This window comes from Oncorhynchus nerka, linkage group LG3 (assembly GCF_034236695.1).
Source record: "Oncorhynchus nerka isolate Pitt River linkage group LG3, Oner_Uvic_2.0, whole genome shotgun sequence".
Classification (NCBI taxonomy): domain Eukaryota; kingdom Metazoa; phylum Chordata; class Actinopteri; order Salmoniformes; family Salmonidae; genus Oncorhynchus; species Oncorhynchus nerka.
Window position 1 is genome coordinate 86239510 of NC_088398.1, and position 123497 is coordinate 86363006.

At 44.6% G+C, this 123497-nt stretch overlaps 1 protein-coding gene across 1 annotated transcript; it reads right to left on the reverse strand.

Annotated features, from left to right (window-relative positions):
* Nucleotides 1-38153: 38153 nt before the first annotated feature.
* Nucleotides 38154-121049, reverse strand: LOC115126463 (trichohyalin-like). Its single transcript, XM_065016372.1, is given in 24 exon segments — nt 38154-39755; nt 41179-41259; nt 41262-41435; nt 41639-41998; nt 44425-46898; nt 46901-49480; nt 49764-49891; nt 61658-61851; nt 61940-62192; nt 62384-62493; nt 63157-63303; nt 69529-69685; nt 69777-69926; nt 72618-72766; nt 72961-73131; nt 75700-75868; nt 79148-79456; nt 79694-79800; nt 79934-80099; nt 87517-87587; nt 87985-88062; nt 96238-96360; nt 102628-102809; nt 120909-121049. Coding segments are annotated over 23 exon segments (8514 nt in total). The 5' UTR covers nt 102763-102809; nt 120909-121049; the 3' UTR covers nt 38154-39527.
* Between the last annotated feature and the right edge of the window lie 2448 nt (nt 121050-123497).

The window sequence follows — 123497 nt, forward strand, 5'->3', positions numbered from 1 at the left end:
AAAAGAGTCATATTGAGACACTGGAGGGAGGAGGACAGACACAAGAGTCATATTGAGTCACTGGAGGGAGGAGGACAGACAAAAGAGTCATATTGAGACACTGGAAGGAGGAGGACAGCCAAAAGAGTCATATTGAGTCACTGGAGGGAGGAGGACAGACAAAAGAGTCATATTGAGTCACTGGAGGGAGGAGGACAGCCACAAGAGTCATATTGAGTCACTGGAGGGAGGAGGACAGCCAAAAGAGTCATATTGAGTCACTGGAGGGAGGAGGACAGCCAAAAGAGTCATATTGAGACACTGGAAGGAGGAGGACAGACAAAAGAGTCATATTGAGTCACTGGAGGGAGGAGGACAGCCAAAAGAGTCATATTGAGTCACTGGAGGGAGGAGGACAGCCAAAAGAGTCATATTGAGACACTGGAAGGAGGAGGACAGCCAAAAGAGTCATATTGAGTCACTGGAGGGAGGAGGACAGCCAAAAGAGTCATATTGAGACACTGGAAGGAGGAGGACAGACAAAAGAGTCATATTGAGACACTGGAAGGAGGAGGACAGCCAAAAGAGTCATATTGAGACACTGGAAGGAGGAGGACAGCCAAAAGAGTCATATTGAGACACTGGAGGGAGGAGGACAGCCAGAAGAGTCATATTGAGACACTGGAGGGAGGAGGACAGACAAAAGAGTCATATTGAGACACTGGAGGGAGGAGGGCAGCCACAAGAGTCATATTGAGACACTGGAGAGAGGAGGACAGCCAAAAGAGCCATATTGAGACACTGGAGAGAGGAGGACAGCCAAAAGAGTCATATTGAGACACTGGAGAGAGGAGGACAGACAAAAGAGTCATATTGAGACACTGGAGGGAGGAGGACAGCCACAAGAGTCATATTGAGACACTGGAGGGAGGAGGACAGCCAAAAGAGTCATATTGAGACACTGGAGGGAGGAGGACAGCCACAAGAGTCATATTGAGACACTGGAGGGAGGAGGACAGCCAAAAGAGTCATATTGAGACACTGGAGGGAGGAGGACAGCCACAAGAGTCATATTGAGTCACTGGAGGGAGGAGGACAGACAAAAGAGTCATATTGAGACACTGGAAGGAGGAGGACAGCCAAAAGAGTCATATTGAGTCACTGGAGGGAGGAGGACAGACAAAAGAGTCATATTGAGACACTGGAGGGAGGAGGACAGACAAAAGAGTCATATTGAGTCACTGGAGGGAGGAGGACAGCCACAAGAGTCATATTGAGTCACTGGAGGGAGGAGGACAGCCAAAAGAGTCATATTGAGACACTGGAGAGAGGAGGACAGCCAAAAGAGTCATATTGAGACACTGGAGGGAGGAGGACAGCCAAAAGAGTCATATTGAGACACTGGAAGGAGGAGGACAGCCAAAAGAGTCATATTGAGACACTGGAGGGAGGAGGACAGACAAAAGAGTCATATTGAGTCACTGGAGGGAGGAGGACAGCCAAAAGAGTCATATTGAGTCACTGGAGGGAGGAGGACAGCCAAAAGAGTCATATTGAGACACTGGAAGGAGGAGGACAGACAAAAGAGTCATATTGAGACACTGGAGGGAGGAGGACAGCCAAAAGAGTCATCCATTGAGACACTGGAGGGCTGGAGGACAGCCAAAAGAGTCATATTGAGACACTGGAGGGAGGAGGACAGCCAAAAGAGTCATATTGAGACACTGGAGGGAGGAGGACAGCCAAAAGAGTCATATTGAGACACTGGAGGGAGGAGGACAGCCAAAAGAGTCATATTGAGACACTGGAGGGAGGAGGACAGCAAAAGAGTCATATTGAGTCACAGGCTATCCAAAAGAGTCATATTGAGTCACTGGCTGGGAGGAGGGCAGCCCAGCTACCCATTGAGACAAGGGAGTGGCTGAGTCACTGGAGGGAGTGTCTGGACAGCCAAAAGCTATTGAGACACTGGATTGACAGCCAAAATAGTCATATTGGCTGGCTGGGCGTGAGCACAGCCAAGCTATCCATTGAATTGAGTGGCTGGCTGGGCGGAGGTGGCCCAGCTACCCATTGAAAAGAGTGGCTGGCTGGGAGTGTCTGTGCGGCCCAGCTATCCATTGAAAAGAGTGGCTGGCTGGGCGTGTCTGTGTGGCCCAGCTACCCATTGAAAAGAGTGGCTGGCTGGGCGTGTCTGTGTGGCCCAGCTACCCATTGAAAAGAGTGGCTGGCTGGGCGTGTCTGTGCGGCCCAGCTACCCATTGAAAAGAGTGGCTGGCTGGGCGTGTCTGTGCGGCCCAGCTATCCATTGAAAAGAGTGGCTGGCTGGGCGTGTCTGTGTGGCCCAGCTACCCATTGAAAAGAGTGGCTGGCTGGGCGTGTCTGTGCGGCCCAGCTACCCATTGAAAAGAGTGGCTGGCTGGGCGTGTCTGTGCGGCCCAGTGGCTGGGTTTGTCCCGGCTTCGACTGGCACTGTATATTAATGTCTGCCAAGTTATTGTTTAGTGCTAAATGTAACTCAATTTCATTGTTATATCGTGAAAGGAAGCAAAAACTAACATTACTAAAAAATAAACAAATTAAGAAATAGAGACCGGAATATTACTGAACAAAAATATAAACACAACATGTAAATTGTTGGTCCCATGTTTCATGAGCTGAAATAAAAGATCCCACAAATGTTCAATGAGCACAAAAAGCTGATTTCAGTCAAAATGTTCAATGAGCACAAAAAGCTGATTTCAGTCAAAATTGGGGCACAAATTTCTTTACATCTCAGTTAGTCAGCATTTCTCATTTGCCAAGATAATCCAGGTGTGGCATATCAAGAAGCTGATTAAACATCATGATCATTACACAGGTGCACCTTGTGTTGGGGACAATAAAAGGCCACTCTAAAATGTGCCTTTTTGTCACACAAAACAACGCTACAGATGTCTCAAGTTGAGGGAGCGTATAATTGGCATGCTGACTGCAGGAACATTCAGCAGAGCTGTTGCCAGAGAATTGAATCTTAATTTATCTACCATAAGCCGCCTCCAATGCCATTTTAGAGAATTTGACAGTACGTCTAATAGGCCTCACAACCACAGACCGACCACGTGTAACCACTCAAGCCAGGACCTCCAGATCCGGCTTCTTCACCTGCAGGAGTGTCTGAGACCAACCATCCGGACAGCTGATGAAACTGTGGGATTGCACAAGCAAAGCATTTCTGCACAAACTGTCAGAAACCGTCTCAGGGAAACTGCGTACTCGTCGTCCTCACCAGGGTCTTGACCTGACTGCAGTTCGGTGTCGTAACCGACTTTAGTGGGCAAATGCTCACCTTCGATGGCCACTGGCCTCGCTGGAGAAGTGTGCTCTTCACTGATGAATCCCTGTTTGTACCAGGCAGACAGCGTGTAATGGGTCGTGTGGACGAGCGTTTTGCTGATGTCAACGTTGTGAACAGAGTGCTCCATGGTGGTGGTGGGGTTAAGGTATGGACAGACATAAGCTACTGACAACACACACACTTTTATCAATGGTAATTTGAAAGCACAGAGACACCATGGCGAGATCCTGAGGCCCATTGTTGTGCCATTACCTCATGTTTCAGCATGATAATACACGGCCCCATGTCGCAAGGATCTGGACACAATTCCTGGAAGTTGAAAATGTCCCAGTTCTTCCATGGCCTGCATACTCACCAGAAACTCATTGAGTGTGGTTGGGATGCTCTGGATCGACGTGTACGACAGCGTGTTCCAGTTCCTGCCAATATCAAGCAACTTCGAACAGCCATTGAAGAGGAATGGGACAACATTCCACAGGCCGCAATCCAACAGCTGGATCAACTCTATGCGAAGGAGATGTGTCACACTGCATCAGGCATATGGTGGTCACACCAGATACTGACTGGTTTCCATGAGGTAAATGGTGGTCACACCAGATACTGACTGGTTTCCATGAGGTAAATGGTGGTCACACCAGATACTGACTGGTTTCCATGAGGTAAATGGTGGTCACACCAGATACTGACTGGTTTCCATGAGGTAAATGGTGGTCACACCAGATACTGACTGGTTTCCATGAGGTAAATGGTGGTCACACCAGATACTGACTGGTTTCCATGAGGTAAATGGTGGTCACACCAGATACTGACTGGTTTCCATGAGGTAAATGGTGGTCACATCAGATACTGACTGGTTTCCATGAGGTAAATGGTGGTCACACCAGATACTGACTGGTTTCCATGAGGTAAATGGTGGTCACACCAGATACTGACTGGTTTCCATGAGGTAAATGGTGGTCACACCAGATACTGACTGGTTGGTCACACCCATGAGGTAAATGGTGGTCACACCAGATACTGACTGGTTTCCATGAGGTAAATGGTGGTCACACCAGATACTGACTGGTTTCCATGAGGTAAATGGTGGTCACACCAGATACTGACTGGTTTCCATGAGGTAAATGGTGGTCACATCAGATACTGACTGGTTTCCATGAGGTAAATGGTGGTCACACCAGATACTGACTGGTTTCCATGAGGTAAATGGTGGTCACACCAGATACTGACTGGTTTCCATGAGGTAAATGGTGGTCACACCAGATACTGACTGGTTTCCATGAGGTAAATGGTGGTCACATCAGATACTGACTGGTTTCCATGAGGTAAATGGTGGTCACACCAGATACTGACTGGTTTCCATGAGGTAAATGGTGGTCACACCAGATACTGACTGGTTTCCATGAGGTAAATGGTGGTCACACCAGATACTGACTGGTTTCATCGCACTCTGCTGACAGCAACGGTTTGGGTCTCAGCAACGGTTTGGGTCAGTAGACAGAACATCTAGACATGTGTATGGGTTGGCTTCACACTGTTTACAGTAGACAGGACATGTGTATGGGTTGGCTTCACACTGTTTACAGTAGACAGGAGCAGAAGGTTAGCCTCACTCGTCAAAGCTTTTAGTTGTTGTAGAAATTGACCCACTATGGTGTTTACTGTCTTATTTCTTCCTGCTGAGTCTGTCTTTAAATTACACAACTTCCTCCAGGCCTTTCATAGAGTTGAGTTAGGCTGTAACACATTATGTCCTGTGTTTTGTGATAACTGCACTGTGATTTGCATTTTGTGTTTCGGTTAGGATTTTTCTGCATGTTAAAGATCCCAACTTTGTTGAAACGTTTTCACGTTCACAGCCCTAGTAGATAGTATTAAACCTGTCTGACTGACTGTCTTCAGACGAGAAGTCCAGCATTCCCATCTCTATGGTGATTTAAGAAGGCACCATCCTCGAGGCATCCGTTTTTGGGATAATTTGGTCAAAAGTAGTGCACTATATAGGGAGTAGGTGGCCATTTGGGATAATCTGGTCAAAAGTAGTGCACTATATAGGGAGTAGGTGGCCATTTGGGATAATCTGGTCAAAAGTAGTGCACTATATAGGGAGTAGGTGGCCATTTGGGATAATCTGGTCAAAAGTAGTGCACTATATAGGGAGTAGGTGGCCATTTTGGACACCGACCCCATTCCATCTCCTCTCTTGGCATGTCGTCTGGAGTTTTACTGCTCTACCTCATCAGCTACTATCAGGAGGCCACCATTTCGTCATGGAGAGACCATCCCAAATATTGCTGATATGGTTTGTTTTGGAGTTGCTGTGGGGTCCTGGTATGCTGCTGATAGAGGAAGAAAATACTTTTCCACCGCATTAAATCGCCCCGTCACCATTTTCTCAGTGACCGGGGGGGGGGGGGGGGGGGAGAGAAACTGTCAAGAAGACAAAATGGTGTCAACAGCCTGTGGAACGGAGCGATAAATGATCATATTCAACATGGCTGACATTCTCAGCTTTAGCTTATCCTTTAGACCAGGGGTTTTCAACCGTTACCCTACGAGGCAGGGGTATTCAACCGCTACCCTACGAGGCAGGGGTATTCAACCGCTACCCTACGAGGCAGGGTTATTCAACCGTTACCCTACGAGATCCGGAGCCTGTTGCTTTTCTGTTGTACCTGATCATTAGTTACACCCACCTGGTGTCCCAGGTCTAAATCAGCCCCTGATTAGAGGGGAATCACCCACCTGGTGTCCCAAGTCTAAATCAGTCCCTGATTAGAGGGGAATCACCCACCTGGTGTCCCAGGTCTAAATCAGGCCCTGATTAGAGGGGAATCACCCACCTGGTGTCCCAGGTCTGAATCAGGCCCTGATTGGAGGGGAATCACCCACCTGGTGTCCCAGGTCTAAATCAGGCCCTGATTAAAGGGGAATCACCCACCTGGTGTCCCAGGTCTAAAACAATCCCTGATTAGAGGGGAATCACCCACCTGGTGTCCCAGGTCTAAATCAGTCCCTGATTAGAGGGGAATCACCCACCTGGTGTCCCAGGTCTAAATCAGTCCCTGATTAGAGGGGAATCACCCACCTGGTGTCCCAGGTCTAAATCAGTCCCTGATTAGAGGGGAATCACCCACCTGCTGTCCCAGGTCTAAATCAGCCCCTGATTAAAGGGGAATCACCCACCTGGTGTCCCAGGTCTAAATCAGTCCCTGATTAGAGGGGAATCACCCACCTGGTGTCCCAGGTCTAAATCAGTCCCTGATTAGAGAGGATTAACCCACCTGGTGTCCCAGGTACTAAATCAGTCCCTGATTAGAGGGGAATAACCCACCTGTTGTCCCAGGTCTAAATCAGGCCCTGATTAGAGGGGAATCACCCACCTGGTGTCCCAGGTCTAAATCAGTCCCTGATTTAGAGGGGAATCACCCACCTGGTGTCCCAGGTCTAAATCAGGCCCTGATTAGAGGGGAATCACCCACCTGGTGTCCCAGGTCTGAATCAGGCCCTGATTGGAGGGGAATCACCCACCTGGTGTCCCAGGTCTAAATCAGGCCCTGATTAGAGGGGAATCACCCACCTGGTGTCCCAGGTCTAAATCAGGCCCTGATTGGAGGGGAATCACCCACCTGCTGTCCCAGGTCTAAATCAGCCCCTGATTAAAGGGGAATCACCCACCTGGTGTCCCAGGTCTAAAACAATCCCTGATTAGAGGGGAATCACCCACCTGGTGTCCCAGGTCTAAATCAGTCCCTGATTAGAGGGGAATAACCCACCTGGTGTCCCAGGTACTAAATCAGTCCATGATTAGAGGGGAATAACCCACCTGTTGTCCCAGGTCTAAATCAGGCCCTGATTAGAGGGGAATCACCCACCTGGTGTCCCAGGTCTAAATCAGTCCCTGATTAGAGGGGAATAACCCACCTGGTGTCCCAGGTCTAAATCAGTCCCTGATTAGAGGGGAATCACCCACCTGTTGTCCCAGGTCTAAATCAGGCCCTGATTAGAGGGGAATCACCCACCTGGTGTCCCAGGTCTAAATCAGGCCCTGATTAGAGGGGAATCACCCACCTGCTGTCTCAGGTCTAAATCAAACCCTGATTAGAGGGGAATAACCCACCTGTTGTCCCAGGTCTAAATCAGGCCCTGATTAAAGGGGAATCACCCACCTGGTGTCCCTGGTCTAAATCAGGCCCTGATTAGAGGGGAATCACCCACCTGGTGTCCCAGGTCTAAATCAGTCTAATCCACCTGGTGTCCCAGGTCTAAATCAGGCCCTGATTAGAGGGGAATCACCCACCTGGTGTCCCAGGTCTAAATCAGTCCCTGATTAGAGGGGAATCACCCACCTGGTGTCCCAGGTCTAAATCAGGCCCTGATTAGAGGGGAATCACCCACCTGGTGTCCCAGGTCTAAATCAGTCCCTGATTAGAGGGGAATCACCCACCTGGTGTCCCAGGTCTAAATCAGGCCCTGATTAGAGGGGAATCACCCACCTGGTGTCCCAGGTCTAAATCAGGCCCTGATTAGAGGGGAATCACCCACCTGGTGTCCCAGGTCTAAATCAGGCCCTGATTAGAGGGGAATCACCCACCTGCTGTCTCAGGTCTAAATCAGGCCCTGATTACTGGCTGTGAGGTCCAGCGGTCCAGAGGGGAATCACCCACCTGCTGTCTCAGGTCTAAATCAGGCCCTGATTAGAGGGGAATCACCCACCTGCTGTCTCAGGTCTAAATCAGGCCCTGATTACTGGCTGTGAGGTCCAGCGGTCCAGAGGGGAATCACCCACCTGGTGTCCCAGGTCTAAATCAGGCCCTGATTAGAGGGGAATCACCCACCTGGTGTCCCAGGTCTAAATCAGGCCCTGATTAGAGGGGAATCACCCACCTGGTGTCCCAGGTCTAAATCAGGCCCTGATTAGAGGGGAATCACCCACCTGCTGTCTCAGGTCTAAATCAGGCCCTGATTACTGGCTGTGAGGTCCAGCGGTCCAGAGGGGAATCACCCACCTGCTGTCTCAGGTCTAAATCAGGCCCTGATTAGAGGGGAATCACCCACCTGCTGTCTCAGGTCTAAATCAGGCCCTGATTACTGGCTGTGAGGTCAAGCTGTCCAGAGGGGAATCACCCACCTGCTGTCTCAGGTCTAAATCAGGCCCTGATTACTGGCTGTGAGGTCCAGCGGTCCAGAGGGGAATCACCCACCTGCTGTCTCAGGTCTAAATCAGGCCCTGATTACTGGCTGTGAGGTCAAGCTGTCCAGAGGGGAATCACCCACCTGCTGTCTCAGGTCTAAATCAGGCCCTGAGTACTGGCTGTGAGGTCCAGGGGGCTTTAGACTGTCTTCAGCATCACTCTTGACTGACTGCTTTGGATAAAATAGTCTGTTAAATGGAAAATGATTATTATACTTAGGGTAGGGTGCCATTGGCCATAGGGTTCGGGTTAAAAGTAGTGCACTATATAGGGGATAGGGTGCCATTGGCCATAGGGTTCTGGTTAAAAGTAGTGCACTATATTTAACTAGGCAAGTCAGTTTAAGAACTCATTCTTATTTACACTGACGGCCTACACCGGCCAAACCCGGACGTCGCTGGGCCAATTGTGCACCGCCCTATGGGACTCCCAATCACGGCCGGTTGTGATACAGCCTGTAATGGAACCGGGGCCTTAGACTGCTGTGATACAGACTGGAATGGAACCAGGGCCTTAGAACCAGGGCCTTAGACCGCGGTGATACAGCCTGGAATGGAACCGGGGCCTTAGACCGCTGGGATAGAGCCTGGAATGGAACCTGGGCCTTAGAACCAGGGCCTTAGACCGCTGGGATACAGACTGGAATGGAACCAGGGCCTTAGAACCAGGGTCTTAGACCGATGTGATACAGACTGGAATGGAACCAGGGCCTTAGAACCAGAGTCTTAGACCGCTGTGATACAGCCTGGAATGGAACCGGGGTCTTAGAACCAGGGTCTTAGACCGCTGTGATACAGCCTGGAATGGAACCGGGATCTTAGAACCAGGGCCTTAGACCGCTGTGATACAGCCTGGAATGGAACCGGGGTCTTAGAACCATGGCCTTAGACCGCTGTGATACAGCCTGGAATGGAACCGGGGTCTTAGAACCAGGGCCTTAGACCGCTGTGATACAGCCTGGAATGGAACCGGGGTCTTAGAACCAGGGCCTTAGACCGCTGTGATACAGCCTGGAATGGAACCGGGGTCTTAGAACCAGGGCCTTAGACCGCTATGATACAGACTGGAATGGAACCAGGGCCTTAGAACCAGGGCCGTAGACTGCTGTGATACAGCCTGGAATGGAACCGGGGTCTTAGAACCGGGGCCTTAGACTGCTGTGATACAGCCTGGAATGGAACCGGGGTCTTAGAACCAGGGCCTTAGACCGCTGTGATACAGCCTGGAATGGAACCGGGGTCTTAGAACCAGGGCCTTAGACCGCTGTGATACAGCCTGGAATGGAACCGGGGTCTTAGAACCAGGGCCTTAGACCGCTATGATACAGACTGGAATGGAACCAGGGCCTTAGAACCAGGGCCGTAGACTGCTGTGATACAGCCTGGAATGGAACCAGGGTCTTAGAACCGGGGCCTTAGACTGCTGTGATACAGCCTGGAATGGAACCGGGGTCTTAGAACCAGGGCCTTAGACCGCTGTGATACAGCCTGGAATGGAACCGGGGTCTTAGAACCAGGGCCTTAGACCGCTGTGATACAGCATGGAATGGAACCAGGGTCATAGAACCAGGGCCTTAGACCGCTGTGATACAGCCTGGAATGTAACCAGGGCCTTAGACTGCTGTGATACAGCCTGGAATGTAACCAGGGCCTTAGAACCAGGGCCTTAGACCGCTGTGATACAGCCTGGAATGTAACCAGGGCCTTAGAACCAGGGCCTTAGACTGCTGTGATACAGCGTAGAATGTAACCAGGGTCTTAGAACCAGGGTCTTAGAACCAGGGCCTTAGACCGCTGGGCCACTCAGGAGCCATGTCAAGGCTGAACACTAAATGTGTAGAATTAGAGCTTCCCGAAGCCTCTCGACTCTCAGAAGTAAAACGAAAAAAAAGTATTTTCTTTACCATCATGGCAGTAAGTTGGACGACATTTGAATGTTCTCTGAGGAGGCTCCTGACAGGAGATAGGCCTCCAGCACTCTCAACCAAAGCGGCACTAGGATCTAGGGTAGATCAGAGCCTTTTCTGAATATCCGATCTCAGTATGGCCTATAATACCAGGCTTTCACCATCCACCAGATCAATAACCTCTCAATAGACCCCATGTATGGATGACAGGCATTGTTGCTGTGGCTTGCCAATATCATATTCTCAGTGCCGGTGTAATGTCTTGACTTGAGATGACACGGCTAGCCATTCATTCACAGGGCATGGTCAACAGATCCCATTAATAAAAGCAGACACATTGTGAAATTGCAGTAACAGTGTATATACTGTATATACTGTACTCTATACCATCTACTGCATCTTGCCTATGCCGCTCTGTACCATCACTCATTCATAGGGGAACGGCACCTCAGTACCTCCAGGCTCTGATCAGGCCCTACACCCAAACAAGGGCACTGCGTTCATCCACCTCTGGCCTGCTCGCCTCCCTACCACTGAGGAAGTACAGTTCCCGCTCAGCCCAGTCAAAACTGTTCGCTGCTCTGGCCCCCCAATGGTGGAACAAACTCCCTCACGACGCCAGGACAGCGGAGTCAATCACCACCTTCCGGAGACACCTGAAACCCCACCTCTTTAAGGAATACCTAGGATAGGATAAAGTAATCCTTCTCATCCCCCCCCCCTTAAAATATTTAGATGCACTACTGTAAAGTGGCTGTTCCACTGGATGTCATAAGGTGAATGGACCAATTTGTAAGTCGCTCTGGATTAGAGCGTCTGCTAAATGACTTAAATGTAAATGTAAATATATCTTTATGTACATATTCTTTATCCCTTTACACTTGTGTGTATAAGCTAGGAGTTTTGGAATTGTTTGGTTAGATTACTCGTTGGTTATTACTGCATTGTCAGAACTAGAAGCACAAGCATTTCGCTACACTCGCATTAACATCTACTAACCATGTGAATGAGACAAATACAATTAGATTTGATTTAGTAACTAGGGCTAGTTAGCTATAGGAAGGGAGATGGGGAACTCCAAATCTATTTTCCAATTAGATCATATGGAAATGAATTAGTGTGCATGTATATTTATTGAATCGATTTGAATAAACTAGCTAGGTAAATGGAGGTGAAGGAGACTTACCAGTAACAGGACTGAGGAGCAGGATGATGTACAGCCCCAGTGACAGCGCCGACATTGGGCACAGGACTGCCGTGGCTGGTGGGGTCATTTGGGACGGGCGGTTTCTCCAAAAACTCCGTAAACTAATGTTAAACGAATACATTCGCCCGGACTATCAAATCCAACATAATCCAAATAAAATAGGACTGGATGATTAAAATGTTTCCCAGCTTTAATAGTTGATATTGACGAGGAACTTAACTAGATAATTACCTAACCGTGATTGTCCAATAGAAGGTCCCCAGGCAGATCAACAACAACAGATACAATCTAATTTCAGCTAGTAAAAAGCTACCGTTGTCTGTATACTTTCTTATCACCTAACTAGCTACCTTATTCTTATTAAATTGCCTAAACGTTGTAGGGTTTTAATCGACATGGAGTCTCCACTGTAAATTAACTGTGCTACATATTGAGTTGTCATCGCATTCAACGAGAAAAATCCGATTTTAATGCAGCTACAGTAACCTCACGTTTCCTAGTGGCCGTCTGGACAAGACAAATCTTTTGGCTGGGTGGCACTGTCATACGGCTTTTCTGGCATTTAAATAGGCGATTTAAGCAGGCATATTCTACTAGCAAGCTGATAAAACTATTATCACAAAATTGATGATCCTACTTGTTTTCCCCCAAAAAATATATATATTCCCGATCAAATCCGCTTGATATCCATCCATAATGGACAAGTTGTGTTCTGCCTGCTGGAAATGTGTCCATACTGTAAATCCCGGCTGACTAGGCGGGTGGGCAGGGAAGCCCCTCGCCACCGCACACGGAACAGGGAGGGCCGGCTGGGGGTGGGGTCGGACCGGGAAGACATGTTTCCATTTGCGGAGGTTTTCCAGACAGACGAGCAATGGACAGAGGGGTTCGCCTGTGCATGATCAGTACAAACACGTTTTGGAGCGTTGCAAATAGATATGTATACAGCCATAATATATACAGTTGTAATGTGTATACAGCCATAACATGTATACAGTTGTAATGTGTAGACAGTTGTAATGTGTATACAGTTGTAATGTGTATACAGCCATAATATATACAGTTGTAATGTGTATACAGCCATAATATATACAGTTGTAATGTGTAGACAGTTGTAATGTGTATACAGCCATAATATATACAGTTGTAATGTGTATACAGCCATAATATATACAGTTGTAATGTGTAGACAGTTGTAATGTGTATACAGTTGTAATGTGTATACAGCCATAATATATACAGTTGTAATGTGTAGACAGTTGTAATGTGTATACAGTTGTAATGTGTATACAGTTGTAATGTGTATACAGCCATAATATATACAGTTGTAATGTGTATACAGTTGTAATGTGTATACAGTTGTAATGTGTATACAGCCATAATATATACAGTTGTAATGTGTATACAGTTGTAATGTGTATACAGCCATAATATATACAGTTGTAATGTGTATACAGCCATAATATATACAGTTGTAATGTGTAGACAGTTGTAATGTGTATACAGCCATAATATATACAGTTGTAATGTGTATACAGCCATAATATATACAGTTGTAATATGTATACAGCCATAATATATACAGTTGTAATGTGTAGACAGTTGTAATGTGTATACAGCCATAATATATACAGTTGTAATGTGTATACAGTTGTAATGTGTATACAGCCATAATATATACAGTTGTAATGTGTATACAGCCATAATATATACAGTTGTAATGTGTATACAGCCATAATATATACAGTTGTAATGTGTATACAGCCATAATATATACAGTTGTAATGTGTATACAGTTGTAATGTGTATACAGCCATAATATATACAGTTGTAATGTGTATACAGTTGTAATATGTATACAGCCATAATATATACAGTTGTAATGTGTATACAGCCATAATATATACAGTTGTAATGTGTATACAGCCATAATGTGTATACAGCCATAATATATACAGTTGTAATGTGTATACAGTTGTAATGTGTATACAGCCATAATATATACAGTTGAAATGTGTATACAGCCATAATATATACAGTCATAATGTATACAGTTGTAATGTGTATACAGCCATAATATATACAGTTGTAATGTGTATACAGCCATAATATATACAGTTGTAATGTGTATACAGCCATAATGTGTATACAGCCATAATATATACAGTTGTAATGTGTATACAGCCATAATATATACAGTTGTAATGTGTATACAGCCATAATGTGTATACAGCCATAATATATACAGTTGTAATGTGTATACAGTTGTAATGTGTATACAGCCATAATGTATACAGCTGTAATGTGTATACAGTTGTAATGTGTATACAGCCATAATATATACAGTTGTAATGTGTATACAGCCATAATATATACAGTTGTAATGTGTATACAGTTGTAATGTGTATACAGCCATAATATATACAGTTGTAATGTGTATACAGCCATAATATATACAGCTGTAATGTGTATACAGTTGTAATGTGTATACAGCCATAATATATACAGTTGTAATGTGTATACAGCCATAATATATACAGTTGTAATGTGTATACAGCCATAATATATACAGTTGTAATGTGTATACAGTTGTAATGTGTATACAGTTGTAATGTGTATACAGCCATAATGTATACAGCTGTAATGTGTATACAGTTGTAATGTGTATACAGCCATAATATATACAGTTGTAATGTGTATACAGTTGTAATGTGTATACAGCCATAATATATACAGTTGTAATGTGTATACAGACATAATGTGTATACAGCCATAATATATACAGTTGTAATGTGTATACAGCCATAATATATACAGTTGTAATGTGTACACAGCCATAATATATACAGTTGTAATGTGTATACAGCCATAATATATACAGCTGTAATGTGTATACAGTTGTAATGTGTATACAGCCATAATATATACAGTTGTAATGTGTATACAGACATAATGTGTATACAGCCATAATATATACAGTTGTAATGTGTATACAGCCATAATATATACAGTTGTAATGTGTATACAGTTGTAATGTGTATACAGCCATAATATATACAGTTGTAATGTGTATACAGTTGTAATGTGTATACAGTTGTAATGTGTATACAGCCATAATATATACAGTTGTAATGTGTATACAGCAATAATATATACAGTTGTAATGTGTATACAGTTGTAATGTGTATACAGTTGTAATGTGTATACAGCCATAATGTGTATACAGCCATAATATATACAGTTGTAATGTGTATACAGCAATAATATATACAGTTGTAATGTGTATACAGCCATAATGTGTATACAGCCATAATATATACAGCCATAATGTGTATACAGTTGTAATGTGTATACAGTTGTAATGTGTATACAGTTGTAATATGTATACAGCCATAATATATACAGTTGTAATGTGTATACAGCCATAATATATACAGTTGTAATGTGTATACAGGTGTAATGTGTATACAGCCATAATATATACAGTTGTAATGTGTATACAGCCATAATGTGTATACAGTTGTAATGTGTATACAGTTGTAATGTGTATACAGCCATAATATATACAGTTGTAATGTGTATACAGCCATAATATATACAGTTGTAATGTGTATACAGTTGTAATGTGTATACAGCCATAATATATTCAGTTGTAATGTGTATACAGTTGTAATGTGTATACAGTTGTAATATGTATACAGCCATAATATATACAGTTGTAATGTGTATACAGTTGTAATGTGTATACAGCCATAATATATACAGTTGTAATGTGTATACAGTTGTAATGTGTATACAGCCATAATATATACAGTTGTAATGTGTATACAGCCATAATATATACAGTTGTAATGTGTATACAGTTGTAATGTGTATACAGCCATAATATATACAGTTGTAATGTGTATACAGCCATAATATATACAGTTGTAATATGTATACAGTTGTAATGTATACAGTTGCAATGTGTATACAGTTGTAATATGTATACAGCCATAATATATACAGTTGTAATGTGTATACAGTTGTAATGTGTATACAGTTGTAATATGTATACAGCCATAATATATACAGTTGTAATGTGTATACAGTTGTAATGTGTATACAGCCATAATATATACAGTTGTAATGTGTATACAGTTGTAATGTGTATACAGTTGTAATGTGTATACAGCAATAATATATACAGTTGTAGTGTGTATACAGCCATAATGTGTATACAGCCATAATGTGTATACAGTTGTAATGTGTATACAGCCATAATATATACAGTTGTAATGTGTATACAGTTGTAATGTGTATACAGTTGTAATGTGTATACAGCAATAATATATACAGTTGTAGTGTGTATACAGCCATAATGTGTATACAGCCATAATATATACAGTTGTAATGTGTATACAGTTGTAATGTGTATACAGTTGTAATGTGTATACAGCCATAATGTGTATACAGCCATAATATATACAGTTGTCATGTGTATACAGCCATAATATATACAGTTGTAATGTGTATACAGTTGTAATGTGTATACAGCCATAATATATACAGTTGTAATGTGTATACAGCCATAATATATACAGTTGTAATGTGTATACAGTTGTAATGTGTATACAGTTGTAATATGTATACAGCCATAATATATACAGTTGTAATGTGTATACAGGTGTAATGTGTATACAGCCATAATATATACAGTTGTAATGTGTATACAGCCATAATGTGTATACAGTTGTAATGTGTATACAGTTGTAATGTGTATACAGTTGTAATATGTATACAGCCATAATATATACAGTTGTAATGTGTATACAGCCATAATATATACAGTTGTAATGTGTATACAGTTGTAATGTGTATACAGCCATAATATATACAGTTGTAATGTGTATACAGTTGTAATGTGTATACAGCCATAATATATACAGTTGTAATGTGTATACAGCCATAATATATACAGTTGTAATGTGTATACAGTTGTAATGTGTATACAGCCATAATATATACAGTTGTAATGTGTATACAGCCATAATATATACAGTTGTAATATGTATACAGTTGTAATGTATACAGTTGTAATGTGTATACAGTTGTAATATGTATACAGCCATAATATATACAGTTGTAATGTGTATACAGTTGTAATGTGTATACAGCCATAATATATACAGTTGTAATGTGTATACAGCCATAATATATACAGCTGTAATGTGTATACAGTTGTAATGTGTATACAGCCATAATATATACAGTTGTAATGTGTATACAGCCATAATATATACAGTTGTAATGTGTATACAGCCATAATGTGTATACAGTTGTAATGTGTATACAGCCATAATATATACAGTTGTAATGTGTATACAGTTGTAATGTGTATACAGCCATAATATATACCGTTGCAGTGTGTATACAGCCATAATGTGTATACAGACATAATGTGTATACAGCCATAATATATACAGTTGTAATGTGTATACAGCCATAATATATACAGTTGTAATGTGTATACAGTTGTAATGTGTATACAGTTGTAATGTGTATACAGCAATAATATATACAGTTGTAGTGTGTATACAGCCATAATGTGTATACAGCCATAATATATACAGTTGTAATGTGTATACAGTTGTAATGTGTATACAGTTGTAATGTGTATACAGCAATAATATATACAGTTGTAATGTGTATACAGCCATAATGTGTATACAGCCATAATATATACAGTTGTCATGTGTATACAGCCATAATATATACAGTTGTAATGTGTATACAGTTGTAATGTGTATACAGCCATAATATATACAGTTGTAATGTGTATACAGTTGTAATGTGTATACAGCCATAATATATACAGTTGTAATGTGTATACAGTTGTAATGTGTATACAGTTGTAATGTGTATACAGCCATAATATATGCAGTTGTAATGTGTATACAGTTGTAATGTGTATACAGTTGTAATGTGTATACAGTTGTAATTTGTATACAGCCATAATATATACAGTTGTAATGTGTATACAGTTGTAATGTGTATACAGCCATAATATATACAGTTGTAATGTGTATACAGCCATAATATATACAGTTGTAATGTGTATACAGTTGTAATTTGTATACAGCCATAATATATACAGTTAAAAGGTGTATAGAGTTGTAATGTGTATACAGTTGTAATGTGTATACAGCCATAATATATACAGTTGTAATGTGTATACAGTTGTAATGTGTATACAGCCATAATATATACAGTTGTAATGTGTATACAGTTGTAATTTGTATACAGTTGTAATGTGTATACAGCCATAATATATACAGTTGTAATGTGTATACAGCCATAATATATACAGTTGTAATGTGTATACAGTTGTAATGTGTATACAGCCATAATATATACAGTTGTAATGTGTATACAGCCATAATATATACAGCTGTAATGTGTATACAGTTGTAATATGTATACAGCCATAATATATACAGCTGTAATGTGTATACAGTTGTAATGTGTATACAGCCATAATATATACAGTTGTAATGTGTATACAGCCATAATATATACAGTTGAAAGGTGTATACAGTTGTAATGTGTATACAATTGTAATATGTATACAGCCATAATATATACAGTTGTAATGTGTATACAGTTGTAATGTGTATACAGTTGTAATGTGTATACAGCCATAATATATACAGTTGTAATGTGTATACAGTTGTAATGTGTATACAGTTGTAATGTGTATACAGTTGTAATGTGTATACAGCCATAATATATACAGTTGTAATGTGTATACAGTTGTAATGTGTATACAGCCATAATGTGTATACAGCCATAATATATACAGTTGTCATGTGTATACAGCCATAATATATACAGTTGTAATGTGTATACAGTTGTAATGTGTATACAGCCATAATATATACAGTTGTAATGTGTATACAGTTGTAATGTGTATACAGCCATAATATATACAGCCATAATGTGTATACAGTTGTAATTTGTATACAGTTGTAATGTGTATACAGCCATAATATATACAGTTAAAAGGTGTATAGAGTTGTAATGTGTATACAATTGTAATATGTATACAGCCATAATATATACAGTTGTAATATGTATACAGCCATAATATATACAGTTGTAATGTGTATACAGCCATAATATATACAGTTAAAAGGTGTATAGAGTTGTAATGTGTATACAATTGTAATATGTATACAGCCATAATATATACAGTTGTAATATGTATACAGCCATAATATATACAGTTGTAATATGTATACAGCCATAATATATACAGTTGTAATGTGTATACAGCCATAATATATACAGTTGTAATATGTATACAGCCATAATATATACAGTTGTAATGTGTATACAGCCATAATGTGTAGACAGTTGTAATGTGTATACAGCCATAATATATACAGTTGTAATGTGTATACAGCCATAATATATACAGTTGTAATGTGTATACAGCCATAATGTGTATACAGCCATAATGTGTATACAGCCATAATATATACAGTTGTAATGTGTATACAGTTGTAATGTGTATACAGTTGTAATGTGTATACAGCCATAATATATACAGTTGTAATGTGTATACAGCCATAAAATATACAGTTGTAATGTGTATACAGCCATAATATATACAGTTGTAATGTGTAGACAGTTGTAATGTGTATACAGCCATAATATATACAGTTGTAATGTGTATACAGCCATAATATATACAGTTGTAATGTGTATACAGCCATAATATATACAGTTGTAATGTGTATACAGTTGTAATGTGTATACAGCCATAATATATACAGTTGTAATGTGTATACAGTTGTAATTTGTATACAGTTGTAATGTGTATACAGCCATAATATATACAGTTGTAATGTGTATACAGTTGTAATGTGTATACAGCCATAATATATACAGTTGTAATTTGTATACAGTTGTAATGTGTATACAGCCATAATATATACAGTTGTAATGTGTATACAGTTGTAATGTGTATACAGCCATAATATATACAGTTGTAATGTGTATACAGCCATAATATATACAGTTGTAATGTGTATACAGCCATAATATATACAGTTGTAATGTGTATACAGCCATAATATATACAGTTGTAATGTGTATACAGCCATAAAATATACAGTTGTAATGTGTAGACAGTTGTAATTTGTATACAGTTGTAATGTGTATACAGCCATAATATATACAGTTGTAATGTGTATACAGTTGTAATTTGTATACAGTTGTAATGTGTATACAGCCATAATATATACAGTTGTAATGTGTATACAGCCATAATATATACAGTTGTAATGTGTATACAGTTGTAATGTGTATACAGCCATAATATATACAGTTGTAATGTGTATACAGTTGTAATATGTATACAGCCATAATATATACAGTTGTAATGTGTATACAGCCATAATATATACAGCTGTAATGTGTATACAGTTGTAATATGTATACAGCCATAATATATACAGTTGTAATGTGTATACAGTTGTAATGTGTATACAGTTGTAATGTGTATACAGCCATAATATATACAGCTGTAATGTGTATACAGTTGTAATATGTATACAGCCATAATATATACAGCTGTAATGTGTATACAGTTGTAATATGTATACAGCCATAATATATACAGTTGTAATGTGTATACAGTTGTAATGTGTATACAGCCATAATATATACAGTTGTAATGTGTATACAGTTGTAATGTGTATACAGCCATAATATATACAGCCATAATGTGTATACAGTTGTAATTTGTATACAGTTGTAATGTGTATACAGCCATAATATATACAGTTGTAATGTGTATACAGTTGTAATGTGTATACAGCCATAATATATACAGTTAAAAGGTGTATAGAGTTGTAATGTGTATACAATTGTAATATGTATACAGCCATAATATATACAGTTGTAATATGTATACAGCCATAATATATACAGTTGTAATGTGTATACAGCCATAATGTGTAGACAGTTGTAATGTGTATACAGCCATAATATATACAGTTGTAATGTGTATACAGCCATAATATATACAGTTGTAATGTGTATACAGCCATAATGTGTATACAGCCATAATGTGTATACAGCCATAATATATACAGTTGTAATGTGTATACAGTTGTAATGTGTATACAGTTGTAATGTGTATACAGCCATAATATATACAGTTGTAATGTGTATACAGCCATAAAATATACAGTTGTAATGTGTATACAGCCATAATATATACAGTTGTAATGTGTATACAGCCATAATATATACAGTTGTAATGTGTATACAGCCATAATATATACAGTTGTAATGTGTATACAGCCATAATATATACAGTTGTAATGTGTATACAGTTGTAATGTGTATACAGCCATAATATATACAGTTGTAATGTGTATACAGTTGTAATTTGTATACAGTTGTAATGTGTATACAGCCATAATATATACAGTTGTAATGTGTATACAGTTGTAATGTGTATACAGCCATAATATATACAGTTGTAATTTGTATACAGCCATAATATATACAGTTGTAATGTGTATACAGCCATAAAATATACAGTTGTAATGTGTATACAGTTGTAATGTGTATACAGCCATAATATATACAGTTGTAATGTGTATACAGTTGTAATGTGTATACAGCCATAATATATACAGTTGTAATGTGTATACAGTTGTAATGTGTATACAGCCATAATATATACAGTTGTAATGTGTATACAGTTGTAATGTGTATACAGCCATAATATATACAGTTGTAATGTGTATACAGTTGTAATGTGTATACAGCCATAATATATACAGTTGTAATGTGTATACAGTTGTAATATGTATACAGCCATAATATATACAGTTGTAATGTGTATACAGTTGTAATATGTATACAGCCATAATATATACAGTTGTAATGTGTATACAGCCATAATATATACAGTTGTAATGTGTACACAGCCATAATATATACAGTTGTAATGTGTATACAACCATAATGTGTAGACAGTTGTAATGTGTATACAGTTGTAATGTGTATACAGCCATAATATATACAGTTGTAATGTGTATACAACCATAATGTGTAGACAGTTGTAATGTGTATACAGTTGTAATGTGTATACAGTTGTAATGTGTATACAGTTGTAATGTGTATACAGTTGTAATGTGTATACAGCCATAATGTATACAGCCATAATATATACAGTTGTAATGTGTATACAGTTGTAATGTGTATACAGCCATAATGTATACAGCCATAATGTATATAATAGTATAGTATACAGTATATACATATGAGATGAGTAATGTATAGACTAAGATACAGTAGAATAGTATAGAATACAGTATATACATATGAGATGAGTAATGCATAGACTAAGATACAGTAGAATAGTATAGAATACAGTATATACATATGAGATGAGTAATGCATAGACTAAGATACAGTAGATGGTATAGAATACAGTATATACAAGAAAGAGGCTGACTCGAAGAAAGATGCAGCCCCAATGGATGACTCCGACTTGGAGAAAAAGAGACGTGAGACAGATGCCCTTCTGCAGAGCATGGGCATCACGTCAGCTGATGTTCCTGTTGGTAAGAAACCATGTACCAGCAGATTTTTAATAGATCTCTGCACATTTGCTATTTACAAGGACGTGTATTGTGCCTCTAGTGTAGACCATCTGACTCTTGACATGTGTAAGGTGAATGCACCAATTTGTAAGTCGCTCTGGATAAGAGCGTCTGCTAAATGACTTAAATGTAAATGTAATATGAGATGAGTAATGTATAGACTAAGATACAGTAGAATAGTATAGAATACAGTATATACATATGAGATGAGTAATGCATAGACTAAGATACAGTAGAATAGTATAGAATACAGTATATACATATGAGATGAGTAATGCATAGAATAAGATACAGTAGATGTTGTAACTTTAATGGGTTACAGAGATAATGTTTAAGTTAATTCATTGAGCTGTATGTGAAGATATTTTCTTTACATATGTAATTGTCTTAGAATTTGTGTGTTGGAGATTGAGAGAACTACATACATATTTGTTGTATTGGTTAGTATTGAATTACGCTTTTGACTGCAAGTTCCAGAATGCCTTGCGACCGGTAGGAGAGAGAGAACGCGCCAGTTATGTGCAAATGTCAAGTGATTATTCTGACTTTTCGCTAGCAACGTACTTTTATTGTTCTGTAGAATCTAAATTTGTTAAATGTAACGTGAACAAGTATTATTACTAAAAGAAGCTTTCATTTCAAACCCGACGTCCCGAGTCATTATTTTGAAGATAGTTATTCTATAGTAGAATAGTGTGGAATACAGTATATATATATATGAGATGAGTAATACATAGACTAAGATACATTAGAATAGTATAGAATACAGTATATATATATAAATATATATATATGAGATGAGTAATGCAAGATATGTAAACACTATTAAAGTGACTAAGTGTTCCATTTATTAAAGTGGCCAATGATTCCAAGTCTGTGTATAGATAGCAGCCTGTCTATATGTTGCATATATTCACAATGGAAATAAAAAGAAAGGGGAATGATTGAATTATCACTTTCCCCATTCAGTGGTCTACGCATGACAAGCAGTTCCCAAGTGGTGGAGTACTGTGTACGCAGGGCCATGGCTATGCGTAAATTTACGCACTCAAGCAAATGTTCATGTTGATAAATAAATCCCCGGTCTTTCGGCACCGCTAAGTCGGTTTGCAGCAGCTGACGAGCAGGGCTCCAGACACTGTGGGCCTGGGTTTGAATGCGTTGCTGACCAATATGGCGCACCCCTCTCAGACTGCCCGAAATTACAGTTAAAGGACAGAACATTTTAAAGTAAATTATATTTTGTTGAGAGGGTTTAGTAACGTCAGTCCCTCTATCGTTTTCTGTGAATACCATTGATCGAGGTCGAGGGGGAAGAGAGGATAAACAGGCTACGGTGGAAACGCCTCGTCAGGTCGATCAGCAGGCGCCAGTGTGAGAGACGGAGGATAAACAGGCTACGGTGGAAACGCCTCGCCAGGTCGATCAGCAGGCGCCAGTGTGAGAGACGGAGGATAAACAGGCTACGGTGGAAACGCCTCGTCAGGTCGATCAGCAGGCGCCAGTGTGAGAGACGGAGGATAAACAGGCTACGGTGGAAACGCCTCGTCAGGTCGATCAGCAGGCGCCAGTGTGAGAGACGGAGGATAAACAGGCTACGGTGGAAACGCCTCGTCAGGTCGATCAGCAGGCGCCAGTGTGAGAGACGGAAACAGATGCGCGTTTTATAGTATCTAGAGCCCCATGGCGGCCGGTAGTCAAAACACATTTAATATCAAAGACGCTGGACAATAATTTAAACCTTTTGTCGTAGGTGTTCTATACAATTTATGACAGTATGAGGAAAACAACGTCTGAAAAAAGGATTCAGTAAAATTGTGTTGTTCTGGAAACACGTTATTTTTTATTTTTTTTTAAGTTAAAACATAGAGTTGAAGTCTGAAGTTTACATACACTTAGGTTGGAATCATTAAAACTTGTTTTTCAACCACTCCACAAATTTCTTGTTAACAAACTATAGTTTTGGCAAGTCGGTTAGGACATCTACTTTGTACATGACACAAGTAATTTTTCCAACAATTGTTTACAGACAGATTATTTCACTTATAATTCACTGTATCACAAGTGAAATAATCTGTCTGTAAACAATTGTTGGAAAAATGACTTGTGTCATGTACAAAGTAGATGTCCTAACCGACTTGCCAAAACTATAGTTTGTTCCCAAAAAACTATAGTTTGTTCCCAGTTTGTTCTGACCCAATACCAGTGGGTCAGAAGTTTACATACACTAAATTGACTGTACCTTTAAACAGCTTGGAAAATTCCAGAAAATGATGTCATGGCTTTAGAAGCTTCTGATGTATTTCAAGGCCTACCTTCAAACTCAGTGCCTCTTTGCTTGACATCTTGGAAAAATATAAAAAAATCAGCCAAAAAAATTGTAGACCTCCACAAGTCTGGTTCATCCTTGGGAGCAATTTCCAAACACCTGAAGGTACCACGTTCATCTGTACAAACAATAGTACGCAAGTATAAACACCATGGGACCACGCAGCCGTCATACTGCTCAGGAAGGAGATGCATTCTGCCTGGGTAGATTTACAGGACTACAGTTCATCCCCTATTATAGTTCCATGATTAGTGAGGATCAGGGTAGATTTACAGGACTACTGGTCAACCCCTATTACAGTTCCATGATTAGTGAGGATCAGGGTAGATTTATAGGACTACTGGTCAACCCCTATTACAGTTCCATGATTAGTGAGGATCAGGGTAGATTCATAGGACTACTGGTCAACCCCTATTACAGTTCCATGATTAGTGAGGATCAGGGTAGATTTACAGGACTACAGTTCATCCCCTATTATAGTTCCATGATTAGTGAGGATCAGGGTAGATTTACAGGACTACTGTTCAACCCCTATTACAGTTCCATGATTAGTGAGGATCAGGGTAGATTTATAGGACTACTGTTTAACCCCTATTACAGTTCCATGATTAGTGAGGATCAGGACTACTGTTCAACCCCTATTACAGTTCCATGATTAGTGAGGATCAGGGTAGATTTATAGGACTACTGGTTAACCCCTATCACAGTTCCATGATTAGTGAGGATCAGGGTAGATTTATAGGACTACTGTTTAACCCCTATTACAGTTCCATGATTAGTGAGGATCAGGGTAGATTTATAGGACTATTACAGTTCCATGATTAGTGAGGATCAGGGTAGATTTACAGGACTACTGTTTAACCCCTATTACAGTTCCATGATTAGTGAGGATCAGGGTAGATTTATAGGACTACTGTTCAACCCCTATTACAGTTCCATGATTAGTGAGGATCAGGGTAGATTTACAGGACTACTGGTTAACCCCTATTACAGTTCCATGATTAGTGAGGATCAGGGTAGATTTATAGGACTACTGGTCAACCCCTATTACAGTTCCATGATCAGTGAGGATCAGGGTAGATTTATAGGACTACTGGTCAACCCCTATTACAGTTCCATGATTAGTGAGGATCAGGGTAGATTTATAGGACTACTGTTCAACCCCTATTACAGTTCCATGATTAGTGAGGATCAGGGTAGATTTATAGGACTACTGGTCAACCCCTATTACAGTTCCATGATTAGTGAGGATCAGGGTAGATTTATAGGACTACTGGTCAACCCCTATTACAGTTCCATGATTAGTGAGGATCAGGGTTGATTTATAGGACTACTGGTCAACCCCTATTACAGTTCCATGATTAGTGAGGATCAGGGTAGATTTATAGGACTACTGGTCAACCCCTATTACAGTTCCATGATTAGTGAGGATCAGGGTAGATTTATAGGACTACTGTTTAACCCCTATTACAGTTCCATGATTAGTGAGGATCAGGGTAGATTTACAGGACTATTACAGTTCCATGATTAGTGAGGATCAGGGTAGATTTACAGGACTACTGTTTAACCCCTATTGTACACTTTTCTCACCTTCCAATTGATTGATTGAACTTCAATATGACAACTGTCAGGATGAATCAAACCACCATTTTTGATTCATCAATATATTTGGTGCGTATAAAGGCTCTCCAAACCTGTTTTTTTATTTATTTGATTTATTATACATACTTTCCTAATCCTGCCTAAATAATATACAAAATCAGAGTATTTTTAAGTGTACCAGTTGGTGCTGAAACAGATGCATATACAGTACCTTGTAAAAAAATAATTCAGACCCTTTCGTATTTCTTCACAAGTGGGATTAAAATGAATTGACTTGTCATTTGTTAACAATCTACACAAAATACTCTATGTCAAAGTGGAAGATTCTAAAACAAGTTAGTATAAATAAATAAAAACATAACTAAAATAGTAATTGTATAAGTATTCAGACCCTTTGTTATGTCAAACCTAAATGAGTTCAAAATGTGTCTTAACATATCACACAATGACATGGAATAATAGGGGTTGACGTGATTTTGGAATGACTTCCTCTGTCCCCAATACACATATAACATCGGTCCCTCAGTCAACTGTTGAATTTCAAGCACAGATTCAACCTCAAAGACCAGGGAGCTTTACAAGAGCCTCATAAAGAAGGGCAGCGATTGGTAGCTGAGTAACAATAACACATCAGACATTGAACATCTCTTTAAGCATGGCTAAATGAATAATTATGCTGTGGATTACACCCATTGGTCCATCCGGTGCATCCAGAACAACCTGAATTCTTTGGGGCATGCTACAAGGTATCAGGAACCGTTTCACAGGAATGTTGGTCCATGCTGACGCGATAGCATCACGCGACAAGGCACTAAAGTCATATAAATAGAAAATGGAAAAGAAATACACTTTTTGGTCTAAATGTAAAGCCTAACAGCCTCCTGAACAATCTCTACCCCCAAGCCATAAGACTGATAAATAGCTGACTAAATAGCTAACAGCATGGACTCTGAGTTGACCCCTGTATTTTATTTTTGCACTGTCTCTATGTATACTCTCACACACTCTACTCACCTTACCCCTATACATATCTACCTCTATTACTGTCTCTATGTACACTCTCATACATTCTACTCACCTTACCCCTATACATATCTACCTCTATTACTGTCTCTATGTACACTCTCACACACTCTAGTCACCTTACCCCTATACATATCTACCTCCATCACTCCAGTATCCCTGTCTCCTTCCCGCTATACATATCTACCTCCATCACTCCAGTATCCCTGTCTCCTTCCCCCTATAGATATCTACCTCCATCACTCCAGTATCCCTGTCTCCTTCCCCCTATACATATCTACCTCCATCACTCCAGTATCCCTGTCTCCTTCCCCTATACATATCTACCTCCATCACTCCAGTATCCCTGTACATTGTTAATATGGTACTGACCCTGTATATAGTCACCTTCCCCCTATACATATCTACCTCCATCACTCCAGTATCCCTGTCTCCTTCCCGCTACACATATCTACCTCCATCACTCCAGTATCCCTGTCTCCTTCCCCCTATACATATCTACCTCCATCACTCCAGTATCCCTGTCTCCTTCCCGCTATACATATCTACCTCCATCACTCCAGTATCCCTGTCTCCTTCCCCCTATACATATCTACCTCCATCACTCCAGTATCCCTGTCTCCTTCCCCCTATACATATCTACCTCCATCACTCCAGTATCCCTGTCTCCTCCCCCCTATACATATCTACCTCCATCACTCCAGTATCCCTGTCTCCTTCCCCTATACATATCTACCTCCATCACTCCAGTATCCCTGTCACCTTCCCCCTATACATATCTACCTCCATCACTCCAGTATCCCTGTCACCTTCCCCTATACATATCTACCTCCATCACTCCAGTATCCCTGTCCCCTTCCCCTATACATATCTACCTCCATCACTCCAGTATCCCCGTCTCCTTCCCCCTATACATATCTACCTCCATCACTCCAGTATCCCTGTCTCCTTCCCCCTATACATATCTACCTCCACCACTCCAGTATCCCTGTCTCCTTCCCCCTATACATATCTACCTCCATCACTCCAGTATCCCTGTCTCCTTCCCCCTATACATATCTACCTCCATCACTCCAGTATCCCTGTCTCCTTCCCCCTATACATATCTATCTCTATCACTCCAGTATCCCTGTCTCCTTTCCCTATACATATCTACCTCCATCACTCCAGTATCCCCGTCTCCTTCCCCCTATACATATCTACCTCCATCACTCCAGTATCCCTGTCTCCTTCCCCTATAGATATCTACCTCCATCACTCCAGTATCCCTGTCCCCTTCCCCCTATACATATCTACCTCCATCACTCCAGTATCCCCGTCTCCTTCCCCCTATACATATCTACCTCCATCACTCCAGTATCCCTGTCTCCTTCCCCTATACATATCTACCTCCACCACTCCAGTATCCCTGTCTCCTTCCCCCTATACATATCTACCTCCATCACTCCAGTATCCCTGTCTCCTTCCCCCTATACATATCTACCTCCATCACTCCAGTATCCCTGTCTCCTTCCCCCTATACATATCTACCTCCATCACTCCAGTATCCCTGTCTCCTTCCCCCTATACATATCTATCTCTATCACTCCAGTATCCCTGTCTCCTTTCCCCTATACATATCTACCTCCATCACTCCAGTATCCCCGTCTCCTTCCCCCTATACATATCTACCTCCATCACTCCAGTATCCCTGTCTCCTTCCCCCTATACATATCTACCTCCATCACTCCAGTATCCCCGTCTCCTTCCCCCTATACATATCTACCTCCATCACTCCAGTATCCCTGTCTCCTTCCCCCTATAGATATCTACCTCCATCACTCCAGTATCCCTGTCCCCTTCCCCCTATACATATCTACCTCCATCACTCCAGTATCCCCGTCTCCTTCCCCCTATACATATCTACCTCCATCACTCCAGTATCCCTGTCTCCTTCCCCCTATACATATCTACCTCCACCACTCCAGTATCCCTGTCTCCTTCCCCCTATACATATCTACCTCCATCACTCCAGTATCCCTGTCTCCTTCCCCCTATACATATCTACCTCCATCACTCCAGTATCCCTGTCTCCTTCCCCCTATACATATCTACCTCCATCACTCCAGTATCCCTGTCTCCTTCCCCCTATACATATCTATCTCTATCACTCCAGTATCCCTGTCTCCTTTCCCCTATACATATCTACCTCCATCACTCCAGTATCCCCGTCTCCTTCCCCCTATACATATCTACCTCCATCACTCCAGTATCCCTGTCTCCTTCCCCCTATAGATATCTACCTCCATCACTCCAGTATTGCTGTCTCCTTCCCCCTATACATATCTACCTCCATCACTCCAGTATCCCTGTACATTGTTAATATGGTACTGACTATGTATATAGTCACCTTCCCCCTATACATATCTACCTCCATCACTCCAGTATCCCTGTCTCCTTCCCCTATACATATCTACCTCCATCACTCCAGTATCCCCGTCTCCTTCCCCCTATACATATCTACCTCCATCACTCCAGTATCCCTGTCTCCTTCCCCCTATAGATATCTACCTCCATCACTCCAGTATTGCTGTCTCCTTCCCCCTATACATATCTACCTCCATCTCTCCAGTATCCCTGTCTCCTTCCCCCTATACATATCTACCTCCATCACTCCAGTATCCCTGTACATTGTTAATATGGTACTGACTATGTATATAGTCACCTTCCCCCTATACATATCTACCTCCATCACTCCAGTATCCCTGTCTCCTTCCCCTATACATATCTACCTCCATCACTCCAGTATCCCCGTCTCCTTCCCCCTATACATATCTACCTCCATCACTCCAGTATCCCTGTCTCCTTCCCCCTATAGATATCTACCTCCATCACTCCAGTATCCCTGTCTCCTTCCCCCTATAGATATCTACCTCCATCACTCCAGTATCCCTGTCTCCTTCCCCCTATACATATCTACCTCCATCACTCCAGTATCCCTGTCTCCTTCCCTCTATACATATCTACCTCCATCACTCCAGTATCCCTGTCCCCTTCCCCCTATACATATCTACCTCCATCACTCCAGTATCCCTGTCTCCTTCCCCCTATACATATCTACCTCCATCACTCCAGTATCCCTGTCTCCTTCCCCCTATACATATCTACCTCCATCACTCCAGTATCCCTGTCTCCTTCCCGCTATACATATCTACCTCCATCACTCCAGTATCCCTGTCCCCTTCCCCCTATACATATCTACCTCCATCACTCCAGTATCCCTGTCTCCTTCCCTCTATACATATCTACCTCCATCACTCCAGTATCCCTGTCCCCTTCCCCCTATACATATCTACCTCCATCACTCCAGTATCCCTGTCTCCTTCTCCCTATACATATCTACCTCCATCACCCCTGTCTCCTTCCCCCTATACATATCTACCTCCATCACTCCAGTATCCCTGTCCCCTTCCCCCTATACATATCTACCTCCATCACTCCAGTATCACTGTCCCCTTCCTCCTATACATATCTACCTCCATCACTCCAGTATCCCTGTCCCCTTACCCCTATACATATCTACCTCCATCACTCCAGTATCCCTGTCCCCTCCCCCCTATACATATCTACCTCCATCACTCCAGTATCCCTGTCTCCTTCCCCCTATACATATCGATCTCCATCACTCCAGTATCCCTGTCTCCTTCCCCCTATACATATCTACCTCCATCACTCCAGTATCCCTGTACATATTCAGTAGTATGCTTCTTACATTGTGTGGTTATTTTTAGGTTTAGAAAGACTCACAGCTGTAATCACTCTTAGAGACTTACCCAGAAAGACTCCCAGCTGTAGTCGCTCTTAGAGACTTACCCAGAAGGACTCACAGCTGTAATCACTCTTAGAGACTTACCCAGAAGGACTCACAGCTGTAATCGCTCTTAGAGACTTACCCAGAGAGACTCACAGCTGTAATCACTCTTAGAGACTTACCCAGAAAGACTCACGGCTGTAATCACTCTTAGAGACTTACCCAGAAAGACTAACAGCTGTAATCAATCTTAGAGACTTACCCAGAACGACTCACAGCTGTAATCAATCTTAGAGACTTACCCAGAAAGACTCACAGCTGTAATCACTCTTAGAGACTTACCCAGAAAGACTCACAGCTGTAATCACTCTTAGAGACTTACCCAGAAAGACACACAGCTGTAATCACTCTTAGAGACTTACCCAGAAAGACTCACAGCTGTAATCACTCTTAGAGACTTACCCAGGAAGACTCACAGCTGTAATCACTCTTAGAGACTTACCCAGAAAGACTCACAGCTGTAATCGCTGTCAAAAGTGTTTCTGTCTAACCTGTACCGACTCAGAGCTGAATATTCATGCAAAACCTATATTTTATTTATATAATTTCTAATAATCTTTAAAAATATATAGATGTTTTGTTTTTACATGGACAGAATATTTTGTGTACATTGTTGAGAAAAAAGTTCAATTAAATCCATTTGAATCCTTTGTAACATGTGAAGAAATCCAAGGGGTCTGAATACTTTTGCCTTGTTCTCTAGATGGATTCTATATTCTGAACCTGTTCTCTAGAAGGATTCTAAATTCTGAACCTGTTCTCTAGAAGGATTCTATATTCTGAACCTGTTCTCTAGATGGATTCTATATTCTGAACCTGTTCTCTAGAAGGATTCTATATTCTGAACCTGTTCTCTAGATGGATTCTATATTCTGAACCTGTTCTCTAGAGAAGATTCTATATTCTGAACCTGTTCTCTAGAAGGATTCTATATTCTGAACCTGTTCTCTAGAGAAGATTCTATATTCTGAACCTGTTCTCTAGAAGGATTCTATATTCTGAACCTGTTCTCTAGAAGGATTCTATATTCTGAACCTGTTCTCTAGATGGATTCTATATTCTGAACCTGTTCTCTAGAGAAGATTCTATATTCTGAACCTGTTCTCTAGAAGGATTCTATATTCTGAACCTGTTCTCTAGAGAAGATTCTATATTCTGAACCTGTTCTCTAGAAGGATTCTATATTCTGAACCTGTTCTCTAGAGAAGATTCTATATTCTGAACCTGTTCTCTAGATGGATTCTAAATTCTGAACCTGTTCTCTCAAATTATTATTTATTCTGAACCTGTTCTCTAGATGGATTCTATATTCTGAACCTGTTCTCTAGAGAAGATTCTATATTCTGAACCTGTTCTCTAGAAGGATTCTATATTCTGAACCTGTTCTCTACAGAATATTCTATATTCTGAACCTGTTCTCTAGAAGGATTCTATATTCTGAACCCGTTCTCTAGAAGGATTCTATATTCTGAACCTGTTCTCTAGAAGGATTCTATATTCTGAACCGGTTCTCTAGATGGATTCTATATTCTGAACCTGTTCTCTAGAAGGATTCTATATTCTGAACCTGTTCTCTAGATGGATTCTATATTCTGAACCTGTTCCCTAGATGGATTCTATATTCTGAACCTGTTCTCTAGAAGGATTCTATATTCTGAACCTGTTCTCTAGAAGGATTCTATATTCTGAACCTGTTCTCTAGAAGGACTCAATATTCTGAACCTGTTCTCTAGAAGGATTCTATATTCTGAACCTGTTCTCTAGATGGATTCTATATTCTGAACCTGTTTTCTCGAAGGACTCAATATTCTGAACCTGTTTTCTAGAAGGATTCTATATTCGGAACCTGTTCTCTAGAAGGATTCTATATTCTGAACCTGTTCTCTAGAAGGATTCTATATTCTGAACCTGTTCTCTAGATGGATTCTATATTCTGAACCTGTTCTCTAGACGGATTCTATATTCTGAACCTGTTCTCTAGAAGGATTCTATATTCTGAACCTGTTCTCTAGAAGCATTCTATATTCTGAACCTGTTCTCTAGAAGGATTCTATATTCTGAACCTGTTCTCTAGAAGCATTCTATATTCTGAACCTGTTCTCTAGAAGCATTCTATATTCTGAACCTGTTCTCTAGAAGGATTCTATATTCTGAACCTGTTCTCTAGAAGGACTCAATATTCTGAACCTGTTCTCTAGAAGGACTCAATATTCTGAACCTGTTCTTTAGAACGATTCTATATTCGGAACCTGTTCTCTAGAAGGATTCTATATTCTGAACCTGTTCTCTAGATGGATTCTAAATTCTGAACCTGTTCTCTCAAATGATTATTTATTCTGAACCTGTTCTCTAGATGGATTCTATATTCTGAACCTGTTCTCTAGAGAAGATTCTATATTCTGAACCTGTTCTCTAGAAGGATTCTATATTCTGAACCTGTTCTCTAGAGAAGATTCTATATTCTGAACCTGTTCTCTAGAAGGATTCTATATTCTGAACCCGTTCTCTAGAAGGATTCTATATTCTGAACCTGTTCTCTAGAAGGATTCTATATTCTGAACCTGTTCTCTAGAAGGATTCTATATTCTGAACCTGTTCTCTAGATGGATTCTATATTCTGAACCTATTCTCTAGATGGATTCTATATTCTGAACCTGTTCTCTAGAAGGATTCTATATTCTGAACCAGTTCTCTAGATGGATTCTATATTCTGAACCTGTTCTCTAGAAGGATTCTATATTCTGAACCTGTTCTCTAGATGGATTCTATATTCTGAACCTGTTCCCTAGATGGATTCTATATTCTGAACCTGTTCTCTAGAAGGATTCTATATTCTGAACCTGTTCTCTAGAAGGATTCTATATTCTGAACCTGTTCTCTAGAAGGACTCAATATTCTGAACCTGTTCTCTAGAAGGATTCTATATTCTGAACCTGTTCTCTAGATGGATTCTATATTCTGAACCTGTTTTCTCGAAGGACTCAATATTCTGAACCTGTTCTCTAGAAGGATTCTATATTCGGAACCTGTTCTCTAGAAGGATTCTATATTCTGAACCTGTTCTCTAGAAGGATTCTATATTCTGAACCTGTTCTCTAGATGGATTCTATATTCTGAACCTGTTCTCTAGACGGATTCTATATTCTGAACCTGTTGTCTAGAAGGATTCTATATTCTGAACCTGTTCTCTAGAAGGATTCTATATTCTGAACCCGTTCTCTAGAAGGATTCTATATTCTGAACCTGTTCTCTAGAAGGATTCTATATTCTGAACCGGTTCTCTAGATGGATTCTATATTCTGAACCTGTTCTCTAGAAGGATTCTATATTCTGAACCTGTTCTCTAGATGGATTCTATATTCTGAACCTGTTCCCTAGATGGATTCTATATTCTGTACCTGTTCTCTAGAAGGATTCTATATTCTGAACCTGTTCTCTAGAAGGATTCTATATTCTGAACCTGTTCTCTAGAAGGACTCAATATTCTGAACCTGTTCTCTAGAAGGATTCTATATTCTGAACCTGTTCTCTAGATGGATTCTATATTCTGAACCTGTTTTCTCGAAGGACTCAATATTCTGAACCTGTTCTCTAGAAGGATTCTATATTCGGAACCTGTTCTCTAGAAGGATTCTATATTCTGAACCTGTTCTCTAGATGGATTCTATATTCTGAACCTGTTCTCTAGACGGATTCTATATTCTGAACCTGTTGTCTAGAAGGATTCTATATTCTGAACCTGTTCTCTAGAAGCATTCTATATTCTGAACCTGTTCTCCAGAAGGATTCTATATTCTGAACCTGTTCTCTAGAAGCATTCTATATTCTGAACCTGTTCTCTAGAAGCATTCTATATTCTGAACCTGTTCTCTAGAAGGACTCAATATTCTGAACCTGTTCTCTAGAAGGACTCAATATTCTGAACCTGTTCTTTAGAACGATTCTATATTCGGAACCTGTTCTCTAGAAGGATTCTATATTCTGAACCTGTTCTCTAGAAGCATTCTATATTCTGAACCTGTTCTCTAGATGGATTCTATATTCTGAACCTGTTTTCTCGAAGGATTCTATATTCTGAACCTGTTCTCTAGATGGATTCTAAATTCTGAACCTGTTCTCTGAAATGATTATTTATTCTGAACCTGTTCTCTAGATGGATTCTATATTCTGAACCTGTTCTCTAGAGAAGATTCTATATTCTGAACCTGTTCTCTAGAAGGATTCTATATTCTGAACCTGTTCTCTAGAGAAGATTCTATATTCTGAACCTGTTCTCTAGAAGGATTCTATATTCTGAACCCGTTCTCTAGAAGGATTCTATATTCTGAACCTGTTCTCTAGAAGGATTCTATATTCTGAACCGGTTCTCTAGATGGATTCTATATTCTGAACCTGTTCTCTAGAAGGATTCTATATTCTGAACCTGTTCTCTAGATGGATTCTATATTCTGAACCTGTTCTCTAGAAGGATTCTATATTCTGAACCTGTTCTCTAGAAGGACTCAATATTCTGAACCTGTTCTCTAGAAGGATTCTATATTCTGAACCTGTTCTCTAGATGGATTCTATATTCTGAACCTGTTCTCTAGAAGGATTCTATATTCTGAACCTGTTCTCTAGAAGGATTCTATATTCTGAACCTGTTCTCTAGAAGGACTCAATATTCTGAACCTGTTCTCTAGAAGGATTCTATATTCTGAACCTGTTCTCTAGATGGATTCTATATTCTGAACCTGTTTTCTCGAAGGACTCAATATTCTGAACCTGTTCTCTAGAAGGATTCTATATTCGGAACCTGTTCTCTAGAAGGATTCTATATTCTGAACCTGTTCTCTAGAAGGATTCTATATTCTGAACCTGTTCTCTAGATGGATTCTATATTCTGAACCTGTTCTCTAGACGGATTCTATATTCTGAACCTGTTGTCTAGAAGGATTCTATATTCTGAACCTGTTCTCTAGAAGGATTCTATATTCTGAACCCGTTCTCTAGAAGGATTCTATATTCTGAACCTGTTCTCTAGAAGGATTCTATATTCTGAACCGGTTCTCTAGATGGATTCTATATTCTGAACCTGTTCTCTAGAAGGATTCTATATTCTGAACCTGTTCTCTAGATGGATTCTATATTCTGAACCTGTTCCCTAGATGGATTCTATATTCTGTACCTGTTCTCTAGAAGGATTCTATATTCTGAACCTGTTCTCTAGAAGGATTCTATATTCTGAACCTGTTCTCTAGAAGGACTCAATATTCTGAACCTGTTCTCTAGAAGGATTCTATATTCTGAACCTGTTCTCTAGATGGATTCTATATTCTGAACCTGTTTTCTCGAAGGACTCAATATTCTGAACCTGTTCTCTAGAAGGATTCTATATTCGGAACCTGTTCTCTAGAAGGATTCTATATTCTGAACATGTTCTCTAGATGGATTCTATATTCTGAACCTGTTCTCTAGACGGATTCTATATTCTGAACCTGTTGTCTAGAAGGATTCTATATTCTGAACCTGTTCTCTAGAAGCATTCTATATTCTGAACCTGTTCTCCAGAAGGATTCTATATTCTGAACCTGTTCTCTAGAAGCATTCTATATTCTGAACCTGTTCTCTAGAAGCATTCTATATTCTGAACCTGTTCTCTAGAAGGACTCAATATTCTGAACCTGTTCTCTAGAAGGACTCAATATTCTGAACCTGTTCTTTAGAACGATTCTATATTCGGAACCTGTTCTCTAGAAGGATTCTATATTCTGAACCTGTTCTCTAGAAGCATTCTATATTCTGAACCTGTTCTCTAGACGGATTCTATATTCTGAACCTGTTTTCTCGAAGGATTCTATATTCTGAACCTGTTCTCTAGATGGATTCTAAATTCTGAACCTGTTCTCTGAAATGATTATTTATTCTGAACCTGTTCTCTAGATGGATTCTATATTCTGAACCTGTTCTCTAGAGAAGATTCTATATTCTGAACCTGTTCTCTAGAAGGATTCTATATTCTGAACCTGTTCTCTAGAGAAGATTCTATATTCTGAACCTGTTCTCTAGAAGGATTCTATATTCTGAACCCGTTCTCTAGAAGGATTCTATATTCTGAACCTGTTCTCTAGAAGGATTCTATATTCTGAACCGGTTCTCTAGATGGATTCTATATTCTGAACCTGTTCTCTAGAAGGATTCTATATTCTGAACCTGTTCTCTAGATGGATTCTATATTCTGAACCTGTTCTCTAGAAGGATTCTATATTCTGAACCTGTTCTCTAGAAGGACTCAATATTCTGAACCTGTTCTCTAGAAGGATTCTATATTCTGAACCTGTTCTCTAGATGGATTCTATATTCTGAACCTGTTCTCTAGAAGGATTCTATATTCTGAACCTGTTCTCTAGATGGATTCTATATTCTGAACCTGTTCTCTAGACGGATTCTATATTCTGAACCTGTTCTCTAGAAGGATTCTATATTCTGAACCTGTTCTCTAGAAGCATTCTATATTCTGAACCTGTTCTCTAGAAGGATTCTATATTCTGAACCTGTTCTCTAGAAGCATTCTATATTCTGAACCTGTTCTCTAGAAGCATTCTATATTCTGAACCTGTTCTCTAGAAGGATTCTATATTCTGAACCTGTTCTCTAGAAGGATTCTATATTCTGAACCTGTTCTCTAGAAGGATTCTATATTCTGAACCTGTTCTCTAGAAGCATTCTATATTCTGAACCTGTTCTCTAGAAGGATTCTATATTCTGAACCTGTTCTCTAGACGGATTCCATATTCTGAACCTGTTCTCTAGAAGGATTCTATATTCTGAACCTGTTCTCTAGAATGATTCTATATTCTGAACCTGTTCTCTAGAAGGATTCTATATTCTGAACCTGTTCTCTAGAAGGATTCTATATTCTGAACCTGTTCTCTAGAAGGATTCTATATTCTGAACCTGTTCTCTAGAAGGATTCTATATTCTGAACCTGTTCTCTAGAAGGATTCTATATTCTGAACCTGTTCTCTAGAAGGATTCTATATTCTGAAAAAACTCCACAAGAAAAACTGTCGCCCAGTCAGTGGGAGTGTTTTCAGCAGTTTAATTAAATGTATTCAGCGAGCTCAAAAGAAAAGCACGTTACACACCTTCATAAGTTAAGTCTGAATACCAACTACTGAAGTGAGTATGAGAGGCCTCCTAAGTCGGAATCGGGCTTTCATGAATTGGAAAAATCCTCATGAATTGGAAATATTCACTTCCTGAATTGACTACATTGAAAAGTGAATTGACCCCAACTCGGATTCAAACGCATAAAAGGTATATGATAACTACACTGAACAAAAATATAAACACAACATTTAAAGTTGTGCACAAATTAATTTACATCCCTGTTAGTGAGCATTTCTTCTTTGCCAAGATAATCCATCCACCTGACAGGTGTGGCATATCAAGAAGATGATTTAACAGCATGAGCATTACACAGGTGCACCTTGTGCTAGGAAAAATAAAAGGCCACTCTAAAATGTGCAGTTTTGTCACACAACACAATGCCACAGATGTCTCAAGTTTTGAAGGAGGGTGCAATTGGCATTCTGACTGCAGGAATGTCCACCAGAGCTGTTGCCAGATAATTGAATGTTAATTTCTCTACCATAAGCCACCTCCAATGTCCTTTTAGAGAATATGGCGATACGTCCAGCCAGCCTCACAACCACAGACCACGTGTAACCAGGCCAGCCCAGGAGGTCCACATCCAGCTTCTTCACCTGCGAAATCGTCTGAGAACAGCCACCCGGACAGCTGATCAAACGGAGGAGTATTTCTGTCTGTAATAAAGCCCTTTTGTGGGGAAAAACTCATTCTGATTAGTTGGGCCTATGCCCTCCCAGGCCCACCCATGGCTGAGCCCCTGCCCAGTCATGTTAAATCCATAGATTAGGACCTAATTCATTTCAATTGAGTTAATATGAAGTGTTGCATGTTGTGTTTATATCTTTGTTCAGTATACATAGGGTAAGTCCCAAATGGCACCCTATTCCAGATATAGTGCACTACTTTAGTCCCAAATGGCACCCTATTCCAGATACAGTGCACTACTTTAGACCCAAATGGCACCCTATTCCAGATACAGTGCACTACTTTAGACCCAAATGGCACCCTATTCCAGATACAGTGCACTACTTTAGACCCAAATGGCACCCTATTCCAGATACAGTGCACTACTTTAGACCCAAATGGCACCCTATTCCAGATACAGTGCACTACTTTAGACCCAAATGGCACCCTATTCCAGATACAGTGCACTACTTTAGACCCAAATGGCACCCTATTCCAGATACAGTGCACTACTTTAGACCCAAATGGCACCCTATTCCAGATATAGTGCACTACTTTTGACCAGAGCCCTGGAAGACAATAGGGTGCCATTTCGGAGGCAAACATACTGTGCTTCATCTTCAACTCTGACTGAGAGACAATCTCATCTCCTCCTCCCTGACACTCCTATCCAATCGGTGTGTCTCTGACTCCAGCACAGAGGGGATTGGTTGCTGCGAGACCAATACCAGAGAATCAGTCAAGTCTTGGCGAAGAGACACCAGCCATTGGTTGTTCCTGGAGGAGTGTTGGATAAACTCCACCCTCTCCCGGTGGTCGAGGACGAGTGTCAGCTGTAGGTAGTGTACCTGCGAGGGAACGTTCAACATGAATATAAAATCATCACCTTGATAAATGATGATTAAACAAGCTTGACAAATCATAGTATACATCTGAAATGACACCGTATTCCCTCACCGGCCCGTGATCAATAGTTATGATCTATAACGATCAGACACCGTGATCAATAGTTATGATCTATAACGATCAGACACCGTGATCAATAGTTATGATTTATAATGATCAGACACTGTGATCAATAGTTATGATCTATAATGATCAGACACCGTGATCAATAGTTATGATCTATAACGATCAGACACCGTGATCAATAGTTATGATTTATAATGATCAGACACTGTGATCAATAGTTATGATCTATAATGATCAGACAATGTGATCAATAGTTATGATTTATAATGATCAGACACCGTGATCAATAGTTATGATGTATAACGATCAGACACCGATCAGACACCGTGATCAATAGTTATGATTTATAATGATCAGACACTGTGATCAATAGTTATGATCTATAATGATCAGACACTGTGATCAATAGTTATGATTTATAATGATCAGACACCGTGATCAATAGTTATGATGTATAACGATCAGACACCGATCAGACACCGTGATCAATAGTTATGATCTATAATGATCAGACACTGTGATCAATAGTTGATTTATAATGATCAGACACCGTGATCAATAGTTATGATGTATAACGATCAGACACCGTGATCAATAGTTATGATGTATAACGATCAGACACCGTGATCAATAGTTATGATCTATAATGATCAGACACCGTGATCAATAGATATGATCTATAATGATCAGACACCGTGATCAATAGTAATGATCAGACACCGATCAGACACTGTGATCAATAGTTATGATTTATAATGATCAGACACCGTGATCAATAGATATGATCTATACCAATCAGACACCGTGATCAATAGTTATGATTTATAATGATCAGACACCGTGATCAATAGTTATGATTTATAATGATCAGACACCGATCAGACACCGTGATCAATAGTTATGATCTATAATGATCAGACACTGTGATCAATAGTTATGATTTATAATGATCAGACACCGATCAGACACCGTGATCAATAGTTATGATCTATACCAATCAGACACCGTGATCAATAGTTATGGTCCTCTGCGTGATACAGAGTCCAAAGCTACCGAACTGTAATAGTCCCGCGGCCCAGTGACCGTGCACCTCCCCAAAATACACTCTGTGTACACGGCTTTCTCTTCTTTTGATCGGTTGGAGAAATCGCTCCAGGGAGGCGCGCTGAGAACTAAAAAGAATATGAAAGGTTCAATATTGTAGAACACTGCTGTGCAGACACTGTTGTGAACTCTGATGAGCCCTTAAGGGAATTGGATACAGATTGGGACACAGCCACGGTGCCCACAGTGACCTACCTGGTCCTCTAGCTCCTTCACCTTGGTCCTAAGGAGTTCCAACTCCTCTGTTTCCAGACCAACCAAGCCCCTGGACTCCTACAGAACAGAAAGGAGTTAATGCTCTGTCTAAATTCAGCACACACCACCCCCTCCAACTGCACTGTAGTAGAGCCCATTGAGTTGTAACTGCTAGTGACATGACCAGAGTAGTTAGCAGACGGTTGATGACCAACCTGAGCTCTGTCTCTGAGGCGGCTGGAGGATCCTCTCTCCGTCTTTAACACAAACCACATCACAAGTATCATTTCGAAATTGGAAGGTAACTGTTCTGAATTATCCAAAAGTTCTGGGACTAGAAAACAGGCAAATGTGAGGGCGCCTCCTTTCTATTCGGGATCTGAAATCAGGTGAATGGATGATTAACTTAACCTTTAGTCGTGCAGGTAAATAAGGTAGAAAACAAGGAGGATCTGTGTACCTGTGTCAGCATCTCTCTGAGGTGTTTCCTCTCAGTCTTCAGTCTGTCAGTGCGTTGTTCCAGTAGTGTGTTTCTCCTCTGTAGCCGTCTATGATCTATCTCTAGCTGGGCCACGGCCCTCTGCAGGACAGACAGACGTTCCTGGACCAGGGGGTCCATCTCTAGCTGGGCCACGGCCCTCTGCAGGACAGACAGACAGTCATTTACACCAGGGTCTATCTCTAGCTGGGCCACGGTCCTCTGCAGGACAGACAGACAGTCATTTACACCAGGGTCCATCTCGAGCTGGGCCACGGCCCTCTGTAGGACAGACAGACGTTCCTGGACCAGGGGGTCCATCTCTAGCTGGGCCACGGCCCTCTGCAGGACAGACAGACAGTCATTTACACCAGGGTCTATCTCTAGCTGGGCCACGGCCCTCTGCAGAACAGACAGTCTTTTACATCAGGGTCGTTTACTGAACTGTACAGCACTACTGTCTCCTGTATGGGCAGACGGGTCCGACAGGTACTCACCAGACAGACACTGAATTGCTGCTCACAACTGGAAAACTGTCCCTTGGGGGGTTATAATGTCCCTTGGGGGGTTATAATATGTCTTGGGGGGTTATAACATGTCTTGGGGTTATAACATGTCTTGGGGGTTATAATGTCCCTTAGTGGGTTATAATGTCCCTTAGTGGGTTATAACATGTCTTGGGGGTTATAACGTCCCTTATGGGGTTATAACATGTCTTGGGGGGTTATAACATGTCTTGGGGGTTATAACATGTCTTGGGGGTTATAACATGCCCTGGGGGTAATAACATGTCTTGGGGGTTATAACATGCCTTGGGGGTTATAATATGTCCTGGGGGTTATAACATGCCTTGGGGGTTATAACATGTCTTGGGGGTTATAACATGTCTTGGGGGTTATAACATGTCTTGGGGGTTATAACATGCCCTGGGGGTAATAACATGTCTTGGGGGTTATAACATGTCCTGGGGGTTATAACATGTCTTGGGGGTTATAATGTCCCTTAGGGGTTATAACATGTCTTGGGGGTTATAACATGTATTGGGGGTTATAACATGTCTTGGGGGTTATAACATGTCCTGGGGGTTATAATATGTCTTGGGGGTGATAATATGTCTTGGGGGTGATAATATGTCTTGGGGGTGATAATATGTCTTGGGGGTTATAACATGTCTTGGGGGTTATAACATGTCTTGGGGGTTATAACATGCCCTGGGGGTTATAACATGCCTTGGGGGTTATAACATGCCCTGGGGGTTATAACATGTCTTGGGGGTTATAACATGTCCTGGAGGGTTATAACATGTCTTGGGGGTTATAACATGTCTTGGGGGTTATAACATGCCTTGGGGGTTATAACATGTCTTGGGGGTTATAACATGTCTTGGGGGTTATAACATGCCCTGGGGGGTGATAACATGCCTTGGGGGTTATAACATGTCATGGGGGTTATAACATGTCCTGGGGGTTATAACATGTCCTGGGGGTTATAACATGTCCTGGGGGTTATAACATGCCTTGGGGGTTATAACATGTCTTGGGGGGTTATAACATGTCTTGGGGGGGTTATAACATGCCTTGGGGGGGTTATAACATTTCTTGGGGAGGAGAGTTATAACAGCTGACATGTTAACACATGGGTCCCGGTCTAAAGCAGTGCACTATATAGGGGATGAGATGTCATTTGTAAAGTAGTGTCTGGTCCAGTCCCTTCTCCTGATCAGCTCACATCCTTTACCTACAGACACCAGACCACATCCTTTACCTACAGACACCAGACCACATCCTTTACCTACAGACACCAGACTACATCCTTTACCAACAGACACCAGACCACATCCTTTACCTACAGACACCAGACCACATCCTTTACCTACAGACACCAGACCACATCCTTTACCTACAGACACCAGGCCACATCCTTTACCTACAGACACCAGGCCACATCCTTTACCTACAGACACCAGACCACATCCTTTACCTACAGACACCAGGCCACATCCTTTACCTACAGACACCAGACCACATCCTTTACCTACAGACACCAGACCACATCCTTTACCTACAGACACCAGACCACATCCTTTACCTACAGACACCAGACCACATCCTTTACCTACAGACACCAGACCACATCCTTTACCTACAGACACCAGACCACATCCTTTACCTACAGACACCAGACCACATCCTTTACCTACAGACACCAGACCACATCCTTTACCTACAGACACCAGGCCACATCCTTTACCTACAGACACCAGACCACATCCTTTACCTACAGACACCAGACCACATCCTTTACCTACAGACACCAGACCACATCCTTTACCTACAGACACCAGACTAACTGTGTCCAGGTCGAAGGACCAATATTGACAGTGGTTTGCATCCCAAATGGCACCCTATTCCCTAATAGTGCACTACAGTTGACCAGCGCCCTGTGGAACCCTATTCCCTATATAGTGCACTACAGTTGACCAGCGCCCTGTGGAAGCCTATTCCCTATATAGTGCACTACAGTTGACCAGCGCCCTGTGGAACCCTATTCCCTATATAGTGCACTACAGTTGACCAGCGCCCTGTGGAACCCTATTCCCTATATAGTGCACTACAGTTGACCAGCGCCCTGTGGAAGCCTATTCCCTATATAGTGCACTACTGTTGACCAGCGCCCTGTGGAACGCTATTCCCTGTATAGTGCACTACTAGTGACCAGGGTCCATAGGGGTCATTTGGGGCCCAGCCATAGAGAGGAGTTGTACTAACCTCAGATCCCGCCCCTTTGCTTTGCTCCTGTTGGTGGGCTCTGTCCCGGTAGCCAATCATGGTAGCCTCAGTCTTCTCCAGGGCAGCTGTGACACGGTCTCTGTCCTTACCGAGTTCCTCTACTCTCTCTCTCAGGGTGTAAAGCTCTGTCTCTCTCTGTCTCAACAGTCTAAGACTCTCCTGGCCCTCCTCTTCTCTCTGTCTCAACAGTCTCTCCCTTTCCTCTGTGTCCTGGAGCTGGGAGGACACTCTCTTCCTCAGAGTATCTACCTCGTCCTGAAGCCAGACCTCTCTTCCTGGACCCTCCCGACTTCTTTCTCCTCTCTTCTGGTCTGTCGCCTCCTTTTGTTCCCCAGGCTCTCTCAGTCTCCTCTGTTCATCTGTCTCTTCTTTCTCCAGACTCTGCAGTTTCACTTCCTCTGTGTCTCTCTTTCTCTCCTCCAGTTGATCTTTCTCCTCTCTGTAAGCTTTCTCTCTCACCCTCTCCAGCTCCGTCTCCCTCTCTCTCAGCATGTCCGTGACTAACTCTACACGCCTCAGGCTCTCCTGCTCCCTTAGTTTCAGACTCTCCCTCCTCTCCTCCTCTTCCTGTCTCAACGTCTCCATCTTCCGCTGAAGCCTCTCGATCTCGCTCTTCTTCTCTTCTCTCACTCCCTCCATCTCTCCCTCCACCACTCTGATTCTCTCTCTGAGCTGTGTAACTGCCTTCTCAGCAGCCAGACATCTGAGCTCTGTCCTCTGTTCCTCCAGGACATCCAGTCTAGCCCTGGTGGTTGTCAGCTCAGCCTCCTTCTCTCCCAACACCTCCTCCATCTCCTTCTGTCTCCTGTCCTTCTCTCTCACTGCCTCCTCCATCTCCTCCTCTCTGTCTCTGAGCTTTCTCTCCACCTCCCTTTTCTCTTGCTCCACAGCCCTGGTCCTCCCTCGCAGCTCCTCCACCTCCCCCCGGGCAGCACGCAGGCTCTCCTCCCTGCTCTTCACCATCTCCTCTTTCCTCTCCTGCAGGAGGCTCCTTAGCCTCTCCCCCTCCCTGTGGCTCTCCTCCAGCAGCTGGTTCAGGGTAGCCATCTCCTGCATGGCTGTCTTCAGCCCCTCTCTCATCTTCTGGTTGTCCCCCTCCTTCTCCTGCACCTCCTTCCTGCTTCTCTCCCTGCTCCTGGTCATCTCTGCTCCCTGCTCCTTCAGGGTGGCCAGACGGAGGGCCAGCGCCTCCCTGCTCTCCTTCAACTCCTCCTCCATCCTTCTCAGTGAGGAGCCAGTCCTCTCTTTCTCTCTCCTCTCTCTGTGAGTCTCATCCTTCAGGATCCCAGCCTCTCTCTCCTTCTTCCTGATCTCAGCTAAGAGGTGGTCTCTCTCCTCCTCCAGGGCTTTAACCTGAGCCCCCAGCCTCTCTACGCGACATCCTCTATCCTCCTGCAGGAGGCGTTGTCCTCTCTGCACCTCCTCTAGTCTGGACCTCAGTCTCTCTCCCTCCGTCTGCTCCTCTTTCAGCTGGGCACCCAACCATTCCCTCTCCTCCTTGTTCCTCCTCAAAACATCCTCCTGTCTCTCCCTCTCCTCCTCACTCCTTTTCAGTTCCTCCTTCTGTCTCTGTCTTTCTCCACCGCTCTCTACCGCTCTCACCCTAAAGTCCTCCTCCTCTCTCTCCTTCAGGAGCTGTGAGAGCCTTGCTACTTCTTTTATCCGTTCCTCCACTCTTTCTTTCCATTTCTTCACTTCCTCTTCCAGTCTCACGTTGTGCTGCTCTGTTTCCTGTGCCCGTTCTCTCTCCCTCTCCTCCTTGGCCAGGTGTAGTGCTTTATCCCTGTCTCTGCTCTGACTCCTCTCGGTCTCTAGTAAAGACTCCGTCTCTATCAGAAGGTCTGAGACGTGTTTCTCTGAGAGCTCTGACTGGTGCATTCTGTCTTTCAGATTTCTCAACTCTTCCTCGCTCTGCTGTAGCCTAGCCCCGGCCTTCTCTTCCTCCTCCCTCAGTTTCTCTACCTCCTCTTCTCTTTCCCTCAGCTGAGCCATCTGTCTCTCCATCTTCCCCTCTAGTGTCTGCTGCTCTCTCTTCCCCTCATCCCTCTCTTCTTCTAAGACAATCAACTTCACTCTCAAGACCTCAACCTCTCCTTCTCTCAGCTCCAGCTTTCCTCTCAGTCTCTCCTCTCGCTCCCTTCCCTCCGACTCATTCCTCCTCTTTCTCAGACTCTCCTCCTGGTATCTTTCTCTCTCCCTCTCTCTGAGCTGTGAGTTCTCTCTCTCCGCGGCAAACATCTTGTTCTCCAATAGTTCAGTTTTCTTCAGTTCTGCCTCCAGATTGTCTCTTTCTTCCTCCAGTGAGATCATTCTAGTTTTCAGTTCTTCTATCTTCTCTAATCTCTTCCTTCCATCTACCTCCTCCTTTTTCAGTTGTTCTGCTATCTTGTCACTCTCTCTTTTCACAGCCTTTAGTTGTTCACTGTTATTCTTCTCTTTTTCAGTGAGCCTCTGACTCAGTCTCGCATTTTCTCTCTCTCCCTCCTCTGCTCTCTCCCTCCATCTCTCTCCCTCCTCTGCTCTCTCCCTCCATCTCTCTCCCTCCTCTGCTCTCTCCTCTGCTTTCTCCCTCCATCTCTCCCCCTCTTCTGCTCTCTCCTCTGCTTTCTCCCTCCATCTCTCCCCCTCTTCTGCTTTCTCCCTCCATCTCTCCCCCTCTTCTGCTTTCTCCTCCATCTCTCCCCCTCTTCTGCTCTCTTTTCTGCTCTCTCCCTCCATCTCTCTACCTCTTCCGCTCTCTCCTCTGCTTTCTCCCTCCATCTCTCTCCCTCTTCTGCTCTCTCCTCTGCTTTCTCCCTCCATCTCTCCCCCTCTTCTGCTTTCTCCCTCCATCTCTCCCCCTCTTCTGCTCTCTCCCTCCATCTCTCTTTCTCCTCTGCTTTCTCCCTCCATCTCTCTCCCTCTTCTGCTCTCTCCCTCCATCTCTCTCCCTCTTCTGCTCTCTCCCTCCATCTCTCTTTCTCCTCTGCTTTCTCCCTCCATCTCTCTCCCTCTTCTGCTCTCTCCTCTGCTTTCTCCCTCCATCTCTCCCCCTCTTCTGCTCTCTCCTCTGCTTTCTCCCTCCATCTCTCTCCCTCCTCTGCTTTCTCTCTCCATCTCTCTCCCTCCTCTGCTCTCTCTCTCCATCTCTCCCCCTCCTCCTTCAGTTTTCTCTCTCTGTGTAGGTGGCTCTTGTGTTCTACGGTTAGTCTCTCCAGCTCTGCGTCTCTCTCCTCCAACAAACACGACATCTCCTCCCTCTCCTTCTCCAATCCCTCCATCCTGTTCTTCACCTCCTGTACCTCCACGTCTTTCTGTGTCAGCTCTTCTTTCAATCTCTCCTCCCTCTCCTTCTCCAATCCCTCCATCCTGTTCTTCACCTCCTGTACCTCCACGTCTTTCTGTGTCAGCTCTTCTTTCAATCTCTCCTCCCTCTCCTTCTCCAATCCCTCCATCCTGTTCTTCACCTCCTGTACCTCCACGTCTTTCTGTGTCAGCTCTTCTTTCAATCTCTCCGCCCTCTCCCTCTCTTCTGCTTCTCTCTTCTCCGTCTTCCTCTCTTCCTCTATCTCCTTGTCCAGGAGTTTGGTGTTGACCTCTTCTAAAGCCTGAAGGTTTCCCTTTAATATCTCAATGTCCTTCAACTCTTCCTCCAGAGAGATGATCGTGGCTTTCAGCTCTGTCATCTCCTCCTCTCTCTTTCTCATCTCTCCTTCCCTTGTTCTCAGAACTTCTGTCATCTCCTCCTCTCTCTTTCTCATCTCTCCTTCCCTTGTTCTCAGAACTTCTGCCACCTTCTCCATCTCTCTTCTTCTGTCTTTCAGTTGTTCACTCTCTTTATTCTCTGTTTCTTTAAACCTCTGACTCATTTCCACCATTTCCCTCTCCAGATTGTCTCTTTCTTCCTCCAGTGAGATTATTCGAGTTTTCAGCTCCTCTATCTCCTCTAATCGCTCCCTTCCCTCCGACTCATTCCTCCTCTTTCTCAGACTCTCCTCCTGGTATCTTTCTCTCTCCCTCTCTCTGAGCTGTGAGTTCTCTCTCTCCACGGCAAACATCTTGTTCTCCAATAGTTCAGTTTTCTTCAGTTCTGCCTCCAGATTGTCTCTTTCTTCCTCCAGTGAGATCATTCTAGTTTTCAGTTCCTCTATCTTCTCTAATCTCTTCCTTCCATCTACCTCCTCCTTTTTCAGTTGTTCTGCTATCTTGTCACTCTCTCTTTTCACAGCCTTTAGTTGTTCACTGTTATTCTTCTCTTTTTCAGTGAGCCTCTGACTCAGTCTCGCATTTTCTCTCTCCCTCTCCTCTGCTCTCTCCCTCCATCTCTCTCCCTCCTCTGCTCTCTCCCTCCATCTCTCTACCTCCTCTGCTCTCTCCCTCCATCTCTCCCCCTCTTCTGCTCTCTTTTCTGCTTTCTCCCTCCATCTCTCCCCCTCTTCTGCTTTCTCCCTCCATCTCTCTCCCTCCTCTGCTCTCTCTCTCCATCTCTCTCCCTCCTCTGCTTTCTCCCTCCATCTCTCTCCCTCCTCTGCTCTCTCTCTCCATCTCTCCCCCTCTTCTGCTCTCTCCTCTGCTTTCTCTCTCCATCTCTCCCCCTCCTCCTTCAGTTTTCTCTCTCTGTGTAGGTGGCTCTTGTGTTCTGTGGTTAGTCTCTCCAGCTCTGCATCTCTCTCCTCCTTCAGTTTTCTCTCTCTGTGTAGGTGGCTCTTGTGTTCTGCGGTTAGTCTCTCCAGCTCTGCATCTCTCTCCTCCTTCTCCTTCTCCAATCCCTCCATCCTGCTCTTCATCGCCACCACCTCTCCATCTCTGTGCCCCAGCTCCGAGCTCAACGCCATCCTCTCTCTCTGCCATCCTTCCCTCTCTTCTCTCCGTTCCTCCTCTTGTCTTGTCCCTTTCTCTGTTGTCTGATCTACCAGTAACTGCAGCCTTTCTAGGTCAGCCTGGCAGACCTCACTCTCTCTCTGGCTCCTCTCTCTCTCCTCTCGCTCCTCCTGTTTCTCCTTCTCTGTCTGGCTCCTCCCTCTCTCCATCTCTCCCCTCAGACACTGGACCTCCCCTGGAAGATAGAGATATCAGGGACCAATACAACAAAGCCATGATGAGTTGAATAACTGTTGAAAATGAACACATACAAGATGTGGATAAATGGGCTGGTTCTGTGTAATTTGATGGGGTCTGGAGAACCCAACTCACAGAGAGGTAAATCTGTGGCACTTTTGTCATATTTTCATTGTAGGCTACAGTAGGCTTAGATTCTGGAAGTAGGCTCCAAGACATTCTGTCTTCCTGCCAAATGGAAATTGGTATTCATCTTTAAGGCAACAAGTGTCACTGCTCACCCTGCATCACATCCTTGGTCTGGAGCAGAGTGGTGACCTGGATCTGTAGCTGCCTACTCTCTACCTCCAGCCCTGAGACCTGCTGCTGGGCCTGGGTTAACTGGTGCTGCTGTGAGACCGTCAGGATCCTGGAGAGACAAATACAACTCATACATACAGGGAGAGACCACAACAATACTACTACGACTACGATGCTACTACCACTACGATGCTAATACCACTACTACAACAACAATACTACTACGATGCTACTACCACTACTACCACAACAATACTACTACGACTACGATGCTACAACCACTACGATGCTACTACCACTACGATGCTACTACCACTACGATGCTACTACCACCACTACGATGCTACTACCACTACGATACTACTACCACTCCGATGCTACTACCACTACTGCCACAACAATACTACTGCCACTACGATACTACTACCACAACAATACTACTACCACTACGATGCTACTACCACAACAATACTACTACCACTACGATGCTACTACCACAACAACAATACTACTACCACTACGATGCTACTACCACTACTACCACTACGATGCTACTACCACTACGATGCTACTACCACAACAATACTACTACCACTACGATGCTACTACCTATACTACCACAACAATACTACTACCGCTACGATGCTACTACCACAACAATACTACTACCACTACGATGCTACTACCACTACTACCACAACAATACTAATACCACTACGATGCTACTACCACTACGATGCTACTACCACTACCACTACGATACCACTACCACCACTACGATGATACTACCATTACGATACTACTACCACTATGATACTACCACCACTACGATGCTTCTACCACTACGATACTACTACCACTACGATACTACCACTACGATGCTACTACCACTATGATACCACTACCACCACTACGATGCTTCTACCACTACGATGCTACTACCACTACGATGCTACTACCACCACTACGATGCTACTACCACTACGATGCTACCACCACTACGATGCTACTACCACTACGATGCTACTACCACTACGATGCTACTACCACCACTATGATGCTTACTACCACTACGATGCTACTACCACTACGATGCTACTACCACTACGATGCTACTACCACCACGATGCTACTACCACTACGATGCTACCACCACTACGATGCTACTACCACCACTACGATGCTACTACCACTACGATGCTTCTACCACCACGGTGCTACTACCACCACGATGCTACTACCACTACGATGCTACCACCACCACGATGCTACCACCACCACCACTATGATGCTACTACCACCACGATGCTACTACCACACGATACTACTACCACCACACGATGCTACTACCACTACGATGCTACTACCACTACTACCATTACGCAACTACCACCACGATGCTACTACCACTACGATGCTACTACCACTACGATGCTACTACCACCACTACCACTACTACCACCACGATGCTACTACCACTACGACGCTACTACCACTACGATGCTACTACCACCACGACGCTACTACCACTACGATGCTACTACCACCACGATGCTACTACTACCACTACGATGCTACTACCACTACGATGCTAATACAACTACCACCATTACGATGCTACTACGACTACGATGCTACTACCACTACGATACTACCACCACTACTACCACACGATGCTACCACCACTACGATGCTACTACCACTACGATGCTACTACCACTACGACTACTACCACTACGATGCTACTACCACTACGATGCAACCACCACTACGATACTACTATCACCACGATGCTACTACCACTACGACACACTACCACCACTACGATGCTACTACCACCACGATGCTACTACCACTACGATGCTACTACCACACGATGCTACCACCACTACGATGCTACTACCACTACGATGCTACTACCACCACCACTACGATACCACTACCACCACTACGATGCTACTAACACTACGATACTACTACAACTATGATATACTACCACTACAATGCTACTACCACTATGATACCACTACCACCACTACGATGCTACTACCACTACGATACTACTACCACTATGATACTACCATTACGATACTACTACCACTATGATACTACCACCACTACGATGCTTCTACCACTACGATACTACTACCACTACGATACTACCACTACGATGCTACTACCACTATGATACCACTACCACCACTACGATGCTTCTACCACTACGATGCTACTACCACTACGATGCTACCACCACTACGATGCTTCTACCACTACGATGCTACTACCACCACTATGATGCTTCTACAACTACGATGCTACTACTACTACGATGCTACTACCACTACGATGCTACTACCACTACGATGCTACTACCACTACCACTATGACGCTACTACCACTACGATGCTACTACCACTACGATACTACTACCACTACGATGCTACTACCTATACTACCACAACAATACTACTACCGCTACGATGCTACTACCACAACAATACTACTACCACTACGATGCTACTACCACTACGATGCTACTACCACTACTACCACAACAATACTAATACCACTACGATGCTACTACCACTACGATGCTACTACCACTACTACCACTACGATGCTACTACCACTACGATGCTTACTACCACTACGATGCTACTACCACTACGATGCTACTACCACTACGATGCTACTACCACTACGATGTTAATATCACTACGATGCTAATACCACTACGATGCTACTACCACTACGATGCTAATACCACTACTACCATTACGATGCTACTACCACTACGATGCTACTACCACTACGATACTACTACCACTACGATGTTACTATCACTATGATGCTACTACCACTACGATGCTACTACCACTACGATGCTACTACCACTACGATACTACTACCACTACGATGTTACTATCACTACGATGCTACTACCACTACGATGCTACTATCACTACGATGCTACTACTATCACTACGATGCTACTACTATCACTACGATGCTACTACTATCACTACGATGCTACTACTATCACTACGATACTGCTACCACTACGATGCTACTACCACTACGATGCTACTACCACTACGATGCTACCACCACTACGATACTACTACCACTACGATGCTACTACCACTACGATGCAACTACCACTACGATACTACTACCACTACGATACTACTACCACTACGATGCTACTACCACTACGATGCAACTACCACTACGATACTACTATCACTACGATGCTACTACCACTACGATACACTACCACCACTACGATGCTACTACCACTACGATGCTACTACCACTACGATACTACTACCACTACGATGCTACTACCACTACGATGCTACCACCACTACGATGCTTCTAACACTACAACTATGATACTACCACTACAATGCTACTACCACTATGATACCACTACCACCACTACGATGCTACTACCACTACGATACTACTACCACTATGATACTACCACTACGATACTACTACCACTATGATACTACCACCACTACGATGCTTCTACCACTACGATACTACTACCACTACGATACTACCACTACGATGCTACTACCACTATGATACCACTACCACCACTACGATGCTTCTACCACTACGATGCTACTACCACTACGATGCTACTACCACCACTACGATGCTTCTACCACTACGATGCTTCTACCACTACGATGCTACTACCACTACGATGCTACCACCACTACGATGCTTCTACCACTACGATGCTACTACCACTACGATGCTACTACCACCACTACGATGCTACTACCACTACGATGCTACCACCACTACGATACTACTACCACTACGATGCTACTACCACTACCACCACTACGATGCTACTACCACTACGATACTACTACCACTATGATACTACCACTACGATACTACTACCACTATGATACTACCACCACTACGATGCTTCTACCACTACGATACTACTACCACTACGATACTACCACTACGATGCTACTACCACTATGATACCACTACCACCACTACGATGCTTCTACCACTACGATGCTACTACCACTACGATGCTACTACCACCACTACGATGCTTCTACCACTACGATGCTTCTACCACTACGATGCTACTACCACTACGATGCTACCACCACTACGATGCTTCTACCACTACGATGCTACTACCACTACGATGCTACTACCACCACTACGATGCTTCTACCACTACGATGCTACTACCACTACGATGCTACTACCACTACGATGCTACTACCACTACGATGCTACCACCACTACGATGCTACTACCACCACTACGATGCTTCTACCACTACGATGCTTCTACCACTACGGTGCTACTACGACTACGATGCTACTACCACTACGATGCTACTACCACTACAATGCTACTACCACTACGATGCTACTACCACTACTACCACTACGATGCTACTACCACTACGATGCTACTACCACTACTACCACTACGATGCTACTACCACTACGATGCTTACTACCACTACGATGCTACTACCACTACGATGCTACTACCACTACTACCATTACGATGCTACTACCACTACGATGCTACTACCACTACGATACTACTACCACTACGATGTTACTATCACTATGATGCTACTACCACTACGATGCTACTACCACTACGATGCTACTACCACTACGATACTACTACCACTACGATGTTACTATCACTACGATGCTACTACCACTACGATGCTACTATCACTACGACGCTACTACTATCACTACGCTACTACTATCACTACGATGCTACTACTATCACTACGATGCTACTACTATCACTACGATGCTACTACTATCACTACGATACTGCTACCACTACGATGCTACTACCACTACGATGCTACTACCACTACGATGCTACCACCACTACGATACTACCACCACTACGATGCTACTACCACTACGATGCAACTACCACTACGATGCTACTACTATCACTACGATACTGCTACCACTACGATGCTACTACCACTACGATGCTACTACCACTACGATGCTACCACCACTACGATGTTACCATCACTACGATGCTACTACTATCACTACGCTACTACTATCACTACGATGCTACTACTATCACTACGATGCTACTACTATCACTACGATACTGCTACCACTACGATGCTACTACCACTACGATGCTACTACCACTACGATGCTACCACCACTACGATACTACCACCACTACGATGCTACTACCACTACGATGCAACTACCACTACGATACTACTATCACTACGATGCTACTACCACTACGATACACTACCACCACTACGATGCTACTACCACTACGATGCTACTACCACTACGATGCTACTACCACTACGATACTACTACCACTACGATGCTACTACCACTACGATGCAACTACCACTACGATACTACTATCACTACGATGCTACTACCACTACGATGCTACTACCACTACGATACTACTACCACTACGATGCTACTACCACTACGATACTACTACCACTACGATGCTACTACCACTACGATACTACTACCACTACGATGCTACTACCACTACGATGCTACTACCACTACGATACTACTACCACTACCACTACGATACCACTACCACCACTACGATGCTTCTAACACTACGATACTACTACAACTATGATACTACCACTACAATGCTACTACCACAATGATACCACTACCACCACTACGATGCTACTACCACTACGATACTACTACCACTACGATACTACCACTACGATGCTACTACCACTATGATACCACTACCACCACTACGATGCTTCTACCACTACGATGCTACTACCACTACGATGCTACTACCACCACTACGATGCTTCTACCACTACGATGCTACTACCACTACGATGCTACTACCACTACGATGCTACTACCACTACGATGCTACCACCACTACGATGCTACTACCACCACTACGATGCTTCTACCACTATGATGCTTCTACCACTACGGTGCTACTACGACTACGATGCTACTACCACTACGATGCCACTACCACTACAATGCTACTACCACTACGATGCTACTACCACTACTACCACTACTACCACTACGATGCTACTACCACTACGACGCTACTACCACTACGACGCTACTACCACCACGACGCTACTACCACCACGATGCTACTACCACTACGATACTACTACCACTACGATGCTACCACCACTACGATGCAATACAACTACTACCATTACGATGCTACTCGACTACGATGCTACTACCACTACGATGCTACTACCACCACTACCACTACGATGCTACTACCACTACGATGCTACTACCACTACGATACTACTACCACTACGATGCTACTACCACTACGATGCAACTACCACTACGATACTACTATCACTACGATGCTACTACCACTACGATACACTACCACCACTACGATGCTACTACCACTACGATGCTACTACCACTACGATGCTACTACCACTACGATACTACTACCACTACGATGCTACTACCACTACGATGCAACTACCACTACGATACTACTATCACTACGATGCTACTACCACTACGATGCTACTACCACTACGATACTACTACCACTACGATGCTACTACCACTACGATACTACTACCACTACGATGCTACTACCACTACGATACTACTACCACTACGATGCTACTACCACTACGATGCTACTACCACTACGATACTACTACCACTACCACTACGATACCACTACCACCACTACGATGCTTCTAACACTACGATACTACTACAATGATGATACTACCACTACAATGCTACTACCACAATGATACCACTACCACCACTACGATGCTACTACCACTACGATACTACTACCACTACGATACTACCACTACGATGCTACTACCACTATGATACCACTACCACCACTACGATGCTTCTACCACTACGATGCTACTACCACTACGATGCTACTACCACCACTACGATGCTTCTACCACTACGATGCTACTACCACTACGATGCTACTACCACTACGATGCTACTACCACTACGATGCTACCACCACTACGATGCTACTACCACCACTACGATGCTTCTACCACTACGATGCTTCTACCACTACGGTGCTACTACGACTACGATGCTACTACCACTACGATGCCACTACCACTACAATGCTACTACCACTACGATGCTACTACCACTACTACCACTACTACCACTACGATGCTACTACCACTACGACGCTACTACCACTACGACGCTACTACCACTACGACGCTACTACCACTACGATGCTACTACCACTACGATACTACTACCACTACGATGCTACTACCACTACGATGCTAATACAACTACTACCATTACGATGCTACTACGACTACGATGCTACTACCACTACGATGCTACTACCACCACTACCACTACGATGCTACTACCACTACGATGCTACTACCACTACGATACTACTACCACTACGATGCTACTACCACTACGATGCAACTACCACTACGATACTACTATCACTACGATGCTACTACCACTACGATACACTACCACCACTACGATGCTACTACCACTACGATGCTACTACCACTACGATACTACTACCACTACGATGCTACTACCACTACGATGCTACTACCACTACGATACTACTACCACTACCACTACGATACCACTACCACCACTACGATGCTTCTAACACTACGATACTACTACAACTATGATATTACCACTACAATGCTACTACCACTATGATACCACTACCACCACTACGATGCTACTACCACTACGATACTACTACCACTATGATACTACCATTACGATACTACTACCACTATGATACTACCACCACTACGATGCTTCTACCACTACGATACTACTACCACTACGATACTACCACTACGATGCTACTACCACTATGATACCACTACCACCACTACGATGCTTCTACCACTACGATGCTACTACCACTACGATGCTACTACCACCACTACGATGCTACTACCACTACGATGCTACCACCACTACGATGCTTCTACCACTACGATGCTACTACCACTACGATGCTACTACCACCACTATGATGCTTCTACAACTACGATGCTACTACTACTACGATGCTACTACCACTACGATGCTACTACCACTACGATGCTACTACCACTACGATGCTACCACCACTACGATGCTACTACCACCACTACGATGCTTCTACCACTACGATGCTTCTACCACTACGGTGCTACTACGACTACGATGCTACTACCACTACGATGCTACTACCACTACGATGCTACTACCACTACCACTATGACGCTACTACCACTACGATGCTACTACCACTACGATACTACTACCACTACGATGCTACTACCACTACGATGCTAATACCACTACTACCATTACGATGCTACTACCACTACGATGCTACTACCACTACGATCCTACTACCACTACGATGCTACTACCACTACTACCACTACTACCACTACGATGCTACTACCACTACGACGCTACTACCACTACGACGCTACTACCACTACGACGCTACTACCACTACGATGCTACTACCACTACGATACTACTACCACTACGATGCTACTACCACTACGATGCTAATACAACTACTACCATTACGATGCTACTACGACTACGATGCTACTACCACTACGATGCTACTACCACCACTACCACTACGATGCTACTACCACTACGATGCTACTACCACTACGATGCTACTACCACTACGATACTACTACCACTACGATGCTACTACCACTACGATGCAACTACCACTACGATACTACTATCACTACGATGCTACTACCACTACGATACACTACCACCACTACGATGCTACTACCACTACGATGCTACTACCACTACGATACTACTACCACTACGATGCTACTACCACTACGATGCTACTACCACTACGATACTACTACCACTACCACTACGATACCACTACCACCACTACGATGCTTCTAACACTACGATACTACTACAACTATGATATTACCACTACAATGCTACTACCACTATGATACCACTACCACCACTACGATGCTACTACCACTACGATACTACTACCACTATGATACTACCATTACGATACTACTACCACTATGATACTACCACCACTACGATGCTTCTACCACTACGATACTACTACCACTACGATACTACCACTACGATGCTACTACCACTATGATACCACTACCACCACTACGATGCTTCTACCACTACGATGCTACTACCACTACGATGCTACCACCACTACGATGCTTCTACCACTACGATGCTACTACCACCACTATGATGCTTCTACAACTACGATGCTACTACTACTACGATGCTACTACCACTACGATGCTACTACCACTACGATGCTACTACCACTACCACTATGACGCTACTACCACTACGATGCTACTACCACTACGATACTACTACCACTACGATGCTACTACCACTACGATGCTAATACCACTACTACCATTACGATACTACCACCACTCACGATGCTACTACACCACCACGATGCTACCACCACCACGATGCTACCACCACTACGATGCTACTACCACACGACGCTACTACCACTACGACGCTACTACCACTACGATACTACTACCACTACGATGCTACTACCACTACGATTCTACTACCACTACGATGTTAATATCACTACGATGCTAATACCACTACGATGCTACTACCACTACGATACTACTACCACTACGATGTTACTATCACTATGATGCTACTACCACTACGATGCTACTACCACTACGATGCTACTACCACTACGATGCTACTACCACTACGATGCTACTACCACTACGATGCTACTACCACTACGATGCTACTACCACTACGATGCTACTACCACTACGATGCTACTACCACTACGATGCTACTATCACTATGATGCTACTACCACTACGATGCTACTACCACTACGATGCTACTACCACTACGATGCTACTACCACTACGACGCTACTACCACTACGACGCTACTACCACTACGATACTACTACCACTACGATGCTACTACCACTACGATTCTACTACCACTACGATGTTAATATCACTACGATGCTAATACCACTACGATGCTACTACCACTACGATACTACTACCACTACGATGTTACTATCACTATGATGCTACTACCACTACGATGCTACTACCACTACGATGCTACTACCACTACGATGCTACTACCACTATGATGCTACTACCACTACGATACTGCTACCACTACGATGCTACCACCACTACGATGCTACTACCACTACGATGCAACTACCACTACGATACAACTACCACTACGATGCTACTACCACTACGATGCAACTACCACTACGATACTACTATCACTACGATGCTACTACCACTACGATACCACTACCACCACTACGATGCTTCTACCACTACGATACTACTACCACTACGATACTACCACTACGATGCTACTACCACTACGATGCTACTACCACTACGATACTACTACCACTACGATGCTACTACCACTACGATGCTACTACCACTACGATACTACTACCACTACGATGCTACTACCACTACTACCACTACGATGCTACTACCACTACGACGCTACTACCACTACGACGCTACTACCACTACGATGCTACTACCACTACGATACTACTACCACTACGATGCTACTACCACTACGATGCTACTACCACTACGATGTTAATATCACTACGATGCTAATATCACTACGATGCTAATACCACTACGATGCTACTACCACTACGATGCTACTACCACTACGATACTACTACCACTACGATGTTACTATCACTATGATGGTACTATCACTACGATGCTACTACTATCACTACGATGCTACTACTATCACTATGATGCTACTACCACTACGATGCTACTACCACTACGATGCTACTACCACTACGATTCTACTACCATTACGATGCTACTACCACTACGATGCTACTACCACTACGATGCTACTATCACTATGATGCTACTACCACTACGATACTGCTACCACTACGATGCTACTACCACTACGATGCTACCACCACTACGATGCTACTACCACTACGATGCAACTACCACTACGATACAACTACCACTACGATGCTACTACCACTACGATGCTTCTACCACTACGATACTACTACCACTACGATACTACCACTACGATGCTACTACCACCACTACGATGCTTCTACCACTACGATGCTACTACTACCACTACGATGCTACTACTACCACTACGATGCTACTACCACTACGATGCTACTACCATTACCACCACTACGATGCTACTACCACTACGATGCTACTACCACTACGATGCTACCACTACGATGCTACTACCACTACGATGCTACCACTACGATGCTACTACCACTACGATGCTACTACCACCACTACGATGCTACTACCACCACTACGATGCTACTACCACTACGATACTTCAAGTCATGGGACCAAACATGTCCAAAACATCCGAAAGTATCTCAAATTGAAAGTGAAAATCAAGAGTCACTTCAAGATGATTTGAACATGATGCTAATATGTCCCACTACTTGAATGGGTATTGTGCCAGCATTTGGAAACAGTGCCAGCCACTGCCAAGGAAACTAAACCAAAGTATGGATTGCTGTCAAGCCTTTTACATAGACTGACTACAGGGTGAGGACAAACTGTCAAGCCTTTTACATAGACTGATTACAGGGTGAGGACAAACTGTCAAGCCTTTTACATAGACTGACTACAGGGTGGGGACAAACATGTTTGGGTCAACTATCCCTTTAAGGTAGTGTTTTCCTTTATACATTTGTAAAGCATGAAACGTATATTCACCTGAGTTCCTCAATGTCCTGCCCCAGCTGGTCTCTCTCTCTCTCCAGTGAGAGGACAGTCCCCGCCACATCCTGGTTCTCTCTTAGTAGTTCCTCAGTCTCTCTCTCTGCCCTCCTCTGCTGCTCTGTGGCTTGGCACAGCTCTGCCTGCAGACCTCTCAACTCCCCACACACTGCACCGTGCTGCACCGACAGCTGTAACCCACATCAAGAACCATAAAATAATCAAGTGAGTAGAAGCAACACAAACCATACAGAGGAAGACTCTACTGTTCTCCTTCACCTCTTCCAGTCGTTTTCCAACCCTTCCTCTTTCCTCCCGTAGGGTCTCCAACTCTCTCTCCTTCTCCTCTCGTAGGGTCTCCACCTCTCTCTCCTTCTCCTCTCGTAGGGTCTCCACCTCTCTCTCCTTCTCCTCTCGTAGGGTCTCCACCTCTCTCTCCTTCTCCTGTCGTATGGTCTCCACCTCTCTCTCCAGCTCTCTCTCTCTGTCCCTGAGCTGCTGCAGGGAGCTGAGCTCTGATCTTCTACGAGTCCTGTACAATCAAATACATTGATTGATAAGATATCGATTGATCGTCACACACAGCCTATTACAGAACACTGATGGAACTATCACGATCACAAATCAGCCCTCACAGAGAGGCACTGAGGAAAATTAATGTTCATAACAGATGTAATGGACATTAAGGTCTGTCTACTTTGAGGAAGTCACATCATGTCCTACCTTAACTCTGTGCTCTCATTGGACTGGGTGTGAAGCTCCCTACGAAGGGTCACGACCTTTGACTCTAGTCCCTGTAGCTGGACCTGGAGGTCAGCCAACTCCATCTCAAGCTTGAGGGTAAGAGCAGATGTCTGAGACAGTTCAGCAGCATATTCAGACGCAGTAATTTATGTAGAACATTTATTTGACAGTGGACATGTCATGTTCAACGTCGATGTAAAAGTGCAACAAAGCTTAATGTCTACCTGTAGAGGCTGGACCTCAGGGTTAATGTCTACCTGTAGAGGCTGGGCGTCAGGGTTAATGTCTACCTGTAGAGGCTGGGCCTCAGGGTTAATGTCTACCTGTAGAGGCTGGGCCTCAGGGTTAATGTCTACCTGTAGAGGCTGGGCCTCAGGGTTAATGTCTACCTGTAGAGGCTGGGCCTCAGGGTTAATGTCTACCTGTAGAGGCTGGGCCTCAGGGTTAATGTCTACCTGTAGAGGCTGGGCCTCAGGGTTAATGTCTACCTGTAGAGGCTGGGCCTCAGGGTTAATGTCTACCTGTAGAGGCTGGGCCTCAGGGTTAATGTCTACCTGTAGAGGCTGGGCCTCAGGGTTAATGTCTACCTGTAGAGGCTAGGCCTCAGGGTTAATGTCTACCTGTAGAGACTGGGCCTCAGGGTTAATGTCTACCTGTAGAGGCTGGGCCTCAGGGTTAATGTATACCTGTAGAGGCTGGGCCTCAGGGTTAATGTATACCTGTAGAGGCTGGGCGTCAGGGTTAATGTATACCTGTAGTGCCTGGGCGTTGAGCTCTCTCTTGTCCTTGGCTAAGGCTTCGTTTAAGGCAGCCATCTTCTCTAGGGCGTCACGGTGCTCTGACACTTCTCTCTTCAGAAGGGTTTGACCAGACGAAAGGGTTAACACTGACTCACGGGCCTGGAGAGAAGGAAAGGGCAGAGAGAGGGAGGAGAGAGGGCGGAGAGAGGAAGGAGGAAGAGAGAGGGAGGAGAGAGGAAGGAGAGAGGAAGGAGGAGAGGACAGAGGAAGCGGGAGGAGAGAGGGAGGAGAGAGGAAGGAGGAAGAGAGAGGGAGGAGAGAGGAAGGAGGAAGAGAGAGGGAGAAGAGAGGAAGGGGGAGGAGAAAGAAGGAGAGAGGGAAGGGGGAGGAGAGAGGACAGATAGAGGAAGGGGGAGGGGAGAGAGGACAGATAGAGGAAGGAGGAAGAGAGAGGGAGGAGAGAGGGAGGATAGAGGAAGCGGGAGGAGAGAGGAAAGAGAGAGGAAGGGGGAAGAGAGAGGAAGAGGGAGGAAGGGGGAGGAGAAAGAAGGAGAGGACAGATGGAGGAGAGAGGGAGGATAGAGGAATGAGGAGGAGAGAGGAAGGAGAGAGGAAGCGGGAGGAGAAAGGAGAGAGGAAGGAGGAGAGGACAGATGAGGGAGGAGAGGACAGATGAGGGAGGAGAGAGGAATGAGGAGGAGAGAGGAAGGACAGAGGAAGCGGGATGAGAGAGATGGAAGAGAGGACAGATGGAGGAGAGGACAGATGGAGGAGAGGACAGATGGAGGAGAGAGAAGCAAGTACTCTATATTATAGGGTGTCCACCACTCTGCCCAGAGTGGGTGAAAACGCCCTTTGGTGATGAAACTGCAGTTCCTTATGTAATAAAACACATTTTACCAAGACAAATATGATTCATGTTCTGAATCGTTCACTGGGGTCTTTCTCTAAAAACATTACCATGATATCCAAAAAGTCGGATTTTGTAACCTATTACACCCGATAATAAGCACCGAGCTCTATTGTAAACCTATTACACCCGATAATAAGCACCGAGCTCTGTTGTAAACCTATTGCACCCGATAATAAGCACCGAGCTCTATTGTAAACCTATTGCACCCGATAATAAGCACCGAGCTCTATTGTAAACCTATTGCACCCGATAATAAGCACCGAGCTCTATTGTAAACCTATTACACCCGATAATAAGCACCGAGCTCTGTTGTAACCTATTACACCCGATAATAAGCACCGAGCTCTATTGTAAACCTATTACACCCGATAATAAGCACCGAGCTCTATTGTAACCTATTACACCCGATAATAAGCACCGAGCTCTATTGTAACCTATTACACCCGATAATAAGCACCGAGCTCTATTGTAACCTATTGCACCCGATAATAAGCACTGAGCTGTATTGTAACCTATTACACCCGATAATAAGCACCGAGATCTGTTGTAACCTATTACACCCGATAATAAGCACCGAGCTCTGTTGTAACCTATTACACCCGATAATAAGCACCGAGCTCTGTTGTAACCTATTACACCCGATAATAAGCACCGAGCTCTGTTGTAACCTATTACACCCAATAATAAGCACCGAGCTCTGTTGTAACCTATTACACCCGATAATAAGCACCGAGCTCTGTTGTAACCTATTACACCCGATAATAAGCACCGAGCTCTGTTGACAGTACATTTTTTAGGATTTGACATGTTGTGGTCGTTGTCTGCAAAGTTGTTTCCGCAGGAAACAAAAAACTAAATTAGCATGACACGAGCTGGATTAAATTAGCATGACACGAGCTGGATTAAATTAGCATGACACGAGCGGGATTAAATTAGCATGACACGAGCTGGATTAAATTAGCATGACACGAGCTGGATTAAATTAGCATGACAGAGGCGGGATTAAATTAGCATGACACAAGCTGGATTAAATTAGCATGACACGAGCTGGATTCAATTAGCATGACATGAGCTGGATTAAATTAGCATGACATGAGCTGGATTAAATTAGCATGACATGAGCTGGATTAAATTAGCATGACATGAGCTGGATTAAATTAGCATGACACGAGCTGGATTCAATTAGCATGACATGAGCTGGATTAAATTAGCATGACATGAGCTGGATTAAATTAGCATGACACGAGCTGGATTAAATTAGCATGACACGAGCTGGATTAAATTAGCATGACACGAGCTGGATTAAATTAGCATGACATGAGCTGGATTCAATTAGCATGACATGAGCCGGATTAAATTAGCATGACACGAGCTGGATTAAATTAGCATGACACGAACTGGATTAAATTAGCATGACATGAGCCGGATTAAATTAGCATGACACGAGCCGGATTAAATTAGCATGACACGAGCCGGATTAAATTAGCATGACACGAGCTGGATTAAATTAGCATGACACGAGCTGGAATAAATTAGCATGACACGAGCTGGATTAAATTAGCATGACACGAGCTGGATTAAATTAGCATGACACGAGCCGGATTAAATTAGCATGACACGAGCCGGATTAAATTAGCATGACACGAGCTGGATTAAATTAGCATGACACGAGCTGGATTAAATTAGCATGACACGAGCTGGATTAAATTAGCATGACACGAGCACTGCTGCCTCAGACTGTATGATGGCAATTTGCATATACTATAGAATGTTATGAAGAGTGATCAGATGAATTGCAATTAATTTCAAAGTCCCTCATTTCCATGCAAATGAAATGAATCTCAAAAAACATTTCCACTGCATTTCAGCCCTGCCACAAAAGGACCAGCTGACATCATGTCAGTGATTCTCTCGTTAACACAGGTGTGAGTGTTGACGAGGACAAGGCTGGAGATCACTCTGTCATGCTGGTTGAGTTTGAATAACAGACTGGAAGCTTCAAAAGAAGGGTGGAGCTTGGAATCATTGTTCTTCCTCTGTCAACCATGGTTACCTGCAAGGAAACACGTGCCGTCATCATTGCTTTGCACAAAAAGGACTTCACAGGCAAGGATATTGCTGCCAGTAAGATTGCACCTAAATCAACCATTTATAGGATCATCAAGAACTTCAAGGAGAGCGGTTCAATTGTTGTGAAGAAGGCTTCAGGGCGCCCAAGAAAGTCCAGCAAGCGCCAGGACCGTCTCCTAAAGTTGATTCAGCTGAGGGATCGGGGCACCACCAGTACAGAGCTTGCTTAGGAATGGCAGCAGGCAGGTGTGAGTGCATCTGCTCGCACAGTGAGGCAAAGACTTTTGGAGGATGGCCTGGTGTCAAGAAGGGTAGCAAAGAAGCCACTTCTCTCCAGGAAAAACATCAGGGACAGACTGATATTCTGCAAAAGGTACAGGGATTGGACTGCTGAGGACGGGGGTAAAGTCATTTTCTCTGATGAATCCCCTTTCCGATTGTTCACTGGTCACGATGGCAACACCCATCCGTAGCACGCGCTCCAGCAGGTGTATCTCACTGATCATCCCTAAAGCCAACACCTCATTTGGCCGCCTTTCGTTCCAGTACTCTGCTGCCTGTGACTGGAACGAACTGCAAAAATCGCTGAAGTTGGAGACTTTTATCTCCCTCAACAACTTCAAACATCTGCTATCCGAGCAGCTAACCGATCGCTGCAGCTGTACATAGTCTATCGGTAAATAGCCCACCCATTTTTACCTACCTCATCCCCATACTGTTTTTATTTATTTACTTTTCTGCTCTTTTGCACACCAATATCTCTACCTGTACATGACCATCTGATCATTTATCACTCCAGTGTTAATCTGCAAAATTGTAATTATTCGCCTACCTCCTCATGCCTTTTGCACACATTGTATATAGACCCCCCTTTTTTTCTACTGTGTTATTGACTTGTTAATTGTTTACTCCATGTGTAACTCTGTGTTGTCTGTTCACACTGCTATGCTTTATCTTGGCCAGGTCGCAGTTGCAAATGAGAACTTGTTCTCAACTAGCCTACCTGGTTAAATAAAGGTGAAATAAAAAAAATAAAAATAAAGTTTGGGGCATCTGGAAAAAAGCTTGTCCGGAGAAGACAAGTTGAGAGTTAACATCAGTCCTGTGTCATGCCAACAGTAAAGCATCCTGAGACCATTCATGTGTGGGGTTGCTTCTCAGCCAAGGGAGTGGACTCACTCACAATTTGCCTAAGAACACAGCCATGAATAAAGAATGGTACCAACACATCCTCCAAGAGCAACTTCTCCCAATCATCCAGGAACAGTTTGGTGACGAACAATGCCTTTTCCAGCATGATGGAGCACCTTGCCATAAGGCAAAAGTGATAACTAAGTGGCTCGGGGAACAAAACATTGTCATTTCAGGTCCATGGCCAGAAAACTCCCCAGACCTTAATCCCATTGAGAACTTGTGGTCAATCCTCAAGAGGCGGGTGGACAAACAAAAACCCGGAGATTCTGACAAACTCCAAGCACTGATTATGCAAGAATGGGCTGCCATCAGTCAGGATGTGGCCCAGAAGTTAATTGACAGCATGCCAGGGCGGATTGCAGAGGTCTTGAAAAAGAAGGGTCAACACTGCAAATATTGACTCTTTGCATCAACTTCATGTAATTGTCAATAAAAGCCTTTGACACTTATGAAATGCTTGTAATTATACTTCAGTATTCCATAGTAACATCTGACAGAAATATCTAAAGACACTGAAGCAGCTAACTTTGTGAAAATTAATATTTGTGTCATTCTCAAAACGTTTGGCCACGACTGTAAACTAAAATATGAAAATACTACATGTCTCAATCGGATTGACCTTCATGTTTTGAGCGTCCAGGCCGAGCCGACTACGCTATTTTCTAGATTTTGTACCACTTCTTTTTTCTCAGGCCTCCATTGATTTAGTCACTCAAATTCTAGTAATCCGACAAGGGTAAAAACTCCAATGCCTTTTAAAGGGAGAGAGACGTGTGGTTTGGCCCATTAGTTTTCTCGGAGGAGTATCTACACAATTAACATAGTATTTTACCCATTGGTCAAAAGAAGCGTTTTTTTTGATCAGACACCCTACAATCTATTTTCAAAATGAAACGAAGTGGCAAGAAAACGTATGTATGTGAACCCTTTGGATTTGTGGTTACAGTGGATCTGATCTTCACAACAAAAGACAAACACAGTCTGCTTAAACTAATAACACACAAACAATATGTTTTCATGACTTTATTGAACACACCGTGTAAACATTCACAGTGCAGGGTGGGAAAAGTATGTGAACCCTTGGATTTAATAACTGGTTGACCCTCCGTTGGCAGCAATAACCTCAACTAGTATGTGAACCCTTGGATTTAATAACTGGTTGACCCTCCTTTGGCAGCAATAACCTCAACTAGTATGTGAACCCTTGGATTTAATAACTGGTTGACCCTCCCCTTTGGCAGCAATAACCTCAACTAGTATGTGAACCCTTGGATTTAATAACTGGTTGACCCTCCTTTGGCAGCAATAACCTCAACCAGTATGTGAACCCTTGGATTTAGTAACTGGTTGACCCTCCCCTTTGGCAGCAATAACCTCAACCAGTATGTGAACCCTTGGATTTAATAACTGGTTGACCCTCCCCTTTGACAGCAATAACCTCAACTAGTATGTGAACCCTTGGATTTAGTAACTGGTTGACCCTCCCCTTTGGCAGCAATAACCTCAACCAGTATGTGAACCCTTGGATTTAGTAACTGGTTGACCCTCCTTTGGCAGCAATAACCTCAACCAGTATGTGAACCCTTGGATTTAATAACTGGTTGACCCCTCTTTAGTAAGCAATAACCTCAACCAGTATGTGAACCCTTGGATTTAATAACTGGTTGACCCTCCCCTTTGGCAGCAATAACCTCAACCAGTATGTGAACCCTTGGATTTAATAACTGGTTGACCCTCCCCTTTGGCAGCAATAACCTCAACCAGTATGTGAACCCTTGGATTTAATAACTGGTTGACTCTCCTTTGGTACCAATAACCTCAACCACATGTTTTCTGTAGTTGCGGATCAGACCTGCACAACGGTCAGGAGGAATTTTGGACCGTTCCTCTCATCTCACCATCATAACTTTTATTTAACTAGGCAAGTCAGTTAAGAACAAATTCGTATTTACATTGACGGCCTACCGGGGAACAGTGGGTTAACTGCCTTGTTCAGGGGAAGAACGACAGATTTGTACCTTGTCAACTCGGGGATTCGACCCAGCAACCTTTCGGTTACTTCCCTGACCGGGAATCGAACCAAGGCCGCGGCGGTGAGAGTGCCGAATCCTAACCAATCATGTAAACAAAGGCCGACTAAATACACAGAGCATGTGTCAGATTCAATCTAACACTCAGAGGTTATAGGTCAGAGGTCATAGTCGTACCTTGCTTAGCGCATCCCTGGCATCAGCAGCTTCCTCCTCTGCCCTCTCCCTGTCCAGCTGTTCTCTCTGCAGCGCTCCCTGTAGACCATGCAGCTCCATGCGGATACAAGCCTCACGCTCACTGAGATGGGCGTTCTCTACCAGGTCCGCCTCCAACCTGTCAATCAAATGGGTTATAAAGCCCTCGTAACATCGACGGTTGTCACAAAGTGCTTTACAGTAACTTTACAGTAACCTGGACTAGGTACCGTCTCTGCCTCTCGCTCTCCAGCTCGTTCCTCTGCTCCTCCTCCCTCTCTCTCTCCAGTCTCAGTCGTTCGTTCTCCTTCCTCCTCTCCTCACTCTGTCTCTCTTCTTCCTTCAGCTGACTCCTCAGGGAGCCCACCATCTCTCTCTCACTGACACACAAACAACATCAACGTTAACAGCAACAACAAACAACAGCAACAGAAACAACAGCAACAGAAACAACATCAACAGAAACAACAGCAACAGAAACAACATCAACAGAAACAACAGCAACAGAAACAACAGCAACAGAAACAACATCAACATAAACAACATCAACAGAAACAACAGCAACAGAAACAACATCAACAGAAACAACAGCAACAGAAACAACAGCAACAGAAACAACATCAACAGAAACAACAGCAACAGAAACAACAGCAACAGAAACAACAGCAACATAAACAACATCAACAGAAACAACAGCAACAGCACAAACAACATCAACAACATCAACAGAAACAACAGCAACAGAAACAACAGCAACAGAAACAACAGCAACAGAAACAAACAACATCGACAACATCAACAACAGCAACAGAAACAACAGCAACAGCACAAACAACATCAACAACATCAACAGAAACAACAGCAACAGAAACAACAGCAACAGCACAAACAACATCAACAACATCAACAGAAACAACAGCAACGGAACGGAAACAACAGCAATAACAGCACAAACATCAACAGTAACGACAAACATCAACCACACAAATAACATCAACAAAAACAACATCAACAGAAACAGCAATATCAACAACATCAACAGAAACAGCAATATCAACAACATCAACAGAAACAGCAACATCAACAACATCAACAGAAACAGCAACATCAACAACATCAACAGAAACATCAACAACATCAACAACATCAACAGAAATATCAACAACATCAACATCAACAGAAACAGCAACAACATCAACAACATCAACAGAAACAGCAACATCAACAACATCAACAGAAACAGCAATATCAACAACATCAACAGAAACATCAACAACATCAACAACATCAACAGCAATATCAACAACATCAACAGAAACAGCAACATCAACAACATCAACAACATCAACAACATCAACAGAAACATCAACAACATCAACAGAAACAGCAACATCAACAACATCAACAGAAACATCAACAACATCAACAGAAATATCAACAACATCAACATCAACAGAAACAGCAACAACATCAACAACATCAACAGAAACAGCAACATCAACAACATCAACAGAAACAGCAATATCAACAACATCAACAGAAACAACAACAACATCAACATCAACAGAAACAACATCAACAGAAACAGCAACAACATCAACAGAAACATCAACAACATCAACAACATCAACAGAAACAGCAATATCAACAACATCAACAATATCAACAGAAACAGCAATATCAACAACATCAACAGAAACAGCAACAACATCAACAACATCAACAGAAACAGCAACAACATCAACAGCAACAACATCAACAGAAACAGCAACAACATCAACAACATCAACAACATCAACAGAAACAGCAATATCAACAACAGAAACATAGATGGGTGAAGCTCCAGTGATTTCCAGTCAGTGACGTCAGTGGTGAGTAACATGTCCTGTGTGTCCTACCTGAGTAACATGTTCTGAGTGTCCTACCTGAGTCACATGTCCTACCTGAGTAACATGTCCTGAGTGTCCTACCTGAGTAACATGTTCTGAGTGTCCTACCTGAGTAACATGTTCTGAGTGTCCTACCTGAGTAACATGTTCTGAGTGTCCTACCTGAGTAACATGTTCTGAGTGTCCTACCTGAGTAACATGTTCTGTGTGTCCTACCTGAGTAACATGTCCTGTGTGCCCTACCTGAGTAACATGTCCTGTGTGTCCTACCTGAGTAACATGTCCTGAGTGTCCTACCTGAGTAACATGTCCTGAGTGTCCTACCTGAGGAACATGTCCTACCTGAGTAACATGTCCTGAGTGTCCTACCTGAGTAGCATGTCCTACCTGAGTAACATGTCCTGTGTGTCCTACCTGAGTAACATGTCCTGAGTGTCCTACCTGAGTAACATGTCCTGCGTGTCCTACCTGAGTAACATGTCCTACCTGAGTATCATGTCCTACCTGAGAACATGTCCTACCTGAGTAACATGTCATGTGTGTCCTACCTGAGTAACATGTCCTACCTGAGTAACATGTCGTGCGTGTCCTACCTGAGTAACATGTCCTACCTGAGGATCATGTCCTACCTGAGTAACATGTCCTACCTGAGTAACATGTCCTGTGTGTCCTACCTGAGTAACATGTCCTGAGTGCCCTACCTGAGGAACATGTCCTACCTGAGTAACATGTCCTGAGTGTCCTACCTGAGTAGCATGTCCTACCTGAGTAACATGTCCCGTGTGTCCTACCTGAGTAACATGTCCTGAGTGTCCTACCTGAGTAACATGTCCTACCTGAGTAACATGTCCTGCGTGTCCTACCTGAGTAACATGTCCTACCTGAGTATCATGTCCTACCTGAGTAACATGTCCTACCTGAGTAACATGTCCTACCTGAGTAACATGTCCTGTGTGTCCTACCTGAGTAACATGTCCTGAGTGTCCTACCTGAGTAACATGTCCTTCCTACCTGAGTAACATGTCCTGAGTGCCCTACCTGAGTAACATGTCCTGAGTGTCCTACCTGAGTAACATGTCCTGAGTGCCCTACCTGAGTAACATGCCCTACCTGAGTAACATGTCCTACCTGAGTATCATGTCCTACCTGAGTAACATGTCCTACCTTAGTATCATGTCCTACCTTAGTAACATGTCCTGAATGTGAGTGAGCTCCTGTTCTTCATACAGGCTCTGTTTCTGCCTCTCCTCTGTGTCAGTCTCCAGCTGTCTGACTCTCTGTTCCAGTCCTGCTCTCTCCTCACCCAGCCTCCGCAGGCTGGCCGCAGCCTCCTGAAGGGATGAGACATGGACACTGGTTGGTTGTTTGGTCTTAACTCTTTCATGGTGAAAAAGGAAGAGATATCTTCGCTACCCAGGAGGAAAAACAGGTTGAAATGACATCAGTAGAACACGCTTGGCCTGCTGGGTGCCGTCTTCAAACAGCCTATCGGGAACAGCGGGACAGATACATGTCATCAACAGACCTGTACTTCCTGGTGCCGCCACAGCAGGTTGGTCTCAGCCTGGGCCAATACAGCCAGCACCTGGGTTAGCCCTCTAGTCAACAGGTCTGGTCCTAACCAATCACTGGACAGAGACAGAGTATGGCTACTGCTACTCTGTCCATCCAGACTCTGGGAGCTCAGCACCTTGGACTGGACAAGAGAAACAACAGAATATATGTCAAACAGGCTATTCTAATGGACCAATAGGAGTGGGCTGGGGGATGTGTTCATTTATAACATTAAACAGGCTATTCTAATGGACCAATAGGAGTGGGCTGGGGGATAACATTAAACAGGCTATTCTAATGGACCAATAGGAGTGGGCTGGGGGATAACATTAAACAGGCTATTCTAATGGACCAATAGGAGTGGGCTGGGGGATAACATTAAACAGGCTATTCTAATGGACCAATAGGAGTGGGCTGGGGGATAACATTAAACAGGCTATTCTAATGGACCAATAGAGTGGGCTGGGGGATAACATTAAACAGGCTATTCTAATGGACCAATAGGAGTGGGCTGGGGGATAACATTAAACAGGCTATTCTAATGGACCAATAGGAGTGGGCTGGGGGATAACATTAAACAGGCTATTCTAATGGACCAATAGGAGTGGGCTGGGGGATAACATTAAACAGGCTATTCTAATGGACCAATAGGAGTGGGCTGGGGGATGTGTTCATTTCTACATAGTAGAAAGAAGGGTACCAAAACAATGGATTTGTAAATAGCCTTATTCTAAAATGGATTAAATATTTTCTTCATTTAATTATTATTCTTTTTTAATTACACACAATATCCCATAATGACAATGCGAAAACAGTTTACATTTTTTTTTGTGCAAATTTATAAAAAAGAAAAAACAGAAATACCTGATTTAAAAAGTATTCAGACCCTTTGCCTTAAGACTTGAAATGGAGCTCAGGTGCGTCCTGTTTCCATTGATCATCCTTGAGATGTTTCTACAACTTGATTGGAGTCCACTTGAGGTAAATTCAATTGATTGGACATGATTTGGAAAGGCACATCTGTCTATATAAGGTCCCACAGTTGACAGTGCATGTCAGAGCAAAAACCAAGTCATGAGGTTGAAAGATTTGTCCGTAGAGCTCCGAGACAGGATGGTATCAAGGCACAGATCTGGGGAAGGTTACCACAACATTTCTGCAGCATTGAAGGTCCCCAAGAACACAGTGGCCTCCATCATTCTTAAATGGAAGAAGTTTGGAACCACCAAGATCCTTCCTAGAGCTGGCCGTCCAGCCAAACTGAGCAAACAGGGGAGAAGGGCCTTGGACAGGGAGCTGACCAAGAACCAAATGGTCACTCTGACAGAGGTTCAGAGTTCCTCTGTGGAGATGGGAGAACCTTCTAGAGGGACAACCATCTCTGCAGCACTCCACCAATCAGGCCTTTATGGTAGAGTGGCCAGATGGAAGCCACTCCTCAGTAAAAGGCACATGACAGCCTGCTTGGAGTTTACCAAAGGCACCTAAAGGACTCTCAGACCATGAGAAACAAAATTCTCCGGTCTGATGAAACCAAGATTGAACTCTTTGGCCTGAATGCCAAGCATCACGTCTGGTGGAAACCTGGCACCATCCCTACGGTGAAGCATGGTGGTGGCAGCATCACGTCTGGAGGAAACCTGGCACCATCCCTACGGTGAAGCATGGTGGTGGCAGCATCACGTCTGGAGGAAACCTGGCACCATCCCTACGGTGAAGCATGGTGGTGGCAGCATCACGTCTGGAGGAAACCTGGCACCATCCCTACGGTGAAGCATGGTGGTGGCAGCATCACGTCTGGAGGAAACCTGGCACCATCCCTACGGTGAAGCATGGTGGTGGCAGCATCACGTCTGGAGGAAACCTGGCACCATCCCTACGGTGAATCATGGTGGTGGCAGCATCATGCTGTGGGGATGTTTTTCAGCAGCAGGGACTGGGAGACTAGTCAGGATCGAGGGAAAGATGAACAGAGCAGGACAATAACCCTATGCACACAGCCAAGACACTATCCCTACGGTGAAGCATGGTGGTGGCAGCATCATGCTGTGAGGATGTTTTTCAGCAGCAGGGACTGGGAGACTAGTCAGGATCAAGGGAAAGATGAACAGAGCAAAGTACAGAGAGATCCTTGATGAAAACATGCTCCAGAGGGCTCAGGATCTCAGAATGGGGCGAAGGTTCACCTTCCAACAGGACAACAACACTAAGCACACAGCCAAGAGAACGCAGGAGTGGCTTAAGGACAAGTCTCTGAATGTCCTTGAGTAGCCCAGCCAGAGCCTGGACTTGAACCCGATCGAACATCTCTGGAGAGACCTGAAAATAGCTGTGCACCGACGCTCCCCATCCAACCTGACAGAGCTTTAGAGGGTCTGCAGAGAAGAACGGGAGAAACTCCTCAAATACAGGTGTGCCAAGTTTGTAGCGTCAAACCCAAGAATACTTGAGGCTGTAATCGCTGCCAAAGGTGCTTCAACAAATGAATACTTATGTAAATGTGATACTTCATTTTTTTGTATTTTTATAAATTAGAAAAATATATATAAAAACCCTGTTTCGCTTTGTTATTATGGAGTATAATCTGTAGAGAAAAAAATGATTTAATTAATTTTAGAATAAGTCTGTAACGTAACAAAATGTTGAAAATGTCAGGGGGTCTGAATACTTCCTGAATGCTGTATATTCTGATCCTAGCGGTCAGTCTTACCAGTTTTAGAACGGCCTGATAGACACACTCTAGAGTTCTCTCTGTGTTTGTCTGTCTCTCCTTTTCTCGCTCCTCTTTCTTCTCCGAAGCCATCCCTCGCTCCATCTTCCTCTCCTCCTCCTGTCGTTCTATCTTTTGATCCTGAATGGTACGAGATAACTCTGAGATCCTGTGGATGCAGAGTGAGAGGAGGACGGTTGGAGGAGTGCAGAAACAACCCTGTCTACCTCTAGAAACAGGATGTATCATGTCTGAGGCAGAGACAAAGGCTGTGTCCCAAATGCAACCCTGTTCCCAGGAAGTGCTCCCCCCCGGTCAAAGGGAGAGCCCCCTGGTCAAAGAGAGAGCCCCCCGGGTCAAAGGGACAGCCCCCGGGTCAAAGAGAGAGCCCCCTGGTCAAAGAGAGAGCCCCCCAGGTCAAAGAGAGAGCCCCCTGGTCAAAGAGAGAGCCCCCTGGTCAAAGAGAGAGCCCCCCTGGTCAAAGAGAGAGCCCCCCTGGTCAAAGAGAGAGCCCCCTGGTCAAGAGAGAGCCCCGGTCAAGAGAGAGCCCCGGTCAAAGAGAGAGCCCCGGTCAAAGAGAGAGCCCCCAGGTCAAAGAGAGAGCCCCCAGGTCAAAGAGAGAGCCCCCAGGTCAAAGGGAGAGCCCCTGGACAAAGGGAGAGCCCCTGGTCAAAGAGAGAGCCCCCAGGTCAAAGAGAGAGCCCCCAGGTCAAAGAGAGAGCCCCCAGGTCAAAGAGAGAGCCCCCGGTCAAAGAGAGAGCCCCGGTCAAAGAGAGAGCCCCCAGTCAAAGAGAGAGCCCCCAGGTCAAAGAGAGAGCCCCCCGGTCAAGAGAGAGCCCCCAGTCAAAGAGAGCCCCCAGTCAAAGAGAGAGCCCCCAGTCAAAGGAGAGCCCCCGGTCAAAGAGAGAGCCCCCTGGTCAAAGAGAGAGCCCCCAGTCAAAGAGAGAGCCCCCAGTCAAAGAGAGAGCCCCCAGTCAAAGAGAGAGCCCCCGGTCAAAGAGAGAGCCCCCAGTCAAAGAGAGAGCCCCTGGTCAAAGAGAGAGCCCCCAGTCAAAGAGAGAGCCCCCGGTCAAAGAGAGAGCCCCCAGTCAAAGAGAGAGCCCCCAGTCAAGAGAGAGCCCCCAGGTCAAAGAGAGAACCCCCAGTCAAAGAGAGACCCCCGGTCAAAGAGAGAGCCCCCAGGTCAAAGGGAGAGTCCCCCAGTCAAAGAGAGAGCCCCCAGGTCAAAGAGAGAGCCCCCTGGTCAAAAGAGAGCCCCCTGGTCAAAGAGAGAGCCCCCTGGTCAAAGAGAGAGCCCCCTGGTCAAAGAGAGCCCCCTGGTCAAAGAGAGAGCCCCGGTCAAAGAGAGAGCCCCCGGTCAAAGAGAGCCCCCAGGTCAAAAGAGAGCCCCCAGGTCAAAGAGAGAGCCCCCAGGTCAAAGGAGAGCCCCTGGACAAAGGAGAGCCCCTGGTCAAAGAGAGCCCCCAGTCAAAGAGAGAGCCCCCTGGTCAAAGAGAGAGCCCCCAGTCAAAAGAGAGCCCCCCGGTCAAAGAGAGAGCCCCCAGTCAAAGAGAGAGCCCCCAGTCAAAGAGAGAGCCCCCAGGTCAAAGAGAGAACCCCCAGTCAAAGAGAGACCCCCGGTCAAAGAGAGAGCCCCCAGGTCAAAGGGAGAGTCCCCCAGTCAAAAGAGAGCCCCCAGGTCAAAGAGAGAGCCCCCAGGTCAAAGAGAGAGCCCCCAGTCAAAGAGAGAGCCCCCAGGTCAAAGAGAGAGCCCCCAGTCAAAGAGAGAGCCCCCAGTCAAAGAGAGAGCACCCCTGGTCAAAGGGAGAGCCCCCAGTCAAAGAGAGAGCCCCCAGGTCAAAGAGAGAGCCTCCTGGTCAAAGAGAGAGCCCCCTGGTCAAAGGGAGAGCCCCCAGTCAAAGAGAGAGCCCCCAGTCAAAGAGAGAGCCCCCAGGTCAAAGGGAGAGCCCCCAGGTCAAAGAGAGAACCCCCAGTAAAAGAGAGACCCCCCAGTCAAAGAGAGAGCCCCCAGGTCAAAGGGAGAGCACCCTGGTCAAAGGGAGAGCCCCCAGTCAAAGAGAGAGCCCCCAGGTCAAAAGAGAGCCCCCAGTCAAAGAGAGAGCCCCCAGGTCAAAGAGAGAGCCCCCAGTCAAAGAGAGAGCCCCCAGTCAAAGAGAGAGCCCCCAGTCAAAGAGAGAGCCCCCTGGTCAAAGGGAGAGCCCCCAGTCAAAGAGAGAGCCCCCAGGTCAAAGAGAGAGCCTCCTGGTCAAAGAGAGAGCCCCCAGTCAAAGAGAGAGCCCCCAGGTCAAAGAGAGAGCCTCCTGGTCAAAGAGAGAGCCCCCTGGGTCAAAGAGAGAACCCCTGGTCAAGAGAGAGCCCCCGGTCAAAGAGAGAGCCCCTGGTCAAGAGAGAGCCCCCAGGTCAAAGAGAGAGCCCCCAGTCAAAGAGAGAGCCCCCAGGTCAAAGGGAGAGCCCCCAGGTCAAAGGGAGAGCCCCCAGTCAAAGAGAGAGCCCCCAGGTCAAAGAGAGAGCCCCCAGTCAAAGAGAGAGCCCCCAGGTCAAAGAGAGAGCCCCCAGTCAAAGAGAGAGCCCCCAGTCAAAGAGAGAGCCCCCAGTCAAAGAGAGAGCCCCCAGTCAAAGAGAGAGACCCCTGGTCAAAGGAGAGCCCCCAGTCAAAGAGAGAGCCCCCAGGTCAAAGAGAGAGCCTCCTGGTCAAAGAGAGAGCCCCCAGTCAAAGAGAGAGCCCCCAGGTCAAAGAGAGAGCCTCCTGGTCAAAGAGAGAGCCCCCAGTCAAGAGAGAGCCCCTGGGTCAAAGAGAGAAGCCCCCGGTCAAAGAGAGAGCCCCCGGTCAAAGAGAGAGCCCCTGGTCAAAGAGAGAGCCCCCAGGTCAAAGAGAGAGCCCCCAGTCAAAGAGAGAGCCCCCGGTCAAAGAGAGAGCCCCTGGTCAAAGAGAGAGCCCCCAGGTCAAAGAGAGAGCCCCAGGTCAAAGAGAGAGCCCCTGGTCAAAGAGAGAGCCCCCAGGTCAAAGAGAGAGCCCCCAGGTCAAAGAGAGTAACCCCTGGTCAAAGAGAGTAACCCCCAGGTCAAAGGGAGAGCCTCCTGGTCAAAGGGAGAGCCCCTGGTCAAAGGAGAGCCCCCAGGTCAAAGAGAGAGCCCCCAGTCAAAGAGAGAGCCCCTGGTCAAAGAGAGAGCCCCCTGGTCAAAGAGAGAGCCCCCTGGTCAAAGAGAGTAACCCCCTGGTCAAAGGGAGAGCCCCCTGGTCAAAGGGAGAGCCCCCAGGTCAAAGAGAGAGCCCCCCAGGTCAAAGAGAGAGCCCCCCAGTCAAAGAGAGAGCCCCCTGGGTCAAAGGGAGTGCACTATACAGGGAATAATGTGCCATTTGGGACACAACCCAAAGCAGTGAGTATTGTTTTCAGATGGTGAATGCAGGAAAGGCAGGGCAGGGTGCTCCCTTTACGGATGGAGTGACCTGTTATTCAGATGCAGGGTCTCAGCTTCATAGAGGGCTCTGAGCTCTGTCAGCTCCCTCTCTCTCTCCTCTCTCTCTCTCTCCTTCTGGTCGTGGTCCAGATCCTGCAAGGAGAGAGGGCCTAGGGTGGAGGAGAGAGGAGGTGAGCCCGGGGTGGAGGAGTGGGGTGGGGCGGAGGCAGAGCGGGGAGCAAGATGGAGGCTGGTTGTAGGGTCACTGGGCCGTAGAGATAGAGACACCACTGAACCACAGTGGGAGAGGAGAGAGGAAGACAGACGAGAGAACTCAGCTCTAAGCTCCCAGAGGTCCCTGTGGGTGGGACAAACAAAAATCATTATCAACTGGACTACATATCAGAAGTACGTCCAGAATGGCACTCTAATCACTATACATTACTTTAGACCAGAGCCATAGGGCTCTTTAAACCAGAGCTCTAGTCAAAAGTAGTGCACTATATAGGGAGTAGGGTGCCACTTCAGACACACCCGTAGAGATAGAGTTTAAGATACTGGTTTGAATTGTTTTCCAGGCATCTGTTTACCTCACCTGTCAGTGGCAGTCTTCACAGTGTGACAGTGTCGTCTCAGAGTGACCACATCTCCCCACATGGACATCAGACGACTCTGCCCGCGGTCGACATGACCGGTCAGTCGCTGAAGAAGAAGAGAGAGAAGAGGGGAAGGAAGACAGGGATGGTCCTGCATGATGACACAACTCCAGTAACTTAGGTAACATGAAACAACAATGAAACACATCTCCTAGTCGGTCTAATGTCAATCAGTCTACCTCTTTCTCTTTCTGCCACTCCATCTCCCTCAGTCCCGCCTCCTCCACCGCTTTGGACCAATCGGTAGTCAGTTTGCAAAGGTCCTCTCTCAGTGCTTCATTTACCTGGCCTGATTGGCTGAGCTGGCCACGAAGGAGAGAGTTCAGCTCTGCCAGCCCTACACTCCTGCTCACACCCAAACACACACCAAACACACACAAAACACACCCAAACACACCCAAACACACCCAAACACACCCAAACACACCCAACACACCCAAACACACCCAAACACACCCAAACACACCCAAACACACCCAAACACACCCAAACACACCCAACACACCCAAACACACCCAAACACACCCAACACACCCAAACACACCCAAACACACCCAAACACACCCAACACACCCAAACACACCCAAACCAAACACACCCAAACACACACCAAACACACCCAACACACCAAACACACACCAAACACACCCAACACACCAAACACACCCAAACACACCCAACACACCCAAACCAAACACACCCAAACACACCAAACACACCCAAACAAAAACACCCAAAACACACCCAAACACACCCAAACACACCCAACACACCCAACACACCCAAACCAAACACACCCAACCACACCAAACACACCCAAACAAAAACACCCAAACACACCCAAACACACCAAACACACACCCAAACACACCCAAACACACACCCAACCACACCCAACACACCCAAACAAAAACACCCAAACACACCTAAACACACCCAAACACACCCAAACACACCAAACACACACCCAAACACACCCAAACACACACCCAAACACACACCCAACCACACCAAACACACCAAACACACCCAAACACACCCAAACACACCCAACACACCCAAACCAAACACACCCAACCACACCAAACACACCCAAACAAAAACACCCAAACACACCCAAACACACCCAAACACACCAAACACACACCCAAACACACCCAAACACACACCCAACCACACCCAACACACCCAAACAAAAACAGTTAAACACACCCAAACACACCAAACACACCAAAACACACCCAAACACACCCAAACACACACCCAAACACACACCCAACCACACCAAACACACCAAACACACCCAAACACACCCAAACACACCCAAACACACACCCAAACACACACCCAAAGGGAATTAAGCGTCACAATCTTGTCACGGTACCTTATTATATTGTCAAAATAAATATATATATAGTGGTGGTTACAGGTACTATAGACACATTCCTATGATTTAACAGGCAGTTTATATCATATTTACCTGACACGCAAAAAGAAACTACAACATTTAGAAAAAAGTACATAAACAAAATAAAAGTATTGATCATATAAAAGTTTTAAAAGTTAGAACACAGTCATTATATAAAGATAAAGAAACCTAATGTGGTGAGCCACCCTACTTCCTGTTTCTCCCAAACCCACGCCTCCATCCAACCTCTCTTCCTGTTCCCCCAACCCCACGCCTCCATCCAACCTCTCTTCCTGTTCCCCCAACCCCACGCCTCCATCCAACCTCTCTTCCTGTTCCCCCAACCCCACGCCTCCATCCAACCTCTCTTCCTGTTTCTCCCAACCCCACGCCTCCATCCAACCTCTCTTCCTGTTCCCCCAACCCCACGCCTCCATCCAACCTCTCTTCCTGTTCCCCCAACCCCACGCCTCCATCCAACCTCTCTTCCTGTTCCCCCAACCCCACGCCTCCATCCAACCTCTCTTCCTGTTCCCCCAACCCCACGCCTCCATCCAACCTCTCTTCCTGTTCCCAACCCCACGCCTCCATCCAACCTCTCTTCCTGTTCCCCAACCCCACGCCTCCATCCAACCTCTCTTCCTGTTCCCCCAACCCCACGCCTCCATCCAACCTCTCTTCCTGTTCCTCCAACCCCACGCCTCCATCCAACCTCTCTTCCTGTTCCCCCAACCCCACGCCTCCATCCAACCTCTCTTCCTGTTCCCCCAACCCCACGCCTCCATCCAACCTCTCTTCCTGTTCCCCCAACCCCACGCCACCATCCAACCTCTCTTCCTGTTCCCCCAACCCCACGCCTCCATCCAACCTCTCTTCCTGTTCCCCCAACCCCACGCCTCCATCCAACCTCTCTTCCTGTTCCTCCAACCCCACGCCTCCATCCAACTCTCTTCCTGTTCCTCCAACCCCACGCCTCCATCCAACCTCTCTTCCTGTTCCCCAACCCCACGCCTCCATCCAACCTCTCTTCCTGTTCCTCCAACCCCACGCCTCCATCCAACCTCTCTTCCTGTTCCCCCAACCCCACGTTCCCCCTCCATCCAACCTCTTCCTGTTCCCCCAACCCCACGCCTCCATCCAACCTCTCTTCCTGTTCCCCAACCCCACGCTCCATCCAACCTCTTCCTGTTCCCCAACCCCACGCTCCATCCAACCTCTCTTCCTGTTCCCCCAACCCCACACCTCCATCCAACCCTCTTCCTGTTCCCCCAACCCCACGCTCCATCCAACCTCTCTTCCTGTTCCTCCAACCCCACGCCTCCATCCAACCTCTCTTCCTGTTCCCCCAACCCCACGCCTCCATCCAACCTCTCTTCCTGTTCCCCAATCCCACGCCTCCATCCAACCTCTCTTCCTGTTCCCCCAACCCCACGCTCCATCCAACCCTCTTCCTGTTCCCCCAACCCCACGCTCCATCCAACCTCTCTTCCTGTTCCCCCAACCCCACGCCTCCATCCAACCTCTCTTCCTGTTCCCCAACCCCACGCCTCCATCCAACCTCTCTTCCTGTTCCTCCAACCCCACGCCTCCATCCAACCATCCAACAGTAGGGCCGATTATCTTTATAACATGAGATAAAAGCTGAATTGATCTGTGATATTCAATGTGTTTGGGAGTGATTGAGATACATGGTCTAGATATAGTAAAATATAATCTGCGTATAATGAGATGAAGTGATCAGTAGATTTGAGGGAAATTGGTGTTATTTATTTTGATTGAGGAATTGCCTGGGCCAGGTGTTCCAATGTGTAACAAAAATGGCAAAGGAGAAATTGCATCACCTTGTCTGCTGCTTCTAAATCAAATCAAATCAAATGTTATTTGTCACATACACATGGTTAGCGAGTGTAGCGAAATGCTTGTGCTTCTAAACAGAGCAGAGGAGATATTACCTGTTATAACTATGGCTGAGAGATTGGCATACAGTACTTTAATCATATTAATACAATTGGAGCCAATTCCCATATGTTCCAAGACAGACCATCTAGTCTTATTAAAACCTCTTTCTGCCTCGAGACATAATACAGCCAAGGAGCTGTATTGGTTCTGATGACGCATCTAAGACATGTCATAGTCGACCGAGGTTATCTGAAGAGAAACGTTTTTTTTTAACAAACCCGCTTTGGTCCGTGTGGAGGGGCGGCAGGGTAGCCTAGTGGTTAGAGTGTAGAGGTGGCAGGGTAGCCTAGTGGTTAGAGTGTAGAGGTGGCAGGGTAGCCTAGTGGTTAGAGTGTAGAGGTGGCAGGGTAGCCTAGTGGTTAGAGTGTAGAGGAGGCAGGTAGGCTTTGGTCCGTGTGGAGGGGCGGCAGGGTAGCCTAGTGGTTAGTGACCTATTTGGGTAAGTCTGGAGATGGACAGTTTAATATCGATATTTATCAAACATAGCTACCCTGCCACCTCTACACTCTAACCACTAGGCTACCCTGCCACCTCTACACTCTAACCACTAGGCTACCCTGCCGCCTCTACACTCTAACCACTAGGCTACCCTGCCACCTCTACACTCTAACCACTAGGCTACCCTGCCGCCTCTACACTCTAACCACTAGGCTACCCTGCCTCCTCTACACTCTAACCACTAGGCTACCCTGCCGCCTCTACACTCTAACCACTAGGCTACCCTGCCACCTCTACACTCTAACCACTAGGCTACCTGCCTCCTCTACACTCTAACCACTAGGCTACCTGCCGCCTCTACACTCTAACCACTAGGCTACCTGCCTCCTCTACACTCTAACCACTAGGCTACCCTGCCACCTCTACACTCTAACCACTAGGTTACCCTGCCTCCTCTACACTCTAACCACTAGGCTACCTGCCGCCTCTACACTCTAACCACTAGGCTACCCTGCCACCTCTACACTCTAACCACTAGGCTACCCTGCCTCCTCTACACTCTAACCACTAGGCTACCCTGCCACCTCTACACTCTAACCACTAGGCTACCCTGCCGCCTCTACACTCTAACCACTAGGCTACCCTACCACCTCTACACTCTAACCACTAGGCTACCCTGCCGCCTCTACACTCTAACCACTAGACTACCCTGCCGCCTCTACACTCTAACCACTAGGCTACCTGCCACCTCTACACTCTAACCACTAGGCTACCCTGCCACCTCTACACTCTAACCACTAGGCTACCCTGCCACCTCTACACTCTAACCACTAGGCTACCCTGCCACCTCTACACTCTAACCACTAGGCTACCCTGCCGCCTCTACACTCTAACCACTAGGCTACCCTGCCACCTCTACACTCTAACCACTAGGCTACCCTGCCACCTCTACACTCTAACCACTAGGCTACCCTGCCGCTCTACACTCTAACCACTAGGCTACCCTGCCACCTCTACACTCTAACCACTAGGCTACCCTGCCGCCTCTACACTCTAACCACTAGGCTACCCTGCCACCTCTACACTCTAACCACTAGGCTACCCTGCCACCTCTACACTCTAACCACTAGGCTACCCTGCCTCCTCTACACTCTAACCACTAGGCTACCCTGCCACCTCTACACTCTAACCACTAGACTACCCTGCCTCCTCTACACTCTAACCACTAGGCTACCTGCCACCTCTACACTCTAACCACTAGGCTACCCTGCCGCCTCTACACTCTAACCACTAGGCTGCCCTGCCACCTCTACACTCTAACCACTAGGCTACCCTGCCGCCTCTACACTCTAACCACTAGGCTACCCTGCCGCCCTCTACACTCTAACCACTAGGCTACCCTGCCACCTCTACACTCTAACCACTAGGCTACCCTGCCACCTCTACACTCTAACCACTAGGCTACCCTGCCTCCTCTACACTCTAACCACTAGGCTACCCTGCCACCTCTACACTCTAACCACTAGGCTACCCTGCCTCCTCTACACTCTAACCACTAGGCTACCCTGCCACCTCTACACTCTAACCACTAGGCTACCCTGCCACCTCTACACTCTAACCACTAGACTACCCTGCCACCTCTACACTCTAACCACTAGGCTACCCTGCCACCTCTACACTCTAACCACTAGGCTACCCTGCCACCTCTACACTCTAACCACTAGGCTACCCTGCCGCCTCTACACTCTAACCACTAGGCTACCCTGCCACCTCTACACTCTAACCACTAGGCTACCCTGCCACCTCTACACTCTAACCACTAGGCTACCCTGCCGCCTCTACACTCTAACCACTAGGCTACCCTGCCACCTCTACACTCTAACCACTAGGCTACCCTGCCGCTCTACACTCTAACCACTAGGCTACCCTGCCACCTCTACACTCTAACCACTAGGCTACCCTGCCACCTCTACACTCTAACCACTAGGCTACCCTGCCTCCTCTACACTCTAACCACTAGGCTACCCTGCCACCTCTACACTCTAACCACTAGACTACCCTGCCTCCTCTACACTCTAACCACTAGGCTACCTGCCACCTCTACACTCTAACCACTAGGCTACCCTGCCGCCTCTACACTCTAACCACTAGGCTACCCTGCCACCTCTACACTCTAACCACTAGGCTACCCTGCCGCCTCTACACTCTAACCACTAGGCTACCCTGCCGCCTCTACACTCTAACCACTAGGCTACCCTGCCACCTCTACACTCTAACCACTAGGCTACCCTGCCACCTCTACACTCTAACCACTAGGCTACCCTGCCTCCTCTACACTCTAACCACTAGGCTACCCTGCCACCTCTACACTCTAACCACTAGGCTACCCTGCCTCCTCTACACTCTAACCACTAGGCTACCCTGCCACCTCTACACTCTAACCACTAGGCTACCCTGCCACCTCTACACTCTAACCACTAGACTACCCTGCCACCTCTACACTCTAACCACTAGGCTACCCTGCCACCTCTACACTCTAACCACTAGGCTACCCTGCCGCCTCTACACTCTAACCACTAGGCTACCTGCCACCTCTACACTCTAACCACTAGGCTACCCTACCTCCTCTACACTCTAACCACTAGGCTACCCTGCCTCCTCTACACTCTAACCACTAGGCTACCCTGCCTCCTCTACACTCTAACCACTAGGCTACCCTGCCACCTCTACACTCTAACCACTAGGCTACCCTGCCGCCTCTACGCTCTAACCACTAGGCTACCTGCCGCCTCTACACTCTAACCACTAGGCTACCCTGCCACCTCTACACTCTAACCACTAGGCTACCCTGCCGCCTCTACACTCTAACCACTAGGCTACCCTGCCGCCTCTACACTCTAACCACTAGGCTACCCTGCCTCCTCTACACTCTAACCACTAGGCTACCCTGCCACCTCTACACTCTAACCACTAGGCTACCCTGCCGCCTCTACACTCTAACCACTAGGCTACCCTGCCACCTCTACACTCTAACCACTAGGCTACCCTGCCGCCTCTACGCTCTAACCACTAGGCTACCCTGCCACCTCTACACTCTAACCACTAGGCTACCCTGCCTCCTCTACACTCTAACCACTAGGCTACCCTGCCACCTCTACACTCTAACCACTAGGCTACCCTGCCGCCTCTACACTCTAACCACTAGGCTACCCTGCCTCCTCTACACTCTAACCACTAGGCTACCCTGCCGCCCCTCCACTCTAACCACTAGGCTACCCTGCCGCCTCTACACTCTAACCACTAGGCTACCCTGCCTCCTCTACACTCTAACCACTAGGCTACCCTGCCGCCTCTACACTCTAACCACTAGGCTACCCTGCCGCCCCTCCACTCTAACCACTAGGCTACCCTGCCGCCCCTCCACTCTAACCACTAGGCTACCCTGCCACCCCATTGCCATGTACAAGTCCATTATAGCCCCACAGCGCCAACCCTTTAGACCCTGAGGACATTCTTACCTTTTTTAAGAACAGCTAAATTAGTGATGTATTCACATCTCTCCCAAATGAAGAAGCAGGAGAATATGTCATTCATTCATTTGGGTTCTGATTGTAATTCCACCGTTTCAGATTCAATAGTTGCTATATCAGTTAATTGATCACTACTGCGTAGCTTGTAGGCCAGTAAACGACTGGGACGATTACCATGGAAGTAGTGGTTGAGTCTAACTCCATGGATGGCACATTCTGCTCTCTGTCTTATCGATAAATTAAGTTTTGGATTGACTTTGGGAAGACCTACCTGGTCTGAAAAGAGTGTTTGTTGACAACGCTCTGACACAGTTAACAACATTTCCAACTCTGACATCTTCTTTAACTGTGATTTATTTAACCCAGACGCCGTTAGTTCTTCTGTGTCTGTTTAACACAATTGTCAGACACGATGTGTCCCACCCACCTCTGCTGTTCTTCCTCCAGCCTGATGAGGGCGCTCTCTAAGGAGTCACTGTGCTCATCCCTGATCCTCCTCTGCACAACAACACAACAGAAGAAGACAAACCCAAATGAACTGATATCACAGATTAGATTATTGACTTGATACTGTAGTGGCCACTCTAACATTGGGGGGGAAATGATTAGGCAGTCGGGAGGAGGCGAGATCAGGTGGGACCATTCTAGCTAATAAGAGAGCAGATATGCGTGTTCGACACTCTCTCATCTCATCGCTTGGTGGGCGAAAAAAAACAGACCGATTTGTTTTATCCATGTCGCCTCTTCCTCTTCCTCTTCCTCTCTGCCGATATGCAGATTCAATAAACTACAGCTAAACACACTTCATCAAGAGCTTGAAAAAGACATTCAATATCTTAATGGAGTTTGACCTGGTTAAATACAGTATTCATCCAATGATAGATTTCCCTCTAACCTCACGTTTCAGGATCTCTCTTTCTTCAGTCTTCACCCGGTATTCCAACCCCTGACAGCGATCCCGGTATTCAACCACCTGACAACAGACCATATGATCACAGTGTAAACAAGAGAGCAACAATTATTACACAACCATGTTTATTATATTATATATTATAGTTTATATTATATTATATATTATATTATATATTATATTATTATATTATATATTATAGTTTATATTATATTATATATTATATTATTATATTATATTATTATATTATATATTATTATATTATATATTATAGTTTATATTATATTATATATTATAGTTTATATTATATTATATATTATATTATATATTATATTATTATATATTATAGTTTATATTATATTATATATTATAGTTTATATTATATTATATATTATATTATATATTATATTATTATATTATATATTATAGTTTATATTATATTATTATATTATATATTATAGTTTATATTATATATTATATTATTATATTATATTATTATATTATATATTATTATATTATATATTATAGTTTATATTATATTATATATTATAGTTTATATTATATTATATATTATATATTATTTATTATATTATATATTATAGTTTATATTATATTATATATTATAGTTTATATTATATTATATATTATATTATATATTATATTATTATATTATATATTATAGTTTATATTATATTATATATTATAGTTTATATTATATTATATATTATATTATTATATTATATATTATATTATATTATATATTATAGTTTATATTATATATTATAGTTTATATTATATATTATAGTTTATATTATATTATATTATTATATTATATATTATATTATATATTATATATTATATTATATATTATATTATATATTATAGTTTATATTATATATTATAGTTTATATTATATTATATTATTATATTATATATTATATTATATATTATAGTTTATATTATATTATATATTATAGTTTATATTATATTATATATTATATATTATATTATTATATTATAAATTATATTATATATTATATATTATATTATTATATTATAAATTATATTATATATTATATATTATATTATTATATTATATATTATATTATATATTATTATATTATATATTATATTATATATTATATTATTATATTATAAATTATATTATATATTATATTATATATTATATTATATATTATAGTTTATATTATATTATATATTATAGTTTATATTATATTATATATTATATTATTATATTATATATTATATTATATATTATAGTTTATATTATATTATATATTATATTATTATATTATATATTATATTATATATTATATTATTATATTATAAATTATATTATATATTATATTATATATTATAGTTTATATTATATTATATATTATAGTTTATATTATATTATATATTATATTATTATATTATATATTATATTATATATTATATATTATATTATAAATTATATTATATATTATATTATATATTATATTATATTATTATATTATATAATTCTGCTCAGTCGCTGATCATTGACTTGATGACTTTATGCTCTTAAAATATATTTTATTTAACTAGGCAAGTCAAATTCTTATTTTCAATGACTGCCTAGGAACAGTGGGTTAACTGCCTGTTCATGTGCAGAATGACAGATTTGCTCAGGGGTTTGAACTTGCAACCTTCCAGCTACTAGTCCAACGCTCTAACCACTAGGCTACCCTGCCACCTCTACACTCTAACCACTAGGCTACCCTGCCGCCTCTACACTCTAACCACTAGGCTACCCTGCCGCCTCTACACTCTAACCACTAGGCTACCCTGCCGCCTCTACACTCTAACCACTAGGCTACCCTGCCGCCTCTACACTCTAACCACTAGGCTACCCTGCCGCCTCTACACTCTAACCACTAGGCTACCCTGCCGCCTCTACACTCTAACCACTAGGCTACCCTGCCGCTCTACACTCTAACCACTAGGCTACCCTGCCACCTCTACACTCTAACCACTAGGCTACCCTGCCACCTCTACACTCTAACCACTAGGCTACCCTGCCGCCTCTACACTCTAACCACTAGGCTACCCTGCCACCTCTACACTCTAACCACTAGGCTACCCTGCCGCCTCTACACTCTAACCACTAGGCTACCCTGCCGCCTCTACACTCTAACCACTAGGCTACCCTGCCGCCTCTACACTCTAACCACTAGGCTACCCTGCCACCTCTACACTCTAACCACTAGGCTACCCTGCCTCCTCTACACTCTAACCACTAGGCTACCTGCCTCCTCTACACTCTAACCACTAGGCTACCCTGCCGCCTCTACACTCTAACCACTAGGCTACCTGCCACCTCTCCACTCTAACCACTAGGCTACCTGCCTCCTCTACACTCTAACCACTAGGCTACCCTGCCTCCTCTACACTCTAACCACTAGGCTACCTGCCACCTCTACACTCTAACCACTAGGCTACCTGCCTCCTCTACACTCTAACCACTAGGCTACCTGCCTCCTCTACACTCTAACCACTAGGCTACCCTGCCGCCTCTACACTCTAACCACTAGGCTACCCTGCCGCCTCTACACTCTAACCACTAGGCTACCTGCCACCTCTCCACTCTAACCACTAGGCTACCTGCCTCCTCTACACTCTAACCACTAGGCTACCCTGCCGCCTCTACACTCTAACCACTAGGCTACCCTGCCGCCTCTACACTCTAACCACTAGGCTACCCTGCCGCCTCTACACTCTAACCACTAGGCTACCCTGCCGCCTCTACACTCTAACCACTAGGCTACCCTGCCGCCTCTACACTCTAACCACTAGGCTACCCTGCCACCTCTACACTCTAACCACTAGGCTACCCTGCCACCTCTACACTCTAACCACTAGGCTACCTACCGCCTCTACACTCTAACCACTAGGCTACCCTGCCGCCTCTACACTCTAACCACTAGGCTACCTGCCACCTCTACACTCTAACCACTAGGCTACCTGCCGCCTCTACACTCTAACCACTAGGCTACCCTGCCACCTCTACACTCTAACCACTAGGCTACCCTGCCGCCTCTACACTCTAACCACTAGGCTACCTACCGCCTCTACACTCTAACCACTAGGCTACCCTGCCGCCTCTACACTCTAACCACTAGGCTACCTGCCACCTCTACACTCTAACCACTAGGCTACCTGCCGCCTCTACACTCTAACCACTAGGCTACCCTGCCACCTCTACACTCTAACCACTAGGCTACCCTGCCGCCTCTACACTCTAACCACTAGGCTACCTACCGCCTCTACACTCTAACAACTAGGCTACCCTGCCGCCTCTACACTCTAACCACTAGGCTACCCTGCCACCTCTACACTCTAACCACTAGGCTACCCTGCCACCTCTACACTCTAACCACTAGGCTACCCTGCCGCCCCATTGCCATTGCAAGTCCATTATAGCCCCACAGCGCCAACCCTTTAGACCCTGACCTTGTTCTGCAGTTTGTGGATGAGTAGAGCCTGCCGGGCCTCCCTCTCTCTGCCATCTCGCATCTTCCTTCTCAGGTCACTGTCCGGGCGCACGCACAGGGACGGGTCCAGGGACTGGGACAGCTAACCAGGGGATAGAGACAGAGAGTTAGTTACACTGCTGTTCAAAACGTTTGGGGTCACTTAGAAATGTCCTTGTTTTTTAAAGAAAAGCACTTTTTTTTTGTCAATTAAAATAACATCAAATTGATCAGAAATACAGTGTAGACATTGTTAATGTTGTACATTACTATTGTAGCTGGAAACAGCTGATTTTTTTTAATGGAATATCTACATAGGCGTACAGAGACCCATTATCAGCAACCATCACTCCTGTGTTCCAATGGAATATCTACATAGGAGTACAGAGACCCATTATCAGCAACCATCACTCCTGTGTTCCAATGGAATATCTACATAGGAGTACAGAGGCCCATTATCAGCAACCATCACTCCTGTGTTCCAATGGAATATCTACATAGGAGTACAGAGGCCCATTATCAGCAACCATCACTCCTGTGTTCCAATGGAATATCTACATAGGCGTACAGAGGCCCATTATCAGCAACCATCACTCCTGTGTTCCAATGGAATATCTACATAGGAGTACAGAGGCCCATTATCAGCAACCATCACTCCTGTGTTCCAACACAGATTGACAATGACCCCAAGCATACTTCCAAAGTTGTGGAAAAATAGCTTAAGGACAACAAAGTCAAGGTATTGGAGTGGCCATCACAAAGCCCTGATCTCAATCCTATAGAACATTTGGGGGCAGAACTGAAAAAGAGTGTGTGAGCAAAGAGGTAACCTGACTCAGTTACACCAGCTCTGTCAGGAGGAATGGGCCAAAATTCACCCAACTTATTGTGGGAAGCTTAAAGCCAAGTTAAATAATTTAAAGGCAATGCCTTTATTTATTTTATTTTACTAGGCAAGTCAGTTAAGAACAAATTCTTATTTTCAATGACGGCCTAGGAACAGTGGGTTAACTGCCTGTTCAGGGGCAGAACGACAGATTTGTACCTTGTCAGCTCGGGGGTTTGAACTTGCAACCTTCCAGTTACTAGTCCAACACTTTAACCACTAGGCTACCCTGCCACCTCTACACTCTAACCACTAGGCTACCCTGCCACCTCTACACTCTAACCACTAGGCTACCCTGCCACCTCTACACTCTAACCACTAGGCTACCCTGCCACCTCTACACTCTAAACACTAGGCTACCTGCCTCCTCTACACTCTAACCACTAGGCTACCTGCCTCCTCTACACTCTAACCACTAGGCTACCTACCACCTCTACACTCTAACCACTAGGCTACCTGCCTCCTCTACACTCTAACCACTAGACTACCTGCCACCTCTACACTCTAACCACTAGGCTACCTGCCTCCTCTACACTCTAACCACTAGGCTACCTACCACCTCTACACTCTAACCACTAGGCTACCTGCCTCCTCTACACTCTAACCACTAGGCTACCTGCCTCCCTCTACACTCTAACCACTAGGCTACCCTGCCACCTCTACACTCTAACCACTAGGTTACCCTGCCTCCTCTACACTCTAACCACTAGGCTACCTGCCTCCTCTACACTCTAACCACTAGGCTACCTGCCACCTCTACACTCTAACCACTAGGCTACCTGCCTCCTCTACACTCTAACCACTAGGCTACCTGCCTCCTCTACACTCTAACCACTAGGCTACCTGCCACCTCTACACTCTAACCACAAGGCTACATGCCACCTCTACACTCTAACCACTAGACTACCTACCACCTCTACACTCTAACCACAAGGCTACCTGCCACCTCTACACTCTAACCACAAGGCTACATGCCACCTCTACACTCTAACCACTAGACTACCTACCACCTCTACACTCTAACCACAAGGCTACCTGCCACCTCTACACTCTAACCACTAGGCTACCTGCCTCCTCTACACTCTAACCACTAGGCTACCTGCCACCTCTACACTCTAACCACAAGGCTACATGCCACCTCTACACTCTAACCACTAGACTACCTACCACCTCTACACTCTAACCACAAGGCTACCTGCCACCTCTACACTCTAACCACAAGGCTACATGCCACCTCTACACTCTAACCACTAGGCTACCTGCCTCCTCTACACTCTAACCACTAGGCTACCTGCCACCTCTACACTCTAACCACAAGGCTACCTGCCACCTCTACACTCTAACCACTAGGCTACCCTGCCACCTCCACACTCTAACCACTAGGCTACCATACCACCTCTACACTCTAACCACTAGGCTACCCTGCCACCTCTACACTCTAACCACTAGGCTACCCTGCCGCCTCTACACTCTAACCACTAGGTTACCCTGCCTCCTCTACACTCTAACCACTAGGCTACCCTGCCACCTCTACACTCTAACCACTAGGCTACCCTACCACCTCTACACTCTAAACACTAGGCTACCCTGCCGCCTCTACACTCTAACCACTAGGCTACCCTACCACCTCTACACTCTAACCACTAGACTACCTGCCACCTCTACACTCTAACCACTAGACTACCTGCCACCTCTACACTCTAACCACTAGGCTACCCTGCCGCCTCTACACTCTAACCACTAGACTACCTGCCACCTCTACACTCTAACCACTAGGCTACCCTGCCACCTCTACACTCTAACCACAAGGCTACCTGCCTCCTCTACACTCTAACCACTAGACTACCTGCCACCTCTACACTCTAACCACTAGACTACCTGCCACCTCTACACTCTAACCACTAGGCTACCCTGCCACCTCTACACTCTAACCACTAGGCTACCCTGCCGCCTCTACACTCTAACCACTAGGCTACCCTGCCACCTCTACACTCTAACCACTAGGCTACCCTGCCTCCTCTACACTCTAACCACTAGGCTACCCTGCCACCTCTACACTCTAACCACTAGGCTACCTGCCACCTCTACACTCTAACCACTAGGCTACCCTGCCACCTCTACACTCTAACCACTAGGCTACCCTGCCGCCTCTACACTCTAACCACTAGGCTACCTGCCACCTCTACACTCTAACCACTAGGCTACCTGCCACCTCTACACTCTAACCACTAGGCTACCTGCCTCCTCTACACTCTAACCACTAGACTACCCTGCCTCCTCTACACTCTAACCACTAGGCTACCCTGCCACCTCTACACTCTAACCACTAGGCTACCCTGCCGCCTCTACACTCTAACCACTAGGTTACCCTGCCTCCTCTACACTCTAACCACTAGGCTACCCTGCCACCTCTACACTCTAACCACTAGGCTACCCTACCACCTCTACACTCTAACCACTAGGCTACCCTGCCACCTCTACACTCTAACCACTAGGCTACCCTGCCTCCTCTACACTCTAACCACTAGGCTACCCTGCCACCTCTACACTCTAACCACTAGGCTACCTGCCGCTCTACACTCTAACCACAAGGCTACCTGCCTCCTCTACACTCTAACCACTAGGCTACCCTGCCGCCTCTACACTCTAACCACTAGACTACCTGCCACCTCTACACTCTAACCACTAGGCTACCCTGCCACCTCTACACTCTAACCACAAGGCTACCTGCCTCCTCTACACTCTAACCACTAGACTACCTGCCACCTCTACACTCTAACCACTAGACTACCTGCCACCTCTACACTCTAACCACTAGGCTACCCTGCCACCTCTACACTCTAACCACTAGGCTACCCTGCCGCCTCTACACTCTAACCACTAGGCTACCCTGCCACCTCTACACTCTAACCACTAGGCTACCCTGCCTCCTCTACACTCTAACCACTAGGCTACCCTGCCACCTCTACACTCTAACCACTAGGCTACCTGCCACCTCTACACTCTAACCACTAGGCTACCCTGCCACCTCTACACTCTAACCACTAGGCTACCCTGCAGCCTCTACACTCTAACCACTAGGCTACCTGCCACCTCTACACTCTAACCACTAGGCTACCTGCCACCTCTACACTCTAACCACTAGGCTACCTGCCTCCTCTACACTCTAACCACTAGACTACCCTGCCTCCTCTACACTCTAACCACTAGGCTACCCTGCCACCTCTACACTCTAACCACTAGACTACCCTGCCTCCTCTACACTCTAACCACTAGACTACCCTGCCACCTCTACACTTTAACGACTAGACTACCCTGCCTCCTCTACACTCTAACCACTAGGCTACCCTGCCACCTCTACACTCTAACCACTAGACTACCCTGCCTCCTCTACACTCTAACCACTAGGCTACCCTGCCGCCTCTACACTCTAACCACTAGGCTACCTACCACATCTACACTCTAACCACTAGGCTACCCTACCACCTCTACACTCTAACCACTAGGCTACCTGCCACCTCTACACTCTAACCACTAGGCTACCTGCCGCCTCTACACTCTAACCACTAGGCTACCCTGCCACCTCTACACTCTAACCACTAGGCTACCCTGCCGCCTCTACACTCTAACCACTAGGCTACCTACCGCCTCTACACTCTAACAACTAGGCTACCCTGCCGCCTCTACACTCTAACCACTAGGCTACCCTGCCACCTCTACACTCTAACCACTAGGCTACCCTGCCACCTCTACACTCTAACCACTAGGCTACCCTGCCGCCCCATTGCCATTGCAAGTCCATTATAGCCCCACAGCGCCAACCCTTTAGACCCTGACCTTGTTCTGCAGTTTGTGGATGAGTAGAGCCTGCCGGGCCTCCCTCTCTCTGCCATCTCGCATCTTCCTTCTCAGGTCACTGTCCGGGCGCACGCACAGGGACGGGTCCAGGGACTGGGACAGCTAACCAGGGGATAGAGACAGAGAGTTAGTTACACTGCTGTTCAAAACGTTTGGGGTCACTTAGAAATGTCCTTGTTTTTTAAAGAAAAGCACTTTTTTTTTGTCAATTAAAATAACATCAAATTGATCAGAAATACAGTGTAGACATTGTTAATGTTGTACATTACTATTGTAGCTGGAAACAGCTGATTTTTTTTAATGGAATATCTACATAGGCGTACAGAGACCCATTATCAGCAACCATCACTCCTGTGTTCCAATGGAATATCTACATAGGAGTACAGAGACCCATTATCAGCAACCATCACTCCTGTGTTCCAATGGAATATCTACATAGGAGTACAGAGACCCATTATCAGCAACCATCACTCCTGTGTTCCAATGGAATATCTACATAGGAGTACAGAGGCCCATTATCAGCAACCATCACTCCTGTGTTCCAATGGAATATCTACATAGGCGTACAGAGGCCCATTATCAGCAACCATCACTCCTGTGTTCCAACACAGATTGACAATGACCCCAAGCATACTTCCAAAGTTGTGGAAAAATAGCTTAAGGACAACAAAGTCAAGGTATTGGAGTGGCCATCACAAAGCCCTGATCTCAATCCTATAGAACATTTGGGGGCAGAACTGAAAAAGAGTGTGTGAGCAAAGAGGTAACCTGACTCAGTTACACCAGCTCTGTCAGGAGGAATGGGCCAAAATTCACCCAACTTATTGTGGGAAGCTTAAAGCCAAGTTAAATAATTTAAAGGCAATGCCTTTATTTATTTTATTTTACTAGGCAAGTCAGTTAAGAACAAATTCTTATTTTCAATGACGGCCTAGGAACAGTGGGTTAACTGCCTGTTCAGGGGCAGAACGACAGATTTGTACCTTGTCAGCTCGGGGGTTTGAACTTGCAACCTTCCAGTTACTAGTCCAACACTTTAACCACTAGGCTACCCTGCCACCTCTACACTCTAACCACTAGGCTACCCTGCCACCTCTACACTCTAACCACTAGGCTACCCTGCCACCTCTACACTCTAACCACTAGGCTACCCTGCCACCTCTACACTCTAAACACTAGGCTACCTGCCTCCTCTACACTCTAACCACTAGGCTACCTGCCTCCTCTACACTCTAACCACTAGGCTACCTACCACCTCTACACTCTAACCACTAGGCTACCTGCCTCCTCTACACTCTAACCACTAGACTACCTGCCACCTCTACACTCTAACCACTAGGCTACCTGCCTCCTCTACACTCTAACCACTAGGCTACCTACCACCTCTACACTCTAACCACTAGGCTACCTGCCTCCTCTACACTCTAACCACTAGGCTACCTGCCTCCTCTACACTCTAACCACTAGGCTACCCTGCCACCTCTACACTCTAACCACTAGGTTACCCTGCCTCCTCTACACTCTAACCACTAGGCTACCTGCCTCCTCTACACTCTAACCACTAGGCTACCTGCCACCTCTACACTCTAACCACTAGGCTACCTGCCTCCTCTACACTCTAACCACTAGGCTACCTGCCTCCTCTACACTCTAACCACTAGGCTACCTGCCACCTCTACACTCTAACCACAAGGCTACATGCCACCTCTACACTCTAACCACTAGACTACCTACCACCTCTACACTCTAACCACAAGGCTACCTGCCACCTCTACACTCTAACCACAAGGCTACATGCCACCTCTACACTCTAACCACTAGACTACCTACCACCTCTACACTCTAACCACAAGGCTACCTGCCACCTCTACACTCTAACCACTAGGCTACCTGCCTCCTCTACACTCTAACCACTAGGCTACCTGCCACCTCTACACTCTAACCACAAGGCTACATGCCACCTCTACACTCTAACCACTAGACTACCTACCACCTCTACACTCTAACCACAAGGCTACCTGCCACCTCTACACTCTAACCACAAGGCTACATGCCACCTCTACACTCTAACCACTAGGCTACCTGCCTCCTCTACACTCTAACCACTAGGCTACCTGCCACCTCTACACTCTAACCACAAGGCTACCTGCCACCTCTACACTCTAACCACTAGGCTACCCTGCCACCTCCACACTCTAACCACTAGGCTACCATACCACCTCTACACTCTAACCACTAGGCTACCCTGCCACCTCTACACTCTAACCACTAGGCTACCCTGCCGCCTCTACACTCTAACCACTAGGTTACCCTGCCTCCTCTACACTCTAACCACTAGGCTACCCTGCCACCTCTACACTCTAACCACTAGGCTACCCTACCACCTCTACACTCTAAACACTAGGCTACCCTGCCGCCTCTACACTCTAACCACTAGGCTACCCTACCACCTCTACACTCTAACCACTAGACTACCTGCCACCTCTACACTCTAACCACTAGACTACCTGCCACCTCTACACTCTAACCACTAGGCTACCCTGCCGCCTCTACACTCTAACCACTAGACTACCTGCCACCTCTACACTCTAACCACTAGGCTACCCTGCCACCTCTACACTCTAACCACAAGGCTACCTGCCTCCTCTACACTCTAACCACTAGACTACCTGCCACCTCTACACTCTAACCACTAGACTACCTGCCACCTCTACACTCTAACCACTAGGCTACCCTGCCACCTCTACACTCTAACCACTAGGCTACCCTGCCGCCTCTACACTCTAACCACTAGGCTACCCTGCCACCTCTACACTCTAACCACTAGGCTACCCTGCCTCCTCTACACTCTAACCACTAGGCTACCCTGCCACCTCTACACTCTAACCACTAGGCTACCTGCCACCTCTACACTCTAACCACTAGGCTACCCTGCCACCTCTACACTCTAACCACTAGGCTACCCTGCCGCCTCTACACTCTAACCACTAGGCTACCTGCCACCTCTACACTCTAACCACTAGGCTACCTGCCACCTCTACACTCTAACCACTAGGCTACCTGCCTCCTCTACACTCTAACCACTAGACTACCCTGCCTCCTCTACACTCTAACCACTAGGCTACCCTGCCACCTCTACACTCTAACCACTAGGCTACCCTGCCGCCTCTACACTCTAACCACTAGGTTACCCTGCCTCCTCTACACTCTAACCACTAGGCTACCCTGCCACCTCTACACTCTAACCACTAGGCTACCCTACCACCTCTACACTCTAACCACTAGGCTACCCTGCCACCTCTACACTCTAACCACTAGGCTACCCTGCCTCCTCTACACTCTAACCACTAGGCTACCCTGCCACCTCTACACTCTAACCACTAGGCTACCTGCCGCCTCTACACTCTAACCACAAGGCTACCTGCCTCCTCTACACTCTAACCACTAGGCTACCCTGCCGCCTCTACACTCTAACCACTAGACTACCTGCCACCTCTACACTCTAACCACTAGGCTACCCTGCCACCTCTACACTCTAACCACAAGGCTACCTGCCTCCTCTACACTCTAACCACTAGACTACCTGCCACCTCTACACTCTAACCACTAGACTACCTGCCACCTCTACACTCTAACCACTAGGCTACCCTGCCACCTCTACACTCTAACCACTAGGCTACCCTGCCGCCTCTACACTCTAACCACTAGGCTACCCTGCCACCTCTACACTCTAACCACTAGGCTACCCTGCCTCCTCTACACTCTAACCACTAGGCTACCCTGCCACCTCTACACTCTAACCACTAGGCTACCTGCCACCTCTACACTCTAACCACTAGGCTACCCTGCCACCTCTACACTCTAACCACTAGGCTACCCTGCAGCCTCTACACTCTAACCACTAGGCTACCTGCCACCTCTACACTCTAACCACTAGGCTACCTGCCACCTCTACACTCTAACCACTAGGCTACCTGCCTCCTCTACACTCTAACCACTAGACTACCCTGCCTCCTCTACACTCTAACCACTAGGCTACCCTGCCACCTCTACACTCTAACCACTAGACTACCCTGCCTCCTCTACACTCTAACCACTAGACTACCCTGCCACCTCTACACTTTAACGACTAGACTACCCTGCCTCCTCTACACTCTAACCACTAGGCTACCCTGCCACCTCTACACTCTAACCACTAGACTACCCTGCCTCCTCTACACTCTAACCACTAGGCTACCCTGCCGCCTCTACACTCTAACCACTAGGCTACCTACCACATCTACACTCTAACCACTAGGCTACCCTACCACCTCTACACTCTAACCACTAGGCTACCCTGCCACCTCTACACTCTAACCACTAGGCTACCCTGCCTCCTCTACACTCTAACCACTAGGCTACCTACCGCCTCTACACTCTAACCACTAGGCTACCCTGCCTCCTCTACACTCTAACCACTAGACTACCCTGCCTCCTCTACACTCTAACCACTAGGCTACCCTGCCACCTCTACACTCTAACCACTAGGCTACCCTGCCGCCTCTACACTCTAACCACTAGGCTACCTGCCGCCTCTACACTCTAACCACTAGGCTACCTGCCTCCTCTACACTCTAACCACTAGGCTACCTGCCTCCTCTACACTCTAACCACTAGGCTACCCTGCCTCCTCTACACTCTAACCACTAGGCTACCTGCCGCCTCTACACTCTAACCACTAGTCTACCTGCCACCTCTACACTCTAACCACTAGGTTACCCTGCCGCCTCTACACTCTAACCACTAGGCTACCTACCACCTCTACACTCTAACCACTAGGCTACCCTGCCACCTCTACACTCTAACCACTAGGCTACCCTGCCTCCTCTACACTCTAACCACTAGGCTACCCTGCCTCCTCTACACTCTAACCACTAGGCTACCTGCCTCCTCTACACTCTAACCACTAGGCTACCTGCCTCCTCTACACTCTAACCACTAGGCTACCTGCCACCTCTACACTCTAACCACTAGGCTACCTGCCTCCTCTACACTCTAACCACTAGGCTACCCTGCCACCTCTACACTCTAACCACTAGGCTACCCTGCCTCCTCTACACTCTAACCACTAGGCTACCCTGCCTCCTCTACACTCTAACCACTAGGCTACCCTGCCACCTCTACACTCTAACCACTAGGCTACCCTGCCACCTCTACACTCTAACCACTAGGCTACCCTGCCACCTCTACACTCTAACCACTAGGCTACCCTGCCACCTCTACACTCTAACCACTAGGCTACCCTGCCACCTCTACACTCTAACCACTAGGCTACCCTGCCGCCTCTACACTCTAACCACTAGGCTACCCTGCCGCCTCTACACTCTAACCACTAGGCTACCCTGCCGCCCCTACACTCTAACCACTAGGCCACCCTGCCTCCTCTACACTCTAACCACTAGGCTACCTGCCACCTCTACACTCTAACCACTAGGCTACCTACCGCCTCTCCACTCTAACCACTAGGCTACCTGCCTCCTCTACACTCTAACCACTAGACTACCTACCGCCTCTACACTCTAACCACTAGGCTACCTACCGCCTCTACACTCTAACCACTAGACTACCTACCGCCTCTACACTCTAACCACTAGGCTACCTGCCGCCCCGCCAAATACTAATTGAGTGTATGTAAACTTCTGACCCACTGGGAATGTGATGAAAGAAATAAAAGCTGAAATAAATCTCTACTATTATTCTGACATTTCACATTCTTATAATAAAGTGGTGATCCTAACTGACCTAAAACAGGGAATATTTACTAGGATAAAATGTCAGGAAATCTGAAACACTGAGTTTATTTGGCTAAGGTGTATGTAAACTTCCGACTTCAACTGTATGTATTTTTATTTATATATATTTTTTGTTACTGCTCGACTAAAACAATCTGGGTCGACCAAAAGCACAACGACCAAACAACCAACCAGTCCACTAAATGGGGTCCGTCCTAAAAGAAAGCCTCGACTCCAGAAAATGTAGGTTTCTCCAGAAGACCAGAACTCAACCCATTCTCCACTCAACAGTGTTGAGGTCTGGCCCCGCAAGACGAGTTCAAATGTGAGGGCCTGGGGAGGTGGGGACTCACCCTGTCTGTGAGGGCCTGGGGAGGTGGGGACTCACCCTGTCTGTGAGGGCCTGGGGAGGTGGGGACTAACCCTGTCTGTGAGGGCCTGGGGAGGTGGGGACTCACCCTGTCTGTGAGGGCCTGGGGAGGTGGGGACTCACCCTGTCTGTGAGGGCCTGGGGAGGTGGGGACTCACCCTGTCTGTGAGGGCCTGGGGAGGTGGGGACTCACCCTGTCTGTGAGGGCCTGGGGAGGTGGGGACTCACCCTGTCTGTGAGGGCCTGGGCACGTGACTCCAGCTCCTCTCTCTCAGCGTGACTTTCAGCCAGCTCATTCTGCAGGCGAGACACCTCCGCCCTCAGCTCCGCCCTCTCCTCCTTCCAGCCATCCAACAGCGCCATCTCCATCCTGGTCCTAGACAGTCAACCCGCCCCAGAGACTCAGGAAGCTGGGGAGGAATTACAAGTCAAACCCTTCTCACATCACTGAGGATGTATCATGGTCCAAACACACCAACAGTCATGAAGAAGGCAGGCGGTACCGATGCACCAAGTCTGGAACCAACAGGACCCTGAACAGCTTCTACCCCCAGGCCATAAGACTGATAAATAGTCTGAATAGTAACCAAACAGCTTCTACCCCCATGAGACTGATAGTTAGTTGAATAGTAACCAAACAGCTTCTACCCCCATGAGACTGATAAGTAGTTAGTTGAATAGTAACCAAACAGCTTCTACCCCCATGAGACTGATAAGTAGTTAGTTGAATAGTAACCAAACAGCTTCTACCCCCATGAGACTGATAAGTAGTTAGTTGAATAGTAACCAAACAGCTTCTACCCCCATGAGACTGATAAGTAGTTAGTTGAATAGTAACCAAACAGCTTCTACCCCCATGAGACTGATAAGTAGTTAGTTGAATAGTAACCAAACAGCTTCTACCCCCATGAGACTGATAGTTAGTTGAATAGTAACCAAACAGCTTCTACCCCCATAAGACTGATAGTTAGTTGAATAGTAACCAAACAGCTTCTACCCCCATGGGACTGATAGTTAGTTGAATAGTAACCAAACATCTTCTACCCCCATAAGACTTATAGTTAGTTGAATAGTAACCAAACAGCTTCTACCCCCATGAGACTGATAAGTAGTTAGTTGAATAGTAACCAAACAGCTTCTACCCCCATGGGACTGATAAGTAGTTAATTGAATAGTAACCAAACAGCTTCTACCCCCATGAAACTGATAAGTAGTTAGTTGAATAGTAACCAAACAGCTTCTACCCCCATGAGACTGATAAGTAGTTAGTTGAATAGTAACCAAACAGCTTCTACCCCCATGGGACTGATAGTTAGTTGAATAGTAACCAAACAGCTTCTACCCCCATGGGACTGATAGTTAGTTGAATAGTAACCAAACAGCTTCTACCCCCATGAGACTGATAAGTAGTTAGTTGAATAGTAACCAAACAGCTTCTACCCCCATGGGACTGATAGTTAGTTGAATAGTAACCAAACAGCTTCTACCCCCATAAGACTGATAGTTAGTTGAATAGTAACCAAACAGCTTCTACCCCCATGGGACTGATAGTTAGTTGAATAGTAACCAAACAGCTTCTACCCCCATGGGACTGATAGTTAATTGAATAGTAACCAAACAGCTTCTACCCCCATGGGACTGATAGTTAGTTGAATAGTAACCAAACATCTACCTGGACGGTCTGCATTAACCCTTTCTGCCCCAACTCTGTTGACTCTTCACATTCACTGCTGCTACTGTTTATTATCTATCCTGTTGCCTAGTCACTTTATTCCTAGTTATATGTACATACCTACCTCAATTACCTCATACCCTGCACATTGACTCAGTACTGGTACCCTGTGTATATAGCCATGTTATCATTACTCATTGACTCAGTACTGGTACCCTGTGTATATAGCCATGTTATCATTACTCAGTACTGGTACCCTGTGTATATAGCCATGTTATCATTACTCATTGACTCAGTACTGGTACCCTGTGTATATAGCCATGTTATCATTACTCAGTACTGGTACCCTGTGTATATAGCCATGTTATCGTTACTCATTGACTCAGTACTGGTACCCTGTGTATATAGCCATGTTATCGTTACTCATTGACTCAGTACTGGTACCCTGTGTATATAGCCATGCTATCGTTACTCATTGACTCAGTACTGGTACCCTGTGTATATAGCCATGTTATCATTGACTCAGTACTGGTACCCTGTGTATATAGCCATGTTATCGTTACTCATTGACTCAGTACTGGTACCCTGTGTATATAGCCATGTTATCGTTACTCATTGACTCAGTACTGGTACCCAGTGTATATAGCCATGTTATCATTGACTCAGTACTGGTACCCTGTGTATATAACCATGTTATCGTTACTCAGTACTGGTACCCTGTGTATATAGCCATGTTATCATTGACTCAGTACTGGTACCCTGTGTATATAGCCATGTTATCATTACTCATTGACTCGGTACTGGTACCCTGTGTATATAGCCATGTTATCATTGACTCAGTAATGGTACCCTGTGTATATAGCCATGTTATAATTACTCATTGACTCGGTACTGGTACTCTGTGTATATAGCCATGTTATAATTACTCATTGACTCAGTACTGGTACCCTGTGTATATAGCCATGTTATCATTGACTCAGTACTGGTACCCTGTGTATATAGCCATGTTATCATTACTCATTGACTCAGTACTGGTACCCTGTGTATATAGCCTAGTTATCATTACTCATTCACTCAGTACTGGTACCCTGTGTATATAGCCATGTTATCATTACTCAGCACTGGTACCCTGTGTATATAGCCATGTTATCATTACTCATTGACTCGGTACTGGTACCCTGTGTATATAGCCATGTTATCATTGACTCGGTACTGGTACCCTGTGTATATAGCCATGTTATTATTACTCAGTACTGGTACCCTGTGTATATAGCCATGTTATCATTACTCAGTACTGGTACCCTGTGTATATAGCCATGTTATCATTACTCATTGACTCAGTACTGGTACCCTGTGTATATATCCATGTTATCGTTACTCAGTACTGGTACCCTGTGTATATAGCCATGTTATCATTACTCATTGACTCGGTACTGGTACCCTGTGTATATAGCCATGTTATCATTGACTCAGTACTGGTACCCTGTGTATATAGCCATGTTATCATTACTCAGTACTGGTACCCTGTGTATATAGCCATGTTATCATTGACTCAGTACTGGTACCCTGTGTATATAGCCATGTTATCATTACTCATTGACTCAGTACTGGTACCCTGTGTATATAGCCATGTTATCATTACTCAGTACTGGTACCCTGTGTATATAGCCATGTTATCATTACTCATTGACTCAGTACTGGTACCCTGTGTATATAGCCATGTTATCATTGACTCAGTACTGGTACCCTGTGTATATAGCCATGTTATCATTACTCATTGACTCAGTACTGGTACCCTGTGTATATAGCCATGTTATCATTGACTCAGTACTGGTACCCTGTGTATATAGCCATGTTATCATTACTCATTGACTCAGTACTGGTACCCTGTGTATATAGCCATGTTATCATTGACTCAGTACTGGTACCCTGTGTATATAGCCATGTTATCATTACTCATTGACTCAGTACTGGTACCCTGTGTATATAGCCATGTTATAATTACTCATTGACTCAGTACTGGTACCCTGTGTATATATCCATGTTATCGTTACTCAGTACTGGTACCCAGTGTATATAGCCATGTTATCATTACTCAGTACTGGTACCCTGTGTATATAGCCTAGTTATCATTGACTCAGTACTGGTACCCTGTGTATATAGCCATGTTATCATTACTCATTGACTCAGTACTGGTACCCTGTGTATATAGCAATGTTATCATTACTCATTGACTCAGTACTGGTACCCTGTGTATATAGCCATGTTATCATTACTCATTGACTCGGTACTGGTACCCTGTGTATATAGCCATGTTATCATTACTCATTGACTCAGTACTGGTACCCTGTGTATATAGCCATGTTATCATTACTCATTGACTCGGTACTGGTACCCTGTGTATATAGCCATGTTATCGTTACTCATTGACTCGGTACTGGTACCCTGTGTATATAGCCATGTTATCATTGACTCGGTACTGGTACCCTGTGTATATAGCCATGTTATCATTACTCAGTACTGGTACCCTGTGTATATAGCCATGTTATCATTACTCATTGACTCAGTACTGGTACCCTGTGTATAAAGCCATGTTATCGTTACTCATTGACTCAGTACTGGTACCCTGTGTATATAGCCATGTTATCATTACTCAGTACTGGTACCCTGTGTATATAGCCATGTTATCATTACTCATTGACTCAGTACTGGTACCCTGTGTATATAGCCATGTTATCATTGACTCAGTAATGGTACCCTGTGTATATAGCCATGTTATAATTACTCATTGACTCAGTACTGGTACCTGTGTATATAGCCATGTTATAATTACTCATTGACTCAGTACTGGTACCCTGTGTATATAGCCTAGTTATCATTGACTCAGTACTGGTACCCTGTGTATATAGCCATGTTATCATTACTCATTGACTCAGTACTGGTACCCTGTGTATATAGCCTAGTTATCATTACTCATTCACTCAGTACTGGTACCCTGTGTATATAGCCATGTTATCATTACTCAGTACTGGTACCCTGTGTATATAGCCATGTTATCATTACTCATTGACTCGGTACTGGTACCCTGTGTATATAGCCATGTTATTATTACTCAGTACTGGTACCCTGTGTATATAGCCATGTTATCATTACTCAGTACTGGTACCCTGTGTATATAGCCATGTTATCGTTACTCAGTACTGGTACCCTGTGTATATAGCCATGTTATCGTTACTCATTGACTCAGTACTGGTACCCTGTGTATATAGCCATGTTATCATTACTCAGTACTGGTACCCTGTGTATATAGCCATGTTATCGTTACTCATTGACTCAGTACTGGTACCCTGTGTATATAGCCACGTTATCGTTACTCATTGACTCGGTACTGGTACCCTGTGTATATAGCCATGTTATCATTACTCAGTACTGGTACGCTGTGTATATAGCCATGTTATCATTACTCATTGACTCAGTACTGGTACCCTGTGTATATAGCCATGTTATCATTACTCATTGACTCAGTACTGGTACCCTGTGTATATAGCCTAGTTATCATTGACTCAGTACTGGTACCCTGTGTATATAGCCATGTTATCATTACTCATTGACTCAGTACTGGTACCCTGTGTATATAGCCATGTTATCATTGACTCAGTACTGGTACCCTGTGTATATAGCCATGTTATCATTACTCATTGACTCAGTACTGGTACCCTGTGTATATAGCCATGTTATCATTACTCGGTACTGGTACCCTGTGTATATAGCCATGTTATCATTACTCATTGACTCAGTACTGGTACCCTGTGTATATAGCCATGTTATCATTACTCGGTACTGGTACCCTGTGTATATAGCCATGTTATCATTACTCATTGACTCAGTACTGGTACCCTGTGTATATAGCCATGTTATCGTTACTCAGTACTGGTACCCAGTGTATATAGCCATGTTATCATTACTCAGTACTGGTACCCAGTGTATATAGCCATGTTATCATTACTCATTGACTCAGTACTGGTACCCAGTGTATATAGCCATGTTATCATTACTCATTGACTCGGTACTGGTACCCTGTGTATATAGCCATGTTATCGTTACTCATTGACTCAGTACTGGTACCCTGTGTATATAGCCATGTTATCGTTACTCAGTACTGGTACCCTGTGTATATAGCCATGTTATCGTTACTCATTGACTCGGTACTGGTACCCTGTGTATATAGCCATGTTATCATTGACTCGGTACTGGTACCCTGTGTATATAGCCATGTTATCATTACTCAGTACTGGTACCCTGTGTATATAGCCATGTTATCATTACTCATTGACTCAGTACTGGTACCCTGTGTATAAAGCCATGTTATCGTTACTCATTGACTCAGTACTGGTACCCTGTGTATATAGCCATGTTATCATTACTCAGTACTGGTACCCTGTGTATATAGCCATGTTATCATTACTCATTGACTCAGTACTGGTACCCTGTGTATATATCCATGTTATCATTACTCAGTACTGGTACCCTGTGTATATAGCCATGTTATCGTTACTCAGTACTGGTACCCTGTGTATATAGCCATGTTATCATTACTCAGTACTGGTACCCTGTGTATATAGCCATGTTATCATTACTCAGTACTGGTACCCTGTGTATATAGCCATGTTATCGTTATCATTGACTCAGTACTGGTACCCTGTGTATATAGCCTAGTTATCATTGACTCGGTACTGGTACTCTGTGTATATAGCCATGCTATCATTACTCATTGACTCAGTACTGGTACCCTGTGTATATAGCCATGTTATCGTTACTCAGTACTGGTACCCAGTGTATATAGCCATGTTATCATTACTCATTGACTCGGTACTGGTACCCTGTGTATATAGCCATGTTATCATTGACTCAGTACTGGTACCCTGTGTATATAGCCATGTTATCATTGACTCGGTACTGGTACCCTGTGTATATAGCCATGTTATCATTGACTCAGTACTGGTACCCTGTGTATATAGCCATGTTATCATTACTCAGTACTGGTACCCTGTGTATATAGCCATGTTATCATTGACTCAGTACTGGTACCCTGTGTATATAGCCATGTTATCATTAATCAGTACTGGTACCCTGTGTATATAGCCATGTTATCGTTACTCATTGACTCAGTACTGGTACCCTGTGTATATAGCCATGTTATCATTGACTCGGTACTGGTACCCTGTGTATATAGCCATGTTATCATTGACTCAGTACTGGTACCCTGTGTATATAGCCATGTTATCATTACTCATTGACTCAGTACTGGTACCCTGTGTATATAGCCATGTTATCATTACTCATTGACTCAGTACTGGTACCCTGTGTATATAGCCATGTTATCGTTACTCATTGACTCAGTACTGGTACCCTGTGTATATAGCCTAGTTATCATTACTCAGTACTGGTACTCTGTGTATATAGCCAAGTTATCATTACTCATTGACTCGGTACTGGTACCCTGTGTATATAGCCTAGTTATCATTACTCAGTACTGGTACTCTGTGTATATAGCCAAGTTATCATTACTCATTGACTCAGTACTGGTACCCTGTGTATATATCCATGTTATCATTACTCAGTACTGGTACCCTGTGTATATAGCCAAGTTATCATTACTCATTGACTCAGTACTGGTACCCTGTGTATATAGCCATGTTATCGTTACTCATCTCTCCCTCCCCATGCCTCTTTCCACACCCCCGCCCGTCACTCAAGGAGCACACTTCAGTCTGCATTGTCAACACAACACAGAGAGAGACTTGTATAATCAGTCTGCCTGGTCAACACAACAGAGAGAGACTTGTATAATCAGTCTGCATGGTCAACACACAGAGAGACTTGTATCATCAGTCTGCATGGTCAACACACAGAGAGACTTGTATAATCAGTCTGCATGGTCAACACACAGAGAGACTTGTATAATCAGTCTGCCTGGTCAACACAACACAGAGAGACTTGTATAATCAGTCTGCCTGGTCAACACACAGAGAGACTTGTATAATCAGTCTGCCTGGTCAACACAACACAGAGAGACTTGTATAATCAGTCTGCCTGGTCAACACAACACAGAGAGACTTGTATAATCAGTCTGCCTGGTCAATGCAGCACAGAGAGACTTGTATAATCAGTCTGCCTGGTCAATGCAGCACAGAGAGACTTGTATAATCAGTCTGCCTGGTCAACACAACACAGAGAGACTTGTATAATCAGTCTGCCTGGTCAACACAGAGAGAGACTTGTATAATCAGTCTGCCTGGTCAACACATAGAGAGACTTGTATAATCAGTCTGCCTGGTCAACACAACACACAGAGAGACTTGTATAATCAGTCTGCCTGGTCAATGCAGCACAGAGAGACTTGTATAATCAGTCTGCCTGGTCAACACAACACAGAGAGACTTGTATAATCAGTCTGCCTGGTCAATGCAGCACAGAGAGACTTGTATAATCAGTCTGCCTGGTCAATGCAGAGAGAGACTTGTATAATCAGTCTGCCTGGTCAACACAGAGAGACTTGTATAATCAGTCTGCCTGGTCAATGCAGCACAGAGAGAGACTTGTATAATCAGTCTGCATGGTCAACGCAGCACAGAGAGACTTGTATAATCAGTCTGCCTGGTCAACACAACACAGAGAGACTTGTATAATCAGTCTGCCTGGTCAACACAACACAGAGAGACTTGTATAATCAGTCTGCCTGGTCAACGCAGCACAGAGAGACTTGTATAATCAGTCTGCCTGGTCAATGCAGCACAGAGAGACTTGTATAATCAGTCTGCCTGGTCAATGCAGCACAGAGAGACTTGTATAATCAGTCTGCCTGGTCAATGCAGCACAGAGAGACTTGTATAATCAGTCTGCCTGGTCAACGCAGCACAGAGAGACTTGTATAATCAGTCTGCCTGGTCAATGCAGCACAGAGAGAGACTTGTATAATCAGTCTGCCTGGTCAACACAACACAGAGAGACTTGTATAATCAGTCTGCCTGGTCAATGCAGCACAGAGAGACTTGTATAATCAGTCTGCCTGGTCAATGCAGCACAGAGAGAGACTTGTATAATCAGTCTGCCTGGTCAATGCAGCACAGAGAGACTTGTATAATCAATCTGCCTGGTCAACACAACACAGAGAGACTTGTATAATCAGTCTGCCTGGTCAACGCAACACAGAGAGACTTGTATAATCAGTCTGCCTGGTCAATGCAGCACAGAGAGACTTGTATAATCAGAGACTTGTATAATCAGTCTGCCTGGTCAATGCAGCACAGAGAGACTTGTATAATCAGTCTGCCTGGTCAACACAACACAGAGAGACTTGTATAATCAGTCTGCCTGGTCAATGCAGCACAGAGAGACTTGTATAATCAGTCTGCCCTGCAGTCTGCCTGGTCAACACAACACAGAGAGACTTGTATAATCAGTCTGCCTGGTCAATCAATGTATAATCAGCACAGAGAGACTTGTATAATCAGTCTGCCTGGTCAATGCAGCACAGAGAGACTTGTATAATCAGTCTGCCTGGTCAACACAACACAGAGAGACTTGTATAATCAGTCTGCCTGGTCAATGCAGCACAGAGAGACTTGTATAATCAGTCTGCCTGGTCAGCACAGAGAGACTTGTATAATCAGTCTGCCTGGTCACAGAGAGACTTGTATAATCAGTCTGCCTGGTCAATGTATAATCAGCACAGAGAGACTTGTATAATCAGTCTGCCTGGTCAATGCAGCACAGAGAGACTTGTATAATCAGTCTGCCTGGTCAATGCAGCACACAGAGAGACTTGTATAATCAGTCTGCCTGGTCAATGCAGCACAGAGAGACTTGTATAATCAGTCTGCCTGGTATCATGCAGCACAGAGAGACTTGTATAATCAGTCTGCCTGGTCAATGTATAATCAGTCTGCCACAGAGAGACTTGTATAATCAGTCTGCCTGGTCAACACAGAGAGACTTGTATAATCAGTCTGCCTGGTCATGCACACAACTCAGATGAGAGACTTGTATAATCAGTCTGCCTGGTCAATGTTATCAGCACAGAGAGACTTGTATAATCAGTCTGCCTGGTCAATGTATAATCAGCACAGAGAGACTTGTATAATCAGTCTGCCTGGTCAATGCAGCACAGAGAGACTTGTATAATCAGTCTGCCTGGTCAATGCAGCACAGAGAGACTTGTATAATCAGTCTGCCTGGTCAAACACAGAGAGACTTGTATAATCAGTCTGCATGGTCAACACATTACAGAGAGTAGACGTGTATAATCAGTCTGCCTGGTCAATGCAGCACAGAGAGACTTGTATAATCAGTCTGCCTGGTCAATGCAGCACAGAGAGAGACTTGTATAATCAGTCTGCCTGGTCAATGCAGCACATAGAGAGACTTGTATAATCAGTCTGCCTGGTCAATGCAGCACAGAGAGACTTGTATAATCAGTCTGCCTGGTCAACACAGAGAGACTTGTATAATCAGTCTGCCTGGTCAATGCAGCACAGAGAGACTTGTATAATCAGTCTGCCTGGTCAATGCAGCACAGAGAGACTTGTATAATCAGTCTGCCTGGTCAATGCAACACAGAGAGACTTGTATAATCAGTCTGCCTGGTCAATGCAGCACCGAGAGACTTGTATAATCAGTCTGCCTGGTCAATGCAGCACAGAGAGAGACTTGTATAATCAGTCTGCCTGGTCAATGCAACACAGAGAGACTTGTATAATCAGTCTGCCTGGTCAATGCAGCACAGAGAGACTTGTATACTCAGTCTGCCTGGTCAATGCAGCACAGAGAGACTTGTATAATCAGTCTGCCTGGTCAATGCAGCACAGAGAGACTTGTATAATCAGTCTGCCTGGTCAACACAGAGAGACTTGTATAATCAGTCTGCCTGGTCAATGCAGCACAGAGAGACTTGTATAATCAGTCTGCCTGGTCAATGCAGCACAGAGAGACTTGTATAATCAGTCTGCCTGGTCAATGCAGCACAGAGAGACTTGTATAATCAGTCTGCCTGGTCAATGCATTACAGAGAGACTTGTATAATCAGTCTGCCTGGTCAATGCAGCACAGAGAGACTTGTATAATCAGTCTGCCTGGTCAATGCAGCACAGAGAGACTTGTATAATCAGTCTGCCTGGTCAATGCAGCACAGAGAGACTTGTATAATCAGTCTGCCTGGTCAATGCAGCACAGAGAGACTTGTATAATCAGTCTGCCTGGTCAATGCAGCACAGAGAGACTTGTATAATCAGTCTGCATGGTCAATGCAGCACAGAGAGACTTGTATAATCAGTCTGCCTGGTCAATGCAGCACAGAGAGACTTGTATAATCAGTCTGCCTGGTCAATGCAGCACAGAGAGACTTGTATAATCAGTCTGCCTGGTCAAAGCAGCACAGAGACTTGTATAATCAGTCTGCCTGGTCAATGCAGCACAGAGAGACTTGTATAATCAGTCTACCCTGGTCAACACAACACAGAGACTTGTATAATCAGTCTGCCTGGTCAATGCAGCACAGAGAGACTTGTATAATCAGTCTGCCTGGTCAATGCAGCACAGAGAGACTTGTATAATCAGTCTGCCTGGTCAACACAAACACAGAGACTTGTATAATCAGTCTGCCTGGTCAATGCAGCACAGAGAGACTTGTATAATCAGTCTGCCTGGTCAATGCAGCACAGAGAGACTTGTATAATCAGTCTGCCTGGTCAATGCAGCACAGGAGACTTGTATAATCAGTCTGCTGGTACCCTGGTCAATGCAGCACAGAGAGACTTGTATAATCAGTCTGCCTGGTCAACACAACACAGAGAGACTTGTATAATCAGTCTGCCTGGTCAATGCAGCACAGAGAGACTTGTATAATCAGTCTGCCTGGTCAATGCAGCACACTCGGTACTGGAGACCTGTATAATCAGTCTGCCTGGTCAACACAACACAGAGAGACTTGTATAATCAGTCTGCCTGGTCAATGCAGCACAGAGAGAGACTTGTATAATCAGTCTGCCTGGTCAATGCAGCACAGAGAGACTTGTATAATCAATCTGCCTGGTCAACACAACACAGAGAGACTTGTATAATCAGTCTGCCTGGTCAACGCAACACAGAGAGACTTGTATAATCAGTCTGCCTGGTCAATGCAGCACAGAGAGACTTGTATAATCAGTCTGCCTGGTCAATGCAGCACAGAGAGACTTGTATAATCAGTCTGCCTGGTCAACACAACACAGAGACTTGTATAATCAGTCTGCCTGGTCAATGCAGCACAGAGAGACTTGTATAATCAGTCTGCCTGGTCAACACAACACAGAGAGACTTGTATAATCAGTCTGCCTGGTCAATGCAGCACAGAGAGACTTGTATAATCAGTCTGCCTGGTCAATGCAGCACAGAGAGACTTGTATAATCAGTCTGCCTGGTCAACACAACACAGAGAGACTTGTATAATCAGTCTGCCTGGTCAATGCAGCACAGAGAGACTTGTATAATCAGTCTGCCTGGTCAACACAACACAGAGAGACTTGTATAATCAGTCTGCCTGGTCAATGCAGCACAGAGAGACTTGTATAATCAGTCTGCCTGGTCAACACAGAGAGACTTGTATAATCAGTCTGCCTGGTCAATGCAGCACACAGAGAGACTTGTATAATCAGTCTGCCTGGTCAATGCAGCACAGAGAGACTTGTATAATCAGTCTGCCTGGTCAATGCAGCACAGAGAGACTTGTATAATCAGTCTGCCTGGTCAATGCAGCACAGAGAGACTTGTATAATCAGTCTGCCTGGTCAACACAGAGAGAGACTTGTATAATCAGTCTGCCTGGTCAACACAACACAGAGAGAGACTTGTATAATCAGTCTGCCTGGTCAATGCAGCACAGAGAGACTTGTATAATCAGTCTGCCTGGTCAATGCAGCACAGAGAGACTTGTATAATCAGTCTGCCTGGTCAATGCAGCACAGAGAGACTTGTATAATCAGTCTGCCTGGTCAATGCAGCACAGAGAGACTTGTATAATCAGTCTGCCTGGTCAACACAGAGAGAGACTTGTATAATCAGTCTGCCTGGTCAACACAACACAGAGAGAGACGTGTATAATCAGTCTGCCTGGTCAATGCAGCACAGAGAGACTTGTATAATCAGTCTGCCTGGTCAATGCAGCACAGAGAGAGACTTGTATAATCAGTCTGCCTGGTCAATGCAGCACATAGAGAGACTTGTATAATCAGTCTGCCTGGTCAATGCAGCACAGAGATACTTGTATAATCAGTCTGCCTGGTCAACACAGAGAGACTTGTATAATCAGTCTGCCTGGTCAATGCAGCACAGAGAGACTTGTATAATCAGTCTGCCTGGTCAATGCAGCACAGAGAGAGACTTGTATAATCAGTCTGCCTGGTCAATGCAACACAGAGAGACTTGTATAATCAGTCTGCCTGGTCAATGCAGCACCGAGAGACTTGTATAATCAGTCTGCCTGGTCAATGCAGCACAGAGAGAGACTTGTATAATCAGTCTGCCTGGTCAATGCAACACAGAGAGACTTGTATAATCAGTCTGCCTGGTCAATGCAGCACAGAGAGACTTGTATACTCAGTCTGCCTGGTCAATGCAGCACAGTATAGACTTGTATAATCAGTCTGCCTGGTCAATGCAGCACAGAGAGACTTGTATAATCAGTCTGCCTGGTCAAACACAGAGACTTGTATAATCAGTCTGCCTGGTCAATGCAGCACAGAGAGACTTGTATAATCAGTCTGCCTGGTCAATGCAGCACAGAGAGACTTGTATAATCAGTCTGCCTGGTCAATGCAGCACAGAGAGACTTGTATAATCAGTCTGCCTGGTCAATGTATAATCAGTCTGCCTGGTCAACACAGAGAGAGACTTGTATAATCAGTCTGCCTGGTCAATGCAGCACAGAGAGACTTGTATAATCAGTCTGCCTGGTCAATGCAGCACAGAGAGACTTGTATAATCAGTCTGCCTGGTCAATGCAGCACAGAGAGACTTGTATAATCAGTCTGCCTGGTCAATGCAGCACAGAGAGACTTGTATAATCAGTCTGCCTGGTCAATGCAGCACAGAGAGACTTGTATAATCAGTCTGCATGGTCAATGCAGCACAGAGAGACTTGTATAATCAGTCTGCCTGGTCAATGCAGCACAGAGAGACTTGTATAATCAGTCTGCCTGGTCAATGCAGCACAGAGAGACTTGTATAATCAGTCTGCCTGGTCAAAGCAGCACAGAGAGACTTGTATAATCAGTCTGCCTGGTCAATGCAGCACAGAGAGACTTGTATAATCAGTCTGCCTGGTCAACACAAACAGAGAGACTTGTATAATCAGTCTGCCTGGTCAAAGCAGCACAGAGAGACTTGTATAATCAGTCTGCCTGGTCAATGCAGCACAGAGAGACTTGTATAATCAGTCTGCCTGGTCAACACAACACAGAGAGACTTGTATAATCAGTCTGCCTGGTCAATGCAGCACAGAGAGACTTGTATAATCAGTCTGCCTGGTCAATGCAGCACAGAGAGACTTGTATAATCAGTCTGCCTGGTCAATGCAGCACAGAGAGACTTGTATAATCAGTCTGCCTGGTCAATGCAGCACAGAGAGACTTGTATAATCAGTCTGCCTGGTCAACACAACACAGAGAGACTTGTATAATCAGTCTGCCTGGTCAATGACTTGTATAATCAGCACAGAGAGACTTGTATAATCAGTCTGCCTGGTCAATGCAGCACAGAGAGACTTGTATAATCAGTCTGCCTGGTCAACACAACACAGAGAGACTTGTATAATCAGTCTGCCTGGTCAATGCAGCACAGAGAGACTTGTATAATCAGTCTGCCTGGTCAATGCAGCACAGAGAGACTTGTATAATCAGTCTGCCTGGTCAATGCAGCACATGCAACAACGATGCTGTTTTCCCTTTGCATCTTAATATACATCCACCAGTGTTCTATAGTGACACTATTAGTTTGTGTTTCCTACATCAGCAAACAGCTAGTTTGTCTTTTCTTAGCAAGTTGGACCTAAATCATGTTAGCCACTAACGCTAATCGCTAGCCAGCTAATACATTTCTTTATTTTTAAAAATGTATTTTACCCTTATTTAATTAGGCAAGTCAGTTAAGAACAAATTCTTATTTACAATGACGGCCTACCGGGGAACAGTGGGTTAAGTGCCTGTTAAGGGGCAGAACGACAGATTTGTACCTTGTCAGCTCGGGGATTCAATCTGCAACCTTTCGGTTACATGTCCAACACTAACCACTAGGCTACCCTGAGTAAGAGAAAACATCATTAGCTATACAGTGCCTTTGGAAAGTATACAGACCCCTTGTCTTTTTACACATTTTGTTACGTTATAGACTTATCCTAAAATTGATAAATCCACCACTATCTACACACAATACCCCATATTGACAAAGCCGAAAACTGGTTTATAGACATTTTTGCAAAGTTATTAAAAATAAAAAACAGAAATAACTTATTTACATAAGTATTCAGACCCTTTGCTATGAGACTCTAAATTGAGCTCAGGTGCATCCTGTTTCCATTGATCATCCTTGAGATGTTTCTACAACTTGATTGGAGTCCACCTGTGGTAAATTCAATTAATCGGACATGATTTGGAAAGGCACATCTGTCTATATAAGGTCCCACAGTTGACAGCGCATGTCAGAGCAAAAACCAAGCCATGAGGTTGAAGGAATTGTCCGTAGAGCTCAGAGACAGGATTGTGCCGAGACACAGATCTGGGGAAGGGTACCAATAAATGTCTGCAGCATTGAAGGTCCCTAAGAACACAGTGGCCTCCATCATTCTGCAGCATTGAAGGTCCCCAAGAACACAGTGGCCTCCATCATTCTTAAATGGAAGAAGTTTGGAACCACCAAGATCCTTCCTAGAGCTGGCCGTCCAGCCAAACTGAGCAATCGGGGGAGAAGGGCCTTGGACAGGGAGGTGACCAAGAACCCGATGGTCATTTTGACAGAGTTCCTCTGTGGAGATGGGAGAACCTTCTAGAAGGACAACCATATCTGCAGCACTCCACCAATCAGGCCTTTATAGTAGAGAGGCCAGACGGAGGCCACTCCTCAGTAAAAGGCACATGACAGCCTGCTCTGAGTGAGTTTGCCAAAAGGCACCTAAAGAACTCTCAGACCATGAGAAACAAGATTCTCTGATCTGATGAAACCAAGATTGAACTTTTTGGCCTGAATGCCAAGCATCACGTCTGGAGGAAACCTGGCACCATCCCTACGGTGAAGCATGGTGGTGGCAGCATCACGTCTGGAGGAAACCTGGCACCATCCCTACGGTGAAGCATGGTGGTGGCAGCATCACGTCTGGAGGAAACCTGGCACCATCCCTACGGTGAAGCATGGTGGTGGTAGCATCATGCTGTGAGTGTGTTTTCCAGCGGCAGGGAGACTAGTCAGGATCGAGGCAAAGATGAACAGAGCAAAGTACTGAGAGATTGTTAATGAAAACCTGCTCCAGAGCCTTAGGATCTCAGATTGGGGGTGAAGGTTCAACTTCCAACAGGACAACAACGCTAAGCACACAGCCAAGAAAACACAGGAGTGGCTTCGGGACAAGTCTCTGAATGCCCTTGAGTGGCCCAGCCAGAGCCCAGACTTGAACCTGATCGAACATCTCTGGAGAGACCTGAAAATAGCTGTGCACCGACGCTCCCCATCCAACCTGACAGAGCTTGAGAGGATCTGCAGAGAAGAACGGGAGAAACTCTCCAAATACAGGTGTACCAAGCTTGTAGCATCAAACCCAAGAAGACTGGAGGCTGTAATCACTGCCAAAGGTGCTTCAACAAAGTACTGAGTAAAAGGTCTGAATACTGATGTTAATGTGATTTTTTTTGTGTAATAAATTAGCAAAAATCTCTAATAACCTGTTTTTGTGGGGTAGTGTGTATAGATTGAGGGAAAAAACGATTTAGTAAATTTTAGAATAAGGTACAGCCTTAAGGTACGGCCTTAAGGTACGGCCTTAAGGTACGGCCTTAAGGTACGGCCTTATGGTACGGCCTTAAGGTACGGCCTGGTGCGGCCTTATGGTATGGTACGGCCTTAAGGTACGGGTACGGCCTTAAGGACCCAAGGTGCGGCCTTAAGGTACGGCCTTAAGGGACCTTTAAGGTACGGCCGGCCTTAAGGCACGGCCTTATGGTGCGGCCTTATGGTGCGGCCTTATGCGGCCTTGGTGCGGCCTTAAGGTGCGGCCTTACAGCACGACCTTGGTACGGCCTTAAGGTGCGGCCTAAAGGTACGGCCTTAAAGGTGCGGCCTTAGGTACGGCCTTAACACGACCTTTATGGTACTAAGGTAACGGCCTTTACGGCCTTAAAGGTACAGGTGCGGCCTTACGTCTGCCTTAAGGTACGGCCTTAAGGTACGGGCCTTAGTACAGCCTTAAGGTACAGCCTTATTCTAAAATTGATTAAATCTTTTTTTTCCTATTAAAATGTGGGGAAAGTCAAGGGGTCTGAATACCTTGCAAAGGGACTGATAATACCAGTGATGTTGTAAACCTAAATCAAAGAGGAACACGCTAAGCAAGAATATGTTAACTTCATGAAGTAGCTAAGTGAAAACATGTGGTGAAAAATTATAGGGTCCCCTAGGAAACACTTGTAAACACTGTAGTTCCTACCCTGTGAAAATAACTCCTCCCTGGCATTTTCATTTGTTGTCATGTCAAATTGTTTTCGAAGTGCCCACTTATAACTATAGAATTAAAATAATCATTATTTTCCACGATTCCAACAGTTCACCCAAGTGTTTTGCTCTAAATCACAAGTCAAAATTGCAATTCCAACATGTGTTTAAAAATAAGGCCTAGATTGTTTGCCCATATCGTCCAGCCCTACGTGGCAGTGTGGAAATGATCTCACATGAGTGCAGGAAATGCAGAAATAGATTTAAATGCTGAAAATAATTCGGGGTTGAAGTTTAATTGAACAGTCTATAACACTCAGAATGTACAGTCAGTATGTGTTTGCGCCCTGGGGTCACGCACTACTCATAAAGAACATGTTTAACTTTTATTATTCTAAAACATAAAATACCGTATAACCGTCTAATAAAAACACACAATATGATATTTTGTCCATATGGTCCAGACCTAATTTGATTTGAAGTGCGTCAGGTCAGATCATGTTGACAGTGAGTAAAACTCCAATACATTGTGAGGCTCCTTTATTCAGCGGTTCATAATGCTATAGATAAGTTCATGTTAGAGATATCAGTTCAGCAGAAAATGAATTCGTAAGCAGAACCACAACGATAAAAGGCGAAATATTGAAGCAGGCAGAACCCCATAGACCCAGAGTTGGTTAGTAGCGAAGATACAGTAGATGGCTAGCTTTAAAAACTCAACCATGACCCACGTTTTTATGACCTTTATTTAACTATGCAAGTCAGTTATTTAAGAAAAAAATATTATTTACAATGACGGCCTGCCCCATCCAAACCCGGCGGCGCTATGGGACTCCCAATCACGGCCGGATGTGATGCAGCCAGGATTCGAACCAGGGACTGCAGTGACGCCTCTTGCACTGAGATGCAGTGAGACCGCTTCGCCAAGATCAGTAGCTTGTAGCATAGCAAGGTGGTTCTGACATTGGAGAGATGAGCTCTCATAATCAGCTTGCAAAGCAACGTTAGCGTTAGTTGGCTATCTAGCTAGAGCTAGTTTACAGTCAGATGAATCATACTCTAAACTAGTTAGCTAACAATCAAGATAGCAAGTAGAAAGCTCTCCTACCTTTAAAAGCAGATCCTTCGAAACATACTGTGACTGTAAACAAACGCTTTCTGTAACAAATGAAACATATGCATGATATTTATTGATGATCCTAAACACTAAACACTTCCTCACAACAGGATGGATTCAAAACAGTAAACTTTACCTCTTAACATAAAAACAGAGGAACCATGCCGACGCTGCTATGTAAAAAGAGAATCCCTTCATACGCAGACAGCGCCACCGTGTGGCCGGAGGAGTAGTCTCCTCTAGTTTAGTGGATGGTGAGCGTGTCCAGCAGGTGCCACAGTCTACCACAGAGTTGACTGTTTTTGGTTCTACCACAGAGTTGACTGTTTTTGGTTCTACCACAGAGTTGGCTGTTTTTGGTTCTACCACAGAGTTGACTGTTTTTGGTTCTACCACAGAGTTGGCTGTTTTTGGTTCTACCACAGAGTTGACTGTTTTTGGTTCTACCACAGAGTTGGCTGTTTTTGGTTCTACCACAGAGTTGACAGTTTTTGGTTCTACCACAGAGTTGACTGTTTTTGGTTCTACCACAGAGTTGGCCGTTTTTGGTTCTACCACAGAGTTGGCCGTTTTTGGTTCTACCACAGAGTTGGCCGTTTTTGGTTCTACCACAGAGTTGGCCGTTAAAATTTTTTTGGTTCTACCACAGAGTTGGCCGTTTTTGGTTCTACCACAGAGTTGGCCGTTTTTGGTTCTACCACAGAGTTGACAGTTTTTGGTTCTACCACAGGAGCCAGATAATTCTCAGAATGTAGAATGTTCCCGGTTGAAATTTCCCTTATTGAAAAGATTGCAGTCAGAGTGCAGTACACCTGTAGATATAGAGTGCAGTACACCTGTAGATATAGAGTGCAGTACACCTGTAGATATAGAGTGCAGTATACCTGTAGATATAGAGTGCAGTACACCTGTAGATATAGAGTGCAGTATACCTGTAGATATAGAGTGCAGTATACCTGTAGATATAGAGTGCAGTACACCTGTAGATATAGAGTGCAGTATACCTGTAGATATAGAGTGCAGTACACCTGTAGATATAGAGTGCAGTATACCTGTAGATATAGAGTGCAGTACACCTGTAGATATAGAGTGCAGTATACCTGTAGATATAGAGTGCAGTACACCTGTAGATATAGAGTGCAGTATACCTGTAGATATAGAGTGCAGTATACCTGTAGATATAGAGTGCAGTATACCTGTAGATATAGAGTGCAGTATACCTGTAGATATAGAGTGCAGTACACCTGTAGATATAGGTGCAGTACACCTGTAGATATAGAGTGCAGTATACCTGTAGATAGAGTGCAGTATACCTGTAGATATAGTAGTGCAGTACCTGTAGATATAGAGTGCAGTACACCTGTAGATATAGAGTGCAGTATACCTGTAGATATAGAGTGCAGTATACCTGTAGATATAGAGTGCAGTATACCTGTAGATATAGAGTGCAGTACACCTGTAGATATAGGTGCAGTATACCTGTAGATATAGAGTGCAGTATACCTGTAGATATGTAGTATACCTGTAGATATAGAGTGCAGTATACCTGTAGATATAGAGTGCAGTACACCTGTAGATATAGAGTGCAGTATACCTAGATATAGAGTGCAGTACACCTGTAGATATAGAGTGCAGTATACCTGTAGATATAGAGTGCAGTACACCTGTAGATATAGAGTGCAGTACACCTGTAGATATAGAGTGCAGTACACCTGTAGATATAGAGTGCAGTATACCTGCAGATATAGAGTGCAGTATACCTGCAGATATAGAGTGTAGTACAGGAACTATTCAAGTGGGAACAGGTAAATGAAACTGCTAGGTGACTTGGCTGTCTAACCTCTACACTAAGTTCACTGAAAAGATTTGTTCGAACTGCACATCGGTTCTCTCCGTAGAGGGAATGTGTTTCTACCTACTCAGGGGGTCGTATTGAAGTGAATGAGTTTCTACCTACTCAGGGGTCGTATTGAAGTGAATGAGTTACCTACTCAGGGGGTGGTATTGAAGTGAGTTTCTACCTACTCAGGGGTCGTGTGGAGTGAATGAGTTTCTACCTACTCAGGGTCGTATTGAAGTGAATGAGTTACCTACTCAGGGGTCGTATTGAAGTGAGTTTCTACCTACTCAGGGGGTCGTATTATTGAAGTGAATGAGTTTCTACCTACTCAGGGGGTCGTAGTGAATGAGTTACCTACTCAGGGGGTGTGTTGAAGTGAATGAGTTTCTACCTACTCGGTCATATTGAAGTGAATGAGTTTCTACCTACTCAGGGGTCGTATTGAAGTGAATGAGTTACCTACTCAGGAGTCGTACTGGAAGTGAATGAGTTTCTACCTACTCAGGGTCGTATTGAAGTGAATGAGTTTCTACCTACTCGTATTGGAGTTTCTACCTACTCGGTATTGGAGTTTCTACCTACTCGGGGTGTATTGAAGGGAATGAGTTTCTACCTACTCAGGGGTCGTATTAGAATGAATGAGTTTCTACCTAGGGTCATATTCAGTGGGGGTCGTATTGAAGTGAATGAGTTTCTACCTACTCAGGGGGTCATATTGAAGTGAATGAGTTTCTACCTAC